Source organism: Prionailurus bengalensis, chromosome A2 (assembly GCF_016509475.1).
Source record: "Prionailurus bengalensis isolate Pbe53 chromosome A2, Fcat_Pben_1.1_paternal_pri, whole genome shotgun sequence".
Taxonomy (NCBI): domain Eukaryota; kingdom Metazoa; phylum Chordata; class Mammalia; order Carnivora; family Felidae; genus Prionailurus; species Prionailurus bengalensis.
In genome coordinates this window covers 151,824,223-151,949,262 of record NC_057348.1, presented here as the reverse complement: position 1 = coordinate 151,949,262, position 125,040 = coordinate 151,824,223, and the positions used below count along the sequence as shown (strand labels likewise).

The 125,040-nt window shown below is 42.6% G+C and overlaps 1 protein-coding gene across 1 annotated transcript; it reads left to right on the top strand.

The window, feature by feature from the left end:
* Positions 1-3,513: 3,513 nt before the first annotated feature.
* On the top strand, positions 3,514-106,307 carry PTN (pleiotrophin). The gene is made up of 5 exons (XM_043589663.1): positions 3,514-3,781; positions 80,477-80,592; positions 81,498-81,671; positions 84,170-84,331; positions 105,447-106,307. The coding sequence occupies exons 2-5, from the start codon at positions 80,478-80,480 to the stop codon at positions 105,500-105,502; spliced, it is 507 nt and encodes a 168-aa protein (XP_043445598.1). The 5' UTR covers positions 3,514-3,781; position 80,477; the 3' UTR covers positions 105,503-106,307.
* Positions 106,308-125,040: the final 18,733 nt, after the last annotated feature.

Genomic DNA, 125,040 nt, shown 5'->3' with positions numbered 1-125,040 from the left:
GGATCTTGCAGCACCCGGAATGGTGATCAAGAGCCTAAACGTCCTACCAGGCTGGCAAAATCCAAGAGACACTCTGACAAAGTTTTCATCAGGTCCCTTCACATTTTTTTCACTCCGTGCTGATCACACTTCTTGTATTCGTCACCGCAAAATCAGTGGCCTCGTTTTCCAAAACACCCTTAGGATATGTTATAATTTCTATGGCTTTCGATGGTCTTGCATTGGCTAATCGTGTAGCATTCGTGCAGGGGCTCAGTAACTACACCTGGAAGGGCTGGGCACCGGCAGGGAGCAGGGAGGGGCGGGCCTTACCAAGACGCACTGGGGAGCTTCTGGGGGCAGAGGAAGTGTGAAAGGGTGTCAGCGATTAGCCATTCCCCACAAGAGACATGGAGAAGTTCGGACAGTGGATTACCGCAGTAGCCTCCTCTCTGGGGTTTCTGCTTTCTTCCTTACCCACCTGTGGTCTTTTCACCACAGACCATCATAAATCAATCAGATTTTGTCACTCTCAATGGCTTCCCACCTCGCTGAGAGCAAAAGTAGAATTTCTTACGTTAGACCAAGTCGTGCATGATCTGACCCATTACTTGCCTGGCCTGGATGCCTATCTCCACCCACCAGGTTCCTTCCACAGTGGCCTCCTTCCTGGTCCTCTAACGCACGGGGCAAGGGCAAAGACCCCAGGGCCTTTGCACTGACCGGTCCCTTTGCCTGGTGATTCTCATCCCAAATATTTATTTGGCCAACTCCCTGAGTTCTTTTAAGTCTTTGCTCAGATTTCACCCCAGGGAGCCTTTCCTCTTCCAAATTGGCAATTTTATCTTCCTTCATTGTCTTATTTTTTTTTCCACGGCACTTCTCACATCTTTTTAAAATGTAATTAATTAACCAAGTGTGTTTATGTAAACAAAAATGTAAACGAAAGCATAGTAGGAATGTTTATCTGTTCTTGTTCATAGCTCTGTTCACTCAAAAACTTGAGTCTTCAAGGGGCACCCGGGTGGCTCAGTCGGTTGAGCATCCAACTTCAGCTCAGGTCATGGTCTCACAGTTTGTGAGTGTGAGCCCGGCATCGGGCTCTGTGCTGACAGCTCAGAGCCTGGAGCCTGCTTCAGATTCTGTGTCTCCCTCTCTCTCTCTCTGCCCCTCCCCGGCTCGTACTCTGTCTCTCTCTCAAAAATAAATAAACATTTTAAAAAAACTGAAAAAAACCCCAAAACAACCCTTGAGTCTTCAAAGAATGTTGACGAAATGAATAGAATGACTTGAAATCTTGAATCAGCAGACCCAATTGATGCTGTAGGTTGGATGTGGAGTGACCACTTGAGAGAGCACTTGAAAATATCTTATCCTTGAACTTTGGTTACCAAAATGGTATCCTCATATGCTATCAGCTGTCCATTGAAGTGGTCCTTGCTATGGGGTGTGCACCCACCTAAAACACAGGTCAGGCATAAAGTTTGGAAAATATCTTCTCCTTGAACTTGAACTTCATATAATATTCCATTATATGAAACAAAATATGATGGTTAGTAATTCAGTTAGGGTTTCTTAATCTCGGCGTTATTAACATCGTGGGACAAATAATTCTCTGCCGTGGGGGCTGTTCTGTGCACCACAAGGTAATGGCCTCTGCCTCCTAGACACCTGTTGCAACCCCCTGTCCCAAGCTGTGACAACCAAAAATGTCTCCAGACATTGTCAGATATCACCTGGAGGGCAACACTGTTCCTGGTTGAGAACCACTGATGTAAATAATCTTCATATATTTCTAGCTGAATAAAGCATTGCATTTTGGATTCAATTCATGTAATTGTATCCAAATCATGGGCATGTCATGTTCACTGTATCAAGCCTGCAGAGAAGCACTGTCGTAACTGGCAGCAACATGTTACATTTGCAAATGTTTAGATGAAGTTTAGGAAGAAATGGAAAGAGGGATGACCCCTTGTTTAAAGGCCCAGAAACTCTACCTGCCGGAGTGACAGCGAATGTGGAGAAGTCTCTTTCAGAAAAGAGCCTTGGCAAAAATAAACCTAATAAATAACAATGGGCATTCCTTCGAGGTTCACGCAGGTGAAACCACACTAAAACCAACACTGCTACATCACTGGGAAAAGGGAATCCTAAAAGGCAGAGGGGCAACATGAAATCTGTGTGTGGAGGGAAGACAGCTCCTTATTAATTTATTTTGCTTTAGGATGGTGCACGGCCTGTGTATGAAGAGTTTGGTTACAGGGATAAACAGGAGGCTTACATGTGAATCTCTGATGCCTCCCCTTTTGAAAAAAAATAAATAACTGATTAAAAGGTCTACTTGTAGAGATACCTCTTTGTCCCTAGCCGGCGCCTTCATGGGACGTCTGTCCAGGTAGCAGTCAACGTAAGAGCCCAAAGTTTCTAAGAACTACTTGCCACAAAACAATGCTTCTAATTTAGGGGTTTGGTATGGTTCTAAGCAAATGTCCGCATTAAGAGTTATACGAGTCGCTTAGTAGATATTTATCAGATTGAAGGGATGCAACCTGGGAACTGGGGAAGATGGAAGTATATTTTGCCACCATTCGGGGAGGATGCCATCAAACGATGAGCTTCAAGGAAGTAACAGGAGGCAAGAACCGATGAGTACCAGAAAATCTCAAAAGTTCCTTCTTGAAATGTTGGGGGAAATTTGTTTTACACTTCGGAATTAGTAATGCAATACTTTTGTCACATCTGTACCAAAAATTTCCATCTATGTGTTATTCAAACAACCCCAGCTGTATTACCTTAGCACCGTTTCTCAATGAAACTTTATGGAAATCTAGAAAGCCACCCAGCGCAGCCTCTGAGTTTTACAAAGCCCAGAGTTTGAGCTACCTTAAGCCCCCAAAACTCTTGGGTGTCAAAGACATGTCACTAAATAGGTCACTAAAGGCACCAAGGAAGCCCAAAAAGGAAAAGCCCCCTAAAGGAAAGTGAAATTTAATTGGGAACCTTCAGACATCTGTCACTCTTTGTGACAAGCGCAAGAAAGGACTGCTCACATTTGTGACGCGCAGGTGGGACAGGACTGACAGCTGAAGAAACCGGAGCTGGGTGCAGGGGAGGGGTTTTGAGCGTGGGGAGGAATGAGAGTGTCCTTTTGAAGATTGGGCTTTTTCATCCCGAATATCATTAAAAAGCAAAACAAACAAAAAGCCTGGGGCCAAAATGGTATCCTCATATGCTATCAGCTGTCCATCGAAGCGACCCTTGCTACGGGGTGTGCACCCACCGAAAACACAGGTCAGGCATAAAGTTTGGAAAAGAGAGGTCGTGCTAAAACAAAAACAAAACACCTGCTAAAAAACAAAACACCGTTTCATCTCCCGGCTCCAACCCGGGCCGGGGAGAGCGCGGCCCCGGAGACTCCTGCCTTTAATGAGCTTCCCAATCAGCTCGCGAGGGAAAGGCGCGCTCCCTCCCTCGCCCAGCCTGCGTCCTCGCCCTGCCCGCTCCGCTCATCCCTCCCCTTCTCCATTTGCCTTCCGTTCCCTCCCCGGCAGGGCGCAGCGCAGGCAGAGGCAGGACCGGCTTCCCCGCGCGCCGGTCCCAAACCCCGCCGAGGGAGCCGCAGAGCGGAGGACCCGCCGAAGCGGGGACAGGGAAGCGGGACCCCCGGGGGCGTCACCGTCCGGGAGGGAGGGCGCACGCAGCAGCCGCGCGCGGGCAGCGGCCACCGGCACCCGGACCGAGCGCACAGCCTCGCCCCGTTCAACAAAGGCAGCCCGGGCGCGTGCGGCGTTCCCAACTCCAAGTAAGTGGGGAGCCGCGCGGTTCTCCGCGGCAGCCCCGGGCCGCGCGCCTTGACCGTCGCCCGCTTGCGCGGGCGCCGGCCGCCGCCGGCGCGGGGAGCGGGGAGAGGCTGCCCGGCGTCTTGGCTGGGGGAGGGGGGGGGAGGCTGCCTCCAAAACGGATTTGCTCCGGAGGACGCCAGCTGGGGCGCATCCGGGGGGAGCCGGGTCTGGGAGTCCGGGGGCCGTGGGTGAGTGGGCGGAGAGCGGCTTTGGCCGTGGGGTGCGTGCGTCCGGACAGTGTGCCCGCTTCCAGCTGGGGACCGTGCCGGGGCTTCGCGTTCCTGAAACCTGCCTTGGGAGGTGTGTCCGTGGCGGCCTTTCTCCGCTGGCACCTGGGCTTGCCAGCTGCGGGTTCTCCGCTGGCTCTTGTGGGTACGGGCGGGGCTGCTGCTCCCAGCCCGGGGGACCTTTAGAACCTGTCCCCGAGCAGCGACGCTCCTTGTCCTGACCGCCCGCCCGCCCAGGACCGGCCCTAGAAATGGTCAAGTCCAAAGTTTAAAAGGCACACCTTAGACCCGGCTCTCAGTTGAATGCTGACTTTAATAATAACTGCCTTGTTCACAGGCACTTGAACTTGGTGGTTCACTCCTGTAAAGCTAGGGTGTATTTTATTTTACGAAATTTCCCGGATCCTTACTTTTCGAGTTGATGTTTTCTAATTAACGTTTTGAAAGCAAGAAATGGATTCCTCTCCTTCCCTCCCCACTTACCATACAAAACGTAAAACTTGCTCTCTTGAACACACACACACACACACCTTTCTCCTCAACGAAACACACACACACACACACACCTCTATACACATTTTGCTGTTAACTCCTTTCTCTGCTAACAGCTGCTTTGTAAGTTTGGGGATAGGCTGGAAGCATAGCGGTGGCAGGGGGTGGGGAGAGGTGGCGGCAGACAGGCGAATGGACAGTGGGCTGGTTATCAAAGTTTCCCTTTTAGCATCCTTCATCCTGGTAGGCATTTTGCTTTAGCAGCTTGAGAAAGGTGGTGTGCGTGTGCTGGCGTGACTGGCCTGGGAGGAGATTCGGCAACTGTGGAGAAAAGCTTTCCAAGTAATAACATCATGAAGCACCGTCTTGATCCCAGGCCAGCGTGAAGTTGATTCAACGGCAGAGCCCGCTTAGCCTAATTGATAGGTGGAGATATTACGAGGTATGGGTAGGGAAACAAAAGAAGGGTCTCCCAACACAGAAAATAAAGCACGAATTTTCCATCGCCCTTGTGTATGTTTGTAAGTAAATTATACACTTTAAAGCCCAGAGCCTTAAAAAAACACTTGCAGTCCCGTGAAGTTCAAAGGAAATAAGAGGGGATGTCGCTTTCCCCCCCTTTTTGTGATATAAGCTACCTTAGAACGGCAATGCTCGTACTCTCTGGATGAAACTAGAGGATGAGATTTTTTTTTCTTATTTTATCTTAAAAACCACCCTTTTATTTTAACATCTTACTAAATATTTTAATAGCCACCGTGATTCTGTGCTATAAGCAACTTCCGCGCTGTGAGTTCTCTAACTGTACCTTACATCTTCGGAAGGCCAGCTTTCTTCCCCTACTGTTTCCGCACGGCCTTTAGGACAGTTTTCACGTGTCATCAGTGAAATCGATGAGGAACACCCTCCCCTGAAGCCGTAGGGGGCCATAAGGTGCTCTGTTTCAGCTGGTCACTTGTGGAGACAAGCGCCTTGCATTTAGGAAGCCAGAGCTGTGTTAATGACCAGTCAACATCCCGTTACCATATAACTCGTATTACCTGACATTTAAATGAGGTATTATAGCGAATGAGCATGATTTAATGGTATGTAGAGTATAACATCTATATCACATAATAATACATGGTTCTGTGGGTCCCTAGACCTCTTTCCATGATATTTGGAGTAATAAATTTACAAATTTATTGACAACTTCCACATACCTTATTTGGTCTTTACATACAGCAGGATACTTTTTTTTTTTTTTTTTTTTGGAGCACGCAAGTTGGGGAGAGGCAGAGACGTCACAGAGGATCGGAAGTGGGCTCTGTGCAGACAGGCTGACAGCAGTGAGCCCCCTGTGGGGCTTGAACTCAGGAACCGTGAGATCATGACCTGAGCTGAAGTCTGAGGCACTAGGGCAGCCAAATGAACCGCCCCCCACAGGTGCCCCCATACTTTTCTTTTTTTAAAATGCATTTTTTTCTCACTCTAGTAAAGCCAATGGCCTTGTTTGAATTTTCATGAAACTTGATCATTGGAAATAACCTGAGAGAAATAAGGTCCCCAAATAGTGTAATCGCTCTCATCACGAAGATCAGTCTTAGAAATGGAATAGTTTAAGTTTAAATGTTTTTCTTTTCCTTTGAAGATACTCTTGCTTTCTCATTTAAGTGACTTCTCACATGGATTCTGATCCCAGTTCTGTTTGACGTGTGTTTTTTTTTTTTTTCTGTTGAAAATTTTCTCAGGAGACTGAGTTTAGTTGACCTGCTCACCATGGCATGTGTGGTAAGCTAACGGCTGATTGAGGTCCAGAAGTCAGAATTCAGGTTCTCCAAATGCTCATGCTTTTAATACAGTGGTCTAGGGGTAAGGGGAGATGTCCTTGACTTCTCTCCTGAAGGTAATGTCCAAATTGAGAGCACCCAAGGGGCCCAGAGAGCAAGCTTGGTCTACACCTGAGCACAGCTCATAGCTTTTTCTGGAGCCTCAGCAGAGTCCAGGCTCTCCAATGATGCTGTTCCATTGCTGGAAGGCTGAACGAGGCTTCTCTAAAAAGTTAAGGAATATTTTCTCCTTTGACTACACTTCTAATGAATCATCAGAAGAATTTTTGTCTTCTCTTGGCACAAGGCCATGCCATTGCCCTGGGGTAAAATAATATGCAGATATGGATCGTCTCTTTGGGAGCTTTGCCGGCTTTTTTCTCTCCAGAGTCAACTAGCCTGAGCAGAATTTGGACCACAGCCTTACTTTGGAAAGTTGTTTTTCATTCTTGATGTTTATGGCCAATTCAAGTTTCCATCCTTCGAGCCATTTTTCCATGCACCTCATGCCATTCTTGTATGTGGCATAGTTTTTGCAGTGTCGTACGATCTTTCTAGAATGTCAAATATAACAAGCCTTTTGTTTCAGTTTTAGTATTTGGTTAAAAAAAAAAGTTAAAATTCCTGTGGTTTAAAAGAGTAGCTATAATGTAACATTATCAGAGGGCATTATATATATTTATGGTAACATGTGGATTTGATTATGAAGCTCACATTTACCACAGATCCCATTCTTTCTTTCTTTTTTTTTTTTTTTTTGAGAGAGAGAGAGCATGAGTGAGGGAGGGCAGAGAGAGGGAGACAGAGGATCCGAAGTGGGCTCCACGCTAACAGCAGAGTCCAATGTGGGGCTTGAACTCACCAACATGAGACCTGAGCTGAAGTGGTCAGACGCTTAACCTACTGAGCCACGCAGGCACCCTCATGAGTCCCATTCTTTTTTTTTTTTTCAACGTTTATTTTTTTGGGGACAGAGAGAGACAGAGCATGAACGGGGGAGGGGCAGAGAGAGAGGGAGACACAGAATGGGAAACAGGCTCCAGGCTCCGAGCCATCAGCCCAGAGCCTGACGCGGGGCTCGAACTCACGGACCGCGAGATCGTGACCTGGCTGAAGTCGGACGCTTAACCGACTGTGCCCCCCAGGCGCCCCCCACGAGTCCCATTCTTAAGGGTAGGCAAGGAATACAGGGAAGAGTTCATGCCTGAGATATTTTGAGAAATAAAATGTAATTTCTTCTACTGGGATTTATTAGCCATTTCTTCACGGTGGGTTTAGGTAAAGTGACATCTTAAAAAAAAAAAAAAAAAGCCTCCTAATGTGTTTCCTGAAAGCAGAATTCTTAGATTCCTAAACTTCATACTTAGTAAAAAAAAAAAAAAAAAAAAAAAAAAAAAAAAAAATTGTATATTAATCTTAAAAAAAGTGAGTCCTAGTAACTGACACTGTGCTCTCAATTCTAAGAACTGTGTTTACCACAAACCGAAATGTTACTTAGGAGACAAACAGAATGCTGTATTCCTAACCTGTTGCTTCCACGGCTTCCAACTTTAGCCCTTCCCCTTCCCGCCCCCCTCTGGCTCTCACTTCTCCTTTTCTCCTTTTCATTGATCCTGTTGTCCTCCTTCCCATGCAACAAGCCCCACGATGTCTTGCTCAGTTCCTCGGCCGTGTCTGCGGTGGCATATACCCATTCATGTACCTGTGGATCCGGAAGGGTGGCCCGTATCTAGGGATGCATGGAAAAGCTGGGCGTCGCTGGAGGAAATGTTTACGGTTTTCTGATCTGGTTCCCTCAACATTGTTCTCGGGGCCAGTGTGCTCTCTGGGCACTTCTGGGCGCTTTCCGTTTTGACTAAGACCCTGGCTGGGATCCGCGTGTGCTTTCGTCACTGCTCACTAGCAGAGGTGTTGGCTTCATTCTCCTCTCGGCTTCTCCACTTCTGCGGAGCGAGGATTCCTCGATTCCTCACCTCCCTCCGCCCGGGGCCTGCCTCAACCATGCAGTGTTGACTCGCTCCTCTGGCAAGTCAATTTAACAGTAATAAACAACGTTTTTATATACAGGCTGGATGCCTAATACCGTGCTAGACAACGTAAAATAAACACCACGCAGAGGTTCTTTTTTTTTTCTTTATTTTTTTACGTTTATTTTTGAGAGGGAGAGCATGAGCAGGGAGGGGCAGAAAGAGAGGGAGACAGAGGATCTGAAGCAGGTTTTGCATTAGCAGACTGACCCTGGTAACCCCGATGTGGGGCAGGAACGCACAAACCGAACCTGAGATCGTGACCTGAGCTGAAGCCAGAGGCTCTACTGGCTGAGTCACCCAGACGTCCCTCCAGAGTTGCTCTTCTTTAGGGCTTACAGTTTTACAATTCCAAACACTTTGTGTATGGAAATCATGGTAATTGATGAAATCCTGTATTACAAATTTGCTTAAAAGAGATGTCAAACAGTGAAAATCCATTATGCCCCACCCCCCCCCACCCGCCCACCACCCCTCAACTCCACATCTCTGAGAAAAAACACTTTACAAGTCACAGGTCATTTCATCCAACAAATGGCTTTTTACATTTCTTGCTTTTCCTTAGCGTTGCAGCAACATTGCTTACCCGCACTGCCTCCTTATGATTCTCTTTTACAGAACCTCCTTGGCATATTACCTTAATTTTTTCCCCAACTTCCTTGGCCACTCCTCTCAGGTTTGGTTTTGTGGTGTTTACTTCTTTGCCCCTCAGCTTCCAAATGTGGACATTCTTTTGGAAATATTCAGGTTCCTCCCAACCCCCCCCCCCCCCTTCCTCCAAATGCTTCAGTATTGATCATGACCCTTTGGGTTTCTCTTCCAGTTTTCATGAGAAAAGTCTCAAATCTGTCCACTCTCTATTGAGTTTTGGTGTCACGTTTAAAAAAAAAATTTTTTAAATGAACCCTGTAGGGGATGCTTTGAACACAACCCTACTTGGGGAAAGAGATTGAAGTAAAGGACTTACTGTTATTTTATTCTTAACACTAACAGACTTCCATAGATATTGACAGTCCTATTATATGTCAGGGTTATATAGTTATGTAAGCTTCGAACAGCTTATGGGCTACTCAGTGTATGTGTTAATATCCTTAGAATTAGTACACAACACAAGTTAGAGTAAGATATGTACCACAAATTACTACAATGCAAGTTAGAGTAAGATAATGGACATACAAAATTTTTGTCCTAGACAGTTCCAGCAACAAAGTGATTTAAAAAACAAAAACAAAACCCATTTTCTTAAGAGGGAAGTGTAACTCACAAAAGGCTAAATGGAGAAGGTGATAATATTTATTTCGAAAGCATCGTCGTCTTTTGGTTACTTTAATGTCATTTATCCTGGAAGAGAAATTGAACTCCCGATTCCTTTGTGTTTTCATTTCACATTTGCCACATAATAAGTAGAGAAGAAAGGAAGTGACTGAAAGTGACATCTTAGAATTCAGTCTGAGTTATTTAGAATAAAAATACTATTAAAGATTTGACACATCACCCTAGATATTCTCCTTAGGAAAACTTATACCAGACATGAGATGACGGTCCTTCAGTGGAAATATACACATGGAGGAAAAGAGAGCAAATCCTCTAACTCGGGCTGTGGAATTTTGAGTTTGGACGTCAGAGGCGCCCAGGGAAGGTTTCGAAGGCAAATCTGCCCTCTAGGTGGAGCTCTGCTTTTCCCCTGCTCTATCTTCCACCTCTTCATCACCCCTTCCAGTGACTTGCCTTTCGCAGCAGGGTTGGCCCTGAAAGAGCTCTTCCTTTCTCTATCATAATTACTCCCCGTTACCACCAGCGCCACCCCACCCACACCATGCACCCTTGAAGGCTGGGACTCTCATTCATCTCCAGAACCCTACAGTATCTAGCACAGGACCATTGAAAATGACCAATACCGTCTGGCAAAGGAGTGAGGCAATGAACAAATGACTCTGAATACCATTCTCTGTGCCTCTCCTGCTCCGGTCACCTCGACGATCTGTCCTCTATGTGCGATCCCTCTAATCATCACCTGGTAGCAATTTCCTATTTAAAGCCGAGCGCCTGCATTCTCAGCCCCAAACTGCTACAGGAAGCCTCTCCATCTCTCATTTCTTTACCTCCTTCATTCTAAAAGTCAAATAAGCCTTCTAGTTCTCTGGAGTGTCTTCCTAATCCTACTTCTCCTCGTCCACTTTATGCCCAAACCTCGCATGGTGTCTGACTCAGAGCTACCTCCGTAACAGAGATGTCCGGCTTACCTCTTCTTTAACCATAGAATTCAAAGCTACAAGACTGATCACTTGAAGTATTATTTTCATCAGAACTTTGACGTGGCCTTAAAACATTTGCTATTCAGAACTTTATACTTTTATTTTTGCATATGTTTGTAACAATTCTACTTAGGCTGAGCAGTTTTTTTTTTAATTGATATAGTTAAGCTTTGAGAGGTCCAGGTGACCCCCATTAAATGCCATACAAGTATTAAAAACCAAAGTCTTAAAATTCCCAGTTTGGGCATTTTTTTTTTCTTCTCTAGAATATAATGCCATTTCTTCCTTTGGCTGATCAGTTTTATGTCCCAGGTCCCTCTGATATCAAACCCAAACTCCCATGTAGGTGCAGTAAGGGGCCCAGTAACCTAGGGTAGTGGTTCCCTGTCTTTAATGTTGATCAGAATAACTAGAGTCATGTCTTAGCAACCAGATGCCTGCGGCCCGTCCCCATGGATTCTGACCTGAGAGGTAGAATCCAGGAACCTGAGCATGTGACAGGTTGTCTGGATGCAGGTGATGCATTAGAAATGTGAGCCCTAGCACTCCGGTATTTGAGCTCTAGGGTCTAGAAAATGAAGGTAGAAACCACAGTGACACTTATTACTAGCTATGTGATCATCAGCAAATACGATGGATTTTCTTCAATTGCCTTATCTCTCCTTTTAATGTGAGCACTAATGCTTACCTTGTAAGACTGATATGAGTATTAAACTAGAAAATGAGTGTGACGGAGCGAACCCAGAGTCTGACGGCTAGGGAGAGTTTGATGAGGATGGTGAAGGGGTTCATTATGGTGGTGGAGTACCAATGACCCTGCCCTCCCCCACTGCTTTTGTTTCTCATGCCCAGCAGGGTTCTCAAACATACAGACAGGGACGTGGGTGAGACCCTCTCCTTCTTGAAATGTTTCTCCTGTCCACGCTCCCTGATCATTCTCTGTAAATGCAGCTACCAAACCTCTTTCCTCTGAGAAGCAACACGCAGACCATGTGGCCATGCTTAGGCCTGGGGTCTCCAGATCAGACTGTTGACCTTGACCTTTCTTGTAGTGTCTAGGAGAACACTGTGCATACAGCCCCCAGTCCAGGTGTGGCCACCCCATTGCTGACGCTGGTGGTGATGCCCATCAGCACGTCCTTTTTGAATCCTCCTGCCACCAAGGAGACATCAGCTCAGAGGAAGGAGTCAAGGTTAAGATGCAGAAGCCCACATCATTTCACTGCAGTTTTGCTTGTTGTTGGGTATAGGATGGTGCATATGTCACCGAATCTCCTAGAACCTCAGGATTTCTTTTAGCTGTCAGATCGCAGTGATGACGGTGACATTACCTGCTTTGCCGACCTCACAGGTTGGGGACACAGGTAAATTGTGACGTTCCAACGTTTATACACTGTAAACTGTGACGCTAAATGTGAGCTATTAGTGATAAGATCAGTGGAGCCAGTTCTGTACTTCTCTGTCGCCAATTCTGCTGCTTGTCATTGTCGTTTGCTGAGGACACCTAGACACTGCTTAAAGTGCCCGAAGGTAAGTGTGACCCGATGAAGTGAGTGGGAGGAGAGATGTGCGAAGGGTGTGAAAAAAGAGAATCGGAGTCCTATTAAAAGAAAAAAAAAAAGACAAGAAGACAATCCTAAGAAAGTCTAACCTAAAATGATTTTGCATTCTTATGCTAAATGTTCTAGTTGTTCCTAAACGTTGTAAAGGAGACATACTGGCTTTTTCAGTTATTTTCCCTAAACTTCCGTCTTTGCAGTTGACTAGCAACACCGTGTTTACATGGTACCAGGTGCTTCTCATGCTTGAACGTGCATTTCAGTCACCTGGAGATCTTGCAAAAATGCAGATTCAGATGTGGTAGGCTTCTCGGAGACTCTTAGAGCCCGCCCTTCTCAGGAGCTCCCCAGCCATAGAGGTGCCGCTGGGCTGGGGACCTCACTTGGAGTGGCCAGCCATCAGAGTCAAGTTCAACAAACTTGGGAGGGATCAGAACTCCCCAATCGTGACATCCAGAGCTTAATACAAACGTTGAGGGTCATTGGCCATAACCCTTCTTGCTATGTGCACACCTTTCGCTCGTGCCCATGCTTCATGTCCAAATATGTACCGTGTGGTTGTTTATGAAAGAAACTTGCAATCGCCATCTGAATTACTCGAGGGAAAGGCCTGTTGGATTCAGAGGCCCCCTGCCAGGTGCATACTAGGGCCTCATTCCCAGTGCTTTCCCTGGAGAAGGGAGAATTGATCCAACTGTTGCCTTCTTAATTTGCCTGAAAAAGTTAGTGAGAAGCGTTTAGGAAACTTCATTCTTTTTTTTTTTTTTAATTTTTTTTCAACATTTTTATTTATTTTTGGGACAGAGAGAGACAGAGCATGAACGGGGGAGGGGCAGAGAGAGAGGGAGACACAGAATGGGAAACAGGCTCCAGGCTCTGAGCCAGCAGCCCAGAGCCTGACGCGGGGCTCGAACTCACGGACCGCGAGATCGTGACCTGGCTGAAGTCGGACGCTTAACCGACTGCGCCACCCAGGCGCCCCAGGAAACTTCATTCTTAATATGAAAAGGATATAATGTAATTTGTTTTCTTTGTGCTAGAATACTCTCTGCCTTAGGTTTCGAACATGTATCATTGTCTTTGACCATCCCTTCCCTGCTGGAATGGAAGTTGAGCAGGTGCCAGCCGTGTGTGTGACTTCCAAGAAGAACCTGGGCTGCCCAGAGAAGGAGCCAGAGACTTTTGCCTCAGAGCCCAGGTTTAATCACTGAGGATGTTCATATGTCGGTTAACATTCTTAGGCAACAGAAACTCTTTACTCAAGCTAAAAACATACGGAGGGAGGCCATACAAAATTTTGAAAAGGTGTTTTTGTACTGGCCTCCCTTATTTGCTGATAATACAACATTTTGTAAACCTCGCCCTGAGACGATCGCTCCCAGTAGCAGAAAATCATCCCCCAGGTTTTGATACATAGGGGTCTTCGTTTCTGATTGTCAGAACATCGGAGGGGCTCCAGTGGGCATCTGCCAGCTGGTCCTAGGGGGTGTCCCTGGTAAGCCAGAGTAGGATCTTTGGCTTAAAAGAAATACCCAGCCGCTTTGGAGAATAGTCTGCGAGGACCCATTCTGTCCTTCAAAAAATACGTTCTACAAAAAAAAAGAAAAGTTGCCTTGGGTGTGCGATACATTTCTTTAGGTATGGTCCAAGGGGTGTAACCGAGGAAGCCCGAAGCTGCTCTAGGAGGGAAAGCAGGCAGTTTATTAGACAATGTTAACAGGGTTAGGTCCTTTAACTTGAAAACAAAAGGCCTTCTTCCCATCCTCTTATTTACAATGTACATCAACTATTAAATTCGGTGCCTTTGGCAATATTCAGAATCTCAAATACAGCTCAATACATGTCAAATGTGTGAAAAGGTTGATTAATTCTAATTCTGTGGAAAAAAAGTGAAAAGCGTTTTTCAATATTATATTTGTTATTAGAAAAACAGAAATATTTACCTGAAAAAACATCATTTTTTTCTCATTCTAGAAAAATATATGTTCATGGTGTAAGACAATCACATTTTTAAAAATTATTAAAAAACTCAGTCTTGCTCAAAATAGATGCTGTTAACATGTACAGTTTTACTGAAGTAACTTTAAAATTAGCTGTATGAATAATTGTATATCCTGCTTTTAAATCAACATAACGCACGTTACGTATTTTTTGTTAAAAATTTTTTTAATATTTATTTATTTTTGAGAGAGAGAGAACACAAGCATGGAGGGGCAGAGAAGAGAGAGGGAAACACAGAATCTGAGGCAGGCTTCAGGCTCCCGAGCTGTCAGCACGGAGCCCACAGTGGGGCTCAAACCCACGAACCATGAGCTCATGCCCTGAGCGGAAGTCAGAGCTGCTCAACCAACTGAGCCACCCAGGTGCCCCTTGAGCTGCATCTTGGATAGCTTTCCGCGCATTACTGTGCATTTGTTTTTACTAAATGGGCCCATTAAGATGGAAATTCAATTTATTTGTCTTGACCTGGATAAATTTGAATCCTGAAAAAAAAAAAAGCTTAGTACCAACTAGAATTTAAATTTAAAGAAATGTAAACAAAATAATAAAAGCTGAGTAAATTACTATTACAGACTCTCATAAAAAAGTTGGAAGTAGAAAATTGAAAACAAACAAACATAATCCCTTGAAGCAAACAAAAAATCTTTGTTCCAGCAAAGGATGTGCCGTTTAGCCTGGAACAAGTAATCCTGTGGAACTTACTGCGTGCCAATGAAAGGTCAAGCTGAGTAAACAGTATCTTCCAGTCTTATCCTTGAGGACCCTTCCAGATCCATATCCTGGGGAAGGGAGCGGGGGCAAAAGTCTCCGCAGGGACACCACAGCTGCCTGATCCCACCCGGGTCCACTCTAACCCCTTGAGCAGCTCCCAGGAAGCTGGGGGACCTTCTGGGCTGTTCTGGGGCTGAGGCTGGGCCTAAGGCACCGCAGGTGGGCAACATGGCAGGCGTAAACCTTTTGATGCCTATGGCTCTTTGATGCACTGGCACCCAACGGGGAGTTGTTTATTTGCCCTGTTGTCATTGGGAACGACTGATGTACAAACTGACCCTAGTTTCAAGCGAGTCCGATCAAATTTGGGTGTGACAACCGCATTCCTGATTGTAGAGGACGCGCGGTAGTTAAGTGCTTTGATTGTCTTTGCTGGTATTGGGCTCCCCAGCAACTTGAGTCTGAAATGATTTTTTAGCCTTTTTTAAATAGCGGCTTTAGTTCTGACAGCTCCGGATCACAGAGCTTGCCCTCTGATATATGATATCTGGGGATTTGAAGATGTACTTCAAGGCTGTCGTAAATGAATTTGGTTTGGAGGAAGAGATCAAAAGCAATTCGGCAGGAGTAAGTGGGCAGAGGTGGATTTCTGACCAATTTCTCTCAAAATAGATCCACATTTCCTAAAAGCAGTCTAACTTTGGGTTTCTAACGTCTCACCCCGGGGATGTTCTCTTGCAAGAGGTTAACATGAGAGCGGTTAACTTCAAAGGCAGCAGAACCAACAGACAAAAGAAATGGTAGTGGACTGGATCAGAAACTTTAGGGAAAATGTCCAAAACCTGATGGTCGGAAGTCCTGCACTTGCGGAGAGGAACTTCAGGCTTCCCAGAAAATTCTTGTAGATACGTTTGAAGTTTCCTCCACTGTGGAGGAACCACAGATGGGAGGGTCCCATCTGGCTCTGGTGGAGTTTGTTGGGTTTCTCTGGGCTGGATTTGTTTGCTTTTCCAGTCCCCTGGGTTCTAGGTGCCTCTTGGTATAATAATGCCATGAAGTCAGTCCAGCTCTGACTGTGGAGCAACCCTGCCCCCTCCTCGTTCTCCTCTGAGAAGCTTTCGAAGAAAAAAAACAGTAGCAGCTCTTCCAGTGAAGAGTTCTTACCGCAGATAGAACCTGAACAATCCTGGGTGCAGGACCGCGAGGTAGACCATTTGGTCGCTGGAACCAAACGCCTGCCTGAAGTTGCACATCTCTAACCCACCGTTTCCATCCGTTTCTCCTCCCCGCTCAGGGGGGATCACGAAAGGGGATCAAGGAGGAGACAGAGAAGCTCGCTTCCAGGGGCTGGAGCACAGCAGGATCCGGGCCCAGGGCTTAGCTGTACACATGCCAGTGAGCTGCCTGGGTTAGTTTTCTCCCTTGCCTTCCATTCACCAGCTAGAATGTGTGATGTTAAGTATCTTGTTTGAATCAGAAAAAAATTCAGGCTTGGCCCTTCCTATTAAAAAGTCCAATTTTGGGGCGCCTGGGTGGCGCAGTCGGTTAGGCGTCCGACTTCAGCCAGGTCACGATCTCGCGGTCTGTGAGTTCGAGCCCCGCGTCAGGCTCTGGGCTGATGGCTCGGAGCCTGGAGCCTGCTTCCGATTCTGTGTCTCCCTCTCTCTCTGCCCCTCCGCCGTTCATGCTCTGTCTCTCTCTGTCCCAAAAATAAATAAACGTTGAAAAAAAAAAAGTCCAATTTTATTTCGAAGGACAGATTATCATCCCCCTGGCTTCTTCCCATCTACATTGACACCGTCCTTACCTGATTACCAAGGCCATATCAAGGTGTAGCCAGGTTTACTATCGTCCATTAGGATGTGAACAGCATTTGAAAACAAGTACCGAGTAGGGCAAAGGTGGGACTGCTCTTCTTAGGGCAATTTCAGTGTATCTTTGGCGAGGAAGATCAGCCTAAGTATTAGAGGCTGTTTTTCTCAAAAGGGAATGAATTTCATTGCTCATCATCTAGCGTGATAGGGGATCGCCTGCCTCTGTTCTCGGTGTGGTGTAAGCAAAGTCACACTGTTCCTCGAGAGTGTTCAATATTTCTGTCTATTATGACTCCTAGTGCTGCAGTGAGCTTGGGGTGTCCTTTAGGCTTGCAGAGAGGCCAGGAAGCCCTGAACGGGAAGAGGTGACCAATGTGGCAGTGAGTTGCAGACTAACCAGGAAGGCTTTAAGAAACCTCTAACAACACTCTACCGGCAAGTGGAAATGGAGAAACTGTGAGACACTGGCTTATCCGGTAAGTTTGACTCTTTCTAACATAAGGATGACCAAATGCCCAGTGAGGAGCGCCATGTGAATTGAGGGATATCTGAGGAACATACTAGAAAGAATAAGACCTACAGATGTTGACTGGCGTTTGCTGAGGCACGTCTGCAGATCTTCCGATTTGTTCCGCAAGAGAGCATCCAGCTGATGCCATTTCTCTTTGTAGGTCCGCGTGTGAAGATGCTTCGGTTGTTCAATCATTTTGGATCATTGGTCCCTTGTGTTGAAAGGAACTCGTTATAGTCTGAGCGTCTGTGGTCATGTGTTGGGTCACTGAATCTCCTTGTTCTGGACTCTACTGCTACCTAGCAGTATCTAGTTCTTTCTCTTTATCAGTGCCAAAATAGCAACTGGCACAGAGCAGGTACTCAATTCACACTTGTTGCCTAGAATTAAGATAACAGTTTACCTAGTTTCTGCTCTCCCCATCCCTGCTACCCTCCCTCCACCAACCCTGGCAAGATTTAATATTACTTGGCTGCCCTGCCCCAAAATTGTGACATGAGCGATTGTTTGGTTCAGCATCTCCAGCTTTTCTTTTCTGCTCTATCCTTCATATTCAGGGTTATTTCCGTTATCAGTGTTCAGGCACCCAGCGGCCTGCCTTCTGCTATTATATGAAGACATCTTGTATCCGGGCTTCATGCTGGCCATTGGCATTCCTAGCTTCCCTTGATGTGCTCTGGGGGCGCATGGCAATCAGTCAAGTTCAGGACCTGCCAGCACCTCTGAGGTGCTATTTCTAGGAACTTCCAGGGCCAGACTTTGTCCCTTGTCACCAGCTACTTCTAGAAGCTGCAGACCTTGTTTGCTCTTTGTGCCTTATTTCCTCCCGTGCTTCCTTTCTGAGCACGATCCACCGACTGGAATAATGATATCTAACGTTTGTTGGGTGCTTTCTACGTGATGGACACGGTGCTAGAACTCTACATTCGGTTCCAGATACAAGGCTCCCGGCAACCCTGCGGGAGAAAGACCATTTTCCTTCTTAGTTTCAAAACGAGGAACCGGAGTCTCACAGTCGTTAAGTAACTTGCTAAAGGTCACAAGCTGGCGAAAGGGAGGACTGATATCGGAGTCCAAATGTTTCTAACTACAAAGCTCTTCAACACCGTGACGTTCTACCTCTTTCCGTCTGTTCTGTGACCAGGGGCCAGTGAGTATCTGAAGAGGTTTTGGTGCGATACTCCCTCTTTCCCCTAGCCGGGGCCCAGAAATGGGCCCCTGTCCTGTGTAATTTATTTCAACCTCACTACAACCGGGAGCATACCCTCTCTTGGACAAAGAATTCTGTCATTAGGCTAGACCTCTTTGCACACGAGAGCGTTTTGGTTCATTCTCCATTGTTTTCTCCAGCATCACTTTGCCTGGTTTGGTGGCTTCCCTGGCCCGCGCTGCGGAAGGGGACAGGGTGATCGCGGGCAGGAGGGTGTCTGGGGGATGCTCCGTCTGTCCCTGCGGCGTGCTGTCACCTGACTAAATTGTTTGTTCGACTGCCGCGTTCCGGCCCCGGGGGAGGCTACAATGCCGGGTTTGTTTGTGTTCGAGATCCTCTGGCTTGGATTAGCAGCTAGCTCCAGTGCAGCTGAACATACAATAGGGACCAGAGGATGGGAAAAAAAAAAATCCCGCGACAGTTTCCCATTGGAAAGCGTTCACTATCAAACTTGGACGTCCGGCAGTGGGGCACAGGTGGACAGAGTCTGGGAAAGCTGGCGGGTGGATTCTCCCTGCCCCGCAGCCCGTTGTGTGTGATGAAGTCCCTCGTCTACGCGGGGCGTTGAGCCCTATTCCTCTGGACGTCGCTAACCATTAAGGTTGGAGACTGGTATTGATGTGGTTTGACGAGCGGCAAAGCCCGGAAGACTGAAGAGCATGAGGGATCCCCATAGTCACCAGTCCCGGGGTAAAAGCAAAAGGGGGGTGGAAAGGATACACCTTCTTAAAGGGCTAGTCCCACAGTAAGGGAAAAAAGGACGTTGGTACCTTGGCCGCACGGAAGAGGTAAACAGTAACTGTGACCCTAATTTTCTCACTGGAAGAAGTGGGAAGTGTTTTATTTCATAGCATAGGCAGAGGTAGGGATTTGTGTACCAGAGGCAAACTGATAACAGAATTTTATTTCTTCTCATTAAATTAAACCTTTTAGCCTAAGTGCCCTATTCGCTGGTAGCTGAATCAGAAGATATCTGCCCGAATTATAGACCCCTCTCTATCCTTAGAGGAGGATTAATTCAGTGAGAATTTTTAGCCATTAGGATATTCGTCTGAGACCCTGTGCGTGTTTCAGAAGGACACCATCCATTATGTTAGCTCGTAGGTACCTCTTTTGGGTCCTCGTAAGAGGGACAAAGCAGACTTGTAATTAGAAAGCCGTACAGTATAGCGTACGATGAATTGGGAAAAGAGCGGTTCAATCAAGTCATCCAGAGGAAGAAGGCGTTCTGAGGTGGAGAGGCAAAGGGAGGCTGCTTGAGGCAGTAGGGTTGGCAAAGCCAGGGTGCTTTCGTAGGTGGCAAAGGGCAGGGGGAAGCACTCTAGGTGAGGGGTGGAGAAAGGGGACAGCCAAGGGGATGCCAAAATCAGGATATGGGGGAGCAGACTGCACGTGGGTCTGATTTGTGCAGTAAGGACAGAAAGTAAGAACAGAAAGAAGTGTTGGTGACCATACCAAGATGGCTGAATGAAGGCCCACCTGCTTGAAATCTACTGGGTTAGTTAGTAGGGAATCACTGAAGGTTCTCCCCAGGCAAGGAAGGGGAAAAAAGTGGTAGAGTATAAGAAAGATGATTTTTGCAGAAGTCCTAGACGAGGGGTGGAGAAAATCAGGTTTTAAAGAGCAGTCCTCTGTGTTCTACCCCTCAAGCCCTTGATCTTTTCAAATTCTGGCAATCCCATTCATGCTTGAGCATTTTGTTTAAATACCATCTCCTCTGTGAAAATTGTCTTTATTTCCCCCCGTTGAAATGAATACTTCTTTTTCTGTTCCACACCTTTTGTGATTTCTCTTAGAGTTTTCATTCATTCATTCATTCATTCATTAATTCATTTATTCATTCATAATTATGCAAAGAACACGATGTGCTGAACTCTATGGTAAGTACTAGGAATACAGAGATGAATACGACCCATTCTCTGGCTTCACATCCCATACTCTGGTTGGGGGATAGGCTTGTAAGTCAGGGCAGTGTCGGCCCAGTGATCTGGGTATGCGCTTCTGAAAGTCCAGAGGAGAGACGCCTAATTCAGCTGGGGGTGGATTCAAAGCAGGCTTCCGGGAGCCTCTGGTTTCTGGTTTCTCCTGACTTGTGTTTAAAGCCTAAAGAAGATGAGGGAGAAAGAGGGCGTTTTAGGTAGAGGCAATGTGTGAATCCTGGCTTCCTTATCTTTAACTGTTACTTTAAGTGACCTGTCTCTTCCCTACTGAACTGTGGATCTCATTCCTCAATGCTTGGGCACAGTACCGAATGAATGAATGAATGAATGAATGAATGAATGAATGAATTCATTTTTGATGCCTTGGTATAACTAGGTACCTAAGAGGGATCCTTTCTGGAGACACTATGAAGGAAAAGAAAGGCCATATGAAGTCTAGATGTTAGGAAGAAGGTGGGCACTTGAAGGGTGATTGGAAAATGGGATGTTGAGCTGACCAGTTTGGGAGAACTCTGGTGCCACGGACAGAACAAAGAGATCTAGGGAAAGAGCTGATTTAGGGGAAGAGGCGGATGTCCTGAGCCTGCAGAAATTGTGGCAAGACGGGATTACCCTCAGAACCAAGCTTGAGCTGCACCCACGTGTCCCAGGTCTCTCTGAACTTTTGTGGGCACGTGCCCAGCGTCTAGGGAGGCCGTTTGATGAGCATGAGCCCCAGGTGTGTCACATGGGGTCAGTGGTAACCAGGCTCCTTCTTGTAACCTTCTATCCCAGGAGATCTTGCAACATACCCTACAATGAGGTAAGACCACGTCAGCAATTTTATTTTCTGGAGAGTATTTTTCATTACTTGGCTTTTTGTTTTGAATTTTCCATGGGTGTGTCATTTTTCTAGAAAGCTCTGCACTCAGCTCTAGGCACTTCACACGGAAAGGTTTGAAGCTGCTCTTCTAAAAGAGATCAGTTGGCCTCCGAGAGCCTTCTGTAATTCGAGTGACTGCCTTTGAGGTGCACACCAATCACTCACACCGAGATGCCTGCTCCTTCCCTGAAACTGCTCGTTTTCCTTTGCTCATATGAATGATCGTGTGCCCGTCTTGGGTAGAGTCATTACCGTGCAGCCAGTGGAAAAAGGTAGTTACTCATGAAACGCAACACCAGAGTGACAATGAAAGCCAGATTGTTAGGGCTCCACGAATTTGGATGAGAATATGTGGAGAAAAACAGGAGCTGGGCCCTCAGAGGGAGAAGGGTTCTGTGTTGAAAGGGCTCCTGTCTTGGGAGGATGTTTTGCACGACGGCGATGGCTTCTCTGCTGTCCACAGTCGGCACCTCTTCCTCCACACACCCTGCTGGGATATGGAGACTCTCCGTTCCTTTCTGGTATTTTCTTTATCCAACCCCAGGGATCTTCTTCAGCAGAGTGGAGGTAAATGGATCTTTTTTTTTTTTTTGCCCCCTGCTTTAAAAACTATTTTTTCAGCTTTGCTAAAGGAAAATAAAGCTCAGGAAGTCCCAATTGTCTGGGTTCCAATCCAATTTGAGTCAGAAGAGGCAGGAAATGTCCTGGGGATAGAGATTAGAGAAGATATTTTCTAAGAAGGCCTTTTAGCCTGGCATATATTATATTTAAAAGTGTTCCAGATTAGAGGTTAGTCTGCAGATTCTGGTCCAAGTAATCTGGGGTTTATGAAGGGGAAATCTTGTGATTTCATGGAGGTTTTGGTTCCTCTGACCGGTAAGCTCTGTCAGGTTGCGTCGGTTATAATACAATTAGGAATCTTTGATCTGCAGCTTTCCCACTTGATCTTAAAAAAATCACATTCTTAGGCTTCTCTATCATGGAGCCAACAACTAACATCTAGGTTATATTTTACCCTTTGCAAATTGCTTTCATAGGTCCGGTTGCATTTTGTCCTCAAAACAGGTGTATGAGATCAGGCTGAATATGTTTACCCCTTACACAGATGAGGCAAAGGGAGACTTGTCCAAAGTTTGTCCACGAAGGAAGAATTGGAGTTAGTTACCGCACCCACCGCATAGGAGAGTTGGGGGAGTTTTCATATGCGTGGAAGTAGTTTGTAAAGTAATTCAAAGAAGTTTGGTATTCTTTTCTTTGCGGTATGTAGATTCTGTGGCTTAAAACACTCGCTCATCCAATGCTTTTTTTTTTAATTTTTTTTTTACGTTTATTTATTTTTGAGACAGAGAGAGACAGAGCATGAACGGGGGAGGGGCAGAGAGAGAGGGAGACACAGAACCGGAAGCAGGCTCCAGGCTCTGAGCTGTCAGCACAGAGCCCGACGCGGGGCTCGAACTCACGGACCGCGAGATCGTGACCTGAGCTGAAGTCGGACGCTTAACCGACTGAGCCACCCAGGCGCCCCTCATCCAATGCTTTTTAAAGATGGTTCACCTGCACTCGAATCTAATAGAGTGGGGTTGCAATCTAATAGAGCCTCATCCTCCACCTCTGAGGTCAGAACCTTTAGGTGAGGGCTTCGGAATGGGAATTTTTTTTTTTTTCCGGAATGGGAATTTTTAACCAGGCCAATTCGTAATCAGCAAAGTTGGAGAAAGTGTGTGTGTGTGCACGCACGTGCGTGTGCGATACTTTTCACCATATGTCTTTTGAGAACAGAGTCTATTAGGATGCTGGCTCTCTTCCAGAAATTATTGAAAATAGATTCTAGGTTCTGGACCAGACTCTAAGACCGGCTAACTGTGTGTTTGAATTAAACGACTTGAATTTTGCAGGCTTCCATATCCTTAATTGTAGAATAAGGGAGCTCAACTCAAAGATGCCCGGAAGCACGTGGGCTCAGTGTCTGTGCTCTTGCCAGATTTTGGTTCCTGAGCCTTTTCTCGCTCCCCATGGAAGAGCCTTCTGATTGTGTTTAAGTCAGTGGTTCTTTAAACTGGGGTTCCTCAGGGGCGCCTGGGGGGGCTCAGTCGGTGAAGTGTCTGACTCTTGATTTCAGCTCAGGTGATGCTCTCGTGGTTCATGAGCTTGAGCCCCGCACATAAGGCTCCACTCTAACAGCACAGAGCCTGCTTGGGATTCTCTCTCTCTCTCTCTCTCTCTCTCTCTCTCTCTCTCTCTCTCTCTGCTCCTCCCCCACACTCACATGTATGCATGCTCTCTCTCTCTCTCTCTCTCAAAAGTAAATAAACTTAAAAAATGAAAGATTTATTTAAAAAATTGGGGTTCTTCAGCAGCAAAAGGTTCACCTGGGAGCTTGCTAAAAAGGCGCATTCTCATGTACCAACTCAATCCTACCAACTCAGAAACTCTGAGGGCGGGGGCAGCATGCTGTGTTTTCATAAGCCCTCCAGGTGCTTATAATCGATGATTCAAGTTTGAGAACCACCAGCTGAAGCATTTCTGATCCTGGCCAGAAAATGCAAATCTGTAACTTTATAATCACAACATTAGGTTTTCCTAGACCTAGGCTGTGACGGAAAATGAGCTCCTGTCTGTTTCTCAGGAAAAGACATTAAGAAAAAGTATAATCTCTCTTTTATAATCCATGACTTCTGAGAGTAAAAACCCGATTTTTCATGTTTCTAAAGTAGCTTCTCCCATACATACAGGTATGTAGAGGTCATAGGAATACTTGGCAGAGGAATGGGATTTTCCATGATAGGCACTGTTTACTTTGCATGGTTCCAATACTCACGAATTTTGGGGGCCGCAGGTTAGTGAGTTAACACTAATCCCCCAATAACATGGTTTAAATTTTAGTATATTAACCATCAGTAACTGTATGTGGTACACATTTCATTCTAGCTACTCAGTCCACAAATGACTGCATAAGGAACATATTTGCTTTATAATTGGTGACCAGTCACATCACTTCTTTGATCGTTCATCCAGATTTGTCACCTTGCATCTGTCACTCGTGTTATGCAAGGACAGTGAAGGGGGCAGCCTTCTAGCCTCCTTGTCTCCCAGCATCAACCCACATGCCATTTTTCAAAAATGGATAATTAGGCACCTGGGTGGCTCAGATGGTTAAGCGTTCCACTTCAGGTCATGATCTCATAGTTGGTGGGGTTGAGCCCCTCAGTGATCTCTGTGCTCACAGCTCAGAGCCTGGTGCCTGCTTCGGATCCTGTGTCTCCCTCTCTCTCTGTCCTCCCCTACCCTGCTCATGCTCTCTCGCTGTCTCTTTCTCTCTCTCTTTCAAAAATAAACATTAAAAAAAAACAAATAATCTGTAAATAGAACCTTAACTCCAAAGTATGATAATTTTTCTTCCATAACTTAAGTGTTAAGCAATATTTTAGTTTTCTGATTACCTACATTTAAATCTAGGATCGTATGTTTGGATTCCAAAGGCTATGGCCATACTTCAGCTAAGAAGTGAATAATAAATCATGTCTGGACGAGAAGAGGAAATCATATTCTGATGTCCATAAAAAAAAAAAGAGCCACTGAAGCTTTAGTCAATATCTGGAAAAGATAATATTATGATAGAGAAATTATCAATTCACATCTTTAATATCTTTTATCACCTATCATCTAGGAGCTTGGCATCAGTGAGAAAACATTGATGATGGGAGAAATATTGCTACTATTGCCATATAAATGTATATATATATATAGAGAGAGAATATATATACATATATATATATAGAGAGAGAATATATATATAGAGAGAAAATATATTGAGAATATATATGTATTTTACATATTATAGAGAGAAAGCAAGAGAAATCGATATAAAAAAGCTATATAAAAATATTTGGTTAAAAACTTCTGAAACCAAACCGAAATTCAAAGCATATTTGGATTACAGGATTTTCTTTTTACAAAACAAACATGCCTTTGATCCTTAGCCAAGCTGTGAGCAGGTATAAAGCCTGCCCTGAAGCCGATTGGGTAAGTGGTATGAACCCTGGAGCTGGATGGGGAGACAGCGTGGGCAGGGCACTTCTCGGCAGGCTGAGCTGTGCACGTGTCCTATAATTCAGCGCCAGCCACGGCACGGACACAAGGTCGGCGACGGCAAGGGACGCCGGCCAGCTGTGGGATTGTCACTTGAACTGTCCGTCACTTGGATGCTCTGAACGGGACACCTGTGGACACAAAGTGCATTGCCAAAGACTCATTATGGAGCCACAGCACCTACCGCGCACTGCAAAGCTTGCTTTGAGCCTGTGAAACATAAAGCCAGAAGGGAAAGCACAGAGGGGTCTCCCAATCCCAGCTTGCTCTGCAGGACCGATGGCCACATCAGGACCTCTAAAGAGGAATAACGAGGTCTCCCAGGGGCCAGGTTGGCAATAGGCTGCGGGAACAGAGAAGCCAGGGTGCTATTTTGTGGAAGGCTCTTGCTGTTAGGAATAAAATTCACTTGATAAGCTCACGTCAGAAAATCAAGACAAAGTGTATAATGCAAACTTGAAAACGATCCACAGTGTTAGAAACGTTTGTTTACTCTTCTCTATTCGGTGTCCAGCGTCCTATTGGACTCCTCATTTGTGCATTAGCTCTTTATGCCATTTAAACATTTTCCAGGGGTGTTCCCCCCCCCCTTTCTGTCTCTACTAGAGCTTTAAGTTTGGGATGGAATAAGTGTGTTCATAATCGTCAATAAATACGTATTTATTAAGGCAGAGACAGGTATTAAACTCGGTGAAGAAAACAGCAATATGAAATTCCCTAGACTGTCCGAAGTGATCCGGTTGATAATCGACTACAGTGGGTGGGTTAGTTAGGAAATACAGTCCACAGTTTTCATGGGACAGAAGAGCGTTCAAGAAAGATTGTACACACCAATGTGTGGCTCGTAATTTTCTTTCGGGCAAGTGAGTGAGTGTGAGGAAGGGGGCCATGGGGCATGGGTCAGTGGCAGCGAATGACGAGTAGAAAAAGAAAAAATAAGACTCTTATTTCTCCATGGCATGGAATAACAACAGCAACAACAATAATAAAGTTGAGGGTGCTCAAACATTGTCATTTAAATATGAATCTATAGGTTGGCGTCTTCCAAGTAGGCAAGTGCATATTGAACACATATATGTATGTAGCGTGCAAGGGAATTTCAGAGCTGGAAAGAGGGAGGGATTTGTTTTCTGCCTCTTATAGTATTGTGGGCACACGGACTTGTGGATTTTTTTTAAGTTTACTTATTTATTTTGAGAGAGACAGAGCGAGTAGGGGAGGGGCAGGGAGAGAGAGGGAGATGGGGTCCCAAGCAGGCTCTATACTGACAGCGCAGAGCCTGAGGCGGGGCTCAAACCCACAAACTGTGGGATCATGACCTGAGCTGACCAAGAGTTGGATGTTTAACCGACTAAGCCACGCAGGCGCCCCAACATGTGGATTTTTAATTGGTGGAATGTTGTGTATCCAGGGGGCCTGTCAAGGAAGCCAGTAGTATTGAATAGAGACTGAAAAAAATGGCCCAGACCATCTCGGCAGTCCCTTTGACCTCTTGAGGTCGCAGAAGTCCTCCCCTACCTGTAGAAAAACACAATGTCGATGAGTCCCGGCGAATCTGGCGAGGCTGGAGAGTGGCACCGTGCCCTGCCCTCTTCAGCGAGATAGCACAGGCCTTGCGCCCAGCCTCTGGGCCCTGGAGTCTGGGAGGCTTGTCCTTCTCCTCATCTGTGCAGGTTAATGCCCTTTGTGGATGCCAAGAGACAGTCTGAGATCTCAGTCAGATTCTGATAAAATGGCAACAAAGCCCTACAGGGGAGAAATCCTGAGTTTTCCATTTCAGTGACTACGGAGGAAGCTGAACAGCCAAAAAAAAAAAAAAAAGAACTGTGAGCTGTGTGAGGAGGGCTGTTGCTGTCTCGGTGAAATGACAAAGAGATGTTTGCTTTCAGTCCCTTGGAGTGCCTTGCCGTAGTGTCAAGTTTAAGAAATGATTCAAGAAAGAGCTCTCAGGTTGTGGGTATTCAAGTCACGCCCTCTTTTGAGGCTTAAGCTTCCAGGGAAATGGAACGGGGGGGGGGGGGGGGGTGGAAACTAACCTTTGTAACATCTAACGTTTTTCTTTTCTCTTTAAAAAATATTTATTTTGAGAGAGAGTGAGTGTGCAGGGAGAGGGGCAGAGAGAGGGAGGGAGAGAGAATCCCATGCAGGCTCCCTGCTGTCAGCACGGAGCCCAAAGCAGCACTGGATCCCAAGAACTGTGAGATCATGACCTGAGCAGAAATCCAGAGTCAGGTGCTCAACTGACTGAGCTCCCCAGGAGCCCCATCGTAATAGCTAGCATTTTTCGAGCCGGGCACTCTGATAAATCCTTTATGTATATGACGTCCCTTAATCCTCGCAATAGTTCTCTAAGGTGGGAACTAATTAATCCCACTTCAAAGATGAGAAAGTTGAGGCTGAGAGCTCCTAAGTGAAATGCACACGGTCCTTGGGTTAGTAGGTGAGGTGATGGAAAGTGTGTGTGCACCTTGCTCCAGAACTCAAGTTGTCAGCAGTCTCCCAATATCCCGACAGTACGTGGCTTAGATACTAGTGGCCGGGGGTTGGGGGGAGGGCTGAGGTAGAGAAATAGAGGAATCGGAAAGATCTCCGTCGAGTAATGTGAAAAGAGAGAGACAAATGGCAGTGGTCACAAATGTGCCAGAGAACAAGCAAGGAGACTTGGGTGCTGGTGGAGGCAGGTTGATGCTATGCATCAAGTGCCATGCTTCTTTTTTCATGTACCTTATGCGGGGTTGTTATCCCATTTCATCAATAAGGAAAATGAGGTCTCAGGGCAAGTCGATTTCTCAGTCATCAGCCCGTATTCAGCAAAGGCGAGATTTGAACTCGGGTTGTCTGATTCCAAAACCGGCGCTATGTTTCCAGCCTCCCCGTTGAGTGAAGCAAACCCCCTGAAAGGTAGATGGGGAGCAGCATACCATCCAGAAAAGCCTGTGGCCATTTGTCCATTGACTTATTCGTTCAGAGCACACACATCTACGTGTTGGGTCTCTGGAAAGGAACGCAAAGTTAAATGGAGCATAGAGCCTATCATTTGTTGTCTTAAAATTATATATGATGAGCCCAAAGTATATAAAAATTAATATTTAATGTGGAGTCACATATGATAAAAGGCTACAGAGAAGAATCTGTAGAAGGCTACCTGGCTTCCCTATTCTTTGAAGTGTCTGAAGTTCCTGAAGTTACTATGATCATGGCCAGCATGGGACCAATGAGATGGTGCAATTCTTGGCCCATGGCAGACCTTCATCTCCAGTGGGCTCTCTGCCACTAGATTACTTCTTGTGAACAAAGGGTCAAGTCCGCATTATCTAGAACATCCTCTTTAAGCCCTCCAGCCAACCCGACCATCCATTCCTCAAGCTCCAGCTGTACTTAACCATGTCAACCCTTCTTTGCATGTGCTTTGTCGCTCACTTTCTCATTTGACACATCTTCTTCCTGCAAAGACTGCCAACGATATGCTGATTGAAAAAATCTCACTAGAGCACTTACCCTACAGGGCATCACTACGCACACACTGAGTGCTCTACGTGCAATCATTTCACCGTATTTAATTAAGGTAATCCACCAGGAAGGCTCTGTGGAGCCAGAGACCGAAAGAAAGGAAACATGATCACCTATCATGGCATTCGCTGGTGTGGGACTGGAACCTCGTGAAGTTTCCGGGTCGCATGAAAAGGAAGTCGGTGAGTTCTGGAGTCTAGAGGATTTCCCAAAGTTGGGACTTCGGTGTGTCTGTGGCCAGGAGTTTTGGGGTAGGGGGGTTGCCATGTTGGGCACCTCTGGGATTCCTCTTATACCCTTTACCCACACCCTCGTACCCACCGCTCATTTAGGGAGAATGAAGAAGAAATTGTGATTTCAGGGGCGCCTGGATGTTTATAATCCTGGGTTTTTAAATTTCACCCTTGATAACCACCTGGGGAGAAACCTAAACATCCCATTCCGACCCCTGCACCGAGGATACCAGAGAATGGAAGGACAAAAGTTGTTCAGGTCCAGAGACGAGGGCCAGGAGGAGGGGGCCGGAGCCCGAGTCTGCCTTCCCGGCTCTCTGCTCGCCTCACACTCCGCCGGGGGCTCTTTCATCCAGCCTGACATCCCAAGTGATGGATTCCCTTACACGGCGTCAACAAAGCTCTAGGTGGCTGATGTGATTGCTGATTAAGGTTGCTATGCATGTGGGGACATAAGAAAGAAGAAAAGGGGAGAGAAAGAAAGAGAGACACCGATCACCAACCTGAGAGGAACCCCATGTCCAACAGGGAGGCGGGCTTGGTGACAGACAAAGCAGTTAATTGTGAGCAGTTGCACACAGGGGCCTGGGAAACTCCAGCACATGGGGGCGGCTGTGACCCATTTGGCACAGGCCGCGCCGGCCTTGCATATTTCGGCGGCCTGGACGATCAAACACCTGGGTCACCTCGTGAGTGCAGCCCTGTTCTTAGAGATTTATGATGTTTACCAAATCTGGCAGCTGGTTCCTAGTTCCTACAAACTAGGAAGGGTGATGCTTTGGGAACCCGCTGTCCACCCAGTGCTCCCCGGGAGGCCTTCAGGCTCCTGCTTACTGTTCCTGCTGAATTGCCGGCCAGTTGCTACAGCAAAGAAAGTGCTTTCCGCTCTCCCTGGGGCTCTCTCGTTCCTCCGGCACCTGCCAAGGGTCATGTTTGAAATGAGCCCCCTCCTGTTTGAAAGACACGAGGCCCTGTCATTAACGTGAGGTGGCCGTGGCCTGCCTGTATGACGTTTTCTTGCATGCACCGTGTTACTAGATGCACGGAGTTGTGGAAAATGCCTCACTCTGAGTTTCTCAGCAACGCTCCCTGTTTGTGCTCCCGAGGGATTTTCTTAGGCGATTTGTGTTCCCTTGCTATGGAGCAGGCCTTTCAAGATGGGGATTCCAGGCACAGAAAGCAGAGGGCAGTACCTTGTTCTAAGGGGACGGAACGAGGGAGCGGGGAGGCTGAGCATCGCGCCGAGGGGGTTTGAGTTCAGAGCTGTGAGAATTTTCATGTTGACTCAGCCTCCTGGTGCTGTGATGTTGCTGGTCCGAGGGCCTCACTTTAAGAACAGATACTTTAGACATGAAGAGAAAAATCTCCAAAATCAGTTACCTGTAGGGCAAGAAGGGTGGGAAGAGATGATTTTATTCAGAAGTTGATCGGCTTCAGTAGAACCTCAGGGTTCTGGAGACGTGCCTCAGCGTAGCCGCAGTCAGCAAGGGGAGGTTGCCATGTTTTGGTACAAGGTACCAGAGCAGCTGGTTTTGATGTGTTTTATAGGCTGGAGTTTTCTATATGATTTTGTGGCTTGCAACCAAAGTGAAACTACCGTCTAGTCTGGTATTTTCTTTCCAGTATGCAAATGCAGGAATGGAGACCGAGGCTTAGTTCAGATCACAGAAGTGCACCATGGGCTCACTTAAGATCGTGGGTCTTTGTGGTGCATGAGGCTCCCTCCCATCCTCTGGACAGTGGAGCTGCACACGGGTTCTGGATACAACACTCTTGTCTCCCAGCTCCGCACCTACCCTTCTACCCTGTGTCCTAGGACACTGCAGACCACATTTCCGTCATGCCACTTGGCTGTCAGTGAGGGGTGCTCAAGGGAACCTCAAGAGGAGCTTGGAGGTTCGGGAGCCTGAGTTTTAGCAGAGCCCAGGTAAATGTCACGTTTCCAAATTTTGGGAAATGCTACTCCCCAGACAAGGTCCTGACTTGAACACGAGAGAATTGGTAAAGTTGTAACTTAAACATAAATTGCCATTCTGCGCCCGCGTGCGTGCGCACACACACACACGCTTAGATGTTGTGCTTGATTTTCAGGGACAGCAGCCCAGAGTTTCCAAGAGATCACAGCCTCTTGTAGCACTGTCACTGTGCTTTGTGATAAGAATTTAGACTTGCGCTCATCCCTTCTTTCTGTAGTCTCTCCAGAAAAGTCAGAAGAATCCAGCCCACACTGGAGTCCTCATAGGTTGTCATCAGAGACATAATGGTCAAGGACTGCAGCCATCGGGGGTCTCAAGACACTGTCTCCAGTAGGCACTTGGTCACAGTCAGCCACAGGTGTTCATTTGATTAGCTGTGAGGACACTGTATTGCGTAATTATTAGCGTGCTATTTTTCCATTGGCCAGGAGCCCATCACTGTCTTCAAACCCCAGGGCACAACCAAACCAGTCCTACGTGCCATCTATGAGGGTCTGATTCCTGATCTCGTGCATGCTATCAATTTCTGTATCAATTAGGATCAGCCAAGAGATAAACCATACCATTTTTTTTAACAGAATGAATAGAAATATTAGCTCACTATGCCTAAAGTGAGTAACTAGGTAATTGAAAACAAAAAAGTAAGGAATCAGAGCGTCACAAAGCAGTGCAAAGAAGGATGGGCGTAGGAGATAAAAATAGGCATAAAGTATATTGTCCATTTGTATATATAATTGCCCTTGATGTCTCAGCCTATTAAGTTTCCTGAAGTAGAGTCTATGCTCACTTGGCTTTGTGCTATAAATAACTTTATACATGTCTATCTTTCATTAACAGTGGGTACCTCAGTGGTAACTCTTGTCTATGGATGTGGAACCAAGAAAGTCAATACATGTAGAAAAGAATTGTGGGCCATGATACTACTGAACTTTGCTTTAGTTAACGGACACTCTTCTGGGAAGCACGCCTTGGGTTTCTATCTTTCAGGGTATTATATAGCCTTCTGAAAATTTTGGCTATGTTGTACAGCTGGAAGGTAACCTTCGATGACTCTAAACTAGATACATTCTTCTACCTTCGTAGTGTGGATTTCCCAGCTCCTGCTCATTCCCCAGCAGCTGATTAAAGAGACTGAATAACAAACCGACCCATAGCCCAGGCCAGTAACACTGGGCAAGATGAACTTCCAGTGCTGAGGAGAGTTATACCCCAAGAGGATAGAGGTTGTTTGAGAAACCTCCATACCATTTTCCACAGTGGCTGCACTGATTCACATTCCCGCCAACAGTGCACGAGAGTTCCCTTATCGCCGTATCTTCGCCAACACTTGTTATTTCTTACCTTTCTGATAATAGACCTGCCGACGGAGGTGAGGTGAAATCTCATTGTGGTTTTGATTTGCAACTCCTTGATGATGAGTGATGTTGAGCATCTTTTCATGTGCTTGTTCTGGATGTCTTCTTTGGAAAAATGTCTTTTCAAGCTCTCTGCCCATTTATTAATCAGGTTGTGGTTTTTTTTTCTTTTTTATATTAAGTTATGTAACTACTTGATATATTTTTTTTTTGCTATTAACCCCTTATTGTATCTATTATTTGTAAATATCTTCTCATATACAGTAGGTTGTCTTTTCGTTTTATTGATGTTTTCCTTCACTGTGCAAAAGCTTTTTAGTTTGATGTAATCCCATTTGTTCATTTTAACTTTTTTTTTGCCATTGTCTCAGAAGACTAGTTCAAAAAAATATTGCTAAGACCAATGTCAAATTGCTTATGGCCTGTCTTCTTTGAGAGTTTTATTGTTTTGGGCCTTCAGTGCCTTTGTTTTGTAGTATGAGTCTGTTTAAAGTTCAATATTTAAATATTTTATAAAAAAAATAAGTAGAGTTTTCTAGCCCCTTCCTAACCCTACTTTTTTTGGGGGGGTACACTTCCCCCCACCCCACCACCCCCAGAGAGACCAGATGTTGAAAATCTCTCTCATTTTAATAGCTTCTATTTTGCATTAGGTGGAGTGTTTTTTTTTTTTTTGTTGTTTTGTTTTTTAAAGCAAATTAAATTGAAAAAATCCTTCAAAAGGTAGGTATTGGAACTGCATTTGAAAGCTGATATAGAGTGTGGCCCCGAAGGAGCCGAGATGACAGCTGAGCATCAGGTAGAGGAAACCAATGCACAGCACAAACCAAACGTAATGTCAAACCAGGCAACATTCGTCTTCCACCATCTTCCATTTCTCATGTTAGTAGGCATCCTGCTGCCTCCTTTCTTATCTCATTTACCCTGCTCCCTGTCATTGGTAGCAAAGCAAGTAAAGTATCTTCAGGTAAGACTCTCCTAAGAAGTGTCCACGGCAGAGACTCCCCAGTGAGAAAGGGGCGGGTTCATTTGGCTTCTTCATTGCTGTATTCCTTCATCTATATTCATTTTCACTGGAGAACGATCACAACAGTGTAATTGAAAAATTGGCGGGGCGCCTGGGTGGCTCAGTCAGTTTAAGCGTCCGACTTCGGCTCAGGTCATGATCTCGCGGTCCGCGAGTTTGAGCCCCGCATTGGGCTCTGTGCTGACTGCTCAGAGCCTGGAGCCTGTTTCAAACTCTGTGTCTCCCTTTCTCTCTGCCCCTCCCCTGTTCATGCTCTGTCTCTCTCTGTCTCAAAAATAAATAAACGTTAAAAAAAAAAAAAAGAGAAAAATTGGCTTTGAAAACTGCTGGCACCAAAAAGAGACCTTAATCAATAAACCACCCTTCAAATTGGAAGACCTAACACTTCTCCCTTGTTGGCAATGTCTGGTAAGTTTTACAGATTTCTCAGAGCTTCAGAATTGCTACCCTTGTCTTAAAACCAGGTCTGTCTGCTTTTGTATGACCTGACCAATCCGTGATACAAACTGGTTTTCTCAGGCCTCCCAACTGTCCATTTCCCCCAAGAGAAATTGTATCCAACTCATTCTTCACTTTAGCATGCATTTCAGTGTCTATTTTGTATCCCATCATCTACTTTCTCTTTCATTCCCAGATTCCTATGACCATTTGCATGGATAGAGTGAATCAACCTCTCAAGTCTAGAAGTAACTTAATTTCCAGCAGATCCTATTAGGTGGCAAAATACCAATGTCAGACAATGAAGGGTAATCCAGTAAACGCAGGGATTTCCAACTGATTCAATCCCTTCTTGCTTTCCCCTAATCGTTATGGCCCCCAGAATATTGTCTGAGTCCCAGGAAACTTGTGGGAAGCCAATGTGCCAGAGAGAGATGGAGAGATGAAATTTAGGTCAGGAGTATCTTATCCTTGGCCCTTCTGTTGACTGCAAAGATTTGAGTCCTCACCTATCTTAGGACATCGACTGTGGTCATGACCCAGTTACCCCAATGGAGTCCTTGTCAAGTGATATCGTTAACAAATGCTGCCTTACCAGGCTCTGAGCACAAGAACTCAGGCGAGGCTTTGCATCACCTACGCTAAAAGAAATGAGGCAGATGGCTAATCTCTCTAGAGATTTCAGTAGGCTTTGGTCAGCTCATTTGAGAATCTAATCACCACTGGTAGGATATGTGAGTGTACATAAGTATGTCTGTATTTCTATGAAGTAATGTGAAATAGAAGAATTAGTTCTGTACTGATTTTTTTTTCTACTTGTAAATCCAATTTTCTTTTCTCCCCTCTCTTGAGCAGCTACACAAAACCACAATGCAACCCTCAAGAGGAAGCGGTTATAGCAGATCATAAGAGCAAAATTTTTGACTTTTGAGTAGCAATCAACTTGAGGCTTTCGAAGCCATGGGGGGCTCAGGGCAGAAATGTCATAGCAGTAACCTGGTTCAGTGAGAGGTAGGTCTCCTTCCCCTTGGATTAGATGAAGATTTTACGGGCTCGAAGAAAAGCCAGTGTGTGGGGGCAGGGTTGCTAAGACGTAGGCGTGTCTCTCAGTAGGGATCTTCAAACTTGAGGGAAAGAGGGCAGAAAACATAGAGATTCCATGAACAAAGGAAGCTATTTCTCACTTCCAAAGAACACAGCAAACCTTGCAGCATCCGCTTGTTCCCATGGAATAAGGAGGGGTACAAGGCTGTGCGGGGTGTTTTCGAAGGGTGAGCAGTGTTGCAGGTCTATTCCGGCCCTGCCTCTGTCCTTCATGGGCCAGTCACTCAGCAGCCCTTTCTGTTGGGCAGTGATGTTGATGTTACCAGGTGGGATGGTGTATGTTAAAGCACACTGCGAATGGTAATCACAGAATTCGAAACCATGTTACAGAAAACACCAAACTGGATGACCCACATGAAATATATATTTTAAATACACATTAAATACATATACACACACACGTACATTAAGTATATATACACCATATATAAAACATATATTCAAATAAGAGAAACCTACAATAGAATCAGGATATGACACGATAGAAAAACAGTTGGCTTCAGTACCTTGAAATAAGGGTTGTGATTTCAGCCCCCCCACAAGCCATATATATGATTGTATGATTTTGAGCAAGAAATCTATCTCCTCTCTCTTAGTCTTGTATCTCTGAAAAACAAATGGGGTAGACCAGATGGTCTCAATAATCTGTTCCATCTCGTCATCACTGTGATTTTGACAGCTTGTGCTTATATGTTTAGTCTGAATTCTTAATCAGGCAACTAATTTTAATTAGTTGGTCAGAAATAAAGATTAGGAAGAATGGATTGTTGGAAAGAAAAGCCAGTTTGAATAAGTCACCCCTCCATCCAATTAGAGGTTTTCTTAAAAACATTTAAGTGGCTTTTCCATACATAAACTTAGGTGATTGAGTGACTTCCAGGTGCCAGGTTTGGGAATCCAGGCAGCTTTCCTGGCCTGCCCTAAAAAGGAACTTAAAATTGTCAGTAATTAAGTAGCTTTCAGATACTGTACCTCAGTGGATGCAGTGGGACGCTTTGTCGGTGAGTTGGGAACGGAATAGGAATGCACTTGCATGGGGCCAAGACTATCCATAGAGAAGGTAAAATGTCAATATCAAAGCCCACCAAAGCCCCAGTTTAAAATCTGATCTTCAAAGTAAGTGACATGGACACCCTTGATATCTAGACTGAATTTCATTTGTTCATCCGAGCGCTGACAACCTTGTGGCCTGTATGGAAATCGAGCATAACAGATCAAGTGGTGCTCATTGCTAATGTACGTCAATCCCATTATTTTTGCATGTGGAATCTGAGGCCTTGGCAAGTGAGGTGATTGCCCAAGATTGCGTGCCAGTGAGCTGCAGAGCCAGAATGAAAGGTTGACATCCCTCTTTCCCGGGACTTGTGTCTTCCCCGCCATAGTTAGCCTTCCTCCCTGACCAATGGCTTATTATCATGGCATCCTAACGTAAGCGTGACCTTCCTAAAACAAGCCAGATTTCGTTTTGAGGATGTATTTAGATATCCGAACCATCTCAGGAGTCGTCATAGTCAGTGATGCCAAAGTAAAGACCGGTAAATACTAGCGAGGAGGTAAATAAATGCAGGGTACATTTCCAAATCTGCTGGAAGATGAAAACTCAGCTATTTTTGTTTTTCTTGGTCCAGATTTTTCTTTTTCTATTAAAAAAATTTGTGAGTTAAGCTGTATAACCATTGGTTTTGGCATTTTTTCAAAGGGTTTCTTTCATTTTGCAGAAGACCTCATTTATTCCTGGTTCTCCCTTCTCCCTGGGGGTTGGAAACTCAGCCAGGGCATCTGATTTATATAATTAGCCTTTCGTGAGTATGGATGGCCTCTCACTCCAGCATGAAGCGAGGTGAATTTGAGGAAAAACACTCTTCCTTTATCCTCCTACTCACCCTCCCTCCCAATTCTAGCTCTCATTTGTAACCCGATGTACCAGGGAAAGCCATGACTCTACAATCTGATGTGATCTCACCCTGTCAGAGCTTTCAGCCAGAAAGACTTAGAGCCCATCAATTTCATAATAATGGGTGTATAATGACGGTCCCTTTGGTATTGCTCTCACCCAAATCCCCATTTAGAGACGGCGACTGGAAGGACAAAGGCTAGTGTTTCAGGAAGGGCAGATTTAGGGTAGATCAGCCATGGAAATCAGCATTGGCTCACATGTCCAGGACCTAATGAGAATCTGGCAGAGGCCCAGAAGGAATTGAATCCACTTTGTCTCTGCATTCTAGTCCCCGTTTCAGTGCTTTTCATGAGAATCTGCAGAATTGTAAGGGGAGGAGGTAAGGGAACAGCCCAGGGAGGGGTAGCCGCCACGGTATTTGCGGCAGGTTAATCTCTCTCCTCCTTCATCCGGTGACAGTGCAAAGAGCCTCTGGTCGTTTCTTCAACGAGGGATTCTTCCCAGTCCCAGTTTGTGACTTCTGGAGATGCTCAGGGTCCTTGCCCTTGACAGTGCTGAGTTTGTGGACTTGAAAGACAGGAGCTTTCACTTGATTCGAGCTCATGTGAATGTGCCACTTTTACTTCCAGCCTCATCCTTCTTGTTTCCCCATTGCCATACATCACCTCCTTCATGCATATTCTCATGCTTAAAAATCTGACGGTGCTGGAAAACGTAGACAGAAAAGTGTCACTAGCGATAAAAATAAAGGCGGCGGGGGGAGCGCAAACAGTTATTTAGGACCACGGCCAAATTTTCTGGCAAAATAGTTTTAGAATTCTATTTGAAAGTAGCTGGAATATGTCAGTGAGGAAGTTGGGAGACTGGTTCCTGCAAACACCGTTCCTATCGAGCGATGATGGTATGACTAATGTCCCTTGGGTGGAGGCGGAATGAACTGAGGGATAATGGAAACATCTTCTTGCCCCAATACTGCATGTGAGGCACATAAAATGGAAGTTTGGGGGGTTATTAATCTCAGAAGTAGCACTCACATGAGAAAAACAAAACAGCTTGTCACCTAGATGATTAATACATTAGGAAATGTTTACACATCTTCTGGGTGGAGGAGAAATATGGAATTATCACACTCTCCCGAGATTATCTTGAGAATGACCCGAATTTAATACCGATCCCCCTGCCCCCCTAACATTCTTATGTTGAGAGGAAATGCTCTTTGTTTGCCAATGTCTGTGCTGTTATCAAGTTGGTTGATGGTGGTGAGGCCATTGGCCCGTCTGGCTTTGGTCTGTCTCTTACGTTGTGGTTTGACCTTGGCGCTTCAAACTGCTCAGGGAGGATAGCTGAAATAAAGGTTGACCACGTGTGTAAGCAAAAGAATACATCGGCTGTAACTTGCCTTCTGCCACGTAAATACTTTTCTTCTGAATAAGCGTGGGACTGTGTGTGTGTGTGGCGGTGGGGGGGGTCCTCGGTTCCCCACTTTCTGGGTAGGTGTTCTACTTCTGCATCGCCCAGCTCCCAGATGGTGCCACCGTGGGACCGTCCCAGAGACTCAGTACTTTCTCCTTTTGGCGCTCCCTGGGGTGCGTCTTTGGTTGTAAGAAGGTGCGATGCAAGGGACAGACCCTCATTGGGGAACAGTGGGCCCCTCACAGCTAACCCGGTTTGGGGAAGTGCGCAATGCTGCTATTCATCCGCAGGGTTTTTAATTTTGAGAGCTCATAGCTTGCAATGCACGCTGGTTCCTTACTCGTCTCTCTTTCCTGGCACTCCTCCTTTTTTGCCCTCTGTTTTCTTAGCTCGCTTTTCAGCCAATAAGGCTTTCTTCTTCATCTCCTGCTTATTGATGAATGAGTTTCATTCATCTCTCTCTCTCTCTCTCTCTCTCTCTCTCTCTTTCTTATTTTTTTTGGGGGGGGGCGCAGGGGAATGGGGTAGTCTGTGAATAGCTATAGACTTTGCCTGCTCCCATTTTTCCACTTGGCCGTTCAGTTCCATGGAGACAGAAAACGGAGGGGAGCAGCAGGGTGGGAGGCACCAGGGTCAGAGGTCAAGAGTGGTCACCTTTTGAATTAAAGCTTCTGATTGCCACTGGGGATAACATATTGTAACCCAAACTAACGGCAAGCCCTTGGCTGTCAGAAGGCTCAAAGCAAAGGGAGGGAGGAGAAAAAAAAGGAAAGATCAGAGAGAAGGGGAGGAATGCAGACCCTGGGGTCAGTTAACATTATTTGTAGTGTTTTTGAAGACAGTGTTTGGTGATTCCCCACAAGAGGCCTTATGCTTTGTGCCACTCTGCATATCTTCTCAAGGGTCGGACCTGGCATATTTTGTGCAGTCTCTATACAGAAGATGACAGTCTTCCTACCTTATAGGCAACTTTATTCAACACTATTTGATTAGGTAGCAAACTCACGTGCTATGTCAAAGCTTTTGGGGAGGCGGGGCTTTATGCTACATATTAAATTGTCACTTTTTAGACACACTGCAAGACCAGCACTCAACAGGCCGTTTGTGTCCACCCTGTTGGGTATATGCGCACGCTTAGGTGGACCCATTTTAGTGCCTTAGTGATGTCTCGTGGCTAAACTCCAAGACGTTTTATAGAAGTCGTGGAGTGAATGAGATTTACTTGGTTTTTCACTCACGGGTGCTGTGTAACACTCCGCATTTAATTTTGATGGGAATTGGATTAACCTCAAAATCAAGCCGTGATTTTCCCACTGACTTTTTAAGGGCTTGGTCTCCCTTCTGCTTGTCTTAAAGCTCATAGCACAGACCTCCGCAGCATTCGATAATTGTGTGTGGAAAGAATAAATGATAAAGAGGGTTTAAGAATTTTTCAGACGTCGTAAACACTTTTTATAAGGTAGGACATGACTTGGTCTGTAGCAGATGGTCCTAGCACAAGTTGAGAGTCCTACTGAGGGAAATTTCCATGCGATGAGGCTTTAGTTTTGTCTGGGGAAAGGTTTTCATTGTGATGATACAATGATAATCAGATGGAATCTTCAAAATACCGTGATTCAACTGAAATCTACACCCAAATAAAAGGCTGCTCCATAGAGCAGTCATTTTAAAATGTGACCAGTCATCAGAATCCCTTGGGGGAAATGGAAAACTTCTTCCTGGGCTCTGTAACTTGTGATTCCAACATGTGACTTGTTTTGTAAACTGCTCTCGGAGCACAGGGAAAGTGAAGAGCGAATGAGTCTTGCAAATAAACTCCCCAAGTCTGAAGCCCTTGGTAGAATCCGGAGCCATATATGACAAATTCCATTACAACAACAACAACAACAAATACAAAGAGAATCTTATAAAACAAAGCCATTTCCATGTCTCATGCAGCTGGCCCATAGAAACAGTGCCTTATTGATATGATTACAATAAATACTATACAATGAATAAACATGAACACCAGGTGCTTGTTCTTTGAGGCCATATAAGTAATAGCTATTGTTTCATGAAGGAACTTAATTGTATACAGTTTACATTGACAGAGGGGAGAGCAGAGCTGAACTGATATACTTTCTGAGAAATTACGATGCTATATATTCGAGCTCCCTACCAAGACATTAAAAGGAGATCATTCAAATGGCAACACCTTAAAATGTTATAAGCCCCAAATAAGTATAAGCTGAATTCCGCTGTTGCATTCCTCTTGGCACAATTCCATTTCAGTAAGAGCAACAGCAGTGTTGGAGCCCTCTTGAAATTCCTTATCATATTTCCATCTGCAGAACGAACCCGGAAGTGCTTAGAGGGAGCGGGTGCCATGGTCCAGTAGCCCCAGGCTGTGTCCGCCATTGGCCGGTGGTAGATTGAACTCCTCTGTATCCATTTCTGCTTTTCATTCTAATTTGCTTTATCTAGTCTAGTCTTCTGAGTTTTTTTTTTTCCACTGAATTTCACCTGTTTGCCAGAACTGTTTGTTTTCATTTTACAAGCAACCCAGATTTTCCTGTTACCCCAAACTGCATTGCAACATGGCCGGCCTTCAACCCGTGTGGGTAACTAAGAACCAGCAGAAGGAGTTTGCTGCCTCTGCCGTGTTTCTAGCTAGCTCTGCCAACTTCCTCATGATACTTAGCTTCTTTGAGGATTAGGTCTCACCTCTGGAAGATGGGGATACTGTAAATCGCCCTGCTGGCTTCACAAAATGGTTGAGATCAAATAAAAAATGCACAGCATTCTTTGCAAACCATAAATTGATAAATGCAGGAACTTATTGGGCTTTATTTCTGTTTTATATTGACTTAAATCTCTGAATAATTTGTATTTTACACGGCAAAAATTTATAATACTTATTTCTAAAGAGAATGCCTTTAGGATCTTCCACTTAAAGATAAGCAATAGCAAAAATAAAAAAAAATACTAGAACTCTTAAGGGACATTATTAATTATTATTTACTAATAACATTGTGATGTTTACTCTGGATTTTTGACAATCCAGAGTAAAGTATTTAGGGGTTGCTTCTACTTTGTTGGATCTTGGTCTTCAAATGCCACGTAAGTTTTTTAAATTAGGACATTAATTTAAAGAACAAAACAAGGACGGGGCACCTGAGTGGCTTGGTCAGTTGAGCGTCCGACTTCAGCTCAGGTCATGATCTTGCTGTTGGTGAGTTCAAGCCCCACATTGGGCTCTGTGCTGACAGCTCAGAGCCTGGATTTTGTGTCTCCCTCTCTCTCTCTCTCTGCTTCTCCCGGGCTCATACTCTGTATGTCTCAAAAAAACAAAAATAAAAACAAACAAAACAAGGGCAAACATACTTCCGATGAGTTCAGAGAACAGATGGTTTGCATATTTGTCTTACTCTGAGTTCCTGGAGGTCTCCCATTTTGCATCTGCCAGGGAGCTCATCAGCACTTTTCCATGGGAATCCAAAAATTTAAACTTCTGTGACACGTGGCACTCTGCCCCAGGTGGGCTTGCTGTACAATTCTGGTGACTCTGTATGTAATTCTCAGCTGCTCTTGGCGTCCTACAGAGAAACTGTGGGCCCTTCCACTCATTACTTATTTATCGATATGCTCACTATTCCTCTCCCTTTTTAAACATCCAATCCAGCTTTTATTCAGGCCAGTTTACCCCCAGCACTATGGAAACTCACCGCTCTCTTTCTCTTGCAGGGTCTGTCCTGCCGGCATTCACAGTGCAGGTCCTGTGGACACCCTGCCCCATCACCCCATCTTCAGTGCCTTTAGACCACCCGTGGCTCCTCACCCTAACTGAGGGCTCTCCCCTTCCTGCTCTCTTGCCCGTGTCAGTCTTCAGTGACAGGCATGCTTCAGTGTCACACCTCAGCTCCACTCCCCACATTGTCTTGGTTCATTTCTCTCTAAGGCTCACCTTGTACATCTTCAGGCTATTGTCTAGGAAATTTGAGTTGTGTAAGGCTGTTGATTGCAGGAGCCACGTTTCTGGCAAATACGGTACCATACCCGTAATAATTTGGGTAGACTGTGGGCCTGACTCCTTTGTCATTGTCCGATCCTCCTTGAAGAGCTTGTTTGCGCAGCATTAAAAACGGGGAACAAGTAAGAAGTCAGTTAAATGTGCAGGTGGAAGGATTAAATTATAAAAAGGCTGATCCGTAATAGTGTGGAAGGAATACGACACAAACTTTGTACTGTATTCGGAGTAGGATTTTGAAAGTGGAACCATCAGCGGGGCCAAGTAGTGCTTAGCAATTTAGTTACCTCTTGCAGTTGAAGGGGGACGAATTCAGGGGGAAATCAAAGCCCTGTGGAGGTAACCTGAGACACAGAGAATGCATGCTATCAGGCTGTCACTGAGATACTCTTCTCCAACCTCCCCTGCTCCTTCCTTATTAGGAGACCCACTGTGCCGAGTAAGTCGGTCAGGTCTCATTGCCTCTGCCTTTGGATTAGCTAGTGCTGATGCCTGCTCATTCCTTCCAGGGCAAACCAGGCTTTACTCTCTTGGAGACACCTGCCCTAACTCACCTTTGACCCCCAAGGAAGAGTTCGGTCCTTGTTCTTTTCGGTTGCCATAATGCCCCAATATCCTCTCTCTTTCTGTTGGCTTCTTTGTCTGTTTCCTCAATCAGATTGTAATCTCCATGAGCACAGGTACCATGCTAGGATCTGCTCTGTGCCTCTGTCCTCCAGCACAGTGGCTGACATCTGTGAAGCACTTAGCAACGAATGAATGTGTGAAGAGACGCATTGTTGAGTTCATTTGAAATAGCTCATGCATTTTCGTGCTTCTCAAATTAGACTGCCAGGATCAATTACCTGTGTCTTTGGCCCTAAGGCCGTTCTCATGATCACAAAATTCTGAGTCAAATGGGGTAGAAGATACAAAAGCATTTAAACAGTGAGCTTTTATGTAATATCAATGTTCGTTTGTTCTGTCCATCCATCCATCCATCCATCCATCCATCCATGTAGCAAGAGGATTCAAGTTTTAGAGAAGAAGTGACACTGTTACCTTGGAGGGGGGCAGTCACCTCACTGGAGATCTTTGGTCCCCACACTGCCTCCACCTAAGATCCAAGACTTAGGAACTTGTGGGACTTTGAGGATTTTGGTAGAATGTGAGGCTTTCCTGGCCTTTTAAATAAGGAGTACCTTTCATTTGGAGGCCGCTATGGTTCTGGGGCCAGGACAGGGTCTCTGGCAAAAGAGTCAGAGGTTTGGTTATTTAGGGCTGATTCTGAGGCAGAGAAATTAAAAACAGAAGAGTAATGTTTCTTGACGTCTGACCCTTCCCAAGGGTAGGAACAGGGATGAGGAATCAGGGCTGGTTGTCTAAGGTTAAAGGTTAACCTCCATATTTGGTGGTCTCCTCAAGAATGCTTACTTTGTGCTGCACCCTGCTGTTATGTGTCCCTCTGAGGGCCCTCAGGTGACTGGGAGGGTGCAGTTGGCCCTGGATGGTACAGCACTTCCTCGTTGGAGCCCTAGCTCTGTTCCTTAAGAAGTCTGCCAGATGACTTGCCAAATAAACTCCGCTTTCTCGCTGGTAAAATAGGGTTAATGGTGATGACCAATGGGTTGTAGTAAGGACTAATGAGATAAAAGCACACAGAGCATTTAGTACTGAGCCCAGAACCAAAAAGAAACAACAACAACAACAAATAACAGTTAAAGTTAACTACTAGAGCTGGAAGCAGTCCCATCCACGCACCGGGATGCCCGAGTAACGTGACCTCAGAAGCTACCAGAGGTTGGACGTAGGGCTAGACGCACTGAATACTCGTAGTATTCTGGCTGTGCATGCCCCCTGGTGAGTAGCATGGACCCATAGAGGAAGCAGGTAGGAAGGCTCAGTGCAACTCTTTTGTTAAATCCCAAGGGGCAACGGACGGGCTGCCCTTCCTTCTCAGTAAGAACTCTCTCGAGTTCCCCAGTTGTTTTTGATTAGTCAGAGGATCGCTAAGCGTCACCTGGAACTGATTCCCACGGTGAATCTGGAAAAAAGCAGGGCTGCTGTCTTGGCACTCACTCGGTGTGATTAACCAGGCCTGGAGCTGTGTCATTTCTCTAAATCCCTGGATATATTACAGATCTTGCTTCATTTCTTTGCTCACAGGCTAAGTTCTGGATAAGCAACCAAAACTGAGTTAGCTTTTTTTTTGAAATTCTTGGCAGTGAACCCTAACCCCTGTGGAGAGGTGATGCCATGAGCAAAGTGGGTTGAAAGAGTTGGATGCTTCCTGCTCTTTTGGGCAGGAAGGCAGGAAATAGTCCTGCTTGACAATAATTATGGGCACCAGGGCTGGGAATAAAGCAGGGTTTCTATTAAAACAATCTGTTCTTAATACACTGTGTGTGCTGAGCCACCAAGAGTATGCACACAATTTTTAGTGGGTCTCATAGGGTCTCACTGACCAGCCACCCAGTGGCCATGTATTATTTATTAGCATGAATGATAATAAGAGGTCTGTAACTCTTTAATTACCAACATTGTTCGGTTAAAACCCGTGGAAGGATCAGAAAATTTGAAAAAAAAAATTCTCCTCAAAGAATCTCCTAGGTTAAATGACTAGGATACTTTTCTCTGTTTAATATCTACTCATACTCAATAAGCTTTTCGACAGTGCAGATCAATATCTGGCCATGTGAGGAAAAAGACAATCCAAAGCATATTTACTCAGCTAATGAATACAGAGTTTAGGATTAGTTCAATCAAAATTTAATCAAAATGGGGATTAACCCAAATCTCAGGATTATAGAAAGCCCAAGATTGGAAGCAATAATGTTTTCATATCTATGAATTCTTATTGTATTCCTAAAGTTGCACATGGACTTATTTCTTGTTCATCCTGGCTCCTTAATCCTTGATGGGGGTATTTCATTTTGAACGCCCATAGAATAGCTACCTGTACCGTTTCTTTGCTGTCTGCAGCATGAGCTACCTCTTGGGGACAATAGGAGGCCGATTCGGAGCCAGCTTGTGACGGGATTGGGTAGACAGGAAACAGACATTTCCCTCATTCCTGCCCGCCACAGGGAAGCTTCTAGCCCCATGATGTCCTCTTGATCTAACTCATCATTTAGCTCTCTGGGACATGTTCCCTCTGCCCCTCCAGGTCCTCTCTCCAATCTTTTCCATTCTCCTCTAAATATAGGAGGCTGACCTTCATGGAAAACCAGATTCCTTTGCCATCTGGCTTTGGTTGGCTTTGGCCAACAGAGGCCCTGTCAAGGGCTCATAAAAAGGGGAAAGAATGAGTCTAGGCTGTTTCTTTCTTTGCCTCCTTCTCTGCTCATTTGTGAGTTTCCAGAGGCAGATCGACTTTGGCATGTCCCCTCCTGCAGCTCGTTTGAGGCTCTGACAGTTATCCCTTCTGCTTTCCGTCTAGACCCGATGGTGGTAAACCTTTCTTGTTGTTGGTCATCCCGGTCTGTTTCAGCATCTCCCTTGGTTTTGCTTAACTCTCCTCGCATCATTTTGAATAATGAATTCATTAAACTCACCTCTCTATGCGATGACCTGAAATCTTCATTCCTTCTGACGGGTTTGCTCTCCAAGTCTTAAACTCTCTGTGGCCTTTCCACCTCCACGTGTGTGGTGTCCCAAGCCCTCTCATGCCACAAAAGCACACTAAACCCAAGCTTATCCATGCCCCCCTGCTGGCCATCCCAGAGGAAGGTGGTGGTCCAGATTCTTTGGAGAAAATGGTTACGTGCTGTTTTATAACATGGCATATTTACAAAAATAGTATTCGACATTATCTGTTCATGCCTTTTGGAAGCTTCTTTAGGAAAAGTCAGTTTCTTTCAGTTCCATACATTTCCCCCATGATATCAGCCTCATTGTCATACACACTGGAAAATGTGTTACTGAATTAAATTGGATCTGGTTTGGAATACTTTTTGAATCTATTGTGCAGGCAGGTAGGCATAAAACAGCTCAGGGTTGTTTTTTTGTTTTTTTTTTTAAAGCTTCCCAGACTGCAACAAGCCCAGCCAAAGTAGGATTTCTGAAGGGGTTGGATCTGCCTTGATTTTGAGGGTTTGATGGAGACCAGGAATGTTGGGAACAGCTCAGATGCCGGGAAAAATCATCACATCTGTGTTTCACTCATGTGCAATTATGGACTAAGTGTTGTGGTGCCTGGCATTGCTAAGCCAGAGGTTGTACAGAGTGGCCTCTGTTTCAACAGGCTTCATCTTACACAGTGTGAAACCAGAGGCCAACTGCCCACCTTTGTTACTGCACAAATACTCGTGCAGTTGACCACAGTATAACTATGGTGAATTCGTTTTGTTTTAATCAGTAGTATATTAGAATTGTCATTTGAAATGCAAGTAATATCAAAGCAATCGCTTAGAATTGGGCAGTGGATACAGATGTGAGCTCTGAAACCAAATCATCCCCACCTCTTGGACGTGTTTCCACTCAAAGTCCGCACCTCTTTAACTCACCTGTTCTCTCATTTAACCTTACTACCGAAGTATTAGTATTTTAATACTTGTATTTGAATTTTTGTTGTTTTTGAAAATTTCCCCCAAAGTAAAGTATTTTAATCTTCTATATCTCAAGAATTTTTCTTGATTGCTTACGGAAGTATTTGTTATGATTATTATAAATGACGATAATGGCATTATGGTTTATAGTTTATTGGGTGGCTTCCATGCATTTATCTCCCTGACTATGATTCTATCTGAAGTAGGACAGATTTTTAACATATTTATACCTAAAGAGCTGGAAATTCTTGAAGATCTCTTGATTTGCTCTTGGTTTTACAGTAAGGAAGAGCTCTGAGACCAGAGGAATCAGTTTTCTAATAAACTGATTATTTATCATATCTTGGTTGCCTCATGCTGCCTTCATTAATCACTCCAGGTACAAGGGATTCTCAAACAGAAAAGGGAGAACTGAGGTAGCTTAGAGCACCCTAGGTAGGGATAAGTTTCTCTATCAGTGGTTTCCCAGCTACTCTGGGGGGCAAAAGCTCCAGTTGGGATGGTTATTTCCACTGGTGGAGTGGAAAAAAAAATCAATGTAGAGAAGTGCTTGCCAATACAAAGATTACATAAGGGTCGCCTGGATGGCTCATTGGGTTGAGTGTCTGGCTCTTGATTTCAGCTCGGGTCATGATCCCAGCATTGTGAGATTGTGCCCTGCATCTGGCTCCACGCTGAGTGTGGAGCCTGCTTAGGATTCTCTCTGCCCCTCTGCTCCTCCCCATACTCAAGCGCTCTCTCTCTACAAACAAAACCAAATATTACGTAAGCCACATACGTTATCTCAATCTTTCTTGTAACCACATTTTAAAAAGTGAAAAACAGGTAAGGTTGATTTTCATAATCCCTTTTATTTATTCCAGTATATACAAAATATTCATTTAATCCCGTCATCAATATGAAATAGGAAGGAAATACTTCATGTTCATTTTTTCATACTGTCTTTGAAATCCAGTGTGTGCATATCGAACCTCAGACTGGTTACATTTGAAGTGTTCACGTGGGTTGAGTGGCTCTTTCTTTGAACAGTGAGAAATGGCACCTTTCCTGGGTGCCTGGTGGTAATGCACTGCTGGGACACATGTCTTCTTGTGACATAGCAGCAGGACTACGGTGGTGTTGGCTTTGAGAACATCAGAAGTGTAGACAATAGTATTCATGAGAGTGGCCAACCCGTAAGGGAAGAAATTCTTCAATGTCCTCTATCAGCCTTGGAGCATCATAAAGGCCACGACTGGGCTGGTCTTATTTCTTGCTCTGTATTCAATGGACTTTTACAGTGCCTGACCCTTACGTGAAAGAACCGTTGCGGAAATGAATGAGAACACTGTGTTTTTCCTTCAGACCAAGTCTTCAAATTCTCGTGGTCATTTCACACTGACAGCACCAAGTCTGAATTCACACTACCCACACTTTGTGTGCTCAGCAGCCGCATGTGGCTAGTGGCTCTGGGGCTCAATCGCGTAGGTATATGTTGTTGGGATGTAATACTGACTCTGTTACCAGGTGTAGGACCCGGGGCAAGTTCTGCTCTGTCTTTGCCTGCTCTCTGGAAGCATGAATTTCTTTTTTTTTTTTTAATTTTTTTTAACGTTTTTATTTATTTTTGAGACAGAGACAGAGCATGAACGGGGGAGGGGCAGAGACAGAAGGAGACACAGAATCGGAAGCAGGCTCCAGGCTCTGAGCCGTCAGCACAGAGCCCGACGCGGGGCTCGAACTCACGGACTGTGAGATCGTGACCTGAGCCGAAGTCGGATGCTTAACCGACTGAGCCACCCAGGCGCCCCTGGAAGCATGAATTTCAACTTAAAACTGAGTCCCTTCATAAAAGAGGAAACAGCAGACACACCAGACTCCCACACTCATTTAACCAAAGCAACTACTATTACCTTCACTAACAATCCAAATAATTTGGCTCATGAAGATGACACACGTTTTAATTTGCCCCCTCTCCTCTAAAATGTACGCATGTACAATACCACCGGGGCACGTAACTAGAGGCATTGAGAGGCTACGCTAAGACCCGATAGGTAACAGGCTTTTCAGTAACCCCAACTTGGTCTGTTTTCTGCTGGCCAGGGTGGATGGCAGAGAAACTTGTGAACAGGCCAGCCTCTCTCGGTGGGGCGTGAGATGTCCCGGTGGGGAGCAAGTGATCCTAATTTGGCTTGTGACTAGACACTCGGCTGCCAAGCAAAGCAGCCAGAGACTAAGTTAAAACAAAGAAGAAGGGCAAAAACCCCCAAGTGTTCAGGACCAGGACTATTCCACATCAGGTGACATGATGCAAAATTGTGCTCTGCACAAGGGTGCCCAATCCAGGGGGAGAGTGGGTAGCAAAATACCTACCCAGTATAAGAAATGCAAGATAGGCAAGATGTATATGCAAGATATACATGAAATGCTCTGTCAACATTTTTGCTTGGGTGGTGTGCCAACATTTTCTTTTCCTTAAGTATTTTAAAGCAAATCCGAGGGGCGTCTGTGTACCTCAGTCGTTTAGGTGACAGACTCTTGATTTCGGCTCAGGTCACGATCTCGCAGTCGGTGAGATCGAGCCCCATGTCGGGCTCCGTGTTGACAGTGCAGAGTCAGCTTGGGATCCTCTCTTTTCTCTCTCTGCCCCTCCCCTGCTGGTGCTCTCTCTCTCTCTCCCTCAAAATAAATCAGCTTGAAAAAAGTAAAGCAAATCCTAAACATGTTATGATTTCATCTGAAATTGCCAAAATAAACGCTTTTTTAAAAATCATAAGCGCAATACCAGTATCATACCTAATAAAAAAGAAAAAACACTCAAGACTCCTTGTTCTACCCTTTCTTAACGTGATGTCTATTTCCATATCAAACCATTCAGTTCAGAAAGTAAGGTCAGAACATCATTTGGCCATGTTCACAGTGCTGGGTGAAGTAGAATCATTCAGAGCTTCACTTCCCGAGAGAAATTACTTCCATCTTCGGTTGGCACCCTGCATGATGAATTGCACCCTTAATTACGAGCATGTCAGACACGCTAGCCCCAAACCTTTATCAACTGCATGATGAATGGCTTGTAAATGTATTTAGGAGGGCTGGCATTGTGCTTTCACCCCAGTAAATAGTTGTACTGCTTGGGAGGTGGGAGAATGCCAGCCCCCTATCAGCACAGACCAGTATCAATGACTTACTTCTGGTCCCGTGCGTCACGAAGGAGGGTTCCGTGCCATCTCTTTATGGCTTCTGGTTTTGCTCTCTCTTATCTCCTGACTTTGCTGTTAAGCAGTTTTAGGCCTAAACTGTCACCAGCTCCATCACACAGCCCCAGCTTAGGTTCACTGGGAATAGCTCAGGAAAGCGAAGTGACCCTGAGAGTGACGTGAGCAAGAGCTGGTCTGAGACGAGAGGGCTGCGTGAACGGGCTTCGCTCCCTGATGTCCAGGTGAGAATCTTTGTATTTGGCAACCCAGGGAAAAACGATCAGCATCGCAAACTGTGGCACATCTACTTGGTGGGAATTCTGCAGCCATTACCAAGAGAAGTTCAGATATTACAGAGAAGCGTGGAGAGAGCCATACAGCTTGTTAGCTATTGAGAACGGAGCACAACTGGGAGTATCCCGAGATTGGCAGGTGTGTGAAAGTAAACGCAGAGGTGAATGAGGTATTAGCGAGAATTAAAAATTAAAATAATTTGGGTAGCGTGTGAGGACAAAGGATTCGGGTTTCATCCTTTTCCACTTTTAAAAGTATTAGTGCACATTTTGATGATTTCTTTTTCCCGTTTTGAAGACGACCCTATACCTAGATGCCAAAACTCACCCCCTCGGCCCTAAGTGGCATATTTTCCAGGGGCAGCAGTAGATGGAAACCTATTAGGTTCACGTAAATTTTCATTGCTTTGGAGCCGGCTGAAGACTCCAGATCTTCATGCTTTGGTCGAATTGTAGTTTTGTTCTTCTGACACCAAGGGACCCAGGAGGTGAATGATGTCAGGTCATTAGAGGAGGGTGCCAGAGGACACGGTCCCAGTGCGAGTGGGCGGTTGAAACCCTGGCCAAGTTACACCTCCTTTTTTAAGTGTGTCGAAAGAACTTGGTGTCATTTTTATCCCACTGCCTTTGGCTACAAATTTATAGGTTTCGGCAACTCTCATCGAAGCCCCATTTAAGGAGCTTGGCATGTCACAGCCCATGAAGGAGAGAGCGAAGGAAGAAAAGTCCCCTCAACGTAGCTCAGTTGGAGACTTGAAGAAATGGAGTCTGGAGGATGAGTTCCCGCGGGCTCATCATCTCGCTCAGGGCTCCTGGCCAGATCCCTGGTGCCCTTGGCCGTGTTGACCGGTTCTTGCTACTCAGTCAACACTGGTGGCCACACACACAGCTGTAGATGCTGAGCTTGGGGCATAGGGGACACGCCCAGTTACCCTCATGGGAACCAAGTGAGCTGTTGGAGATGTAAGCCAAACTCTATTTAATTCTTGGCCTTCATATAGATTTTCGGATAGTTTACGATAACCCTGTTACTTTGATACAACTAGACAAGAGAGTTTCAATCAAATGTTGTTGTAAAATGAAAAGGAAGTCAGGTTTTTTTTTAGATGATAAAAACACACCATAAAATGCAGTACTGATAAAGAAGTGTAGAAAATTTAGAAACGAGTTAAAATGCCCCCATTCCAGAGATGACCTCTGTCAAAAATTTGGTATGTGTATGTATCAGTGTGTGGGTATGTGCCTGTGTTTGGTTTTTTTGTTTTGTTTTGTTTTTTTACAAAATAGGATTATAGTGTAGAAAAGGAATCAGCAACTTCTCCTGTGAATATATGCCATTTTTTGTGTGGATAATTAGAGATCTCATTTTAATGGAAACATGGAGTTCATTTTATAGACACATCTAATGAATCCCATATTGGCTACTGAAAGCTCCATTGTCGTACTGCTTTTAGTCATTTTGAAGGTTAGTTCAAACTTTTACAAAATCAGTTTGAATGTGTGTGTGTTTTTTTTTTAAACAGTCCAAAAAATTTTTTAAGCCAAAGTGTTTTCTAACATAAAAATAAATGTTTAAAAAATGTTCTTTAATAGCCTGCATCGTGTGAAGGGTAGGAAATTTGATGTGGGAAGAAAAGCACTTATTCCGAATATAAAATTATCCAGGTTTTCTCCTAGTTCTTGAAATAGAGGAACGTAACTCCCAAATATTTGTTTTGCCAAAATATTTCAGTCAGTCCTGAGAATAAAACGTGGTTTTGAGAGAAACCAGAAGACCTCGATTGTCACCTATTGGCCACAGCATTGCCCCCCCAAATTCCTGTGGTTGATCTTAAGTCAGTCACTTGCCTTTTCTACAAAGGCTCAAATGATATATGAATGTGGAAGCAAACTGAATAGTCCAAAGCATTATTTCCATATTATTAATATATCACTACTCTTATTATCATTTATAAGTTCACACGGTTAGATGCGAGGAATTTGATGGACCTACAATTTATTTATACACCAGTGCTGTTTTCTTGTAATTGTGTTTGTACAAAATTGATTACACCACTTACAGGTCAGGCAAGGCTTATTTTCAAACTAATCCAAAGTGCTCATTCAAGTTCTAATCACAGGTCAACACTCTAGCTTTTTATACAAGTGTTTAGTCCTCTGTTTCTGTTTTCCATTGCCATGTGACAAATTACTATAAACTTGGTGGTTTTAAACAACACCCATTTATTAGCTCATGGTCTGCAAGCATGATGTGATCGAGTTCTCTGGTCAGGGTCTTGAGGCTGAAATCAAGGTGTTGGCTGGGCTGGGTTTATTTGGGGAGATCTTGGCAAAGAACCTGCTTCCAAAGTAATCAGATCATTAGCTACCTTCAGTTCCTTGCAGTTACAGGACTGAGCCCCGGCGCCCCCCCTTTCTCTTGGTGGCCCTCCACAGGGGGCCGCTGTCAGCTCCTAGAAGCCATCTACTTTCTGGCCACATGACCCTCAAAGCCAGCAGGAGAATGTCCCTTGTGTCAAATCTTTGTGAAACTTCCTGTGTCTCTGACTGCATGGCCCTAATTTAGTGGCCTCGTGTGATTAGGTAAGACCCACCCAAGTAGTCTCCTTACATTAAGGTCAATTGATTTGGGACCTAATTGCATCTGTGAGATCCCTTTACAATACCACTTACATTATTTGCTTGAATAATCAGAAGAAGGTTTGTGTATCGCAGGGGCTGGGGGACATCTTCGTATTCTACCTAGCACATTCCCCAAATCCAAGGTTCTTCTCTTCCAGTGATTCAAAGGACTGCTCTTGTTCTCTGAACAAAGAGACCCTCCAGTGCAAAAGGCATTAGTGAGTCTAAGTTCTAGAAAGCTGGGAGATGACAATTCATTACTGAGGTTCTAACGTCATGGTGACAGGCATGCTAACCTCCTCTTAACAGGCCCAAGAGAACACGCTTAGATATCAGATGTACAGGGGCTCCTGGGTGGCTCAGTCGGTTAACTGTCTGCCTCTTGGTTTCGGCTCAGGTCATGATCTCACAGTTCGTGAGTTCGAGCCACTGTCAGTGCAGAGCCTGCTTGGGGTTCTGTCTCCCTCTCTCTCTGCCCCTCCCCTGCTCATTCTCTAGCTCGCTCGCTCTCAAAAATAAACATAAAAAAAAACCATGTACAAAGTTCAAATCCTATTTCTCCCACAAACTGTGTGTGTTAGGTAACATGTGTAACCTTTTTGATTCTGTTGTCTTTCTACCTATAAGATGGTGAATGCTACCTGTTTTGCAAGGGCATTGCATCTGAAATAAGAATGCATGTGTAAAAGGCTTTAGCACAGCACCTGCATTTAAGTGCAAAATGAATAATAATCTCAGTGTTGCTTTAGTGGGGAGGAAAACAAAGAAAATGCAGATTTAGGTTATTTTCTTCTCTTGGACTTTTTAAATTAAATCCACCATCAGCAGAAGGGCTGATTCTGCCTTTTTAGTGCTTTCACTGAAAGTGATATCCCATAATAATGCCATTTTTAATGAATACATTATTTATATTTTTAGCTTTCTTGAGGAACACTAGGCCCAAACTTTGCAAAGTGCATGTGAAGATCTTATTTTTCCCAAATAAATGTTTCTTTCCACCTCTTTGCAAAGAAATGTGTAAACACAACACTAAATTAAAAACTGGAAAAAAAATTGGCTTTCAATAACATAAAATATATTTGACAATAAACGCATGTGCTCTTTTCATCAGAGGCCCCTGGAATGTGGTTGAATAGCCTTTAAAGTACAAACAATAATAACAGGTCATATTTTACATATCAGTAAAGATGGGAAGTGGGGAAAAAGATAGAATGAAGCCATGTAGAGGTCATGTCATCCTAGGGAATACTCGCAGGGCTGTAAAGCCAAGTGATAACCTTGTTGCCTTGTCAAATTCCTGAAAGCTACTATATCCAAATACACAGTTTACTCACCTGAGCAAACTGCTCTCCTATTAGACCAAAAGATTGCTTTCCTGGGTAAGCAGTTTGCTTATTAAACAACTGTTCACTTACCGAGACTCCCCCAATCCTGGCCAATTCCCTGCCTTGAAAAATTCAGCTTCAGCCACTTGAGACCAGACCCTAAAGCCCCACGAATATCCTCCTGGACCCGCTCTTCCTGAGACACTGAGGCACAGTTAAGGATATGTTCTTCCTTACCCTTGTCGGTTTAGTGAAGTTAGCTTTGCTTAGTCAACAGCTCTGTTTGGTCTTCCGGGGAGAGGGGAGTCCACTGTTGATAATAATGATAATATCCCGTTTTTATAATTTGGAAAATTTGTATTAAAGAAAAGAAGTCCTCCAATAGATCTCCCTGGCTGCCCCGTGTTTCAAGAAACACATGCAGTATAAGCTTTTAATTCTACGGGACGTCTTGTCATATTGAGCAAAGGAGCTATGCTTAAATTTTCATGAAAACCTTCAAGTCTTAGTTTAAGTTTTTTATGGCTAACGGTCACATATTTATTTTTATGTCCACAGGGTCTTGTATATTTCAGCACTAAATAAATTGTCCTTGATGGATTAGTAGCTGAAGGATCAATTTAAGGTCACTGCTCTTTCTAAAATTCTCTGAAAACAAAAAATTACACATTTTATTTGTACTTAGATCACATCCTAAGGGACCCCAAGTAGAAAAGAACTCTATGGCATTCCCAAAATAGCTGACAAGCTTTACGTACACATAGTGAAGGGACCTGGTAATTCATAAGCTACTTTTTATAAGCACTCTGGAAGCCTTAGTGATTTAAAAGAAGCACCATAAGCAGTGATTACAGTGAATTCGTTCACAACTTGTGCATGTGTAATGCCAAGAGAGGAGGAAGAGAAACTTTACTAGCGAAACAGCAAATAATCCACCATTTGGGGAACAAGGCTTGTTTATTCAATATGCTTTATTGTAAACCTAACGCCAGAGTGCGATTTCAATCTATGAAATGGGACAGCTAATGATTTCCTATCATAAAACATGAATGACACTTATTACATAACAAATAGAATAATTAATTAGGACTCAAATCAAGTTAAGTTCTTACCTGGTTTCACCACTAACTAGCTGTGTGGTTTGAGGTACGTTAGGCAATCTATAAAATCTTCAGTTTCATAGTCTATTAACTGCAGATTAACAATGCCTGCCATCGTTTATTTCACAGTGATTTTGGGGAATGGAACAAGATAGAATCACATCATTTTGGGGTTGAAAAGTAGTTAATGGTTAGTCTGATGAGAGCTTTAAAAGGAAAAGTGCTGTAAAGAAAAAAAAATTACCATATATGGTATTTTAAACCTCTCAGACCGTCTGATTTTTTGACTCATTCTGAGCTACCCCTCCAAGTATTCACGTGTTTGTTTTCCCAACAGAGTTGTCTTATCTCTACAGTTGCATCACCCAGCCTGGTGCCTGGTATTTAGTACACATCCACATCATTAATCCATTCAGTCTAAAACCTTTACCTTTGAGGAGTAGACCGCCCTCATTTTCTCCTGATTTACTTTCTTTTGTGTTACTTTGGCTTGCATGTCTAGAAATTGCATGTAATGTGCTCATTCTACCACCCTGAGCTGTTATGATAATTGAGGTGCAAATAAGAATTGCTGGAAGATAATACCAGAAGTTGCTAGGGAGGTTTTTGAGAAGTGTAATGAAACCGAAGCTGTCGAGATCTCAGACAAAGCAAGCGACCCCAAAACGGTGGAGTCAGGGGAGAATTGTTAGCGAGCCGAGGGTTTATGCCTTTACGTACTGGTTTCTTCAATCGACCTTGTGTGTGTAGTCTTGTAAAGCTGTTTTGTGCATACTTTCCTATATTGCTGATCGCCTCATGCCTTATAAACATAAGTGTACCTTGATGATCTCAACTGTCTTATAGATGCAGTACTGTGATGTCTGTGGGGGCTCTAATCAGGGAAACGGAGTTGTTGGGGGTTATTTGACTCTACCTTAAATGACTCATAGGTGCCTAAGAATTTAAAAAAAATAAATGTTGCATATTTTCCTTTATTTTTTTGCTGATACCAATATACTTGATGATAGCCTTTCTTTTTCTTCCTTCTAATTTACTGTAGGCCTGAAAACCATTAGCCCAGGCTGCAGAATTTCATGTAGAATTCAAAAGATAGTGATTAATACCCTACAGGAATCCACTACCTTCTATTGTTTCATTAGGTTTGGCTGGTCAGTCTTTTAAATTTTATTCATTCATTCATTAGGTACATATTTACCAAGTACTTAGGTACTTTAATAAACATGGGAGTAGAAAGACATACAGGATGTAATATTTTAGAAAAATGAAGCGGCTGGATTTATATGCCAGTAAAATAAGATATTATTGTAGGGTTTTTAAGGAAATCAATGTGATCCAAGTTAGCAACTACTTAAGATCTAGTTAAAATTTGCAACGGCAAGGTAATAATCTCTAATCCATGGGAGTGCCATCCCCTGCTGGCATGGTCACATTTAGACATTACAATCAGAGTTTAGGTTGTATACTGTTGTCTGTATGTGAGTTACCAGGAATTCAGCCTCCTTCCTCTCCGAGAAAAATGCAATGAAATTGACAGTGAATAGATCCCAGCTCTGTATAAGGAAAACTTTTTAACAATTGGAGCTTGTCAGAAATGGAATGTACTGATTTGCTGGCTAGCTTCATTTTTACACCCGTATTTACCACTTAAATATGTTACTTTCAATTTAATTAAAAGTGGTTCAGTAAAAACCTTCATGGTATCCCGTGAACCACTGTGAAGCAAGTTATCTGTGATTGCTTAAGTTATTGATTTAAATACATTCCAATGCAGTACGTCACAGTTTTCACTGTTACAGTTTAATTAACTTATTTCGAGTCAATAGTGTGGCCCATTGAGAATATAATCTTGATTTCTGTCATCAACATAATTTCGCATTTGCTCAAATTTGAAGCAGGCTGTACATTTAACTAGAATCCCTTTGATGTTTTTATTTCACTTATTCATACAATGTTTTACAGAACAAGCTTCGGTGAATTTCTTACTGTAGGCACCTCTCCAAGTTGACTTCTCCTGAGTGGTAGTTACCTAACAGTGTATCCACCTTATAACAGTACTGTCCAATTCGAACTTCATTATCTTACTTAAAGGTGTATTCTCAGAATATGTGTCAAATATTGCCTGAAACCAAGATACTCTGTGGCTATGAGATCACTATCATTAGCCACTTTCTCACACAACTAAATAAGATTTATTTGGCATGACTGAACCATTCTGATCTCTTAGTTACTCTTTTTTTTTTTTTTTTTATAAATTGCAATGGTAGTCTTATCCCTTAGGCTAATTATTTCTAGGAAGCAGGGGGCTTTCAATGAGTGGGGCATTTGATGCTCCCAAAGAAAGGAAGGATAAAATTAAGCAACCTCCTTTTTTGGTTTGGAAGCCATGCAGGCACGCTTCAGAGGATCTCCGAAGGGGAAGGAAGCGATGGATTCTCACACACCCCTATGAGATGTGATGCTGCTGTTCTCATTCATTTCAACATTGTGCACAGAGAATCATCAGGTGCAAGGAAAATGAGTGGGACTGTGTGTGTGAAAGAGAAGGGTGGTGGAAAGGCTGTCGAGTGACCACGCAAGTGGAAAAAAGAAAGTGGGCTTTTAGAGGACAAAGTGAGCGAGCAGAATCACAATCTCTGATTTTTGTGTTTCTAATTTCTGGGGGTTTTTAAGTGTTTATTTTTGAGAGAATGAGAGAACATGAGCAGGGGAAAGGCAGAAAGAGAGAAGGAGACAGAATCCCAAGCAGGCTCTGCACTGTCAGCATAGAGCCCATTGTGGAGCCTGAATTCACGAACCATGAGATCATGACCTGAGCTGAAATCAAGAGTTGGACCCTTAACCAACTGAGCCACCCAGGCACCCCTAGTGTTGCTAATTTCTAGTAAGTCACATTCCTTTCAGCTTATTATTTAGTAGCAAACTTTTTACCGTTGATAAAAGTATGATGAACACAATGAACCAGAGAAAATGAATGGGGCTGGGGTATCCCTACAAAAACTACAAGCTCATTTGATGTTTTAAACTAACCTGATGTAATGTTCTGGTTTTAGAAGATGTCAGTAGGTCCTTAATGAAGTGAGTTTGCCAGCCTTCTAACAAGATTTTCCCCTTTCCCAAAGTAACTCTCTGCATAATCAATTAAGCTTTTCCTTGATTTCTTTTCTTGTGTGTAGTTTTTTTTTTTTTTCCGTTCTTCTTTATTTTTTTAGTCAATGAGCTCAGCCCCAAATGAAAGCTGGAGTTGTATGAACTGAATTGGCTGGAACTAGTAGCTGAAAGGCGTGCAAATCAAAGCTGGCAAGTTTTAGCTCTTCCGCTCTTGAAGGAGAGGCTAACTTCAATCCAAATGGCTTCCTGGGCAATTGTTCGATTATCCTAGGGCTTTGTTCATGGTATGGAAGCAGACATTAATAACCCAGCTTTTGCAAGCTAAACCGAGAAAATACACATCCCATCTTTACCTTGCAGTGTCTTAGTACCCATTTGGACACTTCCTAGTAGTGTGGGAACTGTGTAGGAAGTGATTGGACTTCACTCATGGGGTGGGAGGGAAGGACGGGTAGCTTTCACATTCTTTGATATTTCTCGTTCCGTCCCAGCTTAGTACAGGCCCTAAACTACAGACAGAGGAGAGAGGAGGAGATCTGGAAATCAGGCAGCCTCATTTATTTTGGTACCTTTATGAAGGGGAGGGACTTCTAATACCTTCACAGGATATATGTATATTCACAGGAGATAAAGCATAATATGTAATAAATATACATGTATATTTATTTCCATATACACACACATTTTGGGGAGAGGGGCAACATGTTTTGTAATTTTGATTTAGAAAATTATTTTCCTGCAAGTGATTCATTTCCAGACTACATATACCCAAGGATTCCTATAGTGAGAAGATCTAATCTGAAGATGGTTTCCAAGTGTAGTGGATTTTTTCATTGCTAAACATTATACTTTATGAAGTTGACATAATGCTTTATTGTAGCCATTATTAAACACTAACATCAGTTTTTGCTTTTTTCTTGTTTTAGAGACATTGTTTTCAAATCTCAAACGTATTTGAGGACCTCCAAAAAGCCTAGGGGGCTAGACTCTGGCCAGTGGATAAGATGGCCTTGAATGAGAGGGATTAGTTCCTGACCCTGTCTTCTGCTTCTCTTCCACCACTTGTCACGCACTCATTTTCTAGTTCAGAATAATGAATTATCAGTCATTCATTTAAACGTTGTACACGATTTTCCTATAATCTTGAAAATTCCTCTGGATATATTTTATATACATATTAGCTAAGAAATAGGACCTTAAATGAGTATACATTTTGGCTTGTTGAGGTTTTGCATAATTCACATTTTTATAAAGATGTGTCGCCCCTCCCGGGGCGCCTGGGTGGCGCAGTCGGTTAAGCGTCCGACTTCAGCCAGGTCACGATCTCGCGGTCCGTGAGTTCGAGCCCCGCGTCGGGCTCTGGGCTGATGGCTCGGAGCCTGGAGCCTGTTTCCGATTCTGTGTCTCCCTCTCTCTCTGCCCCTCCCCCGTTCATGCTCTGTCTCTCTCTGTCCCAAAAATAAATAAACGTTGAAAAAAAAATTAAAAAAAAAAAAAAAAAAAGATGTGTCGCCCCTCTAAAAAAAAAATAGTGTACTCTCCTGCCACACAAATTACATTTTGATGGAGAATGAAATACAGACTCTATGCATGTTGTTCTTATAGTCTCTTCACATCAGCTTCTAGAAAGTGTAGGGCTGAAAGAGTAAATCGTTAGCACATGGAATAAAGAATATGTAACAGGTGTTTTGTATTTTAACTTTACTCTCAACTTGGTGGTTAAGAGCACGTCTTATTTGGTTTTAGCTGGTCTAGGTCCAACCCTGCTTTTCAGACTTTGGGATCTAGGGACTTAGGGCAAGTTATCTGAACTTTCTCACTTTTTGTCTCACCTGTATAACTGGAATAATACTGACTGCCTTCTAAAGTTGTGAGGATAAAAGTTAGATAAAGCTCTTAGTACCGGGCAAAGCCTTTACTCCATGGTGGTTGTTATCTTTCCCTGCATTGATTTTTCTCTTTGCCTTTTTCCTTACTTTTTAATCTTTCTGGAATGTATACCTCTTTAAAACCTACCTTAAACTTATTGGAAGAATCTGGACTATAAATAATCAAGTAATTAGTAAACATTCAATTTTGTTATTTATAAATTAGGGTTTAGGAAGAAGTGTGTCTTAAACTTCCATGTAGGTAGGATTTCACCTGAGGATCTCAACTTGTTAAAATGTGGATTCTAGGGGCGCCTGGGGGTTCAGTGAAGCCAGGTCCGACTTCGGTTCAGGTCGTCATCTCACGGTTTGTGGGTTTGAGCCTTGTGTTGGGCTCTCAGCACAGAGTCCGGAGTCTTCTTCGGATTCTGTGTCCCCCTTTCTCTTTGCTCTTCCCCCACTTGCGCGTGCACTCTCTCTTTCTCTCTCTCTCTCTCTCTCTCTCTCTCTCTCAAAAATGAACGTTAAAAAAAAAAAGATTTAAAAAATGTCGATTCTAGTTTAGAAGTTGTGGGATGGGGCTTGAGAATCTGAATTTCTAACATGCTCCCAGGTGAGGCAGAGGCTGCCTGGCCCTAGGGTAGCACTTTGTGCGATAAGGGTTTCAGGAGACAGGTACGGATGTCATCTTTAGAGCTTTATCAAAACACAAAGTCTCCAGACCGAAGGCTCCTTCAATCACAAGCAAAAGCAATGAGATGGTCTCTTGTTTCTTTCCTTCTTTCATGAGTCAAAGCATCCTGTCTCTAAGCAAAATTACCTGAAAGGGTCCCACTGGATTCTGTTTCTATCAAGAGTCATTGTTTTTGCCATCCTTTTGGGTCACACCGACCCCTTTTGCTAATGGGGCATTTTGGTCCCTTGACTCGTGGACAGTCTTTTCCATTTGTACCAGTTCTCAAAGCCTTTCATTAGGTCCCATTGAATATTTATTAGGCTCTTCTAACATAATAACTTGGCAAAGTCACACAGGACATTCAACTGGCCAGAAACAGTCTCTAAACTAATGTTAATGTTATCTTAACTTTTATAAAGTCACAGTTACACCGAAACGTATCTCTGTAAGATGACTAGTGACTTCTTATCGTTAATTCCTGTGGGCACCTATCTGTAGACTTTGTCCCCATTCATCATTTTTTACTTCTTAGAACTTCCCCTTTGCTCAGTTGCCATTATTCGACTCCCTTTGTGTACTCATTTCGCCCTTACCCCTCTGCCATCACCCCTAATTCACTTAAATAAAACCTAGAATTCTCCCGTTTCGCCTACCTCTTCAGTTCTTTCTCTGGGTCTTCTTATTGTCTGGTCTCTTTGGACAGTCTCAGGGCTTCCCACTCATTCACATAGCCTATGTTGACGCTGCTTGACGTTTGGTCACCAGACCAGAGCTCTCTTCCAGATCCATAACTACAACTGATGTCAACTCAGCTGTCCCACTGACACCTCAAACTCAACATGTCCAAGCATATCTTTACTACCTTTTCTCAGCCTTAGTCACTTAACGTCTCTAAGGTTCAGTTACTGATCTGAAAAGTAATCTGAAAGCCATCATATCTGCTGAGAATTACATCGCACTGAATACATGCCGGATGCTTAGAAGACTGTCCTCAGAACAGGTCACAGTATGTATTGCTTACGAAGTGGTTTCTGAGCCCCTGTTCTCTACGTCGGCACCTGTCTCCGGATTGAAGATCAGAATTCGGGAGATATATCCAAGATTTCTCTGTTCAAAGTAGATTGAATTAATTTGATAAATCCAATGAATTTTCTCTCGTAAATAACTTTGTTTTTTTTTCTTATCTCCACTTCCACGCCTTTTTCCATGTCGCAGTTTTCGGTCCTTGTCACCTGGAATAGGTCAGGTGGCCCGCTCTCGGCCTCCCTGACTCTGGCTCCCTGTCCTCCATTCACTCTGCTGACCACTTGCTTTCAGGGTGTCCTCAGAAATTCACAGCTGATCGTGGTCCCTTGTGCTCCACATTCTTGACAGCTTGGTGTCTCCTCCTAAAGTAAAACGTCACTGCAGTCCTCATGGGACCCTCACCTACAAGCAAGAAACTTTGCTTCCCTCAGCTTCTCTTGCACATCTTTTCTCACCAAGACTCCAGCAGTCTTTCACTAATTGTTGATTCCTGAAATACATCACACTTACTCGAATCGACAGGCCTGTGCCTGAATGTTCTTCCTTCTCTCCCCTCCTCTGATATTTGGGACTAAACTCAAAATGAGTTGCCCCTGGAAGCATTTCTTAAAATCGCTGGACATACTTAGGTAATTGTTTTATGCCCATAAAAAAAAAATGATTACAGCAGTTTTTGGATTTTAGTGCATCATAATTTTCTACACATAAACAGTGTTGGATTTGATTCAGTTCTTTCATGGCATCTGTCGAAATGATCCTGTCATTTTTCTTTATCATTCTGGTACCCTGTTAATGCGGTGAAATACATTAGCATTCAATTGTTAAAACTGCCTTTTGAGGGTTGCTGGAGGGGTTGTGGGAAGGGGGATGGGCTAAATGGGTAAGGGGCTTTAAGGAATCTACTCCTGAAATCATTGTTTCAGTATATGCTAACTAATTTGGATGTAAATTTTAAAAAATAAAAAGAAAATTTAAAAAAATAAGGATTTATATATAAATAAATAAATGAGGATTTGTCAGCTTGTAAATATATGATGTATAGATCTGATTTACTAGTATTTAAAGAATATTTTTTATGTTTATATTCATTAGGAACATTGGTGTATACTTGAACGTCCTTGTCAGGTTTTGGTATCCAGTAAAGTTCATTTATACTGGGGTTTTTCCTATTTATTTCAATTAATCAGAGATTTTTAAAACCTCAGATTCTGATTCTGGCTTGGTCTATTTCTTTCTTTAGTTTTGTCAGTGAGCAATTCATGTTTTTTGAAATTTTTTTTTAGGTATAAGCCCATTTGGTATTATCGCGACATAATACCAAATGGGCTTATACCTAACAAAATTTCATATATATATATATATATATATATATATATATATATATATATATATATATATATATAATTATAAAATATCTCTCTTATTTTGTTACTTGTCCCTGTCTCAAAGTCTGTATTGACTAATACGACTATAGACACACCAGCCTTTTTATGATCACTGATTTGTTGGAATATCTTTCCCCATCTTTTTACTTTCAACCTTTTTAAAAATATATATATTTAAAATGTGTCTCCTGTGGACAGCATACCGTTCGGTATTGCTTGCTTATCTAGTCTAACTATCTGTGGGTTTTGGTTCATATATTTAGTGTCTTTGTGTTTAATGCAAGTATTCATTGTGTGGGTTTAAATATACTGTCTTGCTATTCCTTTTTATTCCATCTGTTCTTTGCTCCTTTGTTTCTCCCTTCCTGATGGGGTTGGGTTGATCACAATATGTAATCTTTCACATATAACTTTGTATTTAAAGTGAACATTGGGGCACCTGGGTGGCTCAGTCAGTTAGGTGTCTGACTTCAGCTGATCTGACAGTGCGTGAGTTTGAGCCCCGGGTCAGACTCTGGGCTGACAGCTTAGAGCCTGGAGCCTGCTTCGGATTCTGTCTCTCTCTCTCTCTCTCTCTCTCTCTCTCTGCCCTTCCCCCACTCATGCTCTGTCTCTGTCTCTCAACAATAAGTAAATGTTAAAAATTAAATAAATAAATGAACATTATATCACTTTATGTAAAATGTGAAAGTCCTTAAAACCGTATAATTGCATTTTCTTTTGTTTTTATTTAATTGTAGTTATACATTTTACTTCTACGTGTGCTATAAAGCCTACAACAATGTATTTACAATACATAATATTTATAATGTTATATGTATATAATATATATGGGTATAATTATCTGTAACATATATTTGAACATCAATAATGCATACACAGCCATAGACCGTTCCCTTCAATTTGAACAACTACGTTTAGAGTTCATTATAAAGAAAATTGGCCCGCATCTAATTCTTTCAGCTTTTTTCCTGAGAATGTATTTATTTGCCCTCTGTTTTCAAATATATGAATTATAGTTTGCAATTTTTTTTCTCTGTCAGATGTTGTTCCACTGTCTTTTGCTTCCTTTCTTTAAATCAAGGGAAGCCATCCTTGTTCTAGTCTAGGTAATGTACTTCTCTCCCCAGTTGCTTGTAAGGTTTTTTTGTTTTGTTTCTTTATATTTTCTTTTCAATGACTATGAAGCACCAACGTGAGGCATATTTTATTTATTTTTAAAATTTTTTTAACATTTATTTATTGCTGAGAGACAGAGACAGAGCATGAGCAGGGGAAGGGCAGAGAGGGAGGGAAACAAAGAATCTGAAGCAGGTTCCAGGCTCTGAGCTGTCAGCACAGAGCCCGATGCGTGGCTCAAATCCCCTGCGAGATCATGACCTGAGCCAAAGTCCGACGCTTAACCGATTGAGCCAGCCAGGCACCCCAAGCATATCTTATTTTTATGAGGCTTGGGGTTTGCTAAACTTCTTGGTTCTGTGGGTTGATGTTTTAATCAAACTATAGAAGTTTTCAATTATCATTTCTTCAAATACTTTTGGTGCCACATTATTTTTCTTCTCTACTTCTGGGACTCCTTAACTGCCATGTGTAGACTGTTTAATACTGCCTCGCAGGACACTGAAGCAGTATTCATTGTTTTTTAATTTACTCCTCTATTTTTTAGTTCAGATGATTTATTTTGGTCTATTTTCAAGTTAAGTGAATCTCTCTTGTGCTACATCTGATCTTTTATTAACTCATCCAGTAAACATTCCATAAGTATTTTTTTTTAGTTCTGTAATGTCTATTCGATCCTTTTTTTTTTTTTACAGTTTTCATCTTTCTCCTAAGATTTTTCATTTATTATGGTGTTTCCATCTTCTCATGGAATAGACAATATTTATCAAATCTGCAGTGTTCTTTTCAGTTAATCCCAACATTTGTGTCATCTTGGAATATATTTCTGTTGACTGCAGTTTCTCTTGATTATGCCCTGCTTCATAATTCTTTGATATTTATATTTGATATTATTTGATATTTATATTGATATGTATTCTAGATAAAAAGCTTTATTGAATTTAACTGACATATCACAAACTGCACAAATTTAATCCCTTCATTTGACGATTTTTGATATGTGTATACTTATGAAACTGTCACCACAATCAAGATAATATGTCCATCACTTCCCCAAAATTCCTGGTGCCTCTTTATAATCTTCCTATCATGATCCTCCCAATGTCCCCAAATTCTATATCTAAGTAATCTGTTTTTTGAATTGTACTTTCTAGAATTCTATAAAGGAGAATTGTACAGTACATAATTACTTTTTTGAGTAACTTACTTTACTCAGCACAATTATTTTGAAATTCATACATGTTGCATATGTCAATTATTTGTTTGTTTGTGTATTTATGCTTACTAGGATAACCTATGGGTATACCAATCATTGGTGGACATTTGGGTTGCTTCCTGTTTGGGCTATTATAAATAACGTAAGTTTCTATGAATATTTGTGGACAAGTCTTTGTGTAGCCCTAAGTTTTAATTTCTCTTGGGAAAATGCCTAATTAGTAGAGTAGTTGGTTTGTATGACAGGTGTATGTTTAAATTCTTAAGAAACTGCCAAAATGATTTCCAAAGTGGTTATCATCAGAAGACTATGAGAGTTAAATTACACAGCATTTTGCCAACACTTGCTATGGTCAGTCTTTAAGTGACTTGAGTGAGTATGTAGGATTGAGGGTGTCCTGATAATGTTAAACATCTTTCATGTGCTTATTTGCCATTTATAGATCTTCTTTGAAAAGTGTTCGGTTCTTGGGGCGCCTGGGTGGCGCAGTCGGTTAAGCGTCCGACTTCAGCCAGGTCACGATCTCGCGGTCCGTGAGTTCGAGCCCCGCGTCAGGCTCTGGGCTGATGGCTCAGAGCCTGGAGCCTGTTTCCGATTCTGTGTCTCCCTCTCTCTCTGCCCCTCCCCCGTTCATGCTCTCTCTCTCTCTCTCTCTCTCTCTCTCTCTCTCTGTCTCAAAAATAAACGTTAAGGGGCGCCTGGGTGGCGCAGTCAGTTAAGCGTCCGACTTCAGCCAGGTCACGATCTCGCGGTCCGTGAGTTCGAGCCCCGCGTCAGGCTCTGGGCTGATGGCTCAGAGCCTGGAGCCTGTTTCCGATTCTGTGTCTCCCTCTCTCTCTGCCCCTCCCCCGTTCATGCTCTGTCTCTCTCTGTCCCAAAAATAAATAAACTTTGAAAAAAAAAAAAAAAAAGAAAAGTGTTCGGTTCTTTTGCCCACATTTTTATTGCATTTTCTTACTGAGTTGTAAATATTCTTTATGTATTCTAGATAAAAATCCTTTGACAGACACATATTTTGCAAAGTTATATCATTAATATTTGTATATTGATCTGGTATCCTGCAACATTAATGAACTCAACGTATTAGTTCGGTAGCTTTTTGCAGTAATTCCTTTGAACTGTGAATAGAATCTTATTGCTTGTAGGTTCTTTGGTAATCCTAGGCTCTTGAGTTGAGAAACCTGGAATAGCCTCTGAGATACAATGAAGATTTACTGGGTAAAGATTTTCTGTCACTTCTTTGCAATCAAAACCAATAATTGGTTCCTTTTCTGATAGTCTGTGACAGACTGATCAACAAATTGAGGTCGCTCTTCAAAAGTCTCACTTCCCAGGTGGGCACTTTCATTAGGTGTTTGACTTAATGTAGCAAATGTAGACGAGCTTCTTTGAGTTGGTGCTAAATGCTGCCCTGAGAATTCTCTTCATCACACAGCCATATGATATTTATCGTTTACCTCCCAGAAATACATAGTGATATGCGATAACCTTCATTTGCTTAGCAGTATATTAGTGAATGTGAAAATCTGCCTGCTGTTGTGTTAATTACATTTTTAATCGAGTCTCTTCATTTGAATGCATAAAGCCACCAGTTATTAGAGATCCCATCTGAACTCAGTAGTTAATAAAGCTGTACTGACCTGTTTAGAAGAGTGTGAAAAGGTGGTAGGGATCTTGAGGGAAATACTTTTTTATTTGAAGCTGAGGTTTATACTTGTTTGTTTGTTTTCTTCTTCTTGTCATGTGGTTGATGCTTGATTTTTGACTGTTAAGCCCGCCTTACATTTTGGGGAACAAACCCAGCATGGTAATTCCTGATTGATTTTTGGTGGCATTTTATTTAGGGGATTTGTCATCTCTGTTCATCAGAAGGGCCTTCTCTTTTACTTCCTCATTTTTCTGGTCTGGTTTTGACACGATGGTTACACTGCCACATGAGTTAATGAATATTCTTTATTTTTCTTACTCGCTGGGAGAGTTGTGAAAGGTTGGAATTAACTGGTCTTGGCTTTGCGGATATTGCTTTTTTGTTTCACCTAAAGAGGCTTTATACTCCTTTATTTATAAAGTAACATGAAAGTTGAAATAAATTTCTGCATTTGTGTGGGCCCATGAAGCCACTGCTCAGACTAAGGTAGAGGACCTGTGGTGCTTGCTGAGCTAGGCTGAATGAGTATGGGTTTGTGTTCATAGTCGCCATGGGTCATTTATTGATGACTTGTTAATACTGTTGAGTCTTGCTTTGAGAAACGAACTCAGTGTGTCAATACAGATGACTTTCTTTTGATTTTTACTGCCCCAAATTGAGAAATGTCCCTACAACTATTCAGAAGAGATTTTGGAGAGAACATTAGGCACTCCTCTTTTATCATAAACACATTTGCTTTCAGTGACAGCATTTTTATAGCTCACACAAAACATGGTGTGTATTTTGTTGCCTTGGTGTCGGTAATGAGTTAGTGATCTTACAGGGTTCCTGGGATCAGTATAATTCACATGTGCGTCTCCCTGATAACCTAGCCTATCATCTTGCATATAGTAAGTGGTCACTAAATATCTACTAATCATGTTTCAAAGCTCCGCCCGCTATGACTGCAGTTCGTCTACTCTACACTTTCTTCTTACTACCAAACTACAGTTTACTTGCAGTTAAGTCTCTTGATGGCTCACCTAAGACTTGGGTTAATTCCATTTCTCCCATTGGCATGCTTTGCATTCCAGATTTGCTTATCGAAATCCAAACCATCTTAAAAGGGCGTATTGCCACCCTGTCCTTGATATCCTTTCACAAAGATACACTCTGTCCCACCCCCTTATCTTCCTCCAAGAACCGCAGGAGCTGCCGGGAATGGAGCACCTGAGATGCCAGGCATATTTTATCTGTTATCTCATTGTAATCTCCAAACAGATTGTAAGCCTGCGGAATAAGTTTCCATAAAGGGAGGATAAAAGTTTCCATTGGGAATAAAAGACGGATTACTTTGTCCAGATCACAGATATAATAAGTGATGGAGTCAATGTGGAGGAAATCTTGCTGCCCAAAGCCTCTTCTCTTTCCATAGTAGTAAAACAAAATTTTTAATGCCTCGTGATTTTCTGTTGTATTAGCATCGTAATTATGATCATACTTATTAGATTATATGTGTTCGACTTTTGATAAGAGGATAAAATCATGGCACCTTCTTTTAAAGTTTGGAATAGTTGAAATATACAGTTGTAAAATTCCTATTTTTACATATAGGAATTATGTAAATTCCCATTAATACCATAAGCAAGGTATTTTGGATAATAAAAATATATTTCATGTTTTTAAAAATGTTTATGGGGCGCCGGGTGGCTCAGTTGGTTAAGCATCTGACTTCGGCTCGGGTCACGATCTCACGGTTTGTGAGTTTGAGCCCTGTGTCGGGCTCTGCGCTGACAGCTCAGAGCCTGGAGCCTGCTTTGGATTCTGGGTCTCCCTCTCTCTCTGTACTTCACCCACCTGTGCTCTGTCTCCCTCTCAAAAATAAATAAACTGTAAAAAAATTTTTTTTTTAATGTTTATGTTGTGAGAGAGGGAGAGAGAGAGAATGCAAGCAGGGGGAGGGGCAGAGAGAGAGGAGGGAGAGAATCCCAAGTAGGCCCAGCACTGTCAGTACAGAGCCCGACACAGAGCTCGATCCCATGAATCGTGAGATCACGACCTGAGAGGAAATCAAGAGTCAGATGCTTGACTGACTGAATGTTCCTAACGAATATAAACATAAAAATATTTTTAGATACTAGTAAATCAAATCCACGTGTCAAATATTTCATATTTACACCATCAACCTTGAGACATCTGTCCAGTTCCACTTTTTATTTATTTATTTTTAAAAAAATTTTTTTAACATTTATTTTATTTTTGAGACAGAGAGAGACAGAGCATGAACGGGGGAGGGGCCGAGAGAGAGGGAGACACAGAATCGGAAGCAGGCTCCAGGCTCTGAGCCATCAGCCCAGAGCCCGACGCGGGGCTGGAACTCACGGACCCCGAGATCGTGACCTGAGCTGAAGTCGGACGCTTAACCGACTGAGCCCCCAGGCGCCCCTGGTTCCACTTTTTAAACAAATAGTTTTGTATTATTGTCATATCCCATCCAGTACAGACTTGAGATTGGCCAGACCAGTGACTATTAAATTATTTTTCATTTTCGACTAATGAAACTTACACAGAAACCAGTAAGGAAAGTAGGTAAAGCAGAGCTGCTCTAGCCAAAGCAGAGATAAAGGTGAGGGACACGGGAGGCTTTCGACAGACCTGCCCAGGACCCCCTTCATGCCCTGCAGCAGCCCTTGATGGCTCCCTGTGGAAACACCAGTGCTCTAAAAATCACTGCTGTAGCCCAACTTTGTTTTTCTGATGAAAACCAGAGGGCTGTGTGTGTGTGTGTGTGTGTGTGTGTGTGTGTATGAAGTCTTTGAGTCTTAGTTCTTAACTCTTAGTACCTTTGTAATAAACACCCCACAGTGAACTAAAGTCCCTAAAAATTTCTATAAACTGATACAACAGCAACAAACACAGCCAAGAGGAATCACGTCAGGAGTATCTGGATGAACGGTTGAGAGCAGTGTCTGACCCCTGGTGGTAACCTACAGTTTTAGCCACGTTTGTACAACAAGCAACCTTTCCTTTTCTCCCTGATCGTCCCTTGCTTCTCTTCTCCAGAATGAATGACTCTCTGTCTTCCTCTCTCCCGGCTCCCAAGATGTACTCATTTTCTCACCCTCCTTTTGAGGCCCATCTTTGTTGCTTTCTACCCTATACTCGACATTCTAATTACTTTTTGCCGCTGAATGTATTACACACATCTTCACACATTTTGCTTGTGTGGTTTCTTCTGCCTGAAGTTCCCTTCTTTCCCTCCTTTCTTAAGAGGCTTCAACTTTCTTTTTTTTTTTCAAGAAACAGACAAAAATGCCCCGACTCTTCTAACTCATTCTGACTTGCCGAGCAACATTACCACTTGGGCATGTGCACTCAGGTAACACTGTGTGTGTAATTTTTCCGTAATATTTACCACAGAGAATCTTTGCACTCATTTATCTCTCTTTTCTCCCATTAGAGCTCTTTGAGAGGGAGGCCTGTATCATGTTCGTTTTCCATTTTCCCATCCCCAGCAGAGACCTGGCCCTTAGCAGGTCCTCTACAAATTGGTGAATAGATGTCTAAGGAAAATGTCCTTAAATATCACACGTCTCCAGTAGGTGCCACCACGCCATAAAAATATTTGGGCCTGACGTTTCCCTATATTTGACGCATTGAGTTATACAAAATTAAATGAATGCCCTACTTTATCAACCTGATAGGCACTTAGTTAAAATCAAAGGTGGGATGCTGTTGAATTTATTTCTGTGCTGTGAACAGAGTATACCTGAGGTTATGCCTGCATGTGCTTGGGACACAATCTTTTCAAGGCTTAGTGTTTAAATAAGGCAGCTTAACAAGGCCAAAATGAAGGGCTGATTTGGTAACAGATTTCATTATAAGCATAATGCCTATTTATGTGAGACTTTAGGAATCTGAGGCCGTGATCAAACCATTCGAGGATAAATCAATAGGATGGTTTTGGAAGAGTTAGTGAAAATAAGGAAAAGGAACCTATAAGTAAGGAAAAATAAAATTGAAACTACTAAATTCCCCATAGAAACAAATAGCTCGCAAATGTAGAAGGTAGAAAAAATGACCATGATTAAGTACATGCATAATGTGGAAAGATAAAATTACTGTGACAGACTTGTCGAACTGACCGTTTGTAACCTTAGAAGAAAACTACCTCTCTAAATACTCAGCATTTCGTAAGCAAGGCGGAGCAAGCTGACTTAAATTAAAAATAATGAACTCCAAAATCAAGGGTCTTTAGCTCTTTAAAAAAAATGCCTGAATTAAAATGTATTTTAGTTACCCTTGCATCTAGATAACACCCAGCGCTCAGCACGTCCCCCCGGGGATGACTTTCCATTTCTGTCTGCTTTCCCACTTCCAATCTTCAATATGATTTTTTCAAAAATTAAATTCAAGTTAGCATACAGTGTAGTGTTCGTTTCAGGCGTAGAATTTAGTGATTCATCACTTACATATAACACCCAGGGCTCAATCCCAACAAGGGCCCTCCTTAATGCCCATCACCCACTTTCCCCACCCCCATCAACCCTCAGTTTTCTGTATTTAAGAGTTTCTTATGGTTTGTCTCCCTCTCTGTTTTTACCTTATTTTTCCTTCCCTTCCCCTAAGTTCATCTGTTGTGTTTCTCCAATTCCACATATGAGTGAAATCATGTATCTTTCTCTGACTGACTTATTTCAGTTAGCATAATACCCTCTAGTTCCATCCATGATGTTGCAAAAGGCAAGATTTCATTCTTTTTTCATCACCCAGTAGTACTCCATTGTATATGTATACACACACACACACACACACACACACACACACACACACACATATATATATACACATACATACATACACAACACATCTTCTTTATCCATTCATCAGTCGGCGGACATTTGGGTTCTTTCCATAATTTGGCTATTGTTGATAGGCACTGCTATAGACACTGGAGTGCATGTGACCCTTCAAGTCAGCATTTTATATCCTTTGGGTAAATACCTAGTAGTTCAGTTGCTGGGTCATAGGGTGGTTCTATTTGTACTTTTTTTGAGGAACCTCCATACTGTTTTCCACAGTGGCTGCACCAGTTTGCATTCCCACCAACAGTACAAAAGGGTTCCCTTCTCTCCTCATCCTTGCCAATATCTGTTGTTTCCCAAGTTGTTAATTTTAGCCATTCTGGCAGGTGTGAGGTGGTATCTCATTGTGGTTTCTAATAGGACCTCACAAGGCTCATGGCTTGTATTGTTGGCAGCTTTCTGAAGATGAGAATTTACTTCCTGGCTGGTGTTTGGGAGCCAGTCAACTAGCTAGTGAGGAACCTTAGGAACCCCTGTTGACTTCTTAGTGTCTGCCTTTCAGGACAGTTTTTTATTCTCTACTTGGCTCTGTGCGTTACAATTATAGTGTATGTTTTTACTTTGTTTTGCTTTTTTAAGAAAGAAATAACTATAAGAGAGAGTCAGTGGCTAGTAATGATAACAAAAGAAGAGAAATCAAAGGCCTTAAAAATGATTGGTTACTAAATATAATGGTGTAGTGGGCACATGTAATTTTTTCAGTTTTATATGCTACAGTTTATAGAGTCGGTAATATGCCGCTATATTCAGGGGGTGCAAATGAGTAGAGTCTACGGAATGGACGTAGCACAGGAAACTCCAACGATAAAGAAGATGATGTTGCCTCAACGAAGTCTTCATTGAAGGTGAAATCCCTTATGCTAAACCTCGGGAGGTGATAAGAGTTTGCCAGGTAGAGAGATTTGGGGAAGAACTTCCATTTGCAATGGGATAGCATGAGCAAAAGATCAGTTGATTGGAACACAATGTTCCTGTGTTCAGAGAGTTATAAGTACTTGTTCCTGGCTAAAGACACGTGGCAGTTTTCACGCATAATCACTAATCTCAAACATGGTGGGACAGACTTTATATCCATGTCTGCAGCTAAAGAAAATAAGTTCCAGAGAAATTAAATGTATTGCTTCATTACCTAGCCCAAGTTGGGATTCAGCCTCAGTTCTGACCTACTGTAAAACTCTTACTTGTTCCTTTGTGTCAAGTTGGAACAGATACAAAAAAAAATTAAGAGGAAACTAGAGCATTTTAAAATTCTAAAAGTCGATCTCCCAGCTACTTTTGATTGTAACAAATGAAAGCAGTAAAGGAATAACACAACCAACCCAAGTCCCTTTTGAACTCATGTGGCTCCACAAGATAATTGAATAAACACACCTTCACATCACTATCATATTATAAAGGGTATCCAAACTGATTTCCATTGAATACTTGCTTCATTTGATTTCTTTTTTCCGTTCTCATTCCTGAATGTTTCTGTGTATGTAGATTTGAATTTGAAGTAGAAAGCCATTTTCTTTTTTTTTTTTTTAATGTTTATTTATTTTTGAGACAGAGAGAGACAGAACATGAATGGGGGAGGGTCAGAGAGAGAGGAAGACACAGAATCCGAAGCAGGCTCTGAGCTGTCAGCACAGAGCCCGACGCGGGGCTCAAACTCACGGACCATGAGATCATGACCTGAGCCGAAGTCGGACGCTTAACCAATTGAGCCACCCAGGCGCCCCTAGAAAGCCATTTTCAAGAAGCCTACACATCCTTGTAAACATTTATAGGAGTCAGAGGTGAAAGGGCTACATGGTTTGAGTCAAAATGGGTTTCCTACTATATTACCAACTCAGAAGACATGAGCAAAGAACACTATGGGACATCATATTTAAATTAAATAATCAGTGGTCATTATTTTTCTTGGGAAAGGTCAATATTCCTTAAAGCTATGATTTGGGGGGCACCTGGTTGGCTCAGTCGGTTAAGCATCCGACGTCAGCTCAGGTCAGGGTCTCGTGGTTCGTGAGTTCAAGCCCCGTGTGGGGCTCTGTGATGACAGCTCAGAGCCTGGAGCCTGCTTCACATTCTGTCTCTCTTTCTCTCCCTCTCCCCTGCTGATGCCCTGTCTCTCTCAAGAATAAATAAATAAATTTTTAAAAATTAAAAAAAAACCCTATGATTTGGTTTTATTTTTTAATTGAGACTAGATATTAATACAGATTATAAGATGGTAAGATTTCAGGTTTGACTGGGCTGATGACTAGCAAGTCAATAGGAGGGAGAAATTGTTGGTTGTTGGTCAGACCTTAAGCGGATCCTGAGATTGTAGCAGAGTGGAGAGAACGAGGTCGACTGGGAGGAGTGGATGGCTAATTATTGACTTCCAGAAGAATTATAAAAGCTTGGAGGCGAAAAGAAGACAATTCCACGTGAGAATACAAGAAGGGATAGTCAAAGTGCTATGGAGGGGGCCATGAGGCAAAATATTTATCAATAAGAGATACAATATTCCTCTGGTTCTTTTTCAGTCATACGGAAGAAGCCATCTGTAACCACCCTGCCTCTTCAACTTACTCTTGGTCCCGTCACCTTTTCACTTTGTTCATAAAATTGACTGTGTCAGAAATTATCTCATTTATGAATTTATTTACTTAGCTGTTTATTTGTTATTCTATGACTCTGCCCACTAAATGTAAGCACCACACGGTCAGCACTCTAGTTCATGTTGATTCCTTGTCCCCACCCCCCCCCCCGCCCTGCCCCACAGGGAACACTTTCTGCTACAAAGGATGCAACTCTTATATACACAGTTTGTGAATAATTGAGTACATTAATACACCATTTGTGACATTTCAAATATTAATATTAACATTAGTCAATATTTATAAAGTACTTGAAACAGGTCCTTGCACATAGTACAATGAGTGTTTGTTATCTAAGTGAATATCTTCCTGACTAATATGAACTAACCAATCTCCCTGAAACTAAATTAAAATCCCTTCTGATAAATAAGATAGACATTGAATTTTATATTCAGATCATCGGGACCACGATTAATAGTTAATGCTCCTTAGCAGAATTCCTGACTGTAAGTGGTTTTGTTTGATTTTAGGGAACTTATGGGAAATTAAGTCTTTGGCCTTAACTGAATCCCTGTCTTTGTTTATACCCAAGAAAGAGAAATGCAAAATAGTTGTCTTTCCCTTATACTTCGTGATGTATTGTAGTTCTTTTTTTTTTAATGTTTATTTATTTATTTTGAGAAAGAGAGCGTACACATGGCAGAGAGAGAGGGAGAGAGAATCCCAGGAGGCTTGGTGCTGCAGAGCCTGACGGGGGGCTTGATCTCACAGACGATGAGATGATGACCTGAGCCAAAATCAAGAGCCAGGTGCTTAAGTGAGCCACCCAGGCACCTCGCTCAACATTTTGTAGTTCTTGTCAGAACGTATTAAACTATAATTGGCTGTTTGACAGTGTAAACTTTCTTGGAGTGCAGGCTTCGTGAGAACGAGCGAAAGCTTCTCGCTGGTCATTGTTATATACTGAGAATATAGCACAATGGCTGGAGTAAGGTAGGTGTCCCAAAATGTTTAATGAAATACTGTGCTAATGGGGAGAGGAAGGAGGTATCCTTTTAGAATCCATCTGAATCCTCACATCAAGACAGATCGGCCAGCTTGATAGATACCCAAACTACAACCTATGGACAAAGTTGAAGTGCCTGGTTCTTGTAAAAAGTGAAAAGCAAGAAAAGGAAAAAGGGGCTGGAGGAGAATCCTATATAATGAAAGCAATTTAAAAGACATCAGTTTTTAAAAGTAGACGTGTCTAAGGAAGCTCGCTTGAATAAAACCCTCAAGAAGTGCAAAGACGGAATTACTGTATGTTAGCGTTGGTACGGAGCCGTCGTGGGGATGGGGATATGGTAGAAAGCCTTTGGGTATGAGTGGAAAATTAATTTATCTTATTCACTAAGTTGTATACTTTGTGTAGTTGTCTGTATCTTCTGCTTTATTTTACAATAAAAAGGTCAAAAAATTACCATGTCACAGGAGCTTAGGCAAATAGATCACAAAATGTCTAGAAAGGTCTAGTGATACGTAATATATGCTGCAGAAGCATTACAAATCATCCACTGATTACTCTCGTATGTGTGACGCTGCTCTAGATTCTGGCTGTTGTCTCCAGCCCGATTTCTTCAGTAAATCTCAGATCCCCTGGCTTAGACAGAGGACTGAGAAATCTGTTTAGCATGAATATTAATTCCTCTGTTGGATGCCATGTTTTGGTGATATTTTTCACCAGCAAACTGTTTACTGTGTGGCTCCTGTGGGTTGGGGCCGTGGCCTAGGTGTTTGAAAAAAAAAGAGGGGGTTGGAATGATTCCTCTGCACAAAGGGCATATAAAGTACAGTTACAAAGTGAGATTCCCCCCCCCCCCCCCCATTTCATACACATTAAATTTCATTGACATGTTCCTTAATTCTCAACATGGAACCTCTGGACTTCCACAAACTTCAAAAAAAAAAATTTTACGGGGCATAAATGTCTTTGAATGTATTTTAACCTAAGAAGTCAAAGGCAGAATGAATTTGTGCCCTGATAATGCTGAACAAGTCTTTAGTTGACATGAATCAAATCGTATCGGTCTCTTTTTTTTGTTTTTCTTTTTTTTTTTTGGTCTTTTGCTTTTGAATAATATTAGATAGTTTAAAGTGTGATACCTGTTATTTCTCAATAAAAAGAAATACAGTTTTGCAATGTATACAAATAGGGAATCAGTATGTTGTACATCTAAAACTAATATAATGCTATATGTCCATATCCCTCAGTTGAAAAAGTTAGAAGTATTTCCTTGTAGTAAGTAATAAGAGTGTAGGGGTGAATTAACTTTACTGAGCAACTAATAAGCCATTTCTTAATGTTGTAGGGTTAGCTCTATGTCTACATCTTGCGTTTTCATGGCAAGCCTCTCAAGTAGTTGCTATGTTGTTCCAGTGGTTGGGATTTGCCCGGGAACATTCCCAAAATTAGGTGGTGGAGCTGAAGTGTGAGCCAGAGCTTCTGTCTCCAGGTCCCACGTTGGTCCTTCCAGCCAGATCACTAAGGGGCAGATTCCAGCATCCTTGTCTTGTGTTTACACCAGACGTCGATAGCCTTTTAAAATTCTAGATCCTATTAAAATGCTAACAGAGGAGGAGCCCTCTTTTTCATTCTCATCAGCTCTTTCTCTAGGGAAGAGCTGAGGATTTAATAAACTAACACCTTTCCTTTGAGTTGGTTTCTTTAACTTTCATTTCCTTTCATCTCTGAGCTTTAGATGTATTAGTGATTGAGATTAACTCAACAATAATTTCCAGACCTCACCATCCCTCTATGGCAGTCTTTCACTTTACCGTTAAACCCTATGAAATTAAATCTGTCCGGGTAAGTCCAACGAAAGATGCCAGTAAGAGGAGGTGAAAACAAGGAAAAGATTCAAAAGAACGGCTGATTTAGCAGGCTGCCGCCTTCCATTGTTTTATTTCCCTCAGAGAAAAAAAAAAAAAAAAAAAGCTGTGATCAATGCCCTTGCCTCTGCCCAGCTAGCGCCCTGCTGAAGAGCGGATGGGGTTAAACATATACAGGGAGAACTTTTGCCTTTACTTGATGCTAAGGACAAATAAACCATCAGCCATGCAAATACCACAAGCAGGGGAACTGTTAGCCATACATGTACTAATTACTCAAGTACTGACTACAGCAGCAGGCGGCAGCATGCTAATTGGGTATTGTTTGGGAACACTTGAATTTGGGGATCGCTTTAATCCTTTTCTAAACCCCCTTACTCTCTTAATCTTTACTCATTTTCTCCGGCCAGAAAAAATCTAAGCTATCAAAATATAGGCTCAGGCAGCATAGTAAGCAAAACAGGAGGAGGAGGGGAAGTGAGAAGAAGAAAGATATTTTCCAACTCAAACCTAGTGCTGATCACATTTCCTGTACACAGGTCATTTTCTGTACACATGGACTTGTGTGCATTTTTCCTTCGTGCACCTAAGAAAGCTGAGATTCGCCATTTACCCGTTTCTTAAGATTCTGAATTGTCCTGCATTAATATCAGAAGCAGAGAAGGTACATTTCCATTTTAAGTCTCCAGCTCTCATCCCGTTCCTAACTCTCCTTCCTTCCTCTCAGCCCATACAACGGGTGAGCCAACTAAGACCCCTGGTGACTCAAAACAATCTTACAGTTAGGAAATTCTGGTCTGTGTGGGACTTTTGCCCTTGAAATTAAGTGATTTAACCTGCTGAAGAGAAAGCTTTTTGAAAATAAATATAAAAGTAAGAACTTAGCAATGTAAAACTAGGAATGCCAAGGTTACAATTAGCCAGTATCAGCACCTTTCTATTAATAACTGTCTGCCTGTGTTAGTCATGGAAGGAAGCATCCTTTCTATTTCTGCCAGCTGGCCATGGTTCTTCAGGGGGTTCCTAAGGCTCCTGTCCTCTCCTCCCGCCGTATGTATGACAAGGCTATAAAATGATCAGCCCATTGTGTGGCCAGAAAGCTCACTCGCGAACTGTGCTTTCTCAGTGGGAATTTCTGAATTTTCGCATGACTCTAATTCAGTCTAAATGCTTCAGGTATCTGTAGATCATCATTGAACATAAAGGCAAATTCTAACTTGGAAAGAAATACATCAAAAGTTCTGAAGGTAAAAGTTAATTTACCCTCTAAGAAAACTCCAGTGAAATCTCTCTGCGTCCAAAGTGGCGAAGTCACTGTGAGCAGGTTCTTGCACAGCCTTTGGAGAAAACAACAGAAGACCTCCACTTTGATTCACTTTGCACCTAACAACTTTACGTGATATTCAAATATATGATAATGTATAGCAGCATGGATGCACAGGGCGGTCAACTCCAGGAAGCCTTGCCAGCCAGTAAGTCTAGACTGGCTCTTCAAATCATTCGTGCCCAACGGAAGGCACAGGAAAAGTCTCAGAATCAATAGGAACGTTTCTGAGTGACCAGCAGTGAGGTACAGTTATAAAAATTTAGCGTTAGGAGGATGAACAAAGCATCTAGGATTAGATTTTAGTAAGTGATGAGGATGGCGAGTAGCTAATTAGGAGTTAAGAGTCAGTGAAAGGACCAAATGATCAAACTGTTCATTTTAATTGGTAAATGAAATACGCTTCATTCATATGATAGAGTCCCAAGTCATCGATTGAAAAAGAAATACTAATAAAGGGTAGCATTCCAATATCACAGAAAGGGAGACAGATTCACTGACAAGGATATCATCTCACAGATGATTTTGAATGAGAAATTGCAGAACAGAATGATCTCAATCCTGTGTGTGTATGTGTGTGTGTGTGTGTGTGTGTGTATAGGTTTTATTGTTCACACTCAAAGAAATGTAAAAATCACTCTTCTAGAAAAACAAAATGCTCAGAGCTAATAACCATGGGTGACCATGTTGACAATTGGCTGTCACAAGTGACTTCAAGTTCCAGGGGAGCCTTTCTAATGTTATTCTGAGATTTTTGATTCATACCAAATGTGGAGAATTTCAAATTACAACCAGTGTAATCTCTTCATTAAATCCTAGAATTTAGATGACTTTTCGATTTTATGTGAGCTTGTAAGTGTGTTTGAAATGAATCAAAGTATGCTGGCTCTACCTCTGTCTTGTGCTGCACTCTTTGGTAGACCAATGAATAATGGAACAGCGATGATGAAATAATCATGGGAAACTAAAAAATAAGATATTGCTCATTATGACACATACCCATCTAAAGATAAAGGCAAACCATATACTGGCACAGATAATCCGTTAATTGTGTCCATTCAAATTACCCATGTGGACTACAACACCGTGGTTGTTTCTAGGAATCCTGCGTAGTTATGAAGAAGACTATAGTTATTGGCATTACCATATGTCACCATCAGCGAGATTAACTGCGGGAGTCTAGTCAAAAAACATGCCATGAAAATTCTTTGGCTTCCGTAATTCTCGAGTCGTGCTTAGCAAATGATTGGGTGTGAAGTTCTTACGTGGAGAAGTGTTGTTATTTTTGTCAGTGGATACCTGACTAATTGCAGAAAAACACTTCGTTGACTGACGGAGGGAAAAGATAGAATTTTGCCCAAGAGCAATGATGCAAATCTCCCTAAAATCTAACATCCTAGAAATGGAAAATGGAGCCCTGCAGTAAGGAGTTCCACAAGCCTTTCTCTCTGCCTTAGGTTGACACCACCTTCTTCTGTGTCTCTGTTTATTCCTAGAATGCAGTCCCAACAGTACCTGCAGCAGCGTCGAAAATTTGCAGCTGCCTTCCTGGCATTCATTTTCATTTTGGCAGCCGTGGACACGGCTGAAGCAGGGAAGAAAGAGAAACCAGGTAAGCAGTAGGGTTACGAAGGCAAGACTGTTTATGGATTAACATCCATCTGATCCAACTTCCTGGCTTTTGTCCTCCCTCACTCCCTTCCTTCTTTCCAAGTATTTAGAAGAACCTAAGGGACACCCCCACCCCCATTGATCTCCCCTCCACCAGTCCTAAAATATAGATGATGATTATTAACATAATGATCATATTAGTAGCTACTCTGTACGGAACACTGACCAGCAAGTAGGTGTTTTATTTATGTTGCCTCTCTCCCTCAAAGAGAGTCCTGCAAGGAATTTTTGTTGTATGTTATCTTAATAAAGGGGGAAACTGAAGCTCAGAGCAGTATAGCACCTTTTCTATGTCACTTCCAGTGTCAAAAATAGCAGGCTGTAGGGCTGGGAGTCTGTTTAGGTCTGTGATCCACCTCATTCATCTTACATTATTCCATCTCTACGACAGAGAAAGGAACATTGACTTGCCTTACAAGTCATTGACTAGCCTTACAAATGGCTAATCTGACAGCCATTACTTCTAACAAAATGTTTCCTGATTTTTTCGTTTCGCTGTTTTTGACCGTCCTTTACAGAAGTGTTTGCTTCTAAAAGGAGCTGTCATCAAATCACTTGTATAGTCCCTAGCACATGGTAAGAGTTCAGTTAACGTTCTGTCTCTTTCAGTTTTCCTTGTCCCTTCTCTGGATCATTCATTGAGCCAATCATCTGGCTAAGATGTATCAAGTTGCCAGTATTTACTGGACAGCGAAGAAGGAGGTAGAAAGCACAGACCTCACAACCTCACGCCCTGGAATGAGCTTTGTTAGAGGAATCAGGGTTTTCCAGGTGTTGACTGTTCTTCCTTCCTTCCTTCCTCCCTCCCTCCCTCCCTCCCTCCCTCCCTTCCTTCCTTCCTTCCAGAAAAAAAAGTGAAGAAGTCTGACTGTGGAGAATGGCAGTGGAGTGTGTGTGTGCCCACCAGCGGGGACTGTGGGCTGGGCACCCGAGAGGGCACCCGGACTGGAGCTGAGTGTAAGCAAACCATGAAGACCCAGAGATGTAAGATCCCCTGCAACTGGAAAAAGCAATTTGGAGGTAAGTCCCACTCCTGTTGTCCTGTTGATTAAATCGTGTGCTCTGCGATAATGCTTGCATTTTTTCCCTCAGATATTTTTTGGGTTTTTTTTTTTTTTGAGGTTGACTGCTATTTATTTATTTATTTATTTATTTATTTATTTATTTATTTCGAGTAGCACTCCCCACCTCCATCACCTGTGACAACTAAAAATGTCTCAGGTATTGCCAGATGACCCTTGGGGTCAAAACAGTCCCAGATCAAGAACCACTGCTGTACCAGTCAGGACGTAAACTATATACGCTTGACCCCTCCTAAGGGTGCATCGATCTCTCTTCTTTCCGCTTCTTCTTTGATTTCCCATTCCTTTTTCCTTCCTTCCTGCTTCTCTTGTTTATTCTCCTCCTTCTCCAGACCGCTTTCTGTGACTTTCAGGCCTCCTCTCCGTTTCCATCTTTCCCCACCATCCACAGTGATTAATAGACTGACTTCTCAATTCCAGCAAGACTGTTTATAGTCACTTTTCACAGACTTTTCTCTCATTGACTATTGCCATGCTCCTGCTGGCCTCATCTGCCTATTTGGGAAGGAGTCCTTCAATACTTCCAACCTTTTTTTGTTTGTTTGTTTTAGAGATCATGAACAGGGGAGAGGGGCAGGAGGGAGAGAGGAGAGAGGACAGAGAGAGAGAGAGAGAGAGACACTTAAGCAGGCCCCAAGCTCAGCACGGTGCTAAAGCAGGGCTCAATCCCATGACCCTGAGATCGTGACCTGAGCCAAAATCAAGAGTCGGACGCTCAACTGACTGAGCCACCCAGGCACCTCAACACTTCCAACTTTTAAACCCACTATTGAACGTCCAGATTACCTGTTTCTTCCACATTCCAGACTTTCTGTCTCTCTTGGCCATGGTAGTTCACAATGCCCCAAATGTTCTTACTCTTTTCGAAAATGTATTCTGACCTGTAAGTCAGTGAAGAAGGACAATGGGTATATTCACTGTATTTTTTTTCTTTCTCTATAACCTTTGGGGTACTTTTTATGAATGGTGGTAACTTCTATAAGGCCACTGTGAAATTCAGATACATTTGGTCTTACATATACATGGGTCCCCTAAAGACCCTACGGAGAATTTTTAAAAGTATGTCTTAAAGAACGTATACCTAGACTTTATAAAGAACTCTCAAAACTAAGAATCCAACTAGAAGGTGGGTAAAAGATAGGGGCAAACATTTTGCCATAGGCAAAATACAAGTGGCAAATAAACAACTGAAAAAAGTGTTGAACTTCTTTTCCCTGTTAGGGAAAAGGAAGTGAAAACCAGTGAGATGTCACTGTATACTATGCATCCATCAGAATAACTAAAATTACAAATAACACCAAAGGCTAGAGACGATGTTGGGAAACTAGATCACTCATACTTTGCCGATGGAAATGTAAAACGGTATAGCCACATTAAAAAAAAAAAAAAGGATGGTAGTCTTGTTATAAGACCAAACATCTGTTTACCATACAATGCAGGCTTCACTTTTGGCCATTTACCCTAGAAGAATGAAAACTTCCATTGCTATAAAACTCTGTACACGGATAGTAAAGAGCAGCTTTATTTATGACAGCTAAAACCTGGAAACAACCCAGATTTCCTTCAACGGGTGAGTGCTGAAACCGTAATACATTTCCATCCCACCATGGGATACTACCCGGCAATAAAGAGAAACTCACTGTTGAAACACACAACTTGGATGGACACCCAGGAAATTATGCTGCGTGAAAAAAGCCGATCTCAAAAGGTTACCTACTGTATGATTCTATTTACATAACGTGTTTGTTTGTTTGTTTGTTTAGAGTGAGAGGCAGGGCAGAGGGGAGGAGGGGGAGAGAGGAAATTTTAAGCGGGCTCCATGCTCAGTGCAGAGTCTGACAGGAGGCTCGATCCTACAACCCTGGGAACATGACCTGAGCCAATATCAAGTCGGACGCTCAACCAACTGAGCCACCCAGGTGCCCCTACGTAACGTTCTTAACATGACAAAATGATAGCCATGGAGAATGGATGAGTGATTGCCAGGGGTTAAGGAGATCGAGAAGGGAGGAAGATGCCTAGGCTAAGGCTAGGAAAGGATTCACCCGAAGGACTCCTGTGTTGGAGCTCTTTTGTATGTTAATGGTATTGATATTCACTCATATCTGCACATGTGGCCAAGTCACAGGGAACTAAATGTGTGCACACATGCATATACACAAATAAGTGCACATGAAATTGGCAGGGCCTGAATAACTTTTGTGGAATGTATCCCTGTTCGTTTCCTGGTTGCACCAGCAGGCTCTGGTTATGTAAGCTCATCACAATTGAGGGAAATTGGCTGAAGGATCTAGGGATCTTTCTATATTACTTCTTGCAACTGCATGTGAATCTACAATCCTCTCACTGCAGAAAGTGAAAAACAAAGGTGTGCCTACTTCTCTGGCACTCCTAGAGGAGCTCAAAGATTTCTGTTTGGTCCTACCCTGCCTTTAGCGGAGTGCAAATACCAGTTCCAGGCCTGGGGAGAATGTGACCTGAATACTGCCTTGAAGACCAGGACCGGAAGTCTGAAGCGAGCCCTCCACAATGCCGACTGCCAGAAGACAGTCACTATCTCCAAGCCCTGTGGCAAGCTGACTAAGCCCAAACCTCAAGGTAGGTCCCTGTCGTCATGCCCTACTTGTCATAGGCGCACACACTGATGGACTCCGGCAGGATCCTCAGATGTGGAAACTCCGATTTTCGGAAGGGGGATCTTAGGCGAATTACCTTCATAGATTGAAAACACGCTGTATATGGAGTGTCACGCCAGTGCTTTTCGGCAGGCAGCTGAGTTCAAATTGGAGTCCTTTGCACAGAAGGGGAGTGGGGGCTGGGATGGGAACAGGCTCCCAGCACAAATCAACAACTTAGCAGAATGGGCCAATTAAGACAGTTGTCATATGGTGACTATATATTCCAAGCCCTAAACTGGGGCTGCCTCCTGACAAGTATGAACACATTTATGAAGATCATGAAGCAGAAAATTTAAAATCAGATCTCTCCTAGATTATGCAACATACAGAGTTTTCATGAAGTCAGCTACTTTATTTTACATTTTTCCTTTCTCCGCTGCATAAGTTGATAGGTCCTATATTTCTTATCCTTCGTTCAGAGCCTTTATTTTTTTTTTTTTAGTTGGATGTTTACCACCTTACATTTATCATGGAATTTTTAAATTATGTAGAACCGTCTTCCTGTTCGCTCTCAGAAAGTTACACTCTGCTCCCATGCCGGGGAAAGTAAACCAAAACAAATATCCCAGGCGTGGTTTCGTAGAAATAGAATCCCAGCTGAGGGGGGACAAGGAGGTGTTAAACTCTCATTTCACTATGGGCTGAGCTATGCCCCTCCCCCATCAATTCAAATGTTCACGTTCTAACCCTCAGTACCCCAGAATGTGACCGTGTTAGGAGACCAGGCCTTTAAAGAGGTAAAGTTAAATGGAGATGTATGAGTGGGTCCCAGTCCAGTCTGGCATACAGAGAAAGGAGATTAGGACACAGACACATACAGAGGGAAAACCATACAAAGACACAGGGAAGAGATGGCCATCTACGAGCCAACGAGACACGTCTCGGAATAAATGAACACTGCTGACAGTCGATCTCCGACCTCTGGCCTGTAGAACTCTGAGAAAATAAATTTCTCTTGTCGAAGCTACCCACTCGGTGGTACGAGGCATGGCAGCCTTCACACATAAACACAGCATGTCTCAGGGAACTCTCAACTGTCTCCTTGGCCTCTGCCCACATTTGAGCTCTAAATGGACCTGCAGATACACACTGGTCAGATTAAATGCAAGGAGACACTCAGAAAAATGAACACGAAACCCTCATAAATGAAAATAGAAGAAAAAAATGCCTCTGGAAGTCAGGATTGACTAGCTAGCTGCGAATAGGCAGAAAGGACTCATGTTATAGGCCTTTGGTCTCTGATGGAGTTGTCCATGGACATGGTTACCCACAACTGCGGGGTGGCTGGAATCTAGGATTCAGGATGCCCCCTTTCCAGGTCATGGGAATCTGCTGGTCGCGGTGAAAGGCATGATGTGGGGCTGGAGTCAGTGTCCGAGTGTGGGTGCCAGCTTTGTAAGTGTTACTTGTCTGGAGACAACTACACAGATCTGATGAAAATTGGTGGCCATATCTATCCAGTGAGACATTTCCAAAACCAGGAGAACTCAGAGATACAGTTTTCAAATTAATTTATTTGTAAGCCAGTCCGAGAGGGGCGCCTAGGTGGCTCAGGCGCTTAAGTGTCCAACTTCTGCTCAGGTCATGATCTCACAGTTCATGAGTTGGAGCCCCATGTCAGGCTCTGTGCTGATGGCTCAGAGTCTGGAGCCGGCTTCAGATTCTCTGTCTCCCTCTCTCTCTTTCTGCCCTCCCCTGTTTGTTCTGTCTCCCTCTCTCTCTCTCAAAAATAAGTAAGCATTAAAAAAAAAAAGCCAGACAACCCAAATACTCAGCATAAATAGAGAGTGGGAAGGAAAAGGAATTAAAGAAGTCTCCATGCTATACCACAGTGGTTCTCCATCTGGCCTGAGCATTAGAATTTTCTCAGAGAACTTATAAAAATCCCAGTGCCCAGGCATAACCCAGACCAACCAGATCAGCATCACTACCTTTGAAAATTAAGATGTTCCTAAAAAGATTTCATTATCAGCCGCAATCTAGAAATACTGCGCTAATATGAAGTTCATAGAGACCACACATAGGCATGTACACAATCTGTTCTTGTTTTTTCCTCTGGGTGAGAGAAACTTCAGTTTAATAAATAGGGGAAGAAAAAATGAGAGAAGGATTAGGTGGTAGGTGGTGGGGGGGGGTGCTGGGTAGATATGGAAAATGTTGAAGAGTTTGGAATAAATTGGACAAAGTGGGGACGTGATTCAGAAAGACCCTTCAGGGTATTTGGTAATTCACTAGGTGAGGACTTCTTTTGGCTGGTGGATAGTTGACCTTTTACATTTTTACATTTTCTCATCCAGTGATACGCAATGAAGGTTAAAAGTTTGGCTCAGGCTTTCACTTTGAAAACTGGCGGTAAAAATATTTCAAGTTGGTAAACATTTAATTTGTTGACATATCAAAAATTAAGGTATATGATTAGTTGAAAATGGGATTAGCCTGAGTGAGTTATATATTTCACAGTACTATGTAAAGCCCAACACTGATGTGCAAAGGTGACTCGCAAATGGAAGAATACACGTTCTAGAGCATGATTTCTTCTTCCTATAATTTTAATTCCAGTTCAGTTAATATACCATGTTCTGTTAGTTTCGGGTGTACCGTATAGTGATTCAACACTTCCATACATTACCCAATGCTAATGTAATCGCACTCCTTAATCCCCATCGCCTGTGTCACCTTCCCCACACCCCCCCACCCCCACCCCCACCCCCACCTCCACCTTCCTCTCTGGTAACCACCAGTTTGTTGCCTACATTTCAGAGTGGTTTTTGGTTTGTCTCTTTTGTTTCTTTGCTTGTTTTCTTTCTTAAAGTCCACATATAAGTGAAATCATATGGCATTTGTCTTTTCTCTGACTTCTTTTGCTTAGCATAATGCTCTCTGGCTCCATCTTGCAAATAGCAAGATTCCATTCTTTTTTTATGGCTGAAAAATAATCCGCTGTATATATTCACCACCTCTTTTTTTTTTATCTACTCATCAATCGATGGACATTGGTTTGCTTCCATATCTTGGCTATTGTAGATAATGCTACTATCTATATACACGTAGGGGTGCATATTTCCCTTTAAACCAGTGTTTTTGTACTCTGGGTAAATACCTAGTAGTGTAATTACTGGATCAAAGGGTAATAGTATTTGTAAGTTTTTGAGGAATCTCCATATTGTTTTCCACAGTGGCTGCACCAGTTTGCATTCCCACCAAGAGTGCAAAAGGGTTCCTTCTTCACGTCCTCACCAACACTTGTTATTTCTTGTGTTTTTGATTTTAGCCATTCTGACAGGTGTGAGGTGATGAGGACTCATTGTGGTTTTGATTTCCACTTCCCCGAAGATGAGTGGTGTTGAGCATTTTTCATGTGTCTGTTGGCCTCTTTGGAGAGGCCAACCATGTCTTCTTTGTCTTCTTTGGAAACATGTCTGTTCATGGGTTCTGTCCATTTTTAATTGGATTATTTGTTTGTTGGGTGTTGAGGTGTGTAAGTTCCTTTTTGGATACTAACCCTTTATTGGATATGTCATTGACAAATATCTTCTGCCATTCAGTGGGTTGTCTTTTAGTCTTGTTGACTGTTTCCTTTACTGTGCAAAAGCTTTTCATTTTGATGTCGTCCCAGTAGTGTATTTTTGCTTTTGTGTCCCTTGCCTCCGGAGACGTATCTAGAAAAATGTTGTTACGGCTGATGTCAGAGAAATGACTGGGCTCTCTAGAACATTATTTCTATAACTGTTCTGGTACACATCTACCAGAGTATAACTTTCAGGAGGACAGGGACCTGACCGGTTTTGTTCTCTACTGTATCCCTTTTGCCTAGAACAAGGAGTAGGACATAGTAGGTGCTGATTAAATATGTGTATAACAGATAAATGTTAGAAGCAAAAAAAAAAGGTTTCACACATTAAACTTACAAATGTGGAAGCTGCAGTAAAGAAGTTATTTACGTAATATTTTCATTAAGTTATACAATTATAGGGGCGCCTGGGTGGCGCAGTCAGTTAAGCGTCCAACTTCAGCCAGGTCACGATCTCGCGGTCTGTGAGTTCGAGCCCCGCTTCAGGCTCTGGGCTGATGACTCGGAGCCTGGAGCCTGTTTCTGATTCTGTGTCTCCCTGTCTCTCTGCTCCTCCCCCATTCATGCTCTGTCTCTCTCTGTCCCAAAAATAAATAAAAAACGTTGAAAAAAATTTAAAAAAAATTTAAAAAAGTTATACAATTATAAATTATGTCCTTCCTTTCTTGAGGAAAGAATAACCCATCAGGGCTTCCTGCTATTTTAGCTCAGGACATGAACAGGAAAGAGGGAGATAGCGAACCCACTCGTTTTGAGTCAGGCACTGTGATAGGCACTTCTCATTCAGCTTCAAAGCCGTTCTGTGCAGTGCATTGTATTTATCCTACTTTAGATCTGAGAATGCACATGCCCAGAGAGGTTAAGCCACTTGCCTCACGTTTCACAGCTTCTAAGTGGTGATTCAAATTTAAAGTCAGACTGACCCCAAAGACCCAGTGCCTTTTCAACTTCACCATGCTTCCCCTGGGTATTATACATTCATTAAAACTTTGGTCATGTTAGATAAATCCCACTGTCTAGGATCATTACCTTGTCTGTTATCTGATGTAACCCTGATAGAATAAGTGAGGACAGAAAACATCAGTGATTCTTCTGAATCCACTCTGTTTAGGAATAGAATCAGCTCCATGTTTCCTTCTTTTCTGACTCCATTTTCCTCCTTTGTAGCCCAGTCACTGAACTCATAGCCAGAAAGTACTTTTTTCCCACCACTGTCTTTCTCATCAAACACATCATCGGGTTCTGGTCTTTTGTCTGCTTTTTTTTTCCCCATTGTTTTTTAAACATTTATTTATTTTTTGAGGGACAGAGACAGAGTACGAGCAGAGGAGGGGCTCCAGGCTCTGAACTGTCGGCACAGAGCCCGATGCTAGGGCTTGAACCCACGAACCATGAGATCATGACCTGAGCCAAAGTCAGATGCTTAACTGACTAAGCCACCCAGGAGCCCCTGTCTGCTTTTTAAAAAAAATCTGTTTGTTTCATAAAACTTGTTGGTTTGATTTCTGTCCTCTTCTGTTTTGGAAAATGGTAGTGGCTTGATATGCAAACTGCATGACTTTCAGTGTGGAAAACATGTTCTTTAAATTTCAGAATGGAACATAAAGGTATTGGTAAGGCTGTGATTACCAGGCATTAAACTGAGGAAACTGGAGGGTATTGTTGTGACTTGATTCCTAATAAGGCCAAAAATTTACAAGACTTGCTGGGGAGAGAGGGCCCTTAGCATCGAGAAGTGGTACCTTGAACTCTAGGAAATTACTAAATATCCCACTTGGTTTGGTTAAAAATTGCCTTAGAATTCACCACACTCCAGTCTATTGGATAGAAGTGGTTCTTCCTTTTGCTATGTCGGTATCATACAAACTCCACACTCTGGCCTTGGGACAATTTCAGTGATACTAGATAAGAAGTTAGAAACTCTTATCAAAAGATTCTCTTGTGTTGGAACCCCACTTAATCCGAGGAGAGGTTTTAGTCCTCCACTTCTGTATTTTATACCCAGAAGGAGAGAGAATATCGATATTCTTATGTAGACGTAAGAATTGAAAAGTGCATGACTAGAATATAGCTTTCTTGGGGATGGGGACAGGACTGCTCTGGGGAGGTCACTGAGTGAAAGATTATAACTGGAATCTTCTGAATTGCTGTCAGAATCGGCCAGGGATAAATTGGCGAGCAATTGTGTTGGGCACTTGAGATTTTAATTTCTTAGGAAGAGAGGTTGAGAGTATTAATTACAATTACTAATTCAAGAAACCCTGTATCTGTGAGGGTTTTTAGCCGCAGCAAGATCTCTACTGTAGCTAGTTAAGCAGGAAGGGGGTTATTCAAGGGTATTATATAGCTCACTAGAATTTCCAGAAGGGCCAGAAGATTTGAGTTGGATCCAATAATATTACAGCAGAAGGCAACAGAACTAAGAGAAATGTCTAATCATGCCAAACGTGACTGATGTCGCAGAAGCCCTGCTGCTAAAATTACCCACAGTTCAGCACATGTGCTAAGAACTGAACACTGGCAACACCATACCTGTGCCCTCAAAACTAGTTACGTCTGCTCCTTTCTTGCCCAAGTACCCAATCTCCCCAAATTTGGCCCCTTTTTTTTCTGGTTGCTGACCACTACCTCTAAGACTCAAAACGTGCCTGCTTGATGGAAACTGGGCCACGTATAAAATCCTCCTGCAAGGGACTCTGGGAAATATGTCTTTAACTTTCAAAACTCTGCCTATAAGTGTGAGAAGAGCAGCTGAAGGGGTTCTCGAGTTGGTATTGAGTGAGCAGTCGGCCAGGGAGTGTGCAGGAACGTTGGGATGTGTTGAAGTACGCGACCAAACTGAACCTAACCCTTACTCGTATTGATGACATTTCTTGGAGAAGTTGCTAAGAGTATCCTCTATTGGTACAGTTATCCCACTGTAAAGAGAGTTGGGTCTCTCCTTGTTGGAACCACCAGGAGGTGTTTTTTGTCGAGTCATTACACTCTTTTCAGTTTGAACAAAATCTGCGGGGATGACTGAGCTGTGGACAAATAATAAAAAAGTAGGAACCATGGCCAGTCTGTGCTGACAGTGCTGCTTACCTGATCAGAGCAGAGAAGCCTTCAGAGGGCAAATAACCTGTCTCTAAACCACAGTGTTTCTCAGCAGTCCCCTTGGAGAACGGGCTTACTGTAGAATTAGAAGACGGCCACCTGTGAGAGAGCTGTGGCCCTATGGGCAGACCTGTCTGTGTGAGCAGGTGCCGCCCAGTGGAGCAGGCTTCTGGTGGTTATCACTGGAATGCAGAGTCTAAGCTGAGGCTGAGTAGGGGCTTGTGCAGAAGGCTTTCATACAAGCTGAGATTTTCCTAGGGACTGCTGCAGCTGATGTGGCCTAGTGATTATCTTAGAACATTCTAGGATCTTGACCTGTTGGAATGGAAATTATTAGCTGTTACTATTTAAACAAGACACGTGAATAAAGGATATTGTGGGGTACCTGGGTGACTCAGCTAAGCGTCTGTCGATTTGGGTCATGATTTCATGGTTCGTGGGATTGAGCCCAATGTTGGGATCCAAGCCCTGCTTGGGATTCTCTGTCTCTCAAAAAAAAATGGGGGTATTGTGAACCCTTTTTTTTTATATTGACAGGCCAGATGACATTTGTGTCAGCCTCCAAGTTTGCCTGGCAGAAGGGTACTGTGGGACAGGCAGAGGTGGGAGCACATGAGCGGGTGTCTGTGCTACAGGTTGGTCAGGGAACAATGTCAGTCCTCCTGCTGTCCTGTCCACCAGTTCATGCTCTGCTGTTACCAGATCCTCCTTAAATTCCCCTGCTCATGAGAACCCCAGTTCCTTTTTTTCCTTCCTAGCTATTTCTAAAAGTTTTGCCATCTCGCTTCTCTTTTTTTGGACAGTTGCCTGGCTCTCTCTGAGGTCTGACAATTTGTCTTTAAAGATCAAAAGAACGGCAACTGTTTAAGTGCAAGACTCAGCTGTGTGCAGGGCATAGCACTTGGCAGACGATTGAAAGGGGCTCAGTAAAGGGATATTCCCAGCGTTCTCAGCTTCCCCAATGCTAAATAGATTTTTCTGTTACTGAAACTCCCAACAATTCTTTCTGGATCCTGGGCTCCGACATCCCTTAGCAATGAACATGCCCACACTCTGTGGATGAGTTTAGCTCGGCTGAGAGACTCTGTGCTATGTTAAGAGAGGTGAAAAGGAGTCTGGGACCCGCTCCCTTCTTCCTGAGACCCTGACAGGGCTCGTGGTTGCTGCCCTTGCATTTTTCCAGAAAGAGAAGCCTGGGGAACTTTGCAGGGATTTTGTTCTTCTGGATCAGAGGGAAACACTCTGATGTGGTTAGGTCTTAAGGTTTGATTTCTTCTTTATTCTGCTGTGGAAGAGTCTGTCAACATCTGTATTTCCCATTCATGATACTGTCATTGAAGGTAGAAAGTCTAATTTTGCCCCTTTCTTATTAGAAGAACAGTTTTGTCTTCTGTAAATGAGAGTCTACAATGAATACCTCAATTAATGACAGGAAGATATAAAAATGCTGAATAAATGTGCAGTGATTTTAAGACTGTTTCCTTCCTTCCAAATGAAATTCTTGAGGTGGGTGTTTCCCTCACTACCTTTCTGGGCAAAAGAACTATGGTGATAACAGCAGTAGTAATTATAATTAATATTTTTGGGGAGACTGATATGTTTTGAATACATGTTAGTACATTGCATATACCTTGTATCATTGAATAATCACAGAAACTCTGTGAAATAGTTACTATCGTCATTCCTAATATTACATATGAGGAAACTGAGCACAGAGACGTTAGATGCTTAGCATGAGGTTGTACAGCCAATAAGCGGAGGGGCCAGGCTTAAAAACAAGGCAGTCCTGCCTCTAGACCTCCAGCATTATGCACAACAACCCCTTTGCCTGTATCTCCTCCATACAGGTACCTCGGTTCCTTATCTAAGAAGGAATGAATTTCAGACCCAGTCCTAAAATCCCTCTTTTATCATAGCTTTCCATCAGCAACAGACTCAGATCCTGGGTCTTTTGCAGGACATCTTGCGCAGGCATCATCTGGCTTCCCTCTTGCCTGATCCCTGCTCCAGACATTGCCCATAATATGCACCCAAGTCACTCCACACCCTGGAGATGGACGGCTGAGTGGCCCATGCATTCTTACATATCCACCTCTCTGCACCTGTGGTTTGAGAAACCTGAAACCTCCTCTCCTTCTGTACTTCATACATTTCATTCTGTAAAATCTGGCGTGTTCATTTGGCAAGTATTTATTGAGTGGGTACTATGCGCTCGAGTTAGCACCAGGGATAAGCTAGTGACCTATGTGGACCCATAGTGTGGTGGGAAAAGCAGAAGGATAAATCCTAAGGTACTGCCGAGAGTGACAGATGTTGTGAAAGAGAGAAGCATACGGTCCTCTGGCATTATTTCCTCTTATTCATTTATTTATAAGAGCTATGAAGAGCCTGCAATGGAGCAGGCCATATGTCAGGTGCTGGCGATATTAATCAAGTTTCCTCCTCTCCTATTATTAGGTTCCAGTGGTGGTGGAGGGTAGGCAATAGTGACAAAAACAATTCAGAACTAAAATAATGACTACATATTGGAGTAAACGGTCTTAAAAACTAAAGAACCAAGTGTCAGAGCAGCTGGCGCCTGGCGGGGGACTAAGTGAGGTAGAGAAACCAGGGAAAGGTTCTTGGAGAGGTAAGTTTTTGAACTTGGTCTTGAATATAGAGCAGGAGCTAGCCATGCTAGTTTCTAGATAAAACAAGGGCAAGTGCAAAGTCCCTGGGGCCAAAAAGAGCTTGTTTTATTCAAGGACTAGAAGAGAGATCAGTGTGAACATTTGCTAGACTTCCCTTCCCAAGCATTATGTTGTTGCCTACCTGCAGGACTGGCTCCTCGGGTAAGACACCGTTCCTCTGTAGTGAGTGAGTCTTTGCCTCTCTCGACGCTGAGCCTCTTGAGGGCAGCAGCCACATCTCGTTCACCTTTTAAGGTGCCACGTCTCATAGTTCTTAGTCCATGAGAGGAATTCAGTGAATAGTGCTGATTTGAAGGAATGAATCAATGCTGCATTGTCCTGGTCTGGCTCACATCATTTATTCACTCCCTTCAAGTGTAGAGAAATCACTGTCGAGGCACAGTTCACGCACCTGGAAGAGGAGTCATGTAGATGGAATTCCTTCCTCATGGAAGGAATTTTCGTCTTTATTGCTGGGACAGGTGGGAGAACTAGGAACTATAAATATTTGCAGGGTGTATTTCACACTGTGGGTCTGGTTTCATCTCCCTTGGTAAACTCCACGCACAGAGCCTCATTAGTTGTGCACACACAAAACAGCTATATAATGATTAGTATTAAGGAAGGGTGAATAATGGAACAGTGTTCACACAAATTAGTTACTGGGTTGAGGGACCTTCTTTTTTTTTTTTTTACGCCCCTGAAACTTTTTTTTTTACATTTCTCCCTTCTAACTTCTGGACTGAGAATTTCTGCTTTGTGTTTTAAGTTGTGGCTCTCGTCATCAGCGTTTTTGAGCAACTTAAGTATTTATAAGGCGACGGGCTTTGCGCTAAGCTCTTGGTGTGCCGTGTCTCACTTAATCCCCGCAGCAGCCCCAGAGAGTTCTCGCATTTTACAAACGGGGCGCTAAGGTGGCAATTTGCAGCAGGTCCCCCAGCCCATGAGGGGTCAGGTTTGAACTTGAACTCAGTCCTTTGGCCGTGTTCTGTCACAGTAGAGCTTCCCATCCGAGTGCTCCCTCTGGCATCTCTTGGGATATTCCCAACGAAACTAGTAATTTTGGAGTGTGTTTCTACGGGAACCCTACAACATTACCAGAAGCATGTTTGGGGTCATTTGTGATTGAGTCGTGTCAGGTAGTTTTTGGCTCAAGCCTGTCTCTGTGTAGTGAGTGCGCTTAGGCAAAGAACGGGCTTCGTGCTCCATTTCACAGGCTGGGGGTCCTCCAAAGGGGCTTCCTTCCTCTAGAGTTAGAGCTAGCAGTCCAGTGGAGCCCGTTAGCCAGCGGCCTCCCAGGCCGGACCCCGAGCTGGATTCGGGATTGCCTCCTTGTCCCTGTGAGTCATAGTGACGCTGGTGTCTCAGCACAAGGATCTGAGGCACTGCTGTCCGGTCATCAGTGAGGCCACTTCCCACACTCAGTGACTCCAGCCGGCTTTGCACGGATGCAAGGCCTCTGGGAACCCTCAGGGAAATCAAAGCGGTCTGGCTGTTGCTCAGCACAGGAGGCAGGGAAAAGGCAAAAGGAAAGGCTTTTCCCAGAGGGGTAAACAGTATTTGTACAAGAGCTCATCAGAAATGCAAAGAGCAAAAAGCAGGTAAAAATGTTCCCAGTGTCCCACTTCTCAGGCACACGGGGGACGAGACCCGGAGCGGTTGACTGTAGGTTCCCATATTCATTGGCTCGTGCAAGGCTTTCGATTATTATTATCATTAATAGAAACGCCTATTTTCAGATCTTTACCCAGACACACAAAAGCATTAAGTTAAGCTGCTGTGCAGGCTTCTTTCTAAAAAGAAGTTTGGGGGCACCTCTTCAGGTCTGACCTTCGCTGCTGCTAGAGTCAGAGCACTGGGTACATGGGGGCGAGAGGAATCAGGCAGCAGAGAAATCTGGAAGACACGTATGGAGATGGGCGAACTGGTAACTGCAGGGAGCATGTGCAAAACTAATAATGGGCATAAAATCCTGTATTTCATACTACCAAAGTCACATACTTAAATGATACATATTTAAAATTCTGGGGGCGCCTGGGTGGCGCAGTCGGTTAAGCGTCCGACTTCAGCCAGGTCACGATCTCGCGGTCCGTGAATTCGAGCCCCGCGTCGGGCTCTGGGCTGATGGCTCAGAGCCTGGAGCCTGTTTCCGATTCTGTGTCTCCCTCTCTCTCTCTGCCCCTCCCCCGTTCATGCTCTGTCTCTCTCTGTCCCAAAAATAAATAAACGTTGAAAAAAACAATTAAAAAAAAAATTCTGGAGGACTCGTTTAGGACACAAAAAAACTCACATGCGTTTTGACCTCTGTGACTAAGGAGGGTGTTCTGACAGCTATACAAAAATGAAAACGAGATATCCAATTCACCGATGTATGCGTTACCTGGCACTCGTGTAACAAAGTACCTCAGCCTGTGTGACTTCAACAACAGAAATTTATCTTTGCACGGTTCTGTAAGCCAGAAGTCTGAGATCAAGGTTTCTGTGGGGTTGATTTCTTTCCAAAGGTCATGTGGGAAGGATCTGTTCAGGCCTCTTTTTTCAACTCATAGATGGTCGTCTTGTCCCTGTCTTCCCCTAGTCTTTTCTCTACGTGTGTCTGTTCAAATTCCCTCTTCTTCCGAGGATACCAGTTATATCCGGTTAGGGCCCACCCTCATTTTAACCTGATTACCTCTGTAAGGACTGTCTCTCCAAATATGTTCACATTCTGAGGTGTGAAGGTCAGGCATTCAATATGAAATTTTGAGGGGGACGTGATTTGGCCCCTAACAACTGATTCTTAACACCTGACATGTAGAAGCTGTTGGAGCCTAGAAGAAAAATCTATGGGGAAGCAAATAAGAAATGATCGATGGAGCCTTCCCTACTGAAATTTTAAATGTTTCAGACTTGAAACTTTCCCCCTTTGACAGAAACCAAAATCTGATCTTCCAGTAGTGCTGGTAATGTAATGTTAAACATCAGCAAATCATTGTGTGCTAAGTCGGAACTACTTATCATTGGTTATAATAATATACTTCATTTCTGGCCTAGGCTACCAATACAATTGATAAGACTTGATCATATGATACATTTTCTATCTGTGCCCTCATTACCGCAGAAACAAGCTTTTGAACACTTACATATCATCTCAAGAATAAATGTTCTTCTTTCCGGTCTCTGACGTAGGCCTCAGAAATGCATGCTCTTGGGGCGCCTGGGTGGCTCAGTCGGTTAAGCGTCCGACTTCGGCTCAGGTCACGATCTCGCGGTTTGTGAGTTCGAGCCCCGCGTCGGGCTCTGTGCTGACAGCTCAGAGCCTGGAGCCTGCTTCCGATTCTGTGTCTCCCTCTCTCTCTGACCCTCCCCCGTTCATGCTCTGTCTCTGTCTCAAAAATAAACATTAAAACAAAATTAAAAAAAGAAATATATGCTCTTGCATGTACAAACACACATTCTCAAAGCTACCTATACAAAATCATATTTTCTTTGCAGTCTCCCTTGCTTTAGTTATATTTGCCTCGCTTCAGTTTTATTCCGCACTTAAAAACATTTTTCACCAAAGGTGAAAAGGACAAAATTTAGCGGCTCAATACCGAATTCACACACGTACCCACAGCTTTTGTTTTCTTTCTGTAACTATACACGAGTGAGAACATCCTGGATTAAAGGCCTTACAGATGAAGCAGCTCTGATCCCCTTTCTCACTACTCTTCTCTCCTGTGACTCAGGGGGAAAATCCCCACCTGTGTTTAGCGGTTGTGACACTTGCACACAAACGAGTAGATGTAGCTAATACGTGAGGGTGATGTAGACGTGTTGAACTAAAAATAGGGGTTGCAGTTGAGGATTCTCTACCTGGTATCACGTACATATAGTATGGTCAGATCAGAGAGTGACCTTGACATGCTCAGGACTCTACCAAATAAAGAAAGTGCATCCTCAATCTTGGGTTGGGGAAGCCAATGGGTATCTCAGTTGCTTCCTTATTTAAAGAAAGCAGAATGGACAGACAGAAGGGAAAAGTGGCTGCAAAGGCTGTAGAGAGGAGTCTTGGGGTGAAAGGAGAGGGTTTATTCTACCCATACTGGGTGAGTTGCTTTGGAAAGTAATCGACCCATTTAGTGCCTTTTATTAAGCTTCTTCTGTATGGTTGATGGAATCATTTCCTCATCTCCTCCATTAAGCATTCAATTAAATCTGCATGACTCACCGGTGTTTTCATAGTTGAACTTTCTATTGTGAGGAGATGCAGTTCACTGCAGAGTCTCCTCTCACAGTAAGCGGGGGCAAGACAGAGATTCCTCGCAGGGGCCAGACATGTTTGGTTGGTATGTAGACGGAAGCCATACTGTCTTTTATAGATCACATAGTGTCACATCTGCTTGATGGCAGAAAGCACATGGGTAGGAGGACAGATGGTTGAGACGGAGTGGGAGGGTACTGTTATGAAACAATTGACGAGTGAAAAGGAATGTGGACAGTGAGGTAAAGAGCAGGGATCAGCATGTGGGAGCATCAATGAGCAGTTGTTTGTATGTGTGTATTCCATTCACGGTCCTAGAAGTAAGTGCCCTGAGTCGACAAAAGAGGAAATAAAGTGGTATTAAAAAAAAAAAAAAGAAATCAAAGAAGAAACAACAAAATTATTGCACAGACTTTGGACTAAACAGATCTGATTTTTAAATAGAAATTTTTTTCCTATATTGTCAACATAATCTGTGCTGCCCCAATTTAAACTGAAATGTGGGGAATTTGATGAAGGAGGCCTAGCCAAGTAGGACCTGGATTCTAGGCGGATCACCGAGTTGTACAGTCACGATTCAACAAGCCTTATTATTGGTTCTGAGCAACAGCTAGTTGATGTGAGGGATTACAGATTTCAGGTAACTGGGCAGCTAATCCTTGAAGCACAGGCGAGTTCCTTTAAATAGGTTTATGAGACATTGAGAGGATGGTGGTGATATCCAGCCCTGTGGACCTATTTACATTGTGCCTGTACGGTTTGACAGTGATAGGATCCTTTCCCCTCCCTCAGTTCCCATGATGTATTGAGCGAGTCTCCAAAGGTTAGCTTCTGCGGTCTGTCTCACATGCCTCCAGCCGGCCTCCTGCTCTCTGCACCTGCGGTGTCCATTTCTGACTGCCCATAGCTCCCTCCTATATGAATTCTACCTGTTAGAAGGTGAAAATCTCTTTTTTTCTATTCCAACTGACAATTCCTCCTATTGGCTTAATGGCCCAAAGCTACTTTATTTAAGTCAGTAGCAAACAGAGTTTAACTCACTGTAGTTAAAATCCGGGCTCTGCTCAACCATTTCATCTCTCCATTCCTTTTTATCTGTTCTGTATGCTCAGCAGACCCTCTGAAGAAAGGGAATCAGAGCAAAGCATTTTGATAAGAAAATGAGATAAGCTTATTCCAGAATTCTCAACCCTTCTGCCTCTTTGAATAACTTCTCCCCTCAAGTTCGCTGAAAACCTTTACATGGATTTCTTTCTTTTAAGACCTACTCCCCAACGCTTTTCCTCTCAGATTTCCTGACTATTGAAAAAGGGAGGGAGTGTTTACTCATACTAACTTCATGGCAATCCTGTTCCTAGAAGGGCCTGTGATAGGCAGAAAAGAGATGATGCATGCTGTTTGATTATTTGCTTTTTGAGAACAAATTTGCTGTGACGGGGTCCAACATAAGTCACTGACGAGAATGTAAGTGAGTACTGCCTTTCAGGAAAGAGATCTGTCAGTACATATCTGGAGCTTTATAAGTGCCCTGCCCTTTGGTCCATTAGATCCTCTTTAAAAATCTTCACTAAGGCAAAACTTTGTAATATAATGATTTGTCTACCAAAAACATGCGCCGCATCATTATTGTAACCAAAAGTGAGTACAAGCTAACTGACCAACAAAAAAGGGAAGGTCACGAAACATACGGGATGGAATGTCATAAAGGAATACTACATCGTCATGTTTCAAAGTACATGCAATGGTATGGGAATTAACAGTAGGAGGCTTAGTATAAAGTACTTTATCAACTGTCAATATATTCCTACTAAAAGTATACATATGTTCATTGAAAGAAAACATAAATAGAACCCACTGTGAAAAGTGCTATTTCTGTATCGTGAAACTATGGGTAATTTCTGTTAACATATATATGTTTCTTTACTTTCTATTTAACAGTGGGGTGACTGGGTGGCTCAGTCATTTGAGTGTGCCATTCTTGATTTTTCCTCAGGTTATGACTCCAGGGTTGTGGGTCCCAGCATGTGGGAACTCACATGCTCCCTCTCTAAAATTAAAAAAAAAAAAAAAAGTAAAAGTTTTTAAGAAAAAACTCTTTGATCTTCAGGCTAGGTGTTCTATAGACATTATTTTTTCCCCTAGTAATTAATTCTCCCTCTGGATACTCTTTTACATCATATGCATCTACAATGTCATAATAAACTAGGAGGAAGAGAAGTAGGCACTGAAGCCATAAAAATAGCTCCCACATACTCATGACTTTTAAAATAAATGTATACCTATAGAGTACTTTACAATTTTGAAAGACACTCACATAAAGCAATCTTGAAATCTATGAGAAACTATGAGAGCAGAATTTTGTCTTGTTTGCCATTATATCTCAGGATCTAGAATGGTGTCAGGGATATATTGGATATAGGGTATATAGGGTGTATATTTGCTAGGGTAACAGATGAATGTTTTTTGAACAGTGATGGTCAAGTAGGATCTTAGCGATTGTAATCTCACATGATATTCATGATGGCCCTCTGAAGAGGGTATCCTCAATTCTCTGAGGACTTGGTTCTTAGTATGATTTTAATGGTACTTCATTGTTTCTTCATTGCCCTACTAAACAAATGGCCATGATGCCACTTATTACTTGAGGATTTGTTTTTGTTTTGTTTTGTGGTGTGTGTGTAGACAGCATGAGGGAGTGAGAGGGACAAAGGGAGAGTGAGGGAAGGTGAGAGTCTTAAGTAGGCTCCATAACAGCACAGAGCCCAGTGTGGGGCTCAATCCCAAAACCCTGGGATCATGACCGGAGCTGAAATCAAGAGTCAGATGCTCAACTGACTGAGCCACGCAGGTGTCCCTTACTTGAGGATTTTGTTTTCTATCAGAATTTTTTAAATGTGTATGTTCAGAATTTATTGTACCATGACTCATTAATTGTTGTGTGTTCCTACTGCCTCTTTTCTCTGCTGTCAGTACTTGCTATGCGTTGTGAGAATCTTTTCAACTAGATCTTGAGGTTTCTAGATAGAATACGGTCAAGATGGCACTCCAGGTGCTGAGATTCATAGCAATAAGAGGAGCCTGAATCTTTTCTAGAGTATTTCTTTTTTTTTTTTTAAACGTTTATTTATTTTTGAGACAGAGAGAGACAGAGCATGAACGGGGGAGGGGCAGAGAGAGAGGGAGACACAGAATCGGAAGCAGGCTCCAGGCTCTGAGCCATCAGCCCAGAGCCCGACGCGGGGCTCGAACTCACGGACCGCGAGATCGTGACCTGAGCTGAAGTTGGTGCCCAACCGACTGCGCCACCCAGGCGCCCCTAGATATTTCTTAAGAAAGTCTTCAGACTTTCTGAACACTGTAAATATATCTTAAAATAGCCTGTTTCTTTTCAAATTATACACAATATACACCTACCAGGAGAGAACGATGAGTAATATCCTCCATCACCTCAAAAACTGGCCAGAGCAAGAAAGAAAGTTAAAACACACCAAGAGCATCACTGTGGGTTTTCAATGTAATGGTGTCCCGGTAGGGATCATCCAAGGGAACAAAACAAGTCACTTTTTCAGGCAGGTGCCCTTTGTGTTCGCATTTCCACAATGGCTCCTTTCCTGTTTGTATCCACTTCAGCTTCACAGCCTCAGTTCAGGTGGGGTGGAGTGACATGTAGCCTGGGGTCTTATTTGATGTGTGGCCTGTATGTACTTCCTTCCCTTGACCTGGCTCTTTTCACTGTGAACTAAGGTTCCCTACTGTTTGACATCAGGGCACTGATCGCATTGGCTCTTCAAACCTTTGAGAGTAGCTGCTACGTGACTCGGTTACAAAGCGCGCGCTTTACCCTGCTGTAGCCCTGCCCCAGGCCTATTCACGACCCTCATTCTCAGCAGATTTCTCTCCCCGTCACCTTGATAGGCTACTAAAACGGGACTTAACTTTTACTCGCAGAGTTAAATCAGTCTTGTATTTTAAAGACAAGAAAAAGGGTGGAGAAATTGGGGTAACTTTCACATATACATGTTTGTAATTTTATTCTTCACAAAATATCTTTAAAGAAGTTCTGAAATGTGGCAAGATTTTGATTGAATCCACACTCCTTCCTTCCCTTGGGAAACAGTCCTTTCGTATAGGCTAATTAATTGACTCTTTGTTTCCCATCCAAGTGGTCATTTCTTCACTTTGATGCAGCACGTATTTCAGGAGCACTTATTATATGCTCAGCACTGAAGACACAGATGGAAGAGACAGCTTTGGTCTCCTCCCTCACGGGAAGGGGGAAAGGCATATCGAATAATTAGATACAAAATTAATAGTTCAATTCTCATTTTGGAATAGCAGTGAGAGGCACATGGAAGTATCCAACCCACAGGTAGATGGAACCTGCTTAGTTTGGGAGTTCTGGGAAGGCTTCCTTGAAGTGAGAACGAGTAGATGTTGGTTAAGCCGAGTTGAGGTGACAGGAAAAATAGGAAGAGAGAAGGCAATGTGTAAAGGCTGAGGTGAAAATAAGCAAGGAAAACTCAAGGAAGCGCCACCACGAAGATGAGGGCATGGTGAGCCAGTGAGGCACGTGTTGTTGCCAGGTTAGAGATTTATGCCCTTCACTGAAGAGTTGCATGCGCCAGGCACTGTGCGAGGGGCTAGGGAAGTAACTGTGAGTTGGGATTCTGCCCTTGCACAGCTTGTGCTTAGGGGCAGGATCAGTGATGAGTGCTCTGAGAGAGAAAATCAAGAGAAAACGTTTCTCTGAAGGCCAAAGACTAGGGGAGAAAAAGAATGGTGTGCTCCAGGAAGTGAAATAAACACAAGTGTAGAGACTCTGTTCAAGGGAGGTGACCAAATGATGGTCCAGAGACAAACAAAAATAAAACCAATTCCATTTGCTACACATGTGATGATCATTGGAGGCAGTGCTCTATTGTGTGAGGAGGTCCAGGAGTTGGAGAAGGACCCCTCATCTGATCTATAGCTGGATCACTGTGGACCTGGACGAATGACTGATACTCCTTTGTTTCTTCATCAACTACATAGGAAAGTTGGACCAGGTACCTTCCAGATTGTAGATTCCATGATCCTGTAGAAAAACCCTCATGTACAGTGGGTAAAGCCTGAGAGGTTGTTCCTAAGCTTTTGAGGTCACAGAGATGAGTGGTAACAACATTCATTTAGTCTGTCATTAAAATGTACACAAAAGTCACCCCAGAACTGCATTTGTTCGGAAGCAATATCACCAACCCAACTTTCTTCTTTATTCTCAAAAATTTGAGTACGTTTTTAGGTGAGAAACCAAGCTGACCCTCTGCAGATAGAAATTTGTCTTTCTTGCCCTTATTTTTTACTGCGGTCTCCTCCCTTTTCTACTTGGACTTGAACTTAAGGTGTGCAGTGTGTCAAAGTGGTGCCATGGTGACTTGCCAATGACGTCAAAAACGTGGCTTTGGTTGGCATTGTGCAGATTACATGGGCAAGTGGTCGATTTCTTTGTGTTTAGCAAGTTGTCAGTTAATGAATATAAAATGCCGGCCTTCACCAGTAAGGAATTTGGAGAAATTGAGAAAATGGAAACTAAACCTGGATCCCAGCTGACACCCTAGATTGTTCTCTGAGGATACCTTTCTAACAGACAGCTGTTGTTTAAAATGTCGACCAAAGACTGGGAATTATTAGACATTGAGACGAGATCTGTTTGGACATTAAACAGAAAACCTTCTTGGACTTTATAGATATCTTTGAACGTGGAGGTTCTGGTCATCTTACCTTTCATGGGTCAAAAGGAGAAGACATTTATAATGACAAGCAAAAACAGAGTGAAAGTTCAAAGTCTCTGCAGTTTAGGTGGAAAGCTGAGGGTAGGCATGGACAAATGAATATTTGTGAGCAGCAATTTAGCGGGATTTTAGCAACTCCTGACATAATTGTGTATGGCACCCCTTACAGCTTGAGTAAAGGGAGCTTAGGACAATTACCTTGTACCTTACCCTACCTCACCTAGTATATGATGGACTTGAGAACTTAGAAGAAGAAGTGGTGAGGATAAAAATAGAAAAGGTTCAAGTTCCAAGTTTTACAATATGTGATTGGTATTATGTCCCCTCTCATTATAAGCCTTAGGCCCCTCTCATACACAGGCCTTGTGATCCAGTGAATAGTCCCTGTTGGCCATCGTGCATGTCCCAGTATTCCTCTGTTGTTTAGCACATTCGATGACCTCGGCCAATGGGTCTTGGGGATGATTAATTATACGGAGAAATTACCTCTTGTTTTTAGCAGGTTTCATTAGTGTGGTAATAGACCAACCTTAATTGAGCACAGGCTATTATGCCATCTTCTGTTCTCAGGGGATTTTAGTCAACTCATTTAATTTGGATATTGACCCTGTCAAGTGGTACAATTCATATGCCCATTCGCAAGTGAGGAATCTGAGACACACACGTGTGAATTAACTTTCAGGGAGTCTCAGAGTCACTTAGTGATGGACCAAAGACTTAGACTCCAGCAGTGTGATTCCAGAGCCTGTACCTAACCCCTGTGTTTCTACCACTACTGTGGACCAAACAGGGAGAGGATCTTAAAAACATTTAGCAATAGCCTTTCACTTGCTAGCCTAGTGATCTGATAGCTGTCATGTCCTATTCTACACTGAATCCTCCTAGGCCTAGGAAGAGGGAGAAAGCAAGATGATTGGAAAAGGATGGAGTATTTTGATTTCAATCCTCATGGTTTTACTTCCGTGGTTTGGCCCAGGTTCGTACATTCCATTTGCTTCATCCACAACTAGGATACTCTGTAGAGTCAAAGCTCCGTGTAGTTCTTCATGTATGAGTAGCTGCCAAATATATAAGCAAAGGCCAAATCAGGAGAGGAAGCTATCAGGCCAAATGCTTATCAACAGCCCCATGGAAAGGGCATGTGGAGAATGAGGGGCTGAGCAGAGCTTTTGTAGCTCTCCACTGAGCAGTGTCCTGGTACATTCTTCCAGGGAGGTCTGCTGTGTTTCTGTTTTCTAAGTAGGACCCTAAGATAGTATTTGGTGTATCAAATGGGGGCAACTAATAAGATGACAGGTATCTGCAGGTGTTTACATGAAGGCAGGCTGTATTACTCTTGCCTGTTCTCCTAGGCACTCTCACACACTGTACCTTTTCTATCCATCCAATCCTTTCATTTCTGGACAATTACAGTTGACTCATGACCAATAAGGGTCCATTTAGAGGTGATTTTTTTAAAGAATACTGTAAGTGTATTCTATCAATAACATTTTTTTCTGTAGCTTGCTTTGATGTAAGCATATAGAATATAGCATATAACGTATACAATATGCGAAAATTGACTGTTTATGTTATTGGTAAGGCTTCCAGTCAACAGGTAAATTTGGGGGGAAGTCCAAAGTTTTATGCGCATTTGCAACTACATGGGGGTTTGGTGCCCCCCTTGTTTGCTAACGTGATGCTTTTTTCTCTATTTTTAATCACAGCAGAATCTAAGAAGAAGAAAAAGGAAGGCAAGAAACAGGAGAAGATGCTGGACTAATGCCGTCTTCTTGGACCATGAAAAGGACATCAGCAAAAAGGAGCAGTTAACTATTGCATTTATACCCATGTAGGCTTTGTATTCAAAAATTATCTATAGCTAAGTACACACTAGGCAGAAACAAAAAGAAAAGAAAAATTTTGTAGTAGCATTTTGTAAAATGTATACCATAGTACCACTAGGGGCTTATAATAGAGGACTGTAATCCTATTTAGAAAGTTGACTTGTAGTACATGATAAATGGTAGAAAACTGAGGTAAGTTTTTTGAAGTTATGTGATATTTTACATTTAAAATCTTTTTTTTTTTTACCTTTTTTTCTTTCGGCAGCAATTTACGTGTTATGACCATGTAAACTACTTTTCTCGTTAGATAAATTTTTCACCTAGACTTTTTTTCCCATTTGAGAAAAATATATACTAAACAAAGCAGCAATAAAATATAATCATCCTATCTGAGGAAAATATCTTCTGCCAATGGATTTTTTAAAACAAACTTTAGTCCACAAAATGGAGGGAGGGGGCAGAGCATGCCCTACTTTAATGTTGACTTTTTTTTTTTTTTTTAAAGAAATGCATGAAAAGAAATTCGCTTTGGCAGGAACATTTGTTTTCTTAACGAAATTATTTTTCCTTCTGAGGAAAAAAAAGACTAGGAAAATAAATCAAGGTGATTCTGGAAAAAGTGCTTTTGTGTGCAATCATTTGATATTGTAACCCTCTTGCTTTGTCCCCCACACTCCCCCAGTCAACCTGTTAGCAGTGAGAATTTATCATACAAACTAATTAAATTCCTCTTGAGCACAATTTTATAGAGGATTTTTGTATATGTAGTATAGATGTAGATCTGTAGCATTTATCAGTTTTGGGTACTGCAGAATTGAATAAAAGTCCCAAAATAATCTAGAGTTTGATGGAACAGAAAAACCCTTCTCTTACGTACAATATGCATGGGCTACACAATCCAAATCAGGAACAGAGTAACATATGCAAAATAGTAGAGTCTATACACGAAGAATTCCTACTCTATTATCTGCTGTATGTACCAAGATATCCACCAAGGATTACTTGTACAACTCCCTTATCTGCTGGGTTCCGAGTACAATCTTTAAGTAAACAAGTCAATGCTTTTATTATCCAGGGCAATGACACCTCAGAAATCCGCAGGGATTAGCTTCAACATATTACTCTTGAAAAAGCCACCTCTACTTTTCAAGGGGCAAGTTTATCGCTTTACACCTGCCTACCAAGCTAGCTCCAGGTCCGCTTCCAGAAATAATGGTCTCAACATACCTTAGGGTAGCCGTAAAATAATCACAAACTGGTCTAATGATGCCACTAAAGAGTCTTCAGAGCTAAACTGGCCTGCCATCTGGTCGAAGACTCCACTTGAGCTAGAAATGTCGAGGGGGTTCCTATCTCCTAAGGCAAAGCCCAATGCCACTGGGGAGGAGAAGAAGAACACATTATGGACCGGTGCTTAATAAAAGAGTATCTTGTAAAGAGCAAAGGACAGAAACGTGAATGCAGTCCTTTTACAAGAGGCCTTTAATAGGAAAAAATTCTCCTGGGGATGGATGGAGGAGAAGAAAAGGCATTATTTTGAGTGGGTTTTTTTTTTTTTTATAACAAGTCCCATAAGGATAGAGATATGGAAGAGTCTGCAGCAAATTTTGTTAGCCTCTCGCCTCCTATTGCTCCTCTGTCACCCTTGAGCCGAAACAGCAGCTCATGAATCAGCAATGAGCTCAGGTAACCTCGAACAAAATCTCCCCAAGGAAAAGCAGCCCCGTAAGTGATCGCGGCATCCCCTTCATTCACAGGGTGTGGAGGATGCATTCCTAACAAACTGTACAATATTCCAAGAGTTGGAATGCTAACTACCATTGCACAGGCTGTGAAGTTCAACTTCCTCTAAGTCTTGAGAATTACTCTACCCCAGCCCCCAGCTTAAAACATCTTGCCGAATCTCGCTGAAGTACGGAACACATAAATACAAAAGGACAAGCTCCCAAAGTCACTGATGCTCACAAACTGAAGCAAACAGACCATGGTTCAGTGATTTCGTAGGGTATCCCAGCAAGCTCTCTTCCCAAATGTTCTGAGTTTTATCCACTTTACCCCAAAGTTTACTTAGCCTTGAGGCAGGAAGGCGAAATATAAAATCAGCTGCAAAAGAGGCTTGGGAAGATGGCAGAGGAAGAGGGCCCCAAGTTCACCTCATCCCACATTTACAACTAGATATTCGTATCCAAGTAAGTAAACCAGAGAGCAATCAAAGACTGGCAGAATAAACGCTGCAAGTAAATGTAGAGAAGAAGCCACACTGGAGAGGTTAGGAAGGCCAGCAGCAGTGGTTGGGAGCTGACTGCAGGAGGTAGGGAGCTGTGGGCACAGAGAGGAAAACAAGGAAGCCCACGAAGGGAAAGTGAATCCCCTTAACATCTGGCCTTGACAACCAGAGGGGTTGAATTCTAGGAGTTTGTATAACCAGTGGGACTTGGGAGTCTGGAGCTTTAAGAGCTGACTTATTAGGTGAGCCAGGAGTGATAGCCAGGTCCCCGTCCCTAGAGACACAGCAGCCAGGGAGAGGCCACAGAGAAGCCACCATTTGCACAGCAGGAGGGAGATGTGTTTGTACTAATTTCGAGAATGTTGGGGGGTACTTCTCTGGGAACAAAGGTGCTGGCAGGCACCATTTTCCTTCCCTATCCACCCAGCATAAACAGAGCCACCTGGGGGAGGATGGCAGTGCACAGAAACTTGCTACCTAGCCCTCTAGCAGTATGCCCTGCCCTTGAGTTCTCCTGAGGACTCACCCACTCCAAATGTGCTGGCCTGGGCCCTGAGCTCCGAGCAGCAGCGGTGCCTGAGGGATACGGCCCTGGACCATCAGCTCAGTGCAAATTTTGCTAACACCACTGCCCTGCCCCCAGGCCCTTTTGTGGTCCTGCCTCCTCAGAACCTGCTTCTTTCACTCTCCCTAACATCACAAAGAGCAAGCACAGCCCACCATAGTCTGTGCAGATGTGTGGACTGAAACGAAAAGGGACTCAGGACACAATGGCAGGACACAAGCAGTATAGATAGGAGGCTCCTCCCAAGTCCCAGGTTCTGGTGAATGGGAGACAATGCACGGCACAGCACTACAGGACCTCGTCATCGTAAAGCCACTACTTGTGAGAGCAGACAACGTAGCTGACTTCCTAACACACGGGAAAAACAGAGACATGGACAAGATGAGAGAATTATGTCCCAAAAGAAAGAAAAGGACAAAATGAGGGCAGAGGTATGTACGCAAAACAGAAATAAGTAACATGCCTGATACAGAATTTAAAGTAATGATCATAAAGATATTCACTGGACTTGGAAAAGGGTGGAAGATATCACTGAGACCCTGACAGATAAAAAAATAACCCATCAGAGATGAAGAACTCAATACATGAAATTAAAAATACAATCGATGGAATAAGTAGTAGACTACAGGAAGCAGAGAAACCTGTCCGTGACCTGGAGGATAGAGTAATGGAATCGATCTGAAGAGAAGAGAGACAAACAAATACTGCATAATGAGATTAGATGTAGAGAACTCAGTGTAATAATATTCACATTATACAGATGCCAGAAGAAGAGAGGGAAGGGGTGGGGGTGGGGGAACAGTAAAATGTTTTTGAAGAAATAATAGCTGAAAACTTTCTGAATCTGGGAAGGGAAATACAGATCCAGATTCGGGAGTGAGAGAGATTCCCCCAACAAATTCAACCCAAACGTGTCCACACCGAGACCCATAATAATTAAAATGGCAAAAAATAGTGATCAAGTATGAATTCAAAGTTTCCAAGAGAAAAAAAGGCAGATACATACAAATGAAACCCCATAAAGCTATCAGTTGATTTTTCAGCAGAAACTTCGCAGGCCAGAAGGGAGTCGCATGATGTATTTAGTGGTGAAAGGCAAAAATGTGCAACCAAGGATACAGCAAGGTGATCATTCCCAATAGAAGGAGAGATAAAGAGTTTCCCAGACAAAGAGAAGTTAAAATAATTCATGACCATTAAACCAGCCCTACAAGAAGTGTTAGGGGGACTCGGTGAGTGGCAATCAAAAACCCTAAGTAAGAGTAAGAAAAATAGGAAGCACAAAGGCAAAAGAAAAAAAAAAAGAAATTAACTCTGTGAAAATCGGTCAAGTGAAGCACAAAATAAAAGGATGTAAAATATGATACCAAATATCTGAAATGTGGAGGGGAGAGTAATACAGAATGAGTTCAAAATTAAGTGACCATCAGCTTAATATAGACTACTATATGCAGAAGATGTTATATATAAACCAAAAGGTAACTACAAGTAAAAAAAAAAAGTGATACGCAAAACTAGGAAGGAATCCAAGTATATCAATAAAACCAGCAAACCATGAAAGAGAGAAAAAGGATCAGAGAAAAACTGCAAAAACAAGTAACAAAATGGCAATAAATACATATCTATCAATAATTATTTTGAATGTGGGGTGCCTGGGTGGCTCCGTTGATTAAGCATCCAACTCTTGATTTCGGCTCAGGTCATGATCTCATGGTTTCTGAATTCCAGCCCTGCGTCAGGCTCTGCATTGACAGTGCATAGCCTGCTTGGGATTCTGTCTGCCTCTCTCTCTGCCCCTCTCCTGCTGTCGCTCTCTCTCTCTCTCTCTCTCTCTCTCTCTCAAAAATAAATAAAAATTTAAAAGTAATTATTTTGAATGTAAACTGACTAAATGCTCCCATCAAAAGATATAGGGTGACAGAATAGATTTTTAAAAAGCAAAATTCATCTATATGCTGCCTACAAGAGACTTATTTCAGAGCTAAAGACATCTACAGATTGAAAGTGAGGGGATGAAGAATCATGCAAATGGATGTCAAAAGCTAGAGTAGCAAAATTTCTATCAGAAAAAATAGCCTTTTAAAACAAAATCTGTAAAGAGAGACAAAGAAGGACACTATATAATAATAAAAGGGAACAATCCAACAAGAAGATATAACAATTGTAAATATCTATGCACCCAAATACATAAAGCAGCTAATAACAAACATAAAGGAGCTAACCAATAGTATTAAAATAATAGTAGGCGACTTTTACACCCCACTTACATTGATAGACAGGTCATCCAAACAGAACATCAACAAGGAAACATGGCTTTGAATGCACACTGGATTCGATGGAGTTAACAAATATATTCAGAATATTCCATCTTAAAACAGTGGCATACACATTCTTTCAAGTGCACATGGAACATTTTCCAGAATAGATCACATATGAAGCCACAAACAAGTCAACAAATTCAAAAAGGTCAAAGTCATATACCATCCATCTTTTCTGACCACAACATTATGGAACTAGAAATCAACCACAAGAACAAACCTGGAAAGAAAACAAATACATGGAGGTTAAATAACATGCTACTAAACACTGAATGGGTCAACCAAGAAATTAAAAAAGAAATCAAGAAGTACATGAAAAAAAAACAAAAATGAAAACGCAATGGCCCAAAACATTTGGGATGCAGCAAAAGGTGGTTCTAAGAGGGAAGTTGACAGCAGTACAGGCATACCTCAGGAACCAAGAGAAGTCTCAAATAAACAACCTCACCCTACACCTAAAGGAACTAGAAAAAGAACAAGAAATGAAGCCTAAATCCAGCAGAAGGAAGTAAATAATAAAGAATAGAGCATAAATAAATGATAAAAAAACGAAAATAAAAAAATTGAACAGATCAATGAAACCAGAAGTTCTTTTCTAAAATGATCAACAAAATTGATAAGCCTCTAGACAGACTCACCGAGAGAGAGAGAGAGAGAGAGAGAGAGAGAGAGAAAGGACTCAAACAAAATCACAAATGAATGAGGAGAAATAACAACCAACACCATAGAAATACAAACAATTGTAGGAGAATATTATGAAAGACTATATGCCAATAAATTAGACAACCTAGAAGAAATGGATACATTCCTAGAAACATAACCTACCAACACTGAATCAAGAAGAAATAGAAAATCTGAACAGACTGATTACTAGCAAGGAGATTAAATCAGTAATCAAAAAACTCCCAAGAAAAATTAAGTCCAGGACCCAACAGCTTCACAGGTGAATTCTACCTAAAATTTAAAGAAGAGTTAATACTGATCCTATTCAAACTATTCCAAACAAAAGAAGAAGTAAAACTTCCAAATTCATTCTACAAAGTAAATACCGCCCTGATACCAAAACCGGATAAAGACACCACAAACAAACAAACAATTACCAGACACTATGTCTGATGGACATAGATGAAAAATCTTCAATAAAATACTATCAAACTGAATCCAGCAACGCCTTAAAAAACATCATTCACGCAACACCCAGAGCTCATCCCAACAAGTGCTCTCCTCAATGCCCATCCAGTTTGACAATAAATTATAACAAATTAATTAATTAATTAATTAAAAAATCACTCACCACAATCAAATGGGATTTATTCCCAGGATGCAGCATGGTTCAGTATCTGCAAATCAATCAATGTGATCTATCACATCAATAAAAGAAAGGATAAAAACCATATGATAATTTCAATAGATGCAGAAAAAGCATTTGACAATGTACAGCATCTATTCATGATAAAAGCCCTCATCAAAGTGAGTTTAGAGAGAACATACCTCAACATAATAAAGGCCCTATGTGAAAAACCCACATATGTATGAAAAACTCACTCATATATTATGAAAACAACCCATAGATACAAAAAACTAACATCATCCTTAAAGGGGAAAAACGGAGAGCTTTCTCCCTAAGGTCAGGAACAAAACAAGGAGGTTTATTTACTCTCATCACTTTTATTCAGCATAGTACCGGAAGTCCTAGCCCCAGCAATCGAACAACAAAAACAAATGGAAGACATCCAAATTGGAAAGGAAGAAGTAAAACTTTCACTATTTGCAGATGACATGATACCGTATGTAGGAAACCCAAAAGACGCCACCAAAAAACTACTAGAGCTGCTAAATGAATTCAGTCAAGTCACCTGATACAAAAATAAATGTGCAGAAACACATTTTATTTCTATACTAACAATGGGCCAGAAGAAAGGGAAAGAAAATAATACCATTTACAACTGCAGCAAAAATAATACAATACCTGGTAATAAATCTAACCAAAGAGGTGAAAGACCTCTAGTCTGAAAACTATAAAACACTGATGAAAGAAATTAAAGATGACACATAGAAATGGAAGGACACTCCAGGCTCACAGATTGGAAGAACAAGTATGGTTAAAATGTCTATACCACCCAAAGCAATCTACAGATTGAATGTAATCCCTACGAAAGTACCAACAGCATTTTTCATAGAAGTAAAACAAACAAACAATCCTGAAATTTGTATGGAATCCCAAATGACCCCAAATAGCCAAGGTAATTTTTAAAAAAGAAAAGCAAAGCTGGTGGTATCATAATTCCAGACTTCAAGTTATATTACAAAGCTGTACTGATCAAAACAGTATGGTACTGGCACAAAAACAAACAAATTGATCATTGGAATAGATAAGAAAACCCAGAAATAAACCCACAGTTATAGGGTCAATTAATCTTTGGCAAAACAGTAAAGAATATCCAATGGGAGAAGGCAAGGCTCCAACAAATGGTTCTGGGAAAACTGGTCAGCTACATGCAAAAGGAGGAAACTGGACTGTTTTCTTACACCATACACAAAAATAAACTCTAACTGGATTAAAGACCCAAATGTGAGACATGAAACCATAAAAACTCTGGAAGAGAACACAGGCAGTAATGTCTCTAACATCAGTAGCAACATTTTTCTAGATCTATCTCCTGAAGCAAGGGAAATCAAAGGAAAAATAAACTATTAGAACTACATCAAAATAAAAAGCTTCTGCACAGCAAAGGAAACAATCAACAAAACTAAAAGGCAACCTACAGAATGGGAGAAGATATTGCAAATGACGTATCCAATAAAGGGTTAGTATCCAAAACACATCAGGAACTTATATAACTCAACACCCCAAAACAAATAATCCAATTAAAAAATGGGCAGAAGACGGGAACGGACAGGTCTCCAAAGAAGACATACATATAGCCAACAGACACACGAAAATATGTTCAACATCACTTATCATCAGGGAAATGCCAATCAAAATCACAATGAGATGTCACCTCATACCTGTCAGAACGGCTAAAATCAAGAACACAACAAACAACAAATGTTGGTGAGGATGTAAAGTAAAAGGAACCCTCATGCACTGCTGGTGGGAATGCAAACTGCTGCAGCCACTGTGGATAAGAGTATGGGAGTTCCTCAAAAAGTTAGAAACAGAACTACTCTAAGATCCAGCAATGACTCTACTGGGCATTTACCCAAAGAATACAAAAACAGTAACCCAAAGGGATACATGCACCCCTATGTATATTGCAGCATTATATACAATAGCCAAGTTATGGGAACAGTCCAAGTTTCCATTGATAGATGAATGGATAAAGAAGAGGTGGGGTGTGTGTGTGTGTGTGTGTGTGTGTGTGTGTGTGTAATAGAACATTTCTCAGCCATAAAAAGAATGAAATCCTGCCATTTGCTACAACATACAGAGGATATTGTACTCAGTGTACATGTATGTTTAACATACAACATGGATGGAGCTGGAGAGTATAATGCTAAACAAAGTAAGTCAGGGAAAGACAAATACCGTATGATTTCACCCATATGTAGAATTTAAGAAACAAAACAAATGAGCAAAGGAAAGAAAAAAAAGAGAGAGAGAGGGAGGCCAACCGGGAAACAGACTCTTACGGAGAACAAACCGGTGGTGACCAGAAGGGTGACATAGGTGATGGGGACTGGGAAGGGCACTTGCCACGATGAACACTGGGTGACACGTGAAAGTGCTGAATCTCCGTGTTGTACACCCGAAACTAATATAACAGGTATGCTAACTATAGTAGTATTAAAATAAAATGAGATGAAAATCTGAAAAAGGAAAAACAGTTGCAATCCCTTAAATGGCCTTATAGTGAAGACAGGCTTTCCTTCTAGTCATTAGGTGGGCGCAAAGCAGCGTATCCAAAACCCTGGTGAAAATATTCCTTCGGTGACCAGAATGCGTCCTTACTCAGCTCAGTGACTGCATCCTCTGTGCTTGTACTCTTGGCAGACTTTCTGATTTATCCTGAATATGTGATGCTGTCACATTCATTTCATATCGACAAAGAGGATCTTAGATAAAGACATTTCAATTTTATTCATTCCTGGAATGACACCCTAACTTGTTAACTCTGTAGCAATGGAACTCGAAACACAATTTCATGCTCTTAAATAGCTGCTAAGTAAAGTTCTACTAAATAGCAGTGGTGGGGACGTGTGGGATAAAAAACATTAATTTCATTTTTGGTTCCTTATTTGAGGAAAGAAAGGCTACATTTCCATCCACCAAGAAGACAGCTATTTCTGGAGGAATAAGAGACACATACTTTCTTTTCATAATATGTAACTTGACTCCATATTCCTGAAAGTCTTCAGTAGTTTTCTAACTTCTTTAAATGAAAACCGGAAGTAAATATGCTTTAGGAAGCACTGAATGAGGCAATAGAAAATACTATCTTTCACGAATTAAATTGTTTAAAAATAGTTCTCAAACATAAAGATTAGAACATCATCAACCTTTAGTCATGAGATTTTCCAATGGAATATAAAGCAAAGGGCTTTCTTTCCATTAAGCTTCTTAAAAAAAAAAAGCAGATCAACATCTCTGGATGTGGAAAATTCTCTCCATGTCTTTCCCTACATCACCACGTTTTTCTCCTGTGTGCGCCCATTAAATCTTGGCTGCCACAATCAGGCAGACAGGATGCAAAAGGAAACGTTAGCATTTTTTCCTGCATTTGGAAACGTTAGCAGCCGTCAGTAACTGCTCCAAGTCTGTCAAATAAATGCATTTTCAATCTACTTTTCAAAGAAGATATAGAGTCTTAGAATACATTTACATCAAGAGAAAGGGGCATAATGTTATTCTGAGCAGCCAGCAATTAATGCCTGCCTCAAACTTATGTAGACTCGAATTTCCCCGGAAATAAAAGATATGGAACATCTTAATCAGAGAAAAATGTATCTCAGTCTTCACAGTCCATCCCCCGCCCTAGTTTCTGTTCTTCTCAGTCTTTCAGTCTTTAAGCAAGGCACCCAAAATAAAGTAAAATGCTCATCCTGTTAGGGTCACGAATAAAATAATGTACTGCAAGGACATTGTGTTTGTACACAAGGAAATGCAGACCTACAGTTTATTTTTTTAATTTGAAAAGAAAAATAAAAGCCAAGTAGCTCTCAATATCTGATTTCAGTACAGCGATTTTTTAAGGGGCAAACCTTAACAAGTAGAGCATTGTTTGCTGTATTTGCTACGCATATAACTGTTGTAACGTCTGTATTAAGTTACCCATGGGGTTGGCTAAGGTGCTTCTGTGTCTAGATTATCACCGCATATTTTCTTTTGTTTTCTGAAAATGTGCATGGAGGCCTGCACTTTACATTAGGGAAGGAAAATGAAAAATCCTGGCATCATATCCCTAAACTCCTGGAAATGGAGGGATTCTCCTAGAGACTACGCAGCAGATATAGTGATTGTACCCGTTTATTACTTTCCCTTAGTAACAAAGGTCACATAGAATAACCACAGACAATTATTTTTTCCTCTTTCTTTTGATTGTCAGATCTGTCAGAGGATAAAGTAATCTTCTTTGAGAATTACACACGTTTACTAGAGTTACTATGAATGACCAACAAATTGAGATGCTCACAATTAGTCATATGAATCTTTGACTTCTAAATCCAAAAGCTGTATGCTTTTAAGAAAGTCGTAGCTAATAATTAAAACTCTTACCAATTTCTTTAGAGATTTACCAACTCTTGTCTGGTACCAAGGATAAAGGGAGAAATGACAGGGACCTATTCTGGATTGTGGCCCAGAGGAGAATGGGCAAGATGTGTATAAATGCTCTCATCAAGCATTTCTGAAACCTCTAAATTCCTTCCCCTCTATATTAAGCAAAAAGATACTTGGCCATCTAAGGTCATTTTCTTTGGGGGAGAATTTGGTTTAGGTGTGTATTAGTCAAACTTGGAAACTTGACCAGTGTTGGGAACATTGAATGAAGACTTTCTGGTGAATGCATCCTTATCAAGAAACTTAACCATATCCAAAATCAGATTCCATTCTCCTATGAAATGCATCTCCTAAATCTGTTTGAAGAAATGGTATTCTATATAACTTATATAGATTAAAATAGATTAGTTAATTCCTGAAAATCTCTTTGGGTATGTCCCCTTTTAAATTCTGATTATACATTTCACCCCATCGGTATGACTAATTTATTTTTTTTAACATTTATTTTTCAGAGAGAGAGAGAAAGGGAGAGAGAGAGCGAGAAAGCAAGTGGGGGAGGGCCAAAAAGAGGGAGACAGAAGATCTAAAGATCAGAAGCTGGCTCTATGTGGTGAGGACACAGCCTAATGCAGGCCTCGAACTCATGAAATGTGAGACTGAGCCACCCAAATACCCCAAGCTATGAGTAATTTAGATGAATGAGTTTAGGCATTCATTCATTAAACATGTTTATTAAGTGTCCAGCTCTGTTATAGGTGCTAAGGATGTAGCAAAGAACAAACTGGACCCCCTGAACCCCTATTTTCATGGAATTTATACTCTTGCTGAGGACCCAGACCATGAATACAATGAGTAATGTTTTGGTTTTATATTGCTCCATAACAAACCACCTTGTGGCTTAAAACAACAGTTACTTTATCATCTCACGACCCTTCCATTAGGCTGACTTGGACACATCTGTGTGGTTCTTTTGCTCCCTGTGATATCAGCTTGAGGGGCTAGGATGTCCAATGTGGCTCCCTTTCAGGTCTGGATTCTTTGTGAAAATAGCTGACAAACTGGATTCAACTGGGACACTTGGATGGGTAGGCCTCTTCTTTTCTCCATGTAGCCTCCAGGCCTCACTCTTTCTACCTGGCACTGTCTGCCTCCATAGGGTCTACTCAGCATAGCAACCAGCCTTTGCACCTAGCAGCACAGAATTCTCCAAGGCACAAAGTTGGAAGCCACCAAGCTTTCTTAAAGTTTCGGCCTGGAACGGGCCCAGCATCATTGCTTCACAAAGTCCTCCCTTGACCCGATCTAATTTAACAAGCTGAATGACCCATCCTGAGTTGGGTATTTTTTTTTTATGTGTATTTATTTTTGAGAGAAAGAGAGAGACAGAGCACAAGCGGGGCAGGGGGCGGGCAGAGAGAGAGAGGGAGACACAGAATCCAAAGCAGGCTCCAGGCTCTGAGCTGTCAGAGCAGAGCCCGACGTGGGGCCTGAACTCATGAACCACAAGATCATGACCTGATCTGAAGTCAGGCACTTAACTGCTTAACAGACTGAGCCACCCAGGCGCCCCCTTGGTTTTTATCAATCCTAGTCCTATGACAGTAACGAGAGATGTTTTGTGCCAGGAAGACTCTAGATTTCAGAGTCTTCAACCCAATATGTCTTCAACACAATACCTCAACACAAAAATGTTAACCTTTGAGCTCACCATTTCCTCAGTTTAATTTAGCCAGGTCTACTGCAAAAGCCACCTGTCTCTGAAAGTTTCAGTTTCCTAAAAGTGTCCCAGTGTCCCACCAATAACCTCATTTGCCAGCTTTTCACTATGTATCATGGGCCCTTCATTTCCCAGCTTAGAATGGTAAGGCCAATCTCATTGCTTTTTATGAAATTTCAGCTTGATAACTAATTCCATACACTTCCATAACCTCTGGGGGTCTGTGCCCTATTCTATACCTAGTAGCCTCCCCTGTGCTCTTGTACTCAATCTCTACGTCATTCGGTGTTCTTTGGTTGCAAGCAACAGAAACTGCTGTTCTTAAATGGAAGTGTGTGTGCAAAGAAATTTTGTGAAAGGATAGTCAGTGGCTCAAAGAACTGAGTAGGAGAGGCTAGGGAAGCATAGAGGATCAGAGTGACATAAAAAAAAAAACCCATATAAGACACAAATATTGTGAGCAGCCTAAGAACACCTCATGTGACTCATTTCCCATCATTGTTGGTCCCTCTGTGATCTTGCATTCATAGGACATTCCTCCTGGGAAAAGGACCCTGGTTGGCCTACCTTGGGCCTCATGGGTTGACTTGTCTTGTCAAAAATCCATAGTGTTTAGATTGGCAGCCTCCCGGATTCACACTAAAATGAACTAGAGCCATTCTTCCAAGAAGGGCATACTTGTCAAAAATAGAAAGAAAATATTAAAAATGAAGCATTTAAGTGGTGCCTGGGTGGCTCAGTCGGTTGAGCACCCGACTCTTGATTTCCGCTCAGGTCACGATCCCAGAGTTGTGGGATCGAGCCCCTTGTCGGCCTCAGTGTTGAGCATGGAGCCTGCTTAAGATTCTCTCTCTCCCTCTGCCCCTCCCCTCCTTGTGCTCTCCCTCTCTCTAAAAAAAAAAAAAAAAAAAAAAAAAAAAAAAAATTCCTCAAAAAAAAAAATGAAGCATTTAAACATTATTTCAGTATGTTTAATATTAAACTATTAAAAATAAGGAATACTAGGAAATAAGCATTGACATGGACTGGAACCATGGTGTGCAGAAATGTGAAGGGAAAGCAAAGAAGCCTGTCAGACAACAAAGGGTTACTAGTGTTTTTAGGAGAAGACTGGCGTATCAGGGCCGACACTGAAGGATTTTAGTCTGTAACCTGGAAGTGGTTTATAAGATACATTTGAACAGCAAAGCACTTAAGATGGAGAGACAATTCAGGAAGTTATTGGAATTTTCCAACTGAGAAATAATGAAGGCCATTTGCATCTGTCATACATTTTGCCTCTGGCCACCTAGTCATTTTCTCTTGATTATTTTTTTTCTCTCTTCTACCACTGTTGCCTTGTTATTTTCTTTGTGATCCAAGGAGATCAGATTTAATAACACATTTTGCTTCATGTTTTGGATGCCTAATGTCACATATCGATTCCTTACTGAATAAGGTTTAGAGGGCTGGCCGGTTGTCAAAAACTTTCTGGTTCTCTGCCTCCACAGCCCTCCATTCCTATTAGCATAAATGAGGTCACCTAGACCAGCAGACTTAATCCCAATATGAGCCCCGTGAACTGTCCTTTGATTCAACAGTAGGATATTCAGCAACAAGCCAGTCTCGCTTTTTTGCACTCACATTGTGTTCCACATGGAAGATACAGAATCATGTCTTATACCTGAGATAAAGCCTCCTCAAGTTATTAGGCCTTTCCACCATGTCCTTAACTAACTTCCTTGAAGTCAGCCCTAGCCTTTACAAGACTAGGCTCTGTTTTTTCTCTCTCAACCCTCAACCCCCAACCACACCATCACCATCCCAGATGGAGCTCTGCTCTCAATCTCTTACCACATCTGGACAGACTTGTCTGATGTGCGTCAGGGTACATGTCTGCATTTTGCCCGATCTTAGAGTACTTGCTATACCATATTCTTTGGGCAATACTTCAGCAAACATTTTCATGTTTTTCCTGGACTTCTCTGATGCTGGCTTCTGGCCAACCTGTGGCATATGCCTAGATCTTCTGGATGCTGAGTTATGGGTTATGTCTGCTGGGCCAGACTCTCCCTCCTAACATCTGCAACTTTATCTCCTCTCCCATTATCTTTTTCTCTTCTCCTCTCCTCTGCTCTCCTCTTCCCCCTCCTCTCCTCTTCCCCCTCCTCTCCTCTTCCTCCTCCTCTCCTCCCTTTCAGCAGCTCCCATCCATGTGTGGAGATCTCTGCTTCCAGATTTAAGCCCTTCTGCTTGAATCCCTACCTGCTTGAAGTTATCCCTTTCATCTCCAAGAGTGTGCTAAGAGAGGGGAATTCATTTAAATGGAAGAGAACGGGCGCAGGGGAGAGAAAAGGAAAAAGTAGGAGAGGTGATGTGACAATTGCTTATTTTATCCACACAGACAACAATAGGAACTGTCCTAGCTATCGATCGCATAAGAATCCTGCAGAAAGCTAACAGATGGAGCCCTTTACCAGGCGACTGGTGGAGAACTCATGGGATAAAGAGGTGGGGAACTCCTTTGGCAGGCTAGAGAAGCCTATGGATCCCTTCACAGAACTGTGTTTTTATACTTAAAATAAATTACATTAGGGGCGCCTGGGTGGCGCAGTCGGTTAAGCGTCCGACTTCAGCCAGGTCACGATCTCGTGGTCCGGGAGTTCGAGCCCCGCGTCGGACTCTGGGCTGATGGTGGCTCAGAGCCTGGAGCCTGTTTCCGATTCTGTGTCTCCCTCTCTCTCTGCCCCTCCCCCGTTCATGCTCTGTCTCTCTCTGTCCCAAAAATAAATAAAAACGTGGAAAAAAATTTAAAAAAAGTAAATTACATTATTGGGTGCCTAGGTGGCTCAGGTCATGATCTCACAGTTCCTGGGTTCAAGCCCAGCATCGGGCTCTGTGCTGACATCCTCCCTCTCTCCCTGTCCCTCCCTCACTCACACTCTCTCTCTCTTAAAATGAATAAATGTTTACAAAATAAATTACTTTGGATTATAAATGATTCCAATTAAACTGAAATACAGAGTAGCTATACTAAGAAAAATGTTTGATATACAAATAGTTTGCTTCACTATTTACACATTAGATAACTGGATCTAGACTTCAGTCAAATCACTAAGGTGATACATATAAATAGTGTTTGTAAATGTCTGCAAAGTTGTGACATGATGAGACTATCTGTGGTCTCTATTGGTGACAAAGTCACAAACACTATTAATACTGTTGTGGTTTGTTGCCCACATTTGCAACGGAAGAAAATGTCCTATTTCTGCTGAGATGTGTAAAAATAAACATGATTTTTTTTCCTGTTTAAAGTCTTGGATCCCCAAATCTACTTCAGGTACCCTTTAGTTAAGAACCCTATTCCACTGGAAGTCACAATCCCAGGCAAGCCTGCAGTATTGCTACAAGTCTGATGTCAATTCTTTCCTAAAGGGCCCTTTTCACTATTTTATCAGGCTAGGGTCTGCCTTTCTTCCCAAACACTGGGCTGCCTGTCCTTCCTGCCAAACGAAAATACACCACTTTTTTCTCTCCCTGGTGCCGTGTCCCTGTGGTTCCTCTGTTTGCAATGTCAGACTTCATTGCAAGAGCGGAACCATGGCCTTCTCTCCCAATTCTTTAGCTTATACACTGCTTTGTTCATGTCTGTTATATCTCTTTCCAGACTAGATTCAAAATCCATTCACTACCTAACACTCTTATACTTTAACATCTCATTGCTCAATACGCACTTCTGGGCTCAACATTTCTTGGGCTCAACTTCTTTTAATGGAGGTAAAGTTAGTAGTTACAACTATGTATTATACACATTTGCAGATATGGCAATTTGTGCTGGGTAGATACTATTAACTTTCCTTTCCTATAGATCAAATCCTATAATGGACTTGAAAACATAGAACTTTTTGAAAGCAATATTAATCACTTAGATTTACTGAGTGCCTACTACATATAAAACACTGCTGTAGGTGCTTATTGAGGATTATCTCTTTCATTATCATAACAATTCTGAGAGATGGGACTATTAATGCTTTCATTTCATTGTTAAACTAAGATTCAGAGAGGCTAATAACTTGTCCAACAAGAGTACTAAATAACAAATTGTATCAAGAGTTACATTGTAGCCACTTTCTACCCACCATTATATACAACAGAAATTGTATAAACTCAAAGTTATACCAATATGTATTATAATATTTAGCCATATTTAAATAAGGACCACTGGAATACCAGTCTGCTATTTGTATGTAAATTACTGCTGGAAGTTATTAAGTTGAGTAACAGCCATAAAACACAAGATAAGAAGATGAATCTCCCAATGCCCTTCTATAGAGGTGAAATATACAAATACCAACATTCAGTTGTACCTGAGGAGTAACTTACACATTTTTATAGGCCTCTAAGTTTTGGCCCCTTATATTTCCTATTGTATTTTTGCTCACTGTACTTTGTTATAAACATATTTTGTTCTCTTTTTCTAAATATAAAGGAATTATCTTCCCTTCAATGATGAGGCAAAATCATGAAATTCATATTATAACACAAGCAATTATTTCTTTACCAGCTTAACTCAGGAATTGTAAACTAGGGAAATAAGACAAGGAAAAACTACCTAAAAATTATAAACACATTGTAAACATTTGTTAGATTCTTCATAGTAGCTCTCTTCACATTTTTAAAAATAAATCTAACAAAATTAAAATATATTAGGAAAAAATAACCCTCCAACATTTTCTTGAGATAATGTAATGTTTTTATATGTATTCTTCCAAAATATTCTCTGTGTACACATATATACAGCAGCTCTTATCTGCAGTCAGATAAGATTGGAATGGTGCATTCTGGAGGGCATAACCAAGTTATCCTTATTGGGATTCCCATTTAAAAAATTTTTTTTAATGTTCATTTATTTTTGAGAGAGGGGCAGAGCATGAGCAGGTGAGGGGCAGAGAAAGAGGGAGAGACAGAATCTGAAGCAGGCTCCAGGCTCTGAGCTGTCAGTACAGAGCCTGACACAGAGTTTGAACTCATGAACCATGAGATCATGACCTGAGCTGAACTTGGACGCTTAACCCACTGAGCCACCCAGGTGCCCCTAGATTCACATTTTAGATATGAGCTTATTTTTTCGGCCACCCTCATTGTGCAAGGGCTCACAGAGTGCCAGAATTACTACAACCTCAGAATACGCCTCATACAAGGGTCCATTTTACAGCAAAAAAAAAAAAAAAAAAAAAAAAAGAAAGAAAAAAGGCATTGCAATAATCCAGCGCCCACAGGATCCACTGGCCCTGAGACATACAGCATTGTTGGAAGCTGCGGGCTCAGTAGAACTTTGGAATGGCTTTTTAAAATCTCAGCTAATGTGTGAGCTTGTGGACAATACCTGTGGAATTTCAGCACTGAATTCCGAGACATGTAAGGTACCAGATTTAGCATGGTCAGAGACTGGGTTGGTTAATACCAAGGGGAGGTTGAAGCTCCCAAGTAATCAGCTGTCAATGCTTAAAAGCCAGTAGCCTGGGGGGGGGGGGGCTGCAATTCCTTTAATAACTGGCAAGGCTGGAGGGACAGCCAACTGGACTTCACTGTGAGGGAGTCTGAGAGATAATAATGGAGTCTGGTGTTCCTAGAGATAAGATGGAAGGTGAGGCAGCCAACAAGGATGATGCTAAATATCTACAACCAGGAAAAGGTAAGAACAGAAAAGCAGGAGGCTGAGGGGTGTTCGCTCGCAAAGGAATTGTGATTCCTTGTTTAGTTATTAAATCTGAGCTAATTTTAATATGCAGAACCCAGTACTGGAAACATCCAGGTTACTAGAAGAAGAGACTCTTCAATACTGTGGCAAGAAAATACTATAATGATTCCTTCATTCCTTCCCCAAATGGATCTGTGGATACTTAAAAGGTTGACTTTACCCTGGGGACAAGAGAGTACCTAAATATTTTGAGACGTCCTGACAAGGCACCTGACTCGACATTGATACCTAGAGATCTTCACGGTTTGTGAGTTCAAGCCTCGCCTGGGGCTCTGCGCTGACTGCTCAGAGGCTGGAGCCTACCTTGGATTCTGTGTCTCCCTCTCTCTCTGCTCCTCCCCTGATCATGCTCAGTCTCTGTCTCAAAAAAAAAAAAACATATATATATTATATATATATACACACACATATATATAGTGGGTAGTGGTACTTAACCAACCACTCTTTAACTTTAAAGTATGGCTCCTGAAAAAAACCCGACAGGATTTTGAAAAATTACTGTAGGCTACTGTGAGTTTCACTAAGGAACAGCCCCAGCTAACGCTGCTGTGCCAGACCTAATATCACTGTCAGAGCAGACAAATGATGCCCACGGTTACATTGTAGGCAGTCGCTGCTTTGGCCAATGTATTCTTTACGATTCCAGTTAGAAAAGGAGAATCAGAAACCGTTTGCATTTGTGGGTTCGACACAGTTCAGTCATAGTTTTGCTTCAGAACTGAATTAACACTCCCATTCTCTGTCATGATGTAGTCTGACCGGGGCCCCCTGGACATCCCGCAAAAATCAAAGCCATCTACTAGGTCAGTGATACCATGGCAATTAGGCAGGACGAACAAGAGGTGGCTTGTATGTGGGAGACCTTGGTAAGCCACTCACGCTCCAGAGAGTCAAAGGTAAGTCGTATGAAAATTTAGGGAAGTGACACTTTGGTGGCATTTTTAGGGGTCCACTGGGAGGGGGCTTCTGGGATATCTACCATTCTAAAGTAAAAGACCAGAACTGCGGCACCTTACATCAGCTACCACAAAGAAAGCACAGGGCCTGGTTGGCCTCTTTGGGTCGTGGAGATAATACACCCTGCACTGCCCTGGCCCGTCTTTCAGGTGACACACAACCGTCAACATTGAGCGGGACCTTAATTAGAAAAGGACTCAGGGAAAGGACTCCGGGGTCGTGGCGCAAGCA

Excerpts from the sequence above, each read along its gene's own strand:
- PTN (XM_043589663.1), top strand. The coding sequence starts at position 80,478 with ATGCAGTCCCAACAGTACCTGCAGCAGCGTCGAAAATTTGCAGCTGCC. Across the intron at positions 80,593-81,497 it reads AGGGAAGAAAGAGAAACCAG|AAAAAAAAGTGAAGAAGTCT; the intron begins GTAAGCAGTAGG and ends CCTTCCTTCCAG. Across the intron at positions 81,672-84,169 it reads CTGGAAAAAGCAATTTGGAG|CGGAGTGCAAATACCAGTTC; the intron begins GTAAGTCCCACT and ends CCCTGCCTTTAG.